This window comes from Mauremys mutica, chromosome 1 (genome assembly GCF_020497125.1).
Source record: "Mauremys mutica isolate MM-2020 ecotype Southern chromosome 1, ASM2049712v1, whole genome shotgun sequence".
NCBI lineage: Eukaryota > Metazoa > Chordata > Testudines > Geoemydidae > Mauremys > Mauremys mutica.
The window spans coordinates 354693444-354837622 of NC_059072.1; the positions used below are offsets into that span (position 1 = coordinate 354693444).

A 144179-nucleotide genomic window follows, 5' to 3' on the forward strand; every position below is an offset into this window, starting at 1 on the left:
TATCAAACCCGCTGTGGGAGGATCAGCCTGTTCACCCAGCGGGGGGTGGTTCTTAGTGAGGCAGCCTGTTCCAGTACACCAAGCATAGGACTAGGAGCCACCATGGTCCATCTGCATGACCCAAGTGTTCCCCTAGACATGGAGAACCCTCAAGTGGCTGGTTACACTAGGTTTACAGCTGCTGTGTGCGGCTGGAATGGCACAACACTCAGGGCATATGGGTATGTCTGACATTACATGTCTAGTAGCCCCCTCAATGTACCAGACACTGTACAAACACCTGCAAAAAAGGCATGCTCCTGCCTTGGAGATTATGACTCATACCTTCAGATCAGTGCTGCTCCACTAAAGCTGAAGATGTGGCCCATTATTATTATTTTATTTCTGTTTCATATGTATTTTCCTCGTGTATCATTTTCTGCTCATATCAGGGCTTTCATCATCTCCTATCCTCACAAAGAGCCCAATTATGCCTACATCTGTCACATTAATTTACTACATTAAGTAGTAAATTACTCTGCAAGAGCCCTGGAGGGCCTGATTCAAAGTAACTGGAAAGACTCCAAAATCATGTTGACTCTTCCCCAACAAATTATGTTCATCTCTGTGTCTGACAATTCTGTTCTTTACTATAGTTTCAACCAGTTTGCCGGTACTGAACTCAGGCTTCCTGGCCTCCCAATTGCCGGGATCACCTCTGAAGCCCTTTTTAAAAATTGGCGTCCATTAGCTATCCTCCACTAATCTGGTACAGAAGCTGATTTAAGTGATAGGTTACAGACGACAGTTAGTAGTTCTGCAATTTCACATTTGAGTTCCTTCAGAACTCTTGGGCGAATACCATCTGGTCCCGGTGACTTATTACTGTTTAATTTATCAATTAGTTCCAAAACCTCCTCTAATGACACCTCAATCTGGGACAGATCCTCAGATTTGTCACCTAAAAAGAATGGCTCAGGATTGGGAATCTCCTTCACATCCTCAGCTGTGAAGACCAATGCAAAGAATTCATTTAGTTTCTGTACAATGACCTTATAGTCCTTGAGTGCTCCTTTAGCACCTCGATCGTCCAGTGGCCCCTCTGGTTGTTTAGCAGGCTTCCTGCTTCTGATATACTTACATTTTTTTTTTTGCTATTACTTTTTGAGTCTTTGTCTAGCTGTTCTTCAAATTCTTTTTTGGCCTTCCTAATTATATTTTTATACTTCACTTGACAGAGTTTATGCGTCTTTCTATTTTTCTCACTAGGATTTAACTTCCACTTTTTAAAGGATACCTTGTTGCCTCTCAGCTCTCACTGCTTCTTTTACTTTGTTATTTAGCCAGTGTGGAACTTTTTTGGGTCTCTTAGTATGTTTTTTAATTTGGGTTATACATTTATGTTGAGCCTCTATTATGATGTCTTTAAAATGTTTCCATGCAGCTTGCAGTGATTTTACTTTTGGCAGTGTACCTTTTAATTTCTGTTTAATTAACGTCTTCATTTTTGCGTAGTGTCCTTTTCTGAAATTAAATGCTACTGTGTTGGGATGCTGTGGTATTTTCCCCGCCAAAGGGATGTTAAATTTAATTATATTATGGTCACTATTACCAAGTGATCCAGCTATATTCATGTCTTGGACCAAGTCCTATGCTCCACTTAGGACAAAATGAAGAATTGCCTCTCCTCTTCTGGGTGCCAGGACTAGCTGCTCCAAGAAGCAGTCATTTAAAGTGTCAAGAAACTGTATCTCTGCATCCAGTCCTGAGGTGACATGTACCCAGTCAATATGGGATAGTTGAAATTCCCCATTATTATTGAGGTTTTTTTTATTTGTATAGCCTCTCTAATCTCCCTAAGCATTTCGGTCACTATCACCATCCTGGTCAGGTGGTCAGTAATATATCCCTACTGTGGATTCTTATTATTAGAGCATGGAATTTCTATCCAAAAGAGATTCTATGGTACAGTTTGGTTCATTTTTTTTTACTTCATTTGACTACGCTTTCTTGCACATATAGTGCCACACCCCAATCAGCATGACCTGTTCTGTCCTTCTGATATATTTTGTACCCTGGTATTACTGTGTCCCATTGATTATCCTCATTCCACCAAGTTTCTGTGATGCCTGTTATATCACTATCCTCATACACGAGGCACTCTAGTTCTCTCATCTTTTTATTTAAGCTTCTAGCATTTGTATATAAGCACTTTAAAAAAATTGTCATTTTTTAGCTGTCTGCCATTACACGATGTCATTGAATGGGACTCTTTTTCAATTGACTGTTTCTCATCAGATCCTACCTGTATTTTATCATCTTCCATCCTCTCCTTACTAAGACATAGAGAATCTCCATTAATAGATCCTACTCTAAGGAATGTCTCTGTCCGAATCACATGTTCCTCCACACCTGTTGGCTTTTCCCCAGCCCTTAAAATTAAAAAGGTCATAGAGCAGTTTTTAAACTAAGTGCCAGCAATCTGGTTTCATTTTGGTTTAGGTGGGAACCCATCCTTCCTGTATAGGCTCCCCCTTTCCCAAAAGTTTCCCCAGTTCCTAATAAATCTAAACCTCTCCTCCCTATACCATCATCTCATCCACACATTGAGACTCTGCAGTTCTGCCTGTCTAACTGGCCCTGTGTGTGGAACTGGAAGCATTTCAGAGAATGCTACCATGGAGGTCCTGGACTTCAATCTCTTACACTAGCAGCCTATTTGACCTCCAGGACCTCTCTCCTATTCTTCTCTATGTCATTGGTACCTACATGTACCACGACCACCATCTCCTCCTCAGCACTACACATAAGTCTATCTAGATGTCTCGAGAAATAGTCAACCTTCGCGCCAGGCAGGCAAGTCACCATGCGGTTCTCCCGGTCATCGCAAACTCAGCTGTCTATGTTTCTAATGATTGAATCCTGCGTTACTATTACCGGTCTCTTCCTAATAACTGAAGTTCCCTTCCCTGGAGAGGTATCCTCAGTGCAAGAGGATACCATGACATCATCTGGAAGGAGGGTCCGAACTATGGGATCATTTCCCTCTGCTCCAGTTGTATGTTCTCCTTCCCTGAGACTTCCATCTTCCTCAACAGCACAGAGGCTGTCAGACAGGGGTGGCGCAGGACGGGACTGTTCTACTGTGTCCTGGAAAGTCTCATCTATGTACTTCTCTGTCTCCCTTAGTCCCCTCCAGTTCAGCCACTCTGGTCTCTAAAGCCTGTACATGGTCTCTGAGGGCCAGGAGCTCCTTGCACCAAATGCACACATATGCCACTGGCCCATAGGGCAGGTAATCATACATGCTGCATTGAGTGCAATAAACTGGATAGCCCCCACTTTGTTGCTGGACTTCTGCCTGCATTCTCTTTCTACTCCTGCAGCTCATCCCTTTGTTGTTGGTTTTTTTTTTAATTGGATGGTGTTTTTGGCCTTAAGTAAGTTTAAAGAATATTAAGTGTAAGTACGCCCCCTCTAAACTCCCTCGCAAAACTCCCGTTAACTGCTCTTGTTCATTAGCTCAGTAGGAACCTATGTTACACAGGAATGCCAGACTGGAGCAGACTCAAGGCCCATCGAATATCTTGTCTCAGGGGAAGGTGTAAGAACCCCACATTAGGCATATGTGGAATAATCTTTTCCCCATATTTAGGGTCCTACCAAATTCATGGCCCTGAAAAACATGTCACAGACCGTAAAATCTGGACTCCCCCTGTGAAATCTAGTCTTTTGTGTGCTTTTACCCTATACTATACAGTTTCCATGGGGGAGACCAGCGTTTCTCAAATTGGGGGTCCTGCCAAAAAGGGAGTTGCAGGGGGGTCACAAAGTTATTTTAGAGGGGTCGTGGTATTGCCACCTGTTGTATCCTTGGGGCAGCCAGTGTAGGAAGCAATCACTTGAGGCCAGAGAGCAGGCAGCTAACCAAAACCTCCATTTTATTTACATATATACAGAGAGCTCCCTCAGCCGGTTGAAACCGGTTGAGCTAACCCATAATAATCTAACTCAGTTGCCATAGCAACAAAACCATGACAACCAAATACACAACACCACCCATGCTTCTGAGCTGCCTTTAGAGCTGGATGGCCGGAGAGTGGCGGCTGTTGGCCAGGCACCCAGCTCTGAAAGTAGTGCCTCTGCCAGCAGCAGTGCAGAAGTAAGGGTGGCAATACCATACCATGCCACACTTTCTTCTGTGTTGCTGCTAGCAGCAGCTCTGCCTTCAGAGCTGGGCTTGTGGCCAGCAGCTGCTGCTCTCCAGCTACCCAGCTCTGAAGGCAGCACCGCCGCCAGCAGCAGTGCAGAAGTAAGAGTAGCAGTACCACAGTCCCACTACAATAACCATGCAACCACCACCCCCAACAAATCTTTTGTGGGTCAGGACCCCTACAATTATAACCCCATGAAATTTCAGATTTAAATAGCTGAGATCATAACATTTACAAATTTTGAAATCCTATGACCATGAAATTGACAATAATGGCCTGTGAATTTGGTAGGGCCCTACCCAAAATTAGGCTTTGTCTTGGTCTTTAATAGTTAGAGATTGCTTTAAATCCTGAATCGTGAAGTTTGCTATCCCCTCCAAAAATGATTAATCAAGATAACGCTGGCTATTCTTGTTATCCATATAAATGTCCAAATCCTTTTTTGAATCCTGTTAAGTTCTTGGCCTCAGTGACTTCCTGTGCCAAGGAGTTCCACAGTCTAATTACACAGTGTGTGCGAAAGTGTTTCCTTTTATCAGCTTTAGATTTCCCATCTTTTAATTTCATTGAATGTCCCCCTTGTCCTTGTGTTATGAAGATAGGGGAAAGAAGTTCCTGATCTACCTTCACTAGGCCATTCATTGTTTAATAGACTTTTATCATGTCCACTCATAGTAATCTCCTTTCTACGGTACCAAGCCCAGTGTTTTCAATCTGTCTTCAGATGAGAGTTTTTCCAGGTCCTTGGTCCTTCTCCGCACCTTCCTCTGACCCACCTCTAATCTAGGGCACAATCTTGCACTAATCTGCTCAAGCCACATCACAGCCAGGGCTGTCAAAGTGTTTCTAAATGCATGATGGAAAATATAATTATGAAAACTAAGCTTTCTATGCCTGGATGTAAGTGGTGTTTCTCCCCCGCCCTGTGGTGCGTAATATTGCCAGAAGCTTGTCCATGCAATAGCCTGCACTGGGAAATCAGTGACGCTGGAAATGCCTGACAGAGCATTCCTTCTGGCATCTAAAGCTGTCAAACCCCTCATACACCCCTCTATGTGAATCTCTTACCACCTGGGTGGTTTCTTTTCTCCTTTACCTCATCTCCTCCAGTGACAAAAAGAGGAGCCTCGCTATGGAACCCAGCATACTTCCCATAAGTGGGGGATTGCGGAGAATCCCAGGAGGGAGCGCCTTCTGCCTCCCCACCTCATCTGATTGCCCTGGGAGAGGGGAAGACGGGCAACAATTCAGGTGAGGGAGGGTGTGAGGGTTATTGGTGATGACAAGGAGATGGGAGGGATTACGTGGCGAGCTGGGTTTTAAGGAGGAAATTGCAGAAGGAAAGAGATTTCTAGTCAGATGACTCCAAGGAGACTGCTCTGTGCACAGGGGCAGTCTGACAAAAGGCACAGTGCAAAGAGTGAGGGGAAGAAGATAAACGGAGCAGGAAGGAAAAAAGGATTGTATCACCTTTCCACATCACTGTGCCATGATCTGGAACAACCAGCTCTGAATCTCCACCTTGCTCTGTCTACGCACCTCAGTCATATAACCTACATTACCCCTCCCCCCGCCATTCCACTCCTAGAACTCTTCAGCAGAGACTGGGCCTCAGGCTGAACGTTGTGGTATTTGTGATGTGGACAAAATGTCCAGTGGTTTGGGCACTGACCTGCTAAACCCAGGGTTATAAGTTCAGCCCTTAAGGGGGCCACTTAGGGATCTGGGGCAAAATCAGTACTTGGTCCGGCTAGTGAAGGCAGGGGGCTGGACTCAATGACCCTAGCACGCTATCCTACTGCACTATTTAGCTCCCTGTAAATACTTTTAGTCCACGTATGTGGCCACCGATTAAAGCCTAGATTAAATACTCAGTCACACTAACCTATAAAATGCTACTTACTCTAATGGCTAGAGCACAGGATTAGGAGGCAGGGAGATCCTGAGTCCTTACTTTCCTTAACCTGAGGAGTCAGGGTCACATTCTATTACTGGCAGGGTTGCAGGTCTGTACGCTACAGCAGAATGTAACTCACGGTATTAAGCAAGAAGCAAAAACCCCCAGTTCTCCTGAGAAGTATTGGTATGAGCTATCAGGAGACATCCTCTCTGGCTTGAATTGATTTGCAAATTAGATACCATTAACTCTGGCTTGAATAGAGACTGGGAATGGCGGAGTCATTACACTTCTTGAATCTATTTCCTTATGATAACTATCCTTACACCTCTTGTCAACTGTCTGTAATTGACCATCTTGATTATCACTTCAAAAGTTTTTTTTCCTGCTGATAACAGGTCATCTTAATTAATTAGCCTCTTAGAGTTGGTATGGCATCTTCTCTGTATGTATATATATACTCTTCTTATATGTTCCATTCCATGCATCCGATGAAGTGGGCTGTAGCCCACAAAAGCTTATGCTCAAATAAATGTGTTAGTCTCCAAAGTGCCACACGTACTCCTGTTCTTTCTTCTGGCAGGATGATTACCAGTATCTAGAAAGCGGATGCGACTGACTCAGAGGCCGGGAAATCATCCTAACCTTCCTTGCAATCTGGTGGCAGAATATTAACTGGTGGATTCAAACAGGACCTCATATATTCTGTTGGATCTGTGTATTTAGGGCCCAATCCTGCTTTCAGCAAGGTCGGTGGGTATTTTGTCATTAGCTGCAGTATGGGGGCAGGATTAGTTCTTTACTAGGCTGACATCAATAGCCCATCAGAATTAAGATGCAGAATTCTAAAGCTGTTTCCTAATCCCTCTGCCCATTACTATAGAGTCCTTCACATTTCCCTGCCTCTTCCTTTTGTTTGTGATGCACCCTCCAGGCCTTTGCTGGTTCATTGAGACAAAGCACAGATGATCTGACCCCAGATCAGATTGGAAGATTCATTCAGAAACCAAGTGACATCAGTCCTCCCTGCAGCATGCTAGTCATTTGGCTGAGATGCTGTTACAGTCTGGGTTTAAGGTTGCACTGGGTTTCTGGAAACATTACTGTTAGAAGAACAGGAGTACTTGAGGCACCTTAGAGACTACCAAATTTATTTTAGCATCAGCTTTTGTGAGCTACAGCTCACTTCTTCGGAGCTGTAGCTCACGAAAGCTTATGCTGAAATAAATTTGTTAGTCTCTAAGGTGCCACAAGCACTCCTGTTCTTTTTGCAGATACACCACTAACACGGCTGCTACTCTGATTACTGTTAGAGAGACAAAGAAAGGAACTGTGTTACCACAGTATCATTACCGTGTAAACTGAGAGGCACAGAATGAGCATGGGGCATGCAGGTTAAATAAATAATGATGAGACACAAAAGGAGCACTGCAGAGCAAGGGCATGGGTATGTACAGTACTGCTGACTCTGCTGGCATGTAATCTCTCAAGAGACCCACTGTGCTTATCTTGCATGATCTTGATTGCTAAGAAAATCTGAAGGTGGGAAGGAAAGTAAATGGAAACATTATGGGAGACCAATACTGAATAGGATTTAAAGAATCTGGAATAAACAATATACAGAGTGATTATAATGAAAACACTGGCCATAATAAAAAAAAAGTACCTAGTAAATTCAGGACCAGATTTTCAGCTGTAAATGTAAATCAGAGCAGCTTCATTAAAGTCAATGGTGCTATCCCAATTTACACCAGATGATGTAGGGATCCAGCCCATAATAATGATTTCCTGGATTACACTAACTGATTTTGCATGTACAACTGAATTTTGACTAATGACCATATCACTGTGTTGTTAATATGTATTGCACTTATCGAAAAGTAAAATATATTTTAAAAAGTTAAAAAATTATGCATCACTATTCAGAATGGTTAGTTATATGATACTGCTACCCTTTGGCCTAACTGTAGTCCCACTGAAGTCGTGATAAAATTCCCATTGACTGAGGAACAGCAGTTAAGCGCTTGTTCACTAGATCATATACTTGCAAATCCTGAAGTTTATTATTTTAAACAATATGTTCGCTTTCATTTTTCAAAGATATTATTTTCTCTGCATTTTAAAACAAACACTTTTTTTGGCCTAAACGATGGTCACCTACCTCTTTGCAGCTGTCATTATGCTACACACCATGGCCACTCCTAGCTTCATGACAACAAGGCCAGACTTCACATCCTCCTATTGCGAAAATGCAAGCCACTTGCCACTCAAGTGGAAGGAGAAGCTTTAGAGGCGCTGAACATCCATACAAGGTTCCTTTCAGCCAGTGTTGAGTCTGAACTCTTTATGAACTGAAACTTAACTCAGACTACATGTCTGTGTCTGAAACTTTTAATCAAAAGTTTTGACCTGCAAACTACTCATGACCCTTCCCCTCCCAATAAGTAGCCATAAGTAGCCATCTCCCCTTTTGTCTTCTCCAATTTGCATTTTAACCTGTTTTATCCCGTAGAATCTTGATTGATTATGCATGACCATTATGATCTGTTAATCACTTTGTTTACTTCTGTGTATAAACATTGATGCTCACCCCTAATAAACTTGCCACACTCCTCCAAAGCTTGGCTCTTAAGCTAAGGATGGTGTGAGCCCGTTGATCAACGAATTGTTGTCTGGTCTCTGACAGATCTCTGAGCCCTATACCAACTCCGCACAAACTCGGGTGCTGGAGAGGTGAGTAGGACTTGCTTTTTACCTAACAATTTGGGGGCTCGTCCGGGATTCCTTCTGGTGCGGTGCCTCTGTCCAGTGGTCAGACCACTCATATACGAATTGGCAGGCGCCACGGGAGATTTCTCCCAGCCAATTCAATATTGAGGGGTCGTGTACTGGACAGCAGGATAAACGCCAGTTGGAGGGCTCCTGTCAGACACCATGGGTCAAGGGACTAGCGTGCCTCTTGAGAGTCCGCTGGGGATTGTAAATAAGTTATGGAATGAAGGGAAACTCCCAGTACAGACAGGAATGTCTAGGAGGAAGTTGTACACACTGTGTGTAAGGAATTGGACTGGGTATACCGCGGTATTGGCCGACCCGGAGATGAGGTGGCCTTCGTATGGCTCTTTCGAACAGGCTGCCTTAAGAGGAGTAAGGAGCCAGATCGAAAAAGACCATCCGGGACAGTTATGTTACTGGTTTTGTTGGGACACAGCAGCAGAGCTGTGGAAATCTTTAAAAATTATGGCAGTCAGGTATTCTTCCGAGAGTGAACCCCCTCCATGTTATTTCGATGAAGGGTGTAAACCACGGCGTGTTTTAACTCGTCAGTTGGTCCCCACTGCACCTGCCCCTATTCCTCCACAAGGGGACTCTCTCCAGAGTGCAGAGGGGAATCTGCAGGACTCCAGATTGGAATCTCTGCAGAGGGATAAGGAGGAAATGGAGGGGCACACCTCGGGAGGAGTTTTGCATGGGAGAAAGGGAAAGTAGTAAAAAGAAAGAGAAAAGGAAGAATATAAGTTGATGGCTTTAGCTTTTTGCGGTGGTATTCGAGGCAGAAGCCATGGCCGTGGCAGGGGATTTCAGGGTGCTCGGGGAAGAGGGTCCTGGCAACCCCAGCCACCAGGAAATTGTTTTCAGTGCGGACAACCCGGTCACTTTAAACGTGAATGCCCCTGGGGACGCCCAGAGGGTCCGGTCGCATCCGCAGATACTTACACCAGGGACGAATACACTCCTGCACCACCAGCCCAGCCCGTTCCTCAGGCCTGGATCAACTACCGGCAACAGCAGCAGCTGCAGCAAACTCAGCCTTCTCAATGACGGTACCCCGGGGGCGAAGGCAAACAATGTGATGGTCTTATTTCCTTAATGTCTTTAGCCGGCTCCTTCCTCACTTTCTCCCCTCCCAGCAAAGAGCCTCATCTAACCCTTTCAGTCCAGGGACTGCCTGTCTGTTTCCTCATTGATACTGGAGCTACTTTCTCTCTTTTAAATCATGCCCCCTCTCCCTGGCTATCCTCTGAGGTTAAAACTGCAACTGGGGTGGAAGGCAATCCACAGTCTCTGGGACTCACTTTGCCTCTAAATGTTATTTATGCTGATAAATGTTTTTCTCACCGTTTTCTTTTTTCCCCAGCTTGTCCGATCCCTTTGATGGGCCGGGATTTACTCTGTAAGCTTGAGGCTACTTTAACCTGCACTCCTGAAGGGGTAGGATTATTAATGACAGTGTTAGGAGATTCGGCCCTAACTCAGGGTAATTGGGAAACCCCCCCCCTCTCTCCCCTGACCTCACTGACTTGCCTTTAACCCTCTGGGGAATTTCTGACACGGATGTTGGCCTGTTCCTTTCAGCAGAGCCAGTAAGGATTCAAGTGAAGCCCTCCTTAGCCCCCCCGTCAGTCCCCCAATACCCCCTGTCGCTGGAAGCCCGGGAAGGCATCCGCCCCATTGTCGAGGGATTCATTGCACAAAAGCTAGTCCGCCCTCAGCGCACTCCCTGTAATACCCCTATACTGCCTGTCAAAAAGCCTCCTAAAAAGGACGGAGACCCTATTCGTTGGCGCTTTGTACAGGATCTACGGGTTATTAATCAGTATGTGGTCCCTCTTCATGCAGTAGTTCCTGATCCAGCTACTATCATCAGCCAAATCCCCTGGGATGCTGAGTGGTTCACTGTTATTGACTTAAAATCAGCCTTTTTCAGCATTCCTGTGCAACCTTCACCTGGGAGGGACAAAGTTATGTCTGGCAACGACTTCCTCAAGGCTACAGAGACAGCCCCACGATTTTCAGCCAATGCCTCCGCCACGACTTGGAAGGCTTCACCAGTCCGCAGGGATCCACGTTAGTCCTATACGTAGATGACATCCTACTAGGTAACCGCGAAGAAGCCGCCCTCCGCATCGATGGTAAGGCACTTTTATTATACCTACACACCAGAGGCCACAAGGTAGACCCTAACAAGATTCAGTGGGTCTCACAGAAGGTCCGATATCTGGGCTTCCTGTTAACCCCAGAGGGGAGACAAATGGACCCAGTCCGCATAAAGACTATCCAAAACTGCCCTCTGCCAAACACCAAGAAACAACTTCGAGGTTTCTTAGGATTAATTGGCTTCTGTCGACCTTGGTTGCCGTCCTGCGGGGAGTTGAGCAAACCGCTCCACCGACTGACTGCTAACCTTGCTCCTGACCCTTTGCAGTGGTCCCCAGACACGATTCAAGCCTTTCAGTTACTCAAGGACAGTGTGGCCTCCTCCATGTCTCTCCGCCCCCCCCAATTACAGCAAACCCTTTCACCTTTTTGTCCACGAGAGGGGCGGAATTGCTAGTGGCGTCCTTACCCAGCTGAGCGGGCCCCACCATTTCCCGCTTGCTTTTTACTCCCAGCAGATCGACCCTGTCGCTCAGGGAACCCCATCCTGCACCCGGACTCTGGCAGCAGCTGCCCTGCTGATCACAAAGGCAAAGAGCCTGACCCTGGGTCATTTTACCACGGTCTGGACCTCTCATGCCTTGTCAGCCCTTCTGCGTAAGGGCACGACCCAAGTCTTTTCGGCCCATCGTCAGCAGCAGCTAGAGGCCGAACTCCTAGAAGACACTAACCTAATTTTTGAAAGGTGTGGGCCCCTTAATCCAGCTACCTTGCTTCCTGATCTGCCAGTCCTCCAGGATCAGCACGACTGTGTGGAAGTAGTTCATAGCATCTTACAGATAAGGAACAACCTGTTTGACGTGCCACTGGACAACCCTGATTGCATCCTCTTCTCGGACGGAAGCTCCTTCTATGTTGATGGCAAGCGTTTCACAGGTTATGCAGTCACCTCTGAATGGGACATTCAAGAGGCCGCCTCACTGCCAGGCAACTGGGGAGCCCAAGCCGCCGAACTCTACGCCCTGGCCCGAGCTTGCCAGTTGGCCGCTGGTAAGACCGTTACCATTTTTACTGATAGCAAGTATGCTTTTACCCCGTACCAGTACCCGCTGAACTACAGTCGTGGGAGAGCCTCGGAGCCACTCTGGTCAAAGGGACCTGGCTTATGCCGGATGGCCGAGCCTGCCTCCCTCGCTCCACATACCCCGTGGCAGTTCGCTGGCACCATGATAAGGGGGGTCACTACGGCACGCACGCCCTTGTGGACACCATCGCTCGCTTTTGGTATGCTCCAGGCATTCAACCCTACTGCCTGTCAATAGTGAAAGCATGCAGCACATGTCAGCGTAATGAACCTGCTCCGCCTCTTAACAAAATTAAGGGTAAAAAACCTCCGCCTGCTGCTCCATTTCAACATCTTCAAATTGACTTTGCACATATGCCAAAGGCTTTTGGGAAAAAGCACCTTCTTGTTTTGGTTTGCCCTCTGACAATAGGGAGCTTAAGCTTACATTGGCTAAATACTGTCAGGAAACAGGGTTAAACTGGCCTCAGGTACTTCCCGTTCCCTTGGTCCTGTTTCACCTTCGTACTCGCCCAACCCGTGTATTGGGATTATCCCCCTTTGCACTGCTCTATGGACACCCCCCTTTCAAAGGCGGGGCGCTACCACGTGCTGATGTTTCACTATTGGGAGGGGATCATATGACCGCGTGCCAGTTTCTCTCCCTACAGGCTCGCCTCCGTACCCTTTGGAAAGCCTCACAGTTTTCCCAGACCGTGCCGCTGGAAGAACAGATCCACCCGTTCCAACCAGGGGACTTCGTCTGGGCCAAAAAGTTCGTTCGTGGCGACGCCCTCCAGTCGAGGTTTACTGGACCCCACCAGGTTCTTTTAACAACCCAGACTGCAGTGTTCCTGGAAGGACGCAAATCCTGGATCCACCACTCCCACGTCAAGCCAGCCGTAGTGGACCACAGTGACGAACCAGCAGCTCTTGCCACCACTGAGGATACTGCCTCTAACCAGTGGACCAGCTTACCTCTTTCAGACATCAGACTTAAATTGACTCAAAAAATGAGAGGACCTTTTATTCTGACAACTGTATGTTTTTTATTATGCCTTTTTATTTTATTTTCTGCTTATGAAAAATGCTGTGTTTTTGTAAACGACACCTACCCTGACACTTTTCAACGTACCAAACATCTAAGGGAAATGGCTAAGAACTACTCCTCTGGCCAGCCACCTTATGATTGGTGGGGAGCCTTATGGAATTGGTTGCCTGGATTTGGGTGGGTTAAAAAACTCTTGGTGGGTGTTGTTGGGGCCATAGTAATCCTTATAATACTGTGTTGCTGTATTCAATGTGTTCCCTCCCTCATAAACTCATGTGGGTCAGTTTATTCTTTTTCTACTTCAGCCAAAGGCCTTACTCTCTTCGAGTTGGCCCAGGCTGAAATTGCCAAGCGGCCCTTGGCTCCTTAAAATGGGGTGTAGCTGTTGGTAAATAGTTATCCCAATAGCTACAAATGGAGGAATGTTGAGTCTGAACTCTTTATGAACTGAAACTTAACTCAGACTACATGTCTGTGTCTGAAACTTTTAATCAAAAGTTTTGACCTGCAAACTACTCATGACCCTTCCCCTCCCAATAAGTAGCCATAAGTAGCCATCTCCCCTTTTGTCTTCTCCAATTTGCATTTTAACCTGTTTTATCCCGTAGAATCTTGATTGATTATGCATGACCATTATGATCTGTTAATCACTTTGTTTACTTCTGTGTATAAACATTGATGCTCACCCCTAATAAACTTGCCACACTCCTCCAAAGCTTGGCTCTTAAGCTAAGGATGGTGTGAGCCCGTTGATCAACGAATTGTTGTCTGGTCTCTGACAGATCTCTGAGCCCTATACCAACTCCGCACAAACTCGGGTGCTGGAGAGGTGAGTAGGACTTGCTTTTTACCTAACACCAGCTAGTCTCCCTTTTCATCAGAGTAGCTAGCAATAGGGTGCCTGGTACCAGAGTGATCCAAACCCACAGAAAGCAAGACGTCACTCACACTCTGTTTTTACAGTCCCTGTGGCTTTGCTCATTGGCAATTCCTGGTGAATGAGAGTTGGCAGCTGTATATTCTGCTCTGGGACAGAGAGTCAATTAACCTTTACTTTCCCAACTACCCAGGTAGGCTGCACATACCTTTTCACACCAATTAGTCTGTTCATGTTTGTCTCTAGGGATGTTGCTTCCTTGGCCTTTCTCAGTTAATTGTCCCATTGGACAATTGACTTTACTGTTACATTTTCCCCTCATGGCTGGATTCAGCTCTACAAGTTTATCGTACTGCCACTCTCCAACATTCAGAACCATGTGTCTGACTCCAAAAATTGTGAGATTAGGTTAAAAATCATCAAATTTACATAAATAATAAAAGCTGGGTTCTTTTTACTTGCCTTTTGGTTTCTGAGCATTTAGCGTTCACTTTTTCCAGCTAAAACCATGAGAGTTTGCAGCACTGGGTTAAAATGAGAGTCAGTTGCATCTCTCTGCACCACTGACCTCACCCACCACACTGGGGGAGGTGTCTGTGGGGAGGGGCAGGGGGTGTTTCTATGGCTGAAGCTCCATTGGTGGAGGCTGTAGCTGTGATATACTGACTCAGCAAAATCCCAGCCCCCTCGCCACCCTACCTGACCAGCATCGCCCTTTTTGGGCAGCACCGGTCCCCTCTGGCTGACCCTTCCCCCTCTTATAGGACTAATTCTTCCAGGGCTTCCAGGCTGCCTCTATTTCACCTTTTTACAGGGTGCAGCATACGCTCTGCCCTGAATGGGGTCAGTCCCTGGCTAGCGTGGAGAAGGATCAGGGGCCATCTCTTCCCTGCTTGGGGAGGCTAATACCAATGTGGTCACTAGCCTGAGGCAGCCCTTCTCCTGTTTGAGTGCAAGGACTGTGATTGTGTCTGGCCCCTATGCAGGGCAAGCCAGACAGTGGAAATGCTACATCCTCTGTCTCTCTTGCACATCTACACAGGGACAGATGCAATCTGGCCTTAGGATAGCTTCTTTGCATTACTCCTCTTAACCAGAATCAGCAATTCCTCCCTCTTTTGGTGCTATTAACCCTGACATATATCGGGCCAGTTGTCATATCCCACATTGTCTTCTTCTCTCTAGGATGAACATATAAAATCTCCTTAATTCCTTCCAAGCGCTACAGCCTGAAATCCTTTTATTTTATTGCCCTGCTTTGGAGTCCCTCCAGATGGCTTTCATCTGTTTTCTACCAGCGAGCCTCAAACTATGCATGGTACTTCACATCCAAAGCTCTCGAAAAAGAAACCATTGCTCCATTAACAACGCCGAGGGCCATTCTCTAGTATTGGAGACACTTGGACGGCTCCCATGAGTTCCAAACATGACCCTAAATGTTGTGGCCAGTGCTGTGGGTAAGTGCTGTGAGACCCGGATGTCCACGGAGCAAATAAAAATAAACCGGAGTTTTCCTCTTCCATTGAGTTGTTTTATTTATAAATGGCATTCTGCTTTCCAGGTGATTGTCACGTGCAGGTGTGTCACCCCAGACTCTGTGAGCAAGAAATCAAGGGAAAGGGATGGTCTACATTTCTGGAGTTTCCTACAGTGGTATGTTTTATTATTATTATTTATATTATCGTAGCATCTAGGAGCCCTAGTCATATACCAGGGCCCTGTTGTACTAGGCAGAACAAAAAGATGGTCCCTGCCCCAAGGAGCTTACAGTCTAAGTACAAACCAAGAGACAACAGACAGATATAAACAGATGAGGAGCACAAGAAGTCAGAATGTTCTCAGCACACCAGCACCCTAAGTTGTCAAGTTAGTTGTAGGATGTGTGTGGTGGCTTCCCCCAGGATTTATCACTTCAGCTGACCCAAATCCTCAGGCCTGACTCTGTTGCCACAGGGTACCAACTCCCATTGCCTTGAATGGGAATCAGTTGTATCCTGCAGCCAGAAAACAGGGTGTCTCGGGAAGCTGACTGGAATCCTTGAGACTGGTCCAAACTACTGTAAAATTAGATCAACATTTTCCATGGGATGGATAGCTCCCTCCTATAGCTCAAGATTTTAAATAGCTTTTGTTGTTATCCTGGTACATATTATTTAACTGAAGCTGCCTGCCTTCCATTTGAGTTGTATCCCACATTTTTTTGGTCCTGTTCCCTTCTTCCACCCACACTGTATCCCTCCATTGTCTCTCCTCCCTAGTCCTCTCATTCTCTAGCCCCACGCGCCTCCCCCGCCCCATGAATTTGTTACACCCACAACTGTGATATCCCTGTTCTTTTTCATCTCCCTTGATTTCAACCAGTCCCTAGACTGACATTACCAGGTCAGGCTTTTGTTTCCCTGCACAGCTCATAAACCGCAATCACCGCCTCCTGCACTGATGGTTTGGCCAGAGACTGAAACCATCACATTTCTCTGCAGTCAGTGCCTCCTATCACTATGGAAACAGAAGCAAGGATGTGCTGCAGAGATGTGATCATTACAATGGCTTAGTGGGGAACTGATAGGGCATGTGAGCAAATTCAACCTGAGCAGGGGGTGGAGGGGACATCAGTTATAATTTTCTTTTTGTGGTGGTTTAACTCCAGCTGAGGCACAGCTGGAAATGCTGCTGATCAAAGGGTTTATTCCTTAGATTAAAGGGCTTTTTCCTCACTTGCTGGGAGGCGGATGAGAACAGTCTATTTGAATCACAGAAATGTTCCAGGGATTTGCAATTTACAGATGACAGTGTAACTGACAATAAATGCTCATTTTCTTTAACTAGCAACTGGCTACTAAGTGTTCTGAGCCAACATAAAAGGAAGGAATGATGAAGCAACTGGAGAGGATTTTCTTTGCTCATAGATGTGGCTTTTCCGGACATAAGAATGACCTACTGGGTCACATCCATGGTCCTGTATCCTGTCTTCCAACAGTTGCTGGTGCTGGATGGTCCAAAAGTAATGAACAGAACAGGGCAATTTATCAAGTGATCCAACCCATTGTCCAGGCCCAGCTTCTGGCAGTTGAAGGTTTAGGAGCACCCATAGCGTGGGGTTACATCCCTGACTATTTTGGCTAATAGCCATTGAAGGCTCTATTCTCCAGAAATTTATCGAATTCTTTTTTGAACCTGGTTATCCTTTTGGCTTTCACAACATCCCCTGATGAGTTCCACAGTTGGACTGTGCATTGTATGAAATACTTGGAAAAAATAACCCCAACTATACATACAATATGTCGGGGGCTAATTTAGCTACAACGAGTCAGGAAAAAGATCTTGGAGTCATCGTGGATAGTTCTCTGAAGATGTCCACGCAGTGGAAAAGAGGTCAAAAAAGCAAACAGGATGTTAGGAATCATTAAAAAGGGGATAGAGAATAAGACTGAGAATATATTATTGCCCTTATATAAATCCATGGTACGCCCACATCTCGAATACTGTGTACAGATGTGGTCTCCTCACCTCAAAAAAGATATACTGGCACTAGAAAAGGTTCAGAAAAGGGCAACTAAAATGATTAGTGTTTGGAGAGGGTCCCATATGAGGAAAGATTAAAAAGGCTAGGACTCTTCAGCTTGGAAAAGAAGAGACTAAGGGGGGATCTGATAGAGATATATAAAATCATGAGTGATATGGAGAAAGTGGATAAGGAAAAGTTATTTACTTATTCCCATAATACAAGAACTAGGGGTCACCAAATGAAATTAATAGGCAGCAGGTTTAAAACAAATAAAAGGAAGTTCTTCTTCAGGCAGCGCACAGTCAACTTGTGGAACTCCTTACCTGAGGAGGTCGTGAAGGCTAGGACTGTAACAGCGTTTAAAAGAGAACTGGATAAATTCATGGTGGTTAAGTCCATAAATGGCTATTAGCTAGGATGGGTAAGGAATGGTGTCCCTAGCCTCTGTTTGTCAGAGGATGGAGATGGATGGCAGGAGAGAGATCACTTGATCATTGCCTGTTAGGTTCACTCCCTCTGCGGCACCTGGCATTGGCCACTGTCGGAAGACAGATACTGGGCTAGATGGACCTTTGGTCTGACCCGGTACGGCCGTTCTTATGTTACTTCCTTATGTTAGTTTTAAACCTGCTGCCTATTAACTTCATTGGGTGACCCCTGGTTCTTGTGTTATGCCAAGGGGTACATAACTTCCCTATTCACTTTCTCTACATCATTTATGATTTCATACACCTTTATTATACCCCCCCACCTTGAGACCCAGACTAAGGGCACCTGTTGGGCAGGCATGCTTGTGAGAACAGCTATGCTTTACTTATGGCAAACCCTTCTGCTTTCCTTCTTAAGTGGGATGGGCTCTTGGACTCCTGCCTGCCAAGCCCTGAGCGCATTCAGCTGCTCTGTGACCTGCACTTCCCGCCCTAACCTCTTGGCTAGCGCTCAGCAGCTGCTCCCTGCCCCAGAGGTGGCTGCACATCATTGGTGGTGTGTGCACTTGATTTAGTTGGGGATTGGTCCCGCTTTGAGCAGGGGGTTGGACTGGATGACCTCCTGAGGTCCCTTCCAACCCTGAGATTCTAGGAGTCATTAGGCTGGAGGCCCCATCCTGCTGCCATCAAGGTGGGGTTTGCCACTGGCATCACTGGGAGCCACAGTGGGCCATGGCTGCGTGAGGGACCTCAGGGCCCTGGAGAGATGGTCTCCGCCCGAGAGGGGAACACTTGGTGGGCACCCAGAGTGGGTCAGCCCTAGCCGCCTCCACACTGGCAGCGTCCAACCCCGAGAGAGAGAGCAGGGACTGCCGGGAACTGGAGTCCCTTACTCTCCCGATTCTCCTCCCACATCTCCACCCACGAAGGGAGGGAGAACTACATTTCCCGTGGGGCACCGCGAGAGGGGCCGTACAGGGACGGGCACGCCGCAGCGCCGGCCGGAGGCGGTGGCGAGCGGGCGGGGCGCGGGGCCAGGAGCGCGCGTGCCGGGGTGGTGGCGCTAGCCCTGGGTGGGCGTGGCCTGGAACGCTGCTGCGGCGGCGGCCGTTGGGCCGGGGCGGGGCCGGCGAAGGGGCGGGGCTGCGGCTGGTGGTGTTGTTGATAGTGCTCGGCTCGCGGAGTACGCAGCGGAGGGACCGTTACTCTGAGGCGACGCAGCCTGGCGGCGGGAGGGCGCCTGAGGGGGGTCTGTCCCCGCGTCCGCACAACTCCCCTCCCCCCCTCCGCAGTGCCCGCCGCGTGAGCCCGGCTCGCGCCGGGGTCCCTCTCCCGAGGCGGGGACGCCCCCTGCGCCGTCGCCCCTTGTCCCTGGCTGAGGCACCGAGCAGCGACCCCCGCCCGGGCGATGCCCTTGGCCGTGCTGGGCGCCGGCAGGTGATTTCCCCAGCGTCCGCCGCTCGTGCGACCCGCCCGCCGCCGCCGCCATGGGGGACGGGGACGTCAACTCCAACCTGCTCATCGCCCGCAGCACCGGGGACGCGCAGCTGGACAAGGCGGTCGGGCAATGGCTCAGCTGGGACAAGGTGGGTACCCGCCCCGCCGGCCTGCGGGTGGCTGCGAGCGTGTGCCCTGCCCGGGAGCGGCCGGAGCCGAGCCGCTGGCTGTGCGTGTCTGGGCGCTGCCGCCTGCCTGCCTGTGCGTGTCTGGGAGCGGGGGGGGGCGGTTCATGCCTGAGGGCAGGACCAGATCATCTCGTCTGACCCCCCTGTAAATCAGAAGCCACCGAGCCCACCCGTTAGCCCCGCACTAAACCCGCCGCCCGGAATTAGACCCAAGCAGGGCAGCCCGCAGGGGTAGCGGGCGTGTCTGCCTGCGGGAGTGACTGGACTGCGCAAAAGGGCATCCTGCGGGGTTCTCGGGGCCCTGGCAGTATTGGCCCAGAGCTCGCCCATGGCAGGCTGCATTCCCCCACCCTCTGCAGGTTTTATCCCACCAAGGTGCGCTTTGCAGTTCCTTAAACAGGGTGTTTGAGTCACCACTAGACACTGCTGTCTTAAGACGTTTAAAAAACAAACAAACATGCCCCCTTTGTGCGTGTGTGTGTGTGTGGGGGGGGTGGTGGTGGTGTGTCTTTGTTCCCTCTGAGGACACATTCATTTGGCGTTAGTTGGCTTTGCCCTTGGTAATGCGTTTATCTTCCTCGTCATCTCTCTTGTTTTTTTGTCAATAAGTGTCAATCTGGTCTCATGACATCACATTCCAGTTCTCCTCCTTTGCCCAGTAACTGATGCTCCTTTTATGAGGTTGTCCGACTGCTCAGGCGGTGATGGGCTGAGCTCTCATGCAACAAGGGAGAAGGGTGAGAGCAATCGTTGGAAAAATATATGTGGGGAGGAATGTGGCATGTGAAGATCCTGGAATCCCAGATGGGAGTAAACGCTGTGTTGCCTTGTAATCTGTTTAGCACATAATGCAGCCTATAAGAAGGTATAAAGGGGGAGATGCATTGATTGGCAGATAAATTACTGAATGCATTGCTTTATGTGGAGAAGCAAACACTTCAGTGGTTTCTCTTTTCAAATAAATCCCCAGAGAGAATTAATGTGGCCCTAATATAGAAGAGCAACATAAGAAACCCTTTGTGGTGCTTTGACAGGTTCTGAGGGGGGCGTTCAATATGAAAAAGGCAAAAAAATTAAATGGGCAAACATATTTTTAATGCAATGTGTAACTAACCTAAAGGAATACACTACTGTAGAATATTGTGTTGTAAATACTAAAAAGGATTAGGGGTCCGTATAAATAGGGATAGCATTTACACTTTCTGTCTAGCCTTAAAAACAAACAAACAAAAAAAAAAAAGCTATAATACTTCATGGCACAAGCTCACCACCAGCTGGGGTCAGTGAGCCAGAGTATCCAATGGTATTACATAATTAGATGCATTATGGTGTTGGAATGCTTTCATCTGAAGTGCTGAGTATTAGCTGTTGTCCCTGATAACAAACTAGATGGCTTATTAATTTGTTTTGATATGAGAATTCCATTGTTAGGCTTGATCCTGCAAAGACCTGTCTCCCGCTGAAGCCAAAATTGCTTACATGTGATAAGCTTTTGCAGGATTTGGCTCATTTTAGGATATCAAAGCTCTTATAAATTTCATTGATTGTTAGAACTCTTTGTAAAGAGAATATTTTGGCTAGTACTGAATGCAGTCACCTGAAACCTAGCAACTGCTTAATAACACATGCATAGCTGCTTAGGACAGGAAGTGAAGAATACGTTGTATTGACATTAAAGGAGTTTAAAAACAATGGGAACATGGATAATTACTGGGATAAAGTATATTTTCACTGAATTATGTGAGGCCATGGTGACTTTGTATTTGTCTTGACTTTCTGAATCTGGAAAACTAATGTGTAAACATAGACATATGTCATTTCTTCCACATTAAACATAGAGATTGGAGTTCTGGCATGCTATTTTAAAAATAGAACGAGGCACCAAAAGGCCTGCACAACTATACCAGTTTTCACAAAACACTAACATTTAATTCTAGGATGTAGTCCTAGGAGGCTAGGACTCTTCAGCTTGGAAAAGAGAAGACTAAGGGGGGACATGATAGAGGTATATAAAATCATGAGTGATGTTGAGAAAGTGGATAAGGAAACGTTATTTACTTATTCCCATAATACAAGAACTAGGGGTCACCAAATGAAATTAATAGGCAGCAGGTTTAAAACAAATAAAAGGAAGTTCTTTTTCACGCAGCGCACAGTCAACATATGGAACTCCTTACCTGAGGAGGACGTGAAGGCTAGGACTATAACCAGGGGTGAGCTGCAGGGGGTTCGCACGGGTTCGTGCGAACCCGTTGTTAAATTTAGCAGCCATTTTAGAACCGCTTGTTAAGGGCTGCTAAATTTAACAAAAGTTCCCGCCCACTCCTCTCCTGCTCCGCCCCCTTCTCCTCCCCCTCCCCTGCTTCCCGCGAATCAGATGTTCGCGGGAAGCCTGAACAAGCAGCATGGAGGCAGCCAGCAGGTAAGCTGGGGCGCGGAGGGGGAGGGGAGGTGCGGCTGGCTCAGCAGCTCCCGGTCCCAGACCGGGGCTCCCTCCAGCCCAGCGCCGGCCCGGGGAGTCGGGCCCCGCGGCTGCCGCCGAGCGGCCGGGCCCCGGTGCCGGCCCGGGGAGTCGGGGCCGGGCCGAGGGGCCGGGAGTCGGGCCCCGGCGCGCCGGGAGTCGGGCCCCGGCGCGTCGGGGCCCCGGCCCGGGCCCGGGGCGTCGGGGGCCCCGGCCCGGGGAGTCGGGGCCCGGCACCGGTCGTGGTCCTGGCAGAGTGGACCCGGTCCCCAGGCAGTGTGGTAAGGGGGCAGAGAGGGGGTGGGTTGTGGGGGGGGTGGATAGGGGTCAGGGCAGTCAGAGGGCAGGAAACAGGGGGATTGAATGGGGGCAAGGGTCCCGGGGAGCAGTCAGGAAAGAGCAGGGTTGGATGAGGTGGTGGGGGCACTCAGGGAGAGAGAGAAGGGGTAGTTGTATGGGGTAGGGGTTCTGGGGGGCCATTGAGAATGAGAGGAGGGGTTGGGTGGGGCGGCAAGGGGCAGTCAGGGGACAGGGAAGGGGGGGATGGGTCAGGGGTCTCGGAGTGTGTGTGTTAAGGAACATGAGGGGTTGGATGGGGCACGATCCCCCCCCCACGGAGGGGGGGAAGGAGGGAACCCGTTGTTAAAAATTGGGAGGGAGGAGGGAACCCGTTGTTAAAAATTTGGCAGCTCATCACTGACTATAACAATGTTTAAAAGAGAACTAGATAAATTCATGGTGGTTAAGTCCATAAATGGCTATTAGCTAAGATGGGTAAGGAATGGTGTCCCTAGCCTCTGTTTGTCAGAGGATGGAGATAGATGGCAGGAGAGAGATCACTTGATCATTGCCTGTTAGGTTCACTCCCTCTGGGGCACCTGGCATTGGCCACTGTCGGAAAACAGATACTGGGCTAGATAGACCTTTGGTCTGACCCAGTACGGCCATTCTTATGTTCTTATGTTATGTTCTTATGTAGTCAGGATCCAATATTGTGGATTATCTGGCTAATAATTTTTCATGTAAAGATTAATCAATTCTAAAACCAAAAGGGACCATTGTGGTTATGTAATCTGACCTCCTGTATAACACAGGGCATAGAACTTCCACGAAGTAATTCCTAGGTACATTGTCAGGTTGAAAATTGTTTGTTTGCTTTTTAAAAAACTTCCTGACCTGTGTTACTAAACACCTAAGATTAATAATCAATTTTTAAAACATCTAATTCACAAAGTTTACAGTTTTAATTATAGACAATGGGAATAAAGTGTCAATCACTTTGTTTACACTTGCTTTTAAGTCAGTTTCACTTTGTGCTAGTGCCTGATTTCCAGAACTGCAGCCTGAAGTGCAACATCTTCAACTCCAGACACCAGGCCTTATTCAGCAAACACATTCATTCAATGAGATATTTGAACAAAGCATGAAGGTAAAATTAGCAGGATTTCTAGTTTTCCCCCCCCCCCTGAAATGATGCTGGATAGAAGAACATTAAAAACAGGTTTCTTAAACACTAAATTTTAATAAGAGCTGCAAAAGCAAAACATGTGTAGTATGACATCTTTATCAAAATGAATATAATGAATTAGATTTTTGTAATTAATCAGAATCTTTATATGTATGGTCTTTTGTGTTGTTTGTTTTGATTTTAAACTCCTTAATTATGATAACTTTCCTTTGGCCAAATGCCAAAGACAAAGCAAGTGCCTTGAACATACATGATTAATTTATTTCTGCGACGCTTTCATCCCATAGCATTGCCATTGTAAACAGATACTACTTGTCTCCATTTTAAAACCAGTTTCTTGGAGCCTAATTAATACACAACCCTCAGCCTTTTGTACTGTTATCATTTTAGGTTTTAATGTACCTGCAACTGCCTGTGGCTAACAGAAACACCCACTTTAGCCATTCATCTGCAGTGCCCAAGAGGAACAATAGGAAACCATTTGACTCCAGGCTAAATAGCACTAGCTTGCAAATGTCTTTTCCTTTTTCCTCTCAGATTAAGAGCTGTAGGATGCTTTCCAAAGAATAACATAAGTAGGCGTTTGTACAAAGGAAACTTTCACTAATCTAAATTTTGTTTCCATCACGGTTTTTCCATTTGTTTCCTTTTCTGCTGATTTACTTTTTCTTAATTTCCTCTATTGTCAGTTTTTTGTTGTTGTTGATCCCTGTCTCATTTTTCTATGCTGAGAAATTAGCTCTTTCAAGTTTACAAGATACAACAGCATCCTGTTTCTCCTCCCTCCTCCCCCCCCCCCCCCCCGGTCGTCAGTCCTCCTCATCTGTAGACCACATACTTGACCAAATGAAACACTAGCTTATTCTGCTATGAGCATTTCCCCCTCTCCTTGGTCCCATTTTTCATGTCTGAATTCTTTTTATTTTCCCTTTGCTCTCCCAAGATTGAGTTTGGGCATGTACAGACTTCTCAGAAAGGGGTCCCAGGACAAGGTATTTTTAGCAGAACATCTCCCACATGGAGCTCACTGTAGGGTCCCAACCTCAATTGTGAGTAGGTGGACTCTGTTTTCATTAGATGACTTTATATAGTGCCGGACTATGCTTCTCGAGTGGCATGAAAACAAGATTATTTCATTAAAGATCTGATATCTTTTTATAAGGCCCTTGTCAACATAGTGTCTGAGAACCTGTTGTGGAGAGCAATGCAGAAGGCATTTAATATGAACTTGGAGGATCAAATACTGGTTTCACACCTGAGGAATTTTCCAGGGCAACAGTACATCTAGTTAAGGTTTGGAGCAACTAAATAAAAAATGAGCCTAAAGGGAGGGATTTATATCTCTGTCTGGAAAGATGTAGTAATGTGCATAATGAGGGGGTATCTGTCTGAGAGGTAAGTTCTCAATCAACATTTTAAAAATAAATTCTTATGCTCCTATTGGCCAGCTGCAGGTTTGTTGCTAGTTAGCTCCTGCAGAGCCTACACTCTAATGCAGAGGTGGGCAAAATTATGGCCAGGGAGCCGCATCCGGCCCTTCAGGCATTTTAATCCGGCCCTCAAGATCAAGCTGGGGAGCAGGGTCTGGGGCTTGCCCTGCTCCAGCCGGGGAGTGGGTTTGGGGGCTTGCCCTGCTCCACGCATGCTAGGGCTCCTTGCAGCTCCTGGAAGCAGCAGCACATCCCCCCTCCACTTACTACGTGTAAGGACAGCCAGGGGGCTCCGCACACTGCCTCCATTGGCCGGCAACCATGGCCAATGGGCGCTGCAGGGGCAGTGCCTGCAGACAGTACAGCATGCAGAGCCGCCTGGCTGCGCCTCCGCATAGGAGTTGGAGAAGGACATACCTCAAGCAGCTCCCAGAAGCTGCGGCAAGTGATGCCCGGAGCCTGCACCCCTGATCCCCTCCTGCATCCCAAGCCCCAGCCCTGATCCCTCTCCAGCCCTCCTGCACCCTCATCCCTAGCCCCATTCCAGAACCCACACCCCCAGCCAATGCTTTCACCCCTCCTGCCCCCAACCCCTAATTGCGTGCGCATTCATGGCCTGCCATACGATTTTCATACCCAGATGTGGCCCTCGGGCCAAAAAGTTTGCCCACCCCTGCTCTAATGGATGTCTGATTTCTTGATCAAGCTCAGTGGAGGAGTCCTAACTTTATCAGTGTTGACTATATGTGATATTAAGTTCTGGGGTTGGGTAAGTGGAGAGTCTTCATAATGGGATTATTAATATTGCTCTTTTCCCGAGAAGATTATTATAAAGTTGAAGGACAAAAGTGAAAATCGTAGCCATAACTCACTGCAGGTGGATTTTGGGGATAGCAAAAGTATCTCAAAGTGCAAATAAGGCCATAGGGAACTAGCAGCTCAACTAAATAAGAGGCTGTATGGTAAGGCAATACTTTGGTATTAGTTTCTTAAAACTGAACCTAAGATGTACTGGCAACCAATCTTCAAAAAATTAAAACCACTACACTGTTAATATTTGTTAGTGAAGAATCCTTGGTGCTATGTTAAGCCAGACTTGTGGAGAGGTTTGAAAAATGCATTACTATGGTCTATTGCATACTGGAGTGTACAAGTCTAGAGATGTCTGCCATGTCAACTTAGGCAAATGTGTTGATGCTTTGAATTATTTCTGAGGTAAAGAGGACAAATGTCAGATGATATGTAACAGAGTCCATAAAGATCCCTGGTTAAAAGAACTGCTGTTCTGTGTAGATTCAGGTGATGTAGTGAACTAAAATTGATGTTGAGAACTAAATAGCCAGGGCCGGCTCTAGACCCCAGCGCGCCAAGCAGGCGCGTGGGGCGGCCCTTTCCCGGGGGGGGGCGGCATTTGGCTTCGGCGGACCTTCCGCAGGCATGCCTGCGGGAGGTCCACCGGAGCCTGGGACGAGTGGACCTGCCGCAGTCATGCCCGCGGCGGGTGCCGTGGTCCCGCGGCTCTGGTTGAGCTCCCGCAGGCATGCCTGCGGCAGCTCAAGCGGAGCCGCGGGACCACGGCACCCGCCGCGGGACCGGGGAAGGGCGGCGCAGCGCGCCGCGCTGCTTGGGGCGGCCTAATTTATAGAGCCGCCCCTGTAAATAGCACTTCATCTCTGAGGACATCTTGTAACAGAAATAGAAAAGGTCTATAAAGATCTTGTGTACAAGGAGAAACTAAAAAGAGTAGAATGATTTAGCTTAAACAGAATAAGGAAGAAATGGATGTATCAAACTGCCTAGAGTAATTTGAAGTAAATGTAGGAGTTGGGATACACAGTTTAAAAGTCGATCAAAACTAAAATATGCTTTCTAACAGGTGAAAATACTAGAAAAAGCCAAACATTTTAAATATCTTATTTGCTTTTAAGTCTTCATGCAACTTCCTTTTTCATTTCCTTCAGCTCTTTGATTTTATTGATTTGCACTGAATTTCATTGTTAATTTCACTTTCAGGTTCTCAATACAGCAATGTTTAGGTTTTGCTGAGATCCTAAGAATCTCTCTGGTAAAAGATTCATTGTTCTGTAACAGTACCTGTCTGACAAACTCACTACACCCAACATATTGCTCTCATAGTATTTATCCAAAGAAGGTAAAGTGTGAGGCATCTAATAAAAGTTTGTCATACTGATTCTCATATTCATTGCATGATGTAGGTACATGGGATATTTGAGTTGTGTATATGTACTCAAAAAAGCTTTAAAACCTGCAAACAGGTTTTGCCAGACAAATGGATGTAGATTCATCTATGGGCCTTGATTCATATGTAGATTAAGCATTGGAAGCTCTGTTCTGTATATGGTGTTAACAGGAGGATGTGAAAACAGCTTAAAGTCAGCACACCAGGAACGGAATCACTGGGGGTCATCCTGACCATGGGGACAAAAACAATGAGTTTTGGGAAATGCATGAAGTCACTTTGTTTTCTTTCGCTGAGGAAGCAAAAAGAACAGTACTTTTTGCATTCATGAGATAAGCTGTTTTAAACAAAACTTTAATAGGCTAAAAACCTCACTTTAGATCTTGTATTATTGTGCAGGTGCAAATGCTAGTAAATTGAGATAATTAATAATGAATAAACAAGTCTTTGGATTTTTTTCTACAATAGAATGTAAAAATCAAGAACGTGGTATAAGTGGTACTATCAGGGTGATAATGCTTTTAAACTATATGTTAGAGATGAATTAGTTGTGTCACAGAACATTCTAAATTCTGTGTTGCTCAGGAACATTTATAAAATACTTTCCATACTATAGTACTATTGGATTTTTAGGGGCTGATCCTGCTTCCATTTGAAAACATTAATAAAACATCCACTGACCTGCAATAATTGCAGGAATTGGCACTACCTTCATAGCAGGAATTTTAAGTTTTGTATAGGCTGGTGGCCATGGATTTGTGTACTCTGCAATTCTGTGGCTGTGGAATTTATTGTGGAATTGTGTTCCAGAATGAATGTGTGTTTTTCTTTTTTTTTATTTAAAAAACAAAAAGCTTCTAGTCCTTATGGATGGGAAGAAAACATAAATGGGAACAGTGTATCTAGTGCAGTGTTTGCAGAAAGATAGGAACAATAGTTCTGAGGTGTGAACTGTCCTATTATCTCAATTAGTGTTTGTTTTGAAACCTAATTATGGCAGTTAAAAATGCAACTTTCACTGCTGATCATGTTGACATCACTCACTTTCTCAGGTGCCAAAAGTCCCAACTGTCTCCTCTGCTGCCAAAACTTCCAGGTTTCCCCTGATTTTTATACTTCATCTATTTGTCTTCAGTACAGATTGTGCAGCACACTGAAAATTAAAAAAAATGGAGTAGCAGAAAACTGAATTCAACTGAAGCTATATTCTGATTGTACTAATCAATTTGATATTCAGTAAAATCTTAATTTGTTAATCTAGTTGAAGATGTCACAGAATTTCCAACCCTGGAATGTCTCAGGGTTCTGTGGTTTTGCCATGGAATATGTGACTCTGCTTGGGGAGTTTCATAAGTGGGCACTCAAACCTGATGTGTGTCAGGAGGGAGAAGGAATCTATACATCTACTGTCAATTCTAGAGTAACACTTCAGAATTAGTTCCACAATACCTACAATGTAAGTGTCATAAACAGATAGTTAAGGGTTAAGGTCTCTTTTACCTGTAAAGGGTTAACATGCAGTACCTGATGACCACCTGACCAGAGGACCAATCAGAGACAAGATAATTTCAAATCTCTGTGGAGGGAAGCCTTTGTCTGTGTTCTTTGTTAGAGCTCTCTTTGGATCTAAGAGAGGCCAGTCATGTCTCCAAGTTCTCCTGGAGTAGTTTCTACTATTTAATAGTGAGTATTAATTAGAAAGGCGGATTAGTCTTTTGAGTTGCTTTCTATATTTGCAATTGTGTGGTTGCTGAAGGAATTCTTTATTCCTGTTTGCTGTTATTGCTTTTACTGAGAAAGAAAGGAGGGGGGATTCTCTCCAGAGATTGATAAGTTTAGACCCTGTATTTTTGCATCTTGGTTACAGAGACAGTTACTTTCTTTTTAGTCTTTAATAAATCTTTTCTATAAAGGACTTGGTTGATCTTCCCTTGGGTGGATTCTCAGGGAAAGGGGAGGGGGAGGTATCCCTCTGTAGTTAAATCCCGGTATCTCTCCTAGGAAAAGGGAGGGGGGAGGAAGCAGGGGGGAATGGTTTATTTCTCCTGGGTGTAAGAACTCCATGGATTTGGGGCTCTTGGGATCCCCTAGGATTTTGGGGAAGGACTGTGTCCCAATCCACGTACCTGATTGGGTGGTGGCAGCTTTTATCAGATCTAAACTAGGATTTAAGTTTAGATAAATTCATGCAGGTCCCCATATTGGAACCCAACAGCTCTAAGTGGGGGTGAGACCTATGACAGTAAGCAAAAGTAATTTTGTATTGAAGAATGAAAACAGTAAGTCTGCTCCTCCTGATCATTAGTCTTAGTGGAATAGTGCTTCAGAATGTCAGTATAGAACAGTATGTTTTCTGCAAATGTTCTAACTTCCCTGGACAATCTGGATGTGTAGAGGGTACAAAGGATTTAATAGCTTCCTACTAGAGAACACTTTCAGGTAAAGGATATTTTTCTTTTTGTAATACACCTCTACCTCGATATAACGCTGTCCTCGGGAGCCAAAAAATCTTTCTGTGTTATAGGTGAAACCACGTTATATCGAACTTGCTTTGATCCGCTGAAGTGCGCAGTCCTGCCTCTCCCACCCCCCCACCACCCCCGAGCGCTGCTTTACTGCGTTGTATCCAAATTCGTGTTAGATCGGGTCATGTTAGATCCGGGTACAGGTGTACCTTCTTCAAATCCAGGGATAAGGTTGTATTCTGTCAATGATCCTCCTGCCCATGTGTTTTTTTTTTTCCCCCCATTTCATCTGCTAATTCATTCTCCTGTGCTCTTCTGTTTACAACAGACCTGAAATTAATGGTCTGTGGAAAGGAAACTTCTGCAGGCTTTTTTATATTGTCAAGTAGCAAGCTTGATGAAGGTGCAAAATGCTTCTCTTTCTGGAGTTGATGTTGGAAGATTTTTCTGAGCATCCTTAGCAGAGTCTACTTGAAATGAGATATTAAAAACACTATTGCTTAGTCAGTGAGGTGGAATAATAGGCCAGAATCATGAATTTGCAGACCTCAGGGAGAGACTCTGATGAAATTTGCAAAGGATCCCGATGTCAGTAGACCTGAAAATTGTTTTAGAATCTACAAAGTTTTACCCCTTTCAACGGTGGTTGAATTATTTTCTTTGCTTTTACTCTTAGAATACCTGCTCTTGTAACAACTTTTTTGTCTTTTTTAGTATTAAATCTTTGTCAGTGTCTGATAAGACCAGTAATGTCATTTGAACTAGAAAGTGCCATGCAAGCTGAATTGAATTTAAAATTCAATTCAAATTAGGTTTAGTTAAAATGGGTTTAAGACACCTTATCTGTCTTGTCCAGTTAAAAAAACCTCTCAAATCTGGTTTATAAAACAATTTGCGACGACATCCTTCTCTTTATTTATTTATTTTTTTAAATTGTTTTTATTTTAAAGTTAAGCTACTTCAGTGCAGCAGTGAAAGCAAACGATTCTAGGACAGGTTTCAGAGTAGCAGCCGTGTTAGTCTGTATCCGCAAAAAGAACAGGAGTACTTGTGGCACCTTAGAGACTAACAAATTTATTTTAGCATGAGCTTTCGTGAGCTACAGCTCACTTCTTCGGATGCATAGAATGGAACACACAGACAGGAGATATTTATACATACAGAGAACATGAAAAGGTGGAAGTATGCATACCAACAGGAAGAGTCTAATCAATTGAGATGAGCTATCATCAGCAGGAGAAAAAATAAAACCTTTTGAAGTGATAATTAAGATGACCCATAGAAGGTGTGAGGAGAACTTAACATAGGGAAATAGAGTCAATTAGTGTAATGACCCAACCATTCCCAGTCTCTGTTTAAGCCTGAGTTAATTGTATCTAATTTGCATATTAATTTGAGTTCAGCAGTCTCTCTTTGGAGTCTGTTTTTGAAGTTTTTTTTTTGTTTTGTTGCAAAATTGCCACCTTCAAGTCTGTCACTGAGTGGTTAGAGAGGTTGAAGTGTTCTCCCACTGGTTTTTGAATGTTATGATTCCTGATGTCAGATTTGTGTCCATTTATTCTTTTGCTTAGAGACTGTCCGGTTTGGCCAATGTACATGGCAGAGGGGCATTGCTGGCACATGATGGCATATATCATGTTGGTAGATGTGCAGGTGAACGAGCCCTTGATGGTGTGGCTGATGTGATTAGGTCCTATGATGGTGTCACTTGAGTAAATATGTGGACAGAGCCAGCTCTGGGGCCTTTAAGGATGCTAGAGCGTCCTGGAGCATCTGTTTTATAAAACAAGGAAAACTATAGCAGTTGCTCCTCAATTATTTTTATATCAAAACAGCCTAGGTTTTTTCACCTTAAAGGGTTTCAGTAAAGCCTCCTGTCATAGTAATTCTGGCAGCTGCCAAGAGGAGGCATGTAAGTCTACATCTGTATTTGATTTATTTTAACTATTCTCTTCTGACCCTTCTGTTTTATATTAATCGAATTTGGTCTGAATTCATGCCTGTGTCTGTTTCTACAGTGCTTGTTTTCTGTAGCCTGAAGAGCATGATTCTAAGTAGCAACATCCTCTATGCTTTTGGTTAGTTCAGTAAAAGGTATTGTCTAAATTAAAAATACAGTTGTGTGTGTATATTTTTTTGAATATCGTGTACAGTACAGTTTTGAGTGTTGGGATGGTGCCAAACTGGTGTGACCCAGCTGAATGAACGATGAGAACATGGCTTGACATGACTGAACTGTGAGAGAGGATTCTGGGTGAAGACTCCTTTTCTTAGCTTCAGGCAGATGCCAGAAGTGAAACTGACTGGCTCCATGCTATGTGTATGATCAGTATTGATCTTTGCGTTAGCAAATGTGTCCACTTGAAAGCAAACAACACGTGTAGAACATCTTGAGTGGAGCATGGGCTGACTGGGGTATCTCGACCCTGTAGAACGACATCATGCAAGGGCTGAAGTGAATGATTCATCACGGAGTGAATGTGGGGTAATGTTCAGTTGGCACCACTCTGCAGTCTCCTCCTAAAGTATTAGGTAAAAATTAATAACCACATTCCCATTGGGCATGCTTTTAAGACGTGAATCCTTTTGAGGAAAAAGTATAAAAATCAAACAAATTAAATTCTTTTGGGGATTCCTTAATTGACGCTTGAAGGAGCTGCTAGACAGAGTAGCCAAAACTCTGCTCCATGGGCTTGAGTAGGATTGTGACCAGAGGGGTTTCCAGGCAGCCAAGGCCTTGCCTCGAGGGAATCCGAGACAGACCAGAGGGCTGAGGAGACCAGACCTGGAGAGAAGAAGCCGTCCACAGAGTTGGTGACCACCTTCTCTGCAAAGCAGGGACTGCATGAAGCTAGCGCAGGGCCTGTTTGTGTATGGTTGTGAAAGAGAGGCTCGCTAAGAGGAATGTATAGCTCTTAACGTATAGTTCTTAATGTCTAACATAGGAGTTATGTGCATAATGTAACCCTTTACCACTTGTGAATTCCTTTTCAATAAACTGCTGTGCATGCAAGATAATTATTGTGGATCACTGGTATCTCAGTAATCTGCTCCAATGGGAGCCATTAAAGATCCATTTCAGGGGTAGTAGTGCCCCCTGGTGCCAACACTGAGCACAAGGAATTAAACATGGCTAACCAGATTTTGAAAAGTTCCAATCCCAGGCCAAAATTTTATAGCAGTCAGAGATCCCTGAAAAAGATTCAGGGCTAGTCAACAGTGGGAACTTAAATAGGCATAGCTACATCTCTCCAGGATGTGAAAAATCCACACCCTTAAGAGACATAGCTACACTGACCTATTCCTCGATGTAGACAGTTTTAATTCAATGGAAGAATTCTTCTGTTGACCTAGCTACTACACCGCTACCTGCATATAATGCCACCCGATATAACACGAATTCCGATATAACATGGTAAAGCAGCATTCCGGGGAGGGATGGAGCTGCGTGCTCCGGCGGAGCAAAGCAAGTTCAATATAACACGGTTAGATTTTTTTTTGGCTCCGGAGGACAGTATTATATCGAGGTGGAGGTGTACCTCTTGGCATAAGTAATCCACCTCCCCCAACTGGAGAACCTCTCTCATTGGCATAGATAGTGTCTGTGCTGACACACCACAGCAGCATAGCTGCAGCTGGACCACTGTAGCAGTTTAAGTGTAGACAAGTCCTTAGAGTTAAAATGTTGCCAGCTGTGCTGGCATAACGGTGTAATGGTTTTTAGCTTCAAGGTATGTGTAATGTTGACCATAAAATCACAGCTTTAATTGCATTTGAATAAATTGATTTAGATGACTCACTAATGTAACAAATCTTTCAATTTTTAAACCACAATACGCTGGTCTAGTGGATGGGAGAAAGCAGTAGATGTGATATATCATGGTTTTAATAGGCTTTTGATACATTCCTACATGACATTCTCATAAGCAATCTGGGGAAATGTGATCTAGATGAAATTACTATAAGGTGGGCACATAACTCTTTGAAGAATCATATTCAGAGTAGTTATTAATAGGACTTACCTACTGGGCTTCCCTGGGGGTCTGTCCTGGGTCTGGTACTGGTCAGTATTTTCATTAATGACTTGAATAATGGAGCGGAGATTATGGTTATAACTGTTGCAAATGACACTAAGCTCTGAGGAGCTGCATTTTGAAGGACAGGATGAGAATTCAAAATGACCTTGACAAATTAGAGAATTGGTCTGAAATCAACAAGATGAAATTCAATAAAGACAAGCGCAAAGCACTATACATAAGAAGGAAAAATCAAATGCACAACTACAAAATGGAGAATAACTATCAAGGTGGTAGTTCTGCAGAAAAGGATCTGGGACCTATAGTGGATCAGAAACTGAACATGAGCCAACAATGATGATGCAGTTACAAAAAAAGATTAATATAATACAGGAGTGTTGTATGTAAGATATGGGAGGTAATGGTCCCCCTCTGCTAGGCATTGGTGAGGTCTCAGCTGGCGTACTGTGTCCAGTTTGGGGTGCCAGACATCAAGAAAGATGTGGACAAAGTAGAGAGCCCAGAAGAGATGGTAAAAGGTTTAGAAAACCTGACATATATGAGGAAAGTTTGAAAAACAAAAAAAAAACAGCTGGGCATGTTTAGTCTCAAGAAAAGAAGACTGAGGGGGGACTCGATAAGTTTTCAAATATGTTATAAAGAGGACAGTGATTGATCATTCCACTGAAGGTAGATCAAGAACTAAGGCTTAATCTGCGGTAAAGGAGGTTTAGATTAGATATTATGAAAAATTGTGTAATTATCAGGGTAGTTAAGCGCTGGAATAGGTTATGAGGGGAGACTCAAATTAGAATTCATTTTGGAAATTCTTGGCTGCTTTTCTTCCTGTGTAATACACATCAGATAATTCCTTTTTGGTTCACCAGTGTTATTGGCGTTAGCACGCTTTTGTGGGAATGGCAAGCTTGTATTGGTAAAATATATGCATTCATACTATGATTTAAGTTGCAATACTAAAGCCTAATTATTTTTGCAGAATGTACTTGTGACTGTAAGAGCACCCCAATTGGGTGCTCTCTGGTATGTAACAGTAAATCTCAGCTGGCCTGACCAGCTCAATGCACCTCACACTGTTGCCATGATATTCATTTAAAAGTTGTCTTGTAATGTATCATTTGAAAACTAGTAACACATTGGTTGCTGATATCACCTGGAAATGTATGTAATAACATTGTGTGTAAAATTATGGATGCTTTAATACTGTGTTTTGGAGACTGTAAACAGTCAAAGGAGGCAAACCAGGCTTTTTTCCAGACAAAGGAGAAGGGCAAAAAACCTCTTTGTCTCAATTGCAAACAGAACCAGGTATGACCAGAGACTGGAACAATGGGCTGTTCACTTGCTTGGGAGATTGCAGGAAGATCATTTGCATTGTAAGCCACAGGAGACTGCAAAAGTAAAGGTGGTGTCTGCTCCCTAGTGGATATGGGAAGCTGAGCCTCCAAGAGGGCTTTTTGACTTTGAAGACAAAAACTTTGGGGATATAAAGATCTGCTTGAAAGACTTTTGGGGGATCTGCCAACTGAGAGAAGCAAAATGCTGTCTTCTTTGACTTATGAAAGATGGGTTCTCCTGCTAATCCAGCTGGAGAATGCTGACCCCTTGATGTGAGTAAGAAACTAGGTTAGGCAAAGATGTATCTTGCTAGAGTTAAGTTTTAGATACTAGAAATATTATTTTTGTTTATAATCCTTTCATATCTCTTGCACTTTAAAAAACAACTCTTAAATATGTTTGTTAATAAACCTATTCTTAGTTTTACTACCAACCATCTCAGTGCTGCATATTGGGGTGGAGTGTATAACTCCAGCTGAGCTAACAAGTTGGTGTGTATACTGGATTTTTGGAGGTAGTGAAATTGGTGTCACTGAGCACTCAGAGGTAAGAGGGACTGGACGCTGCAGGGGAGACAGTTTTGGGGCGAATTGGGACCGGAGGAGGTGTTGGGGGTCACTCTGCAAGGAGTAGCTGGTCTGGTGGAAGCAGGGGTGAAACCATTGTGCTGTGAGCATGCTGCTTGTGTCAGGTTTCTGAGCCAAAACTGCGCAGCCCAGAGGCACCCAGAGTTAAGGGGCACGCAGGACAAAACCTCTTACTGGTTGGGGTGAAATCCCAAATGGTCTCAGTCCTACAGTACACTTACTAGCATACTGTAAAGTTTTTATGATAAAACTGAAGTATTTATCAGAATAAATGACTAAATAGTATTATGTGATGTAGTGTCTTTCATCTTCTTAGGGTTGGCTGGCTTGCAGAACCTTAAGCAAGCAAAAATATGGTAATCTGCAATGAGTCTTTCAATTAGCATGAAATGAAATTCTCTTTTAGCTCAAAAGTAAAACCCTCATCTTTGGTACACCTGCTGTTTGGCCAGTATTGGCTCTGTCCCGGCAATCAGTTCAAACAGGAAAAATAAATCTAAACTAGATTAAATTTCTCTTTGGTGCATCAGCATTATTGGTGTTAGCACGCTTTTGAGGGGAACTAGCTGTTTCTGCACAGTCAGCTGAGAGAACTTGCGCACTGTGGTATTTGTCTTTTTTTGTGCATTTAAACTAAACGTTACATCGTTCTCTACCGTTCAGGGCTTACTTCCCATTGGTTGAGTTTTAAAGTGGATCAGACTTTTGGGCCTAAATTGCTTTATATTATTCTTTTTCTAATGAAGGATCATTAGTTTTGATTGGAGAAAAATGTTAGGCTATTATGTTAATCCTCTCTACAGCCATTTTTCTTAAGTGTAGCAGAAGCTGAGCAGTGCCAGGCAGTGCTAGCTCTAGCAACTGGCTGACCTTTGTGTGGTAAATGTCAGCGGTGCTCACTCAATCTTTCAGATTCCAGTTGCCTTTTTTTAACCTGTGCTTAGGACACTGCCTTAAGCTACTCTCTGAAGAACCGCTTCTCTAGTCTAAGCCATACTGTACCCAGGGTATACGTACAGTTGGGCTATCTGATTGTCACAAGACCTAATCGTGTTATAGCTGTGTATTAATTGTATTACAGCTCAATCTGCATTGTTGGTGAATCAGCTTTGAGTCTTGGGTTGTGTCTACGCTAAACTCTGTATCAGTGACCTGTCCTCTTCATTGTTTACCATCTGCAAATTTTCAGTGACTATTGTTTTTTCCAGCTTGAGAGAAATAACTATAAAAAATTACACCACCACATCCAGTTCAGGGTGTTCTCTGCTCAACTGTGTTGAAAAGGCTTCGTTACTCCATGCTCTCTTTACAAGATGCCTGGAAGGAACTTTCATTTCTGTCTCTTGAGCTGGTTCCCCTCTGTATTTGAGGGCTAAAAAGCTTTGCAAGGTGCCTCATAAAATAGAAGGATCCTCACAACACTGTATAAACTAAGAAGTCTGAACAGTGCCATAAAAGTAAGACGACCAGTTTTCTACTTTAAGTATTTTATAATCTAAGGGTCTGATGATCTGTAGTTCTGTTTGGGTAAGTGCTAGACTCCAGGGGGTAAAACCTTTTCTAAGTAGTACCATACAAATTGATGGTGCTATAATCCAATATAACTTGATAAACTATTAAACAGTTCATAATTAGTAATAGCAGACTAGGAGTTCCCCAGTGCGATGTGAGGCACTACTTCTGAGGGCTGGTCTCCACTGGGGGGGGCTGTATCAATCTAAGATACAGAACTTCAGCTACGTGATCTTAGATCAATTTATCTCGGGTCCTCACGGTGCGGGATCGACGTCCGCGGCTCCCCGTGTTGACTCCGCTACCGCCGCCTGCTCTGGTGGAGTTCCGGAGTCGACGGGAGCGCGTTTGGGGATCGATATATCGCGTCTAGATGAGACGCGATATATCGATCCCCGAAAAATCGATCGCTACCCACCAATACGGCGGCTAGTCTGGACGTACCCTGAGTGGATGTTTAGCACTAGTAAGGGCTACTGTGGTGGCATGGCTCCTGTAGTGAGCTCTAGGAGGCAGTGCACAGGTACTGAGCCTCCTTGCTGCCATTCATAAAATCTGTAGATTAAAGGGCTGAGCCCCATTCCAGACTCTCAGGGAGGACAGTCCTGCCCTCTCCTTGCCCTGGCATATGAGTAGGTGAAAACTGGAAGTAAAAACTCCAGTTTCCTATAGCTTATGGAGGCTATTCTCATGTATGGGACAATTCTGCCCAAAGTAAATGGGCAGGTGTCCTTTTCAGAGTCTCATCTTCTTACTCCACAGATCTGCTTCCTGTGTTGTCATTATATCCATGTTAATAACAGTAGGAAACACAGAATTTTAAACAGTTAATTTTAAAAAATGTTTTCAACCTTCTTTCTGTCCTGACTCTCCATATCCTGTTAATCCAAGGACACTCTGGGTGAGAATGCTCTGTGATCATTTTGTCCTTCAACTTTCCCTTCAGCATATTTCTCTGAGCTTTTACGTTTTTCAGATAGCTTTGTCCCGTGCTGATGTAAAAGAGGGAATAGTACCAAGAGAAATGGCGGCAGATTTTGCCTCTTGCTGCTGCTGAATGAGTTTTGTGGGACAGGGCTCTTAATACATACACATGAGCATGTTGCCCCCCACTCCCAGCAAAAGATATGGGGGAGGTGGAGTGCTTGAGGATCATATCCTTTGCCTCTTTTTTGGTCATCTGCCTCAATGCTGTCCTTGTGCTGAGTTTCTGAATGGATGAGGCACCTCCAACAGCCCTGACCGTCCCTTGTTACCTGCAGTGTTTTGGAGGGGGCTGGAGAAGCAGCATTTAAAAAAACTTCCCCCTCCCAGCCTACTTTCTGTAATAACTAAAACAACAAACTACAAGCAAGCACACTTCCATACTTCAAGCAAAAGGCCCCCCTGAAGTAGACCTCTGGCCATCCTGCCAACATATTCTATACAGTATCTCATTTCATAGAACAGAACGTGTCACTGGACTTTTAAATACAGTAGAACCTCAAAGATACGAACACCAGAGTTAGACTGACCAGTCAACCGGACACCAAGTGAAGCCGTAAGTAACCAATCAAGCAGCAGCCGAGATGCCCCCCCCCCCAAAAGCAAATACTGTACTGTACCTGTGTTGCATCTTAAAGGTAGGCACATCTGGGTCATCTGACTCCACCCCACTCCTGCCCCCAGACGTGGGGCAGCCACTGGGGTTGCCAGTCCAAGGCAGCCAGAGCCAGCCAGCAGAGCAGGAGCAGCGCTGGGGTCTGCATTGCTTTCACCCCACCTCCCGCCTGAGGGGGACAGGCTGTTTTCAGACACATCTCTGCAGATAGGGGGACAAGCTTGCAAACTCATGCAGGGGCTGAGTAGGGAGCAGCTCAGCTGCTGCTGAAGCATGGCCTGGAGTGCTGGATCTGGAGCCCGAACTGTGCTTTATTCAGAGTTACAAACACTTCAAAGTTACGGACAACTTCCATTCCCAAGGTGTCCGTAACTCTGAGGTTCTACTGTAGGTATTCTGAGCAAGTTGAGGGGCCCCAAAAAACTTGCAGAGAGTCCTCCACGTATCAAATTAAGATTCAGCCTTCAAGAATGTTCAACTCTTCTTTCAAGGTACCTGTCCACTGATCTCAGTGTGGGGGCCACAGTGGATGGACAGTCAGAGGAGGCAAAGAATTCTTAACAGTGATCAGTGAAATAACAAGGGCTTAGATTGCCTAGCTTAATGTCATCAAGGGAGGATAGGGGAGGGCCATTATATTTCATTTAAACTGGCGAATGTGATTGCAGCAAATTAAAATTATTTTTTACATTTAAAAATGTACTCTGCACTGCATGCACACCCAGATCTCTCTCTCTTATATACATGTGACATTCTGTACCTTGAGGGAACACCCTGCACCCCCATGTTCATCCTATTAATATGAAAGTTTGTCATGTCGGGTGTCTTTGGAAGGCTCTTGATGCACTGAGCATTGTTGCTTATAGTAATGTTATAGGTTGTAATTTTATGTATATAGTTATGAGACTGAAAATGTGTCCTCGTAGCTTGAAACAAGCCCAGACACACAAACTCTCCAAGAGCAGAGAGGCAGTTCTTACCTCATCAGGACACATATGGGACAAACCCAGCCCAGCGTCACAGGAACAAAGGATACTGGCCTAGGCAGCACGAAAGGATCTGTTGGACTCTCGAGTGAGTCACTGCCCTTCCCTTGGTCAGTTTGAGACTGATGAGATAATGCTCACCTGACTCTGACGTGGGGGGGGGGGAGGTCGGGGCAGATGGGGGCAAAGCCAAGAGGGAAGAAAGAACATGATAAAAGGGAGAGACATTTGCCATGCTCTTCCTCTCTTCCATTTCCATCTACAGACATCACCACCAAGCGACTGAAGCGCTGATCAAAGGGGAAAGCCTGGCTGAAGGCCAACCAGCCAGCCTCTGGTGAGACGCATCTAAGTTTGTAAGGACACTGAAAGTGTTAAGATCAGCTTAGAATGTGTTTTGCCTTTATTTCATTTGACCAAATCCTACTTATGTTTTGACTTATTATCACTTAATTTATCTTTGTAGTTAATAAATCTGTTTGTTCTACCTGAAGCAGTGTGTTTGGTTTGAAGCATGTCAGAGAGGTCCCCTTGGGATAACAAGCCTGGTACATATCAATTTCTTTGTTGACAAACTCGTATAAGCTTGCAGTGTCCAACGGGCATAAGTGGACACTGCAAGATGAAGGTTTCTAGGGTTGTGTCTGGGACCGAAGATATTGGCTAGTGTCATTTGGTTGCACAATCCAAGGAGCAGTTTACATGCCAGAGCTGTACGTGAACAGTCCAGGAGTTGGGGATTCTCACAGCAGAGCAGGGTAAGGCTGGCTCCCAGAGTCAAGGATTGGAGTGACCTAGCAGATCAGGATAACACCAGGGTAACGTCACACGTAAGGAGGCTTTGCAGTACTACAGCTTGGGTGAGCACTAACCAGAGGTCAGTTAAAACCAGTGTTGGAGTTATGCCAGGTCTTGTCTGCCAACTGGTGTCTAGAGTTAAACAGCAATTATTAAGGCGTCACACGTGGTAGCTAAACAGTTAGTGAGTCTAGCCGAAATTTTATACTGAGGTTCACCGGGGTGTGTTGACTGCAGCCATACTGAGACAAAATGGAACCGCCTTCTAGCCATGGGCTCTGTATTAAACTTGTCTCTTCTGGAAGCTGGTCTTTGTATATGTTACACCCAGCAGGGCTGAGCCCTGACAATTCTGTACACTCTGGTGATTTATCTGATATCCTGAAAGGTAGTGGTAAAGAGAGTGAGACTAGTGCTGGCAGATGAAATCCAATACTGATGTAACATTATTCATGGAATTCAGGGGTAAGCCCAGAAGCTCCTTGGTATGAATTCATCCTTGGACCAGCACTACTGATTTCAGTGTACTTATAACTGGGATGGATTTAACCCTGTTGTCCAAAAATCAGAAATAGATGTACAGTACCGCATTTCCTGATACTCATGACATCTTTGTAGAACCTTCAGTATAGGTGGGCTCTGAAGCACATCAGTTATTTTTATCCAGCCACTTCTCCCAAAATAACCTACTGTACTTGGATCACTTCCAGTCTGACTTCCACCCTTTTCACAGCACTGGAACTGCCCTTCTGGTAGTCTTCATTGAGTTCTTTTTGTTTTGTCCATGGCTCCCTGCTATTTTTTCCTTTTAACCCATTTTATTCACCTGTTTCCTTCACCTTGTGTATGTAACATTTTATCTGCAGTCTGTCCAAGATAGCATGATGGGGATGAATGTGACTGTCGTCTTAGTTTGTCTGAGATAGATAACAAAGTTGAAACTGTCCAATCTTCACCCCCTTTCATACATGTATTTTGACTGTACCAAATGTAAGATGTACTGTAAGCACACTGATCCTGATTAAGAATTCCAGAGAATGTGTACTGAAGGACTGTCCCTGAAGTGGACAGATGCCAATTCAGATACTGCTATATTCTAGTGACCTAGAGGAAAGCTACCATGGACAAGATCCTGATGATCTTGTAGAGCATATGACCTTGTGGGGAGAGGTGACTGTTTAAACTCTTATCCTGGGGGGCAGAGAGAGAGAAAGGGGGCAACCCCAAAGAATTTTCCTTGTTCACCAACCCTGGTATTTCTTCAGGGTCTTTGATGCCAAACCTCAGGAGGTGGGGCGAAGTCTTTAAGAAAGTCTTGGGAAATGTCAAGGAAATAGAGCAGCTAGTTTTTCAGCTAAAGTGTATTCAGAGAATGCCTTACTGATGTTCTTTAAAAGTCTGTTAAAGGGGGCCCACATTTTACATCAAGGTTCACCGAAGAAGTAGTTTCTTAGTGTAAGTTTAAAGGTGTTCCAAGCACCTGCAGCTCCCGTTGAAGTCAGTTGTAGCAGCTCTGCAAATGGGACCATCCATATTTACCTTGTGCATAGAATAACTTTAAAGAACAAATGGTGTATGTGTGGTGCAGGAGAGAAGTGAAGGTCAAGAATGGCCTGTGTAAAGCTGAGATGAAAACATGGGGAGGGGAACCATTGGAACAAATAGGCAGTTAGCATAGGAGTTTATTACCCACAGCGCTGGCAGAGTGTCACCTTGCTTATTAAGCTCAGAAACACTGCCAATCAATTAATTACAATAGAATATATAGATTTTTCCATGGGCGGGGGAAATGTTTTCTAAAACCAGCTTCCACACTTCTAGCTTCCCCCAGAAAACACCAGGAAAATAATGCAGAAAACATGCTGAGGTTGCACAGTTAGAAATAAAAAGGGTCCAACTTCAATGTTAATCAGCTGTTGTGCAGCATAAGACATAAAGATGTGCCTTTTGTAATAAGCAGTAATACTTTACCCCAAAGAGGAATAATAAATGGTTCATATGTACCATGTAGTGTAAATACAGTGTGCACCAGGGGTTCTCAAACTGGGGGTCTGGACCCCTCCGGGAGTCACGAGGTTATTACATGGGGGGGTCGTGAGCTGTCAGCCTTCACCCCAAACCCCGCTTTGCCTCTAGCATTTATAATGGTGTTAAATATGTAAACAAGTGCTTTTAATTTATATGGGGGGGGTCACACTCAGAGGCTTGCTATGTGAAAGGGGTCACCACAAAAATAGTTTGAGAACCACACTCTTGTATTCTTCTGGATAAACCTCTAATTTGTATAATTCAGCCTTGCTTCAAATCAAGCAATAAAAGTTGCTGTTGGAACTGCAGTTTCTGCTTTGCATTGCCAGACTTTATAATGAACTGTGCAATCTTCACATTGCATGAATTCTGGGTTTTATATTTTAAAATATTTTTTACAATTCTGATTAAATTATTGGTACACCACAGTAGTAATTTTGTCACTACTTAGAGACACTGAAGCTGCGTGTGCATTCATATTTACATTCCCCTACATAAAAACAAATCTTGTCCTAACCTTTTTTTACTACTGTGGGTACTCAAATTAAAAACACATTTGAGGCTGAATGTAACTTGAATATCCTGCACATGTCCTGACTGTGACACCAACTCAATTGTTGCTTGATTCCTCTACTTGTCTCTCTCACCAACAGAAGTTGATCCAATAAACGATTTTATTTCACCCACCTTGTCTCTCTAATATCCTGGGACCAACACACCTACAACAACACAGCAAGCAGTTACTCTGCTTGAGTATCTTAACGCTAAACTGGACAAAGCACTAGAGAATGGTTCTGCATTAGCAGCTAGAAACAAATAAGATTACCTAATGCTGTAGGGGGTAGTGTTTTGAAAGGCACCCTTGGAGCCCAACTCCCTCTGAGTAACGGTGCCTTTGAAAATTTACCCATAACTCTTTTTAAATTCCCAATTCCTGGTGCAGCTGACAAGCAATTTTGTTGCAACTCTTTGAAATATAAACTACTCTAAGCTATCTGGTTCTGGGTCTGAACTTTGGAAAGGAACATCTTCTGGAGTACAATTCACTTCCTTAATTAAGTCATGCATAATTAGACTTTGACTTTATCAGTTTGATGGATAATAGAAAAATGCTTAACAAAAAAAATTTATGACTTATCTATTCAACTTTTCACAGCTGCAGGAAATTATGGGGTATTTCAGACAATAGGAAGGTCAGAGAATAATTATTAACAGTAGATATTGAGATTCAGAAAGTTAAAGCTTTGTAACCGCTAAAACACAACTAGTTAACATCACTTGTCAAAATATACAAAGTATATTTGAGCCTTGACTAAATTCTAGCAAGCTCTCAAGCAGCATTTTTCTTTGCCTATATGTAAATTTTGATTATTATAGATGAGAATGTGTTGATATGCATAATTGAATATGTTTGAATAGAGAACATGTTAGAAGTGACAAAGGTTAGAGCGAAGAGTGATCCTTTCTTCCACCAACATAGAAATTGTATTATAAAAGAGCTTGGCTTGTGGATACGGAGACCACTTCTTCCTATCCTGTGAATTAGAGAATTATTTTAACACAAACTGCACTGCAGCAGTAATTGTTCCATCAGATCCTCCTTGAGTAGTGGGAACAGAACCTTTGTTTTTCTTTTGCAGAACCCTAAAACAAAAGAGCAGATTGAAAACCTGGTACGGAATGGGATGAACAAGGAGCTGCGGGATCGCCTCTGTTGCAGGCTGACTTTTGGGACTGCTGGACTTCGTTCTGCCATGGGGGCAGGCTTTTGCTACATTAATGACCTTACAGTGATCCAGTCAACACAGGTAACCTGGGTAGCACTCTACAGGCAGACTTTTTTTGTTTATAATTTCATAGTAATCATCTTGATCGCTTACAATTATGCCTTTCATCTTCAAAATTCACAATGCATTTAAACCTACTTGAAGCTATATATATGAATTGTCACCCATCACTGAAATCCAGCCTCGTGGGTGGAATGTGGCAACTGTTCAACAGTACACAGCAACACCAAAAGGACAGGAAGTGTAAAAATACTCATCCAGCTAAACTTGCCCAAGGCATCGTAGGTAGGCCGGATGTAATTACCTAAAGCTTTTTGTGTTAACTTCAGGGGACTCATCTGACATTACATGAGCAACCAAAATGCTCTTGTTTGCAAGTCTTTGAAAGGTGTAAATAATGAGAAGAAATTTTCTATATTCTCTATTTTCAGGGTTTCTATACCCCCTCCTCCCCCAGCATGTGAGCAGCAATCTAGTGGGGGGGGGGGTGCTTGCCCTTTTGAGAGGGTCTGTGTGTGATGAATTGAGAATGTTTCTTAATACTTTGTATGATTATTGTGCATACCTCAGTTTCCCCTATGTGCTGCATGTTGAACTAGGTGGTGGTAAGAGTTGTTTACTCTGGCAGTCTCAGCAGAATATGGCCACTCCGATGGCTGGACATGTGGTGCCTGTCAACTAATGACCTTGGACTGTCCCCAACCCCTGCAGGAAGCCAGCTGGGTTTTGTCCAGCTTCAGGACAGAGAGCTAAGGTAGATAATCAGGTGACCTTGTTCAGACCAGGAGGAGGAACAAAGAATGGAGGAGAGACCCTGGGGGTTGTATAATGTGGGCTGCTGGAAGCAGGAGACATGCTTCTGGACTGGGGACAAAGGGGGGTGGGGCAGGACTGACCCAGGTGGACTATGCTGTAATTTTTTTTCTATTCTCAATGCTAAGTAAGGACTTTCTATGCTGTGTTCCAGATATGTAATAAACCCTTCTATTTTTACAATGCTATCTGAGTCACTGAGGTTGGGGGTGCATTGCTTCCTTTGGATGTGCAAGTCTCCCCCAGGTGGCCAATTCGAGTGGACTCGCTGAGTGAAATGGGTGCTGAAGGCTCTGAAGTTCAGACCCAGGAGGCAGTGAAGCGAAAGGGTTAACACTGTAAAGGGCTTCTCCCAGGGACTGTTCCAGAGCTGTGCAAGAGCACCAGACCTGTGGATCCTTAACATTGAGGCTCTCTCCCTGCCCCTCGTTTGAACCAGCATCCGGAAAAGTCCTGCCTCTTTGGATGGGGAGCTGAGAACATGCATGCTTCATGCATATCACAAACTGTAAAGCAGGAGGTGGATGGGAACACACATTGAGATGCATGGAGCAATTCACATGTCTCAGATCTATTGTTTTAGATTATATTCATCTCCATGAGGTGTTTGCATGCTGAGAACATCACATTGAAATGAATGTGCCACTTCACACCTTTCAGACCCACCTATGTTGTCAATGGATGTGTAAAGGAGCCCTTCTCATCCTCGCTTCCTCTTTAAAGGACTCTTCTGACTGCTCTAAAATCTGCATGCTTGCATTGGTTTTCTTGAAATTACCTGTGACTCCTGGGAGTGCAGAGTAGGGTTGGTGATTCTAACTTGGGGTCATTTGAACTAGGGTTTCCAGAGATATAACCTGGGAGGGGAAAACCACCATTTTTCAAAAAATTGGGGTGTGTGTGTGTGGTGTTTTTATTTATTTATTTTGCGCAGAGGTAGAGATCCAACTGTTGCTGTGATGCAGGTCAAAATGGTACCTGCTAATTCTTTGCGGGACTCTGGGAAAAATTGCTGCCCAACAGACCCACTCCTTTGCTGTATTTGGCTCTGCAGCAACTTCTGCCCTAATTTTCCCCACCTTCTTTTTGCCTCTTCTGTGTGTAGTAGTTAGGGTGACCAGATGTCCCGATTTTATAGGGACAGTCCCGATTTTGGGGTCTTTTTTTTTATATAGGCTCCTATTACCCCCCACCCCCTGTCCCGATTTTCCACACTTGCTATCTGGTCACCCTAGTAGTAGTGTCCTGGCTACTTCCTGATCTCTGGACAGATGAATGTGGTGTTTTCAAGGACACACAACATGGAAGTTGATCGCTGAGGGAAAAGACATGTGTGCGCTGCCAAGGTTGGCAGCGTGTGGATTCTGGGTGATTCCTGGATCATGAGGTTGCAGAAGTTTGCAGGAGAGCGAGAAGTGCACGGAGATTGCTGGCTACAGGCTGATCTGGGTGAAGAGTTGGCCTGCATTAGCATCATGTTTTACCCACCCTGCAGCATCTAACTGGTGACTTAAGAGGTTGTGATCTATTGGACCTCATGGTGATTCACTCAGGTGGAAATAATCTTTTTTTTTTATTATTCCTGGTATACACCTCAAACCATGTCTGATAGCAGATTTGGACGGCATCAGAAATGTGTGTCCAGGAGCTGTGTAATAGTTTTCTCTGATTTTGGCTGAACATTTGAATAATCAGTACAGTGACAATATGAAAGCTATTAAGTCAGAACAGTATTAATCAGGAAATGGGCAGGTGTATGGCTACCCAGTATATTGCAGGGGTCAGCAACCTTTCAGAAGTGGTGTGCCGAGTCTTCATTTATTCACGCTGATTTAAGGTTTTGTGTGCCAGTAACGCACTTTAATGTTTTTAGAAGGTCTCTTTCTATAAGTTTATAATATATAACTAAACTATTGTATGTAAAGTAAATAAAGTTTTTTAAAATGTTTAAGAAGCTTCATTTAAAATTAAATAAAAATGCAGAGCCCCCCTGGGGCCGGTGGCCAGGACCTGGGCAGCATGAGTGCCACTGAAAATCAGCTTGCGTGCCATAGGTTGTCTACCCCTGGTATATTGTATGACACAGAAACATTCTTCTTTGAGTGATTGCACACATCCATTGCACTTTAGATCCGTGCATGCCTCGTGCATGGCTGTTGGAGAACTTTCCCCTCCCTGGTACCGGTTGAAGCGGTTTGAGTGATCTGTTGCTGCACGCCACTGCATGCTGGTATAAGAGGGCGGAACTGCCCTGACCCCTCCCAGTTTCTTCTTACCATCAGTGATGGTATTGTAAGTCTTGATATTGTCAGTTTATTTCCCTCGCTCTTTGCATAAAGTCAGTTTCTTGTTAAGTAGTTAGTGATACGTTTTAGGTCTCTTTTGAACCAAATTTGATTCTCTGATCCAGGACTGGTAGAAAGTTCATCTCTCTCTCTCTCTCTCGGGTTTAAGTCATAAAAACATAAAAATGGCCATACTGGGTCAGACCATAGGTCCATCTAACCCAGGTTCCTGTCTTCCGAAAGTGGCCAATGCCAGGCGCTTCAGATGGAATGACAGAACAGGTAATCATCAAATGATCCATCCCCTGTTGCCCATTCCCAGACTCTGGCAAACAAAGGCCAGGGACACCATCCCTGCCCATCTTGGCTAATAGCTATTGATGGACCTAGCCTCCATGAATTTATCTAGTTCTTTTTTTGAACCCTGTTATAGTCTTGGCCTTCCCAACATCCCCTGGCAAAGAGTTTCACAGTTTGACTGTGTGTTGTGTGAAGAAATAGTTCCTTTTGTTTGTTTTTAAACCTCCTGTTTTAAGTCCTGCTAGCCGTGTGCCAGTCAGTGACCCATACCCCAGCTTCCTAAAATGTTGGAAGTTTCACATCAGTGATAGATATAGATAGATATAATCTCACCTTTATAGACAGTTTAAACCTCACTCAAAAAAAGATAGAGTTGTGAGACTTAAATATTTCCTTATGGAGGCAGCACTTGGCCCTCCATTGGAGCTGTTGGGTTCAGAGTGCACTCCAAGTGCAGCACCATCTGTACAGAGTGTACCGTGGCACTGTGTTCTGTATCTCTAGAACTGATGAAGAGACCCAGATCTGCCAAGGACATGGTATGTTGTCCAGAAAGACCTTCAGAACCCAGGCCATCTAAAAGGAGGGACTCTGAAGGGAAGCATTCTCCAGCATGCTCATCTGCTGCAAAGTGGGGGTTGTCAAGCCTAGAACCTGCGCCAGATCTGTTGAGGCCGATTCCTGAAGTGTCTTTGTCAGACCCAAGATCCAGTTTCAATATTGACAACACCAGAAGGGTACACTGCAACTAGAGAATTACCGAACCTCTTGGTACCAGTGTTCCTTGTGGTTCAGGAAGGGTTTCAGCCCACACTGGAAACTGTGGTACCTATACCACCTCTGCAAGAGCATGCAGTACTGATGCCACTTCTGGTGCGTAGGAGGCCTGTACATTCTAGGGGCTTGCCACCATTAATATCCCTGTTGCAACCATATCTGGGTTTGGCTTACTGATCTCCTGTCCACAGGGTTCTGCTCCACCTTTATTGCATGATTGCCATCTTCATTGGATTTGGAAATGGGTCCTATTGTGTGCCATACCCAGTAGAAGCTTTCCCTGCATCAGAGCTGTGGGCACATCTCAAGGGGAAATGGCCTGTGTAACCATGGGGCTTTCCATCACTATGTCAGTGGCTGTTCTCATAGACTCATAGACTTTAAGGTCAGAAGGGACCATTATGATCATCTAGTCTGACCTCCTGCACAATGCAGGCCACAGAATCTCACCCACCCACTCCTGTAACAAACCCCTAACCTATGTCTGAGTTACTGAAGTCCTCAAATCGTGGTTTCAAGACCTCAAGCTGCAGAGAATCCTCCAGCAAGTGCCCCGTGCCCCATACTTCTCTCTGAAATCTCAAAAGCTGGAGCCATAATGACCTGTGCATAACTACTGTTGTCAAGATGGATCTGGCAGCAGTGTCCACAACATCCAAGTATGCTTGAAGAATGGTCCTGGCCAATAACTGGCCATCTGAAATGATGGACTGGAATTGCTCTCTATATTCCTATGTCAGGTGTTCAATAAAGACCATCAATCTATTCTAGTTTGTGAAATTGTATGTGGCATCTGATAGTTTGTGATCCTGAATTGCAGGGTTGATGATGAATAGGACTTACGTACAAATAGATCCAGTCTCTTTTGGTCCTTGTCATGTGGAGTAGACCAAGATAAATGTTGCCTGCCCTGCTTGTTTACCGCATCCGCTACTAGGGAGTTAAATGGAGGGTGGAAGAACAAGAAATCAGAGTCCTTACGGGGAATATAATACTTATCTGCCCTTTTACATGTTGGTGGAATAGTAGCAGTTGTTTGCTACACAGCCTTAGCTGGATTAAGGAGAACCTTGCTGATGGGTAACGCTGCCCTGTAGTGTGCTGATGACTGTTGGATATCCAACAGCTTGAGTTGTGAATCCCTGACCTCTTCGAGTGGAATTTGAAGAATGTCAACTATCCTGTTTATAAGATCTTGAACTTGCTGAAAATCACCAGCCATGGAAGGTGGTGTAGGCATAACAGCTTCATCTCGAGACAAGGATGAGATTGGTGTTGGATAGGTGTCCTCTTTATCCATCCTGTCCTCCTGTTCCTCAAATGCCTCCTCCTGTGTGGAGGCTGGTTGGGCAGGAGAAGACTGAGCAACCCTAGGCTCCCTTTGAGATGTTACCGGTGGTCTGGAGAATTGCTGTTGGCAAGAAGTCCAGGGATCCCAGTATCACCACCGGAGAGGGGGCCCATACAGGAGTGGGGGTGGCATACTGAGTTGGTTCCATCACCTTTGATGGCAGTTGCAATCTTCCCTGTGACTCTCAAAGAATGTGTTCCTGACAGGATATGTTGGGGAACACTACACTGAAAGAAGGGACTGACTGGAAGTCCCTTTAATTCTCCTCAATATTGTTCAGTGGAGGAGCCCACATAGAAAAGGTTGGAGAGTCCTGCAGTTCTGGGAGATGGCAGCATTCTTGAGACTGAGCTCTCAGTACCAAAAGATGCTTGATAACCATGTGGAGTGTGGATTCTGGCACATACATTATGGACAGGTCTCTCACATATCTACACTCTTGCAGAAATTGGTACTGACATGGTAGCCAAAGCTGATGGTACCGTGAACGGCAGGTGTACTGATGTAGGTGCCAATGGAGTTTGGCAGTGTTGCTTGCTCAGTACCAAGGGTGCTGAATGGACAGGTGCCAACAGCGGGACTGAGTCTGACAGTACCAGATCAGGGTGCTTATGCTTGCCCTCCTTGTCCCTGGATAGAGGGTACAAGAAGCCCTTTTGGAGCCATGTCTCTCTCTCAAGCTCCAGGGCTTTCCAGCTCTGCTGGCCTCGGAGGAGGAGTTCTTCAAGTCAACAGTACTAAGCCGAGAAGTTAAAGCTTTGAAGACTGTAGATTTTATGTGGAACTTGGCCTTTTTTGGAACAGGCTCCTTCAGATGAGAGTCCATACATGTCATTTTGGGAGCCCTCTCAGAAGCCTACAACAACCTCCTCTTCTTAGAAGAAGCCTGTGCCAAGGTGGAAAGGTCGCTGGATCTGTGCAGAGACAGATGTACATGGGGCAGGTCCCCTAACCTGATTCAGATGCTAATCAAAATAAGTGCTCCATCAATAACAATCTGAGCTTAATCATAGAATCATAGAATTCAAGATCAGAAGGGACCATTATGATCATCTAGTCTGACCTCCTGCAAGATGCAGGCCACATAAGCCGATCCACCCACTCCTGAACTAATTCTCTCCTTTGACTCTGCTGTTGAATGCTCCAAATCATGATTTAAAGACTTCAAGTAGCAGATAATCCACCAGCAAGCGACCCCTGCCCCATGCTTCGGAGGAAGGCGAAAAACCTCCAGGGCCACTGCCAATCTAATCTCCCTGTTCTTCCTTGTCCTTGACTTGAGAGCTGGCAGAAATTGCACTTTTGGGAGACATGGGACTCCCCCAATCAACCATCGCTCACAGGTATGGCCTCTCGGCAGGAGAGGCACCATTTGAAGCTTGGCAACCCAGGCATGCCCTGCCAAGACGACAAGGCTCTCCAAGGAAAAAGAAAGGAGAAGAAAAAACAAAGTATCCTCTCACTACTAACACTTACTAAGTAACTATAACTACTATTAACTAACTATACTAACAAAACTTAACAAACATCTATAAGAAGAATATGAAATAGCTGAGGCACGCTCAAGGTGAGCACACTAGAGCTCTGTCTCAGGCCAAGGCAGCAGAGAAGGAGCTGAGCCTGAGGGTGGTTTGCCTGCAAATCCCTATATAGCCTTGGTATCCTGCACGAGGAGGCATAGGGCACAAATGTAGGCCAAACAGGCACTGTTAGCAGAAAAATCTCCAATGAAGGGCTCAAGGCACAAGTGCACCGGAAATGGAGCACTCATGAGGACACTACTTGAAGAAGAAATGTGTCTGTATGTGAATAAATTAAAAGGATCTAGTATTTTAATATTTATAAAAGCTCACGCTACAATACATGTAATTATCCTAGTTGAAGATGACTTAACACTTAATGTACTGATGTCTCTCCTGCTGCTAGGACCTCTCCTCACCTGTCTGAGCTGGCTTCATCATCAAAGGTGCACTAAGATCATCTGCACCGCAGACAACATTCTCTGATGACCAGGACTGAGCAACTGGAAGATGTTCAGACAGCTCCTCTGCTACAAGAGGCAGACTAGCCATTGCCTCAGTGTCCTGGTATGTAGTGTTCCTCATCACCAGATGAGGTGATAGAGGTGGTGAACTTTTCTTGACCACAAGAAGATTACAAGGCTCACTAAGAACTGCTTAAAAGGATGGCAGCAGTTTTACACATTCAAAGGAAGAGATCTGCAGACCCTCCACTTAACAGCAGAGATGCTTTGTGGCTAACACTAGTAGAAATGACTTGCTTGAAACATATGAAGGAAGTGCGTGTGAATAGTAGGAAGCTTCAATTAGGCATGCTTACCTGGCCAAATGGAAATGTTTCCCTATTTGATCTCCGCAGAGATATGTGTCTCCAGTGCATGCTTTCAATAACCACATTTTGGATTATTTGTTGCACCTAAAACATCAAGGCCTGACAGTTAGTTCCATTAAAGTACATTTGGCAGCCATTTCAGCATTCCACCCTCCAGTGGGTGGGTGCTCACTTTTTTCCAACCCCATAACTATCAGATTTCTAAAAGGGTTGGACAGGTTATATCCTCAGGTGCAAGTATTTGTTTTCGCTTTGGATCCTAACCTGGGCCTAACAAAATTAATGGGACCTCCCTTTGAATCTTAACTGTGCATTTCCTGGTTCTCAGAATTTTGAATTTTGCTCATTTCAGTATTCTGCAAGGGGATGATATACTGCCAAGCAATCTTAACTTTGTATTAACATTTTTTTGCCATTGACCCTTGAAAGTGTTACGCAGTCTGGGCCCAGGGTATCGAAAAGATAGCCTTTGGCCTAGAGCTTTAGACAATGGTTGACAACTACTCTTCTCTGGCACACTGGAATTCTCAACCGTAAGAGTATAAAGATTATCTGTACGGGAGACAGAATCTTCTCCAGGAGTGGTCCAAGACTGAGAAATGAGCTCCCCCAGAAACTAAGAACCATCACAAACTGCACAGCTTTCTGCGTGAAGTGCCAGGTGCATTTCTTGACCTTGCCGTCTCTAATGTAAATATATAGCAAGAGGTATATTTGGTTAATTAAAAAAAACTCCTACCAAAACACTCCACTGAACACACTTTCTTCTGGGGAGAGGAAGAGCGAACAAACACATGACAGATGTATAGTCATGTTGCTTAACATGCTTACTGGAAGATGCTCAGATACTATGGCAATGAGCGCAGTATAAAAACTTCTGTAGAGCAGAATCAGTGTTGGCACTTGGTTTAGCTACAGTAGTAATAGGGATGATGGAACTTCTGAAGGAAGAAAGTCTAGTGGCCTTGTTTGCTAAATAAAGGTCTTGCTGATGTAAAGGAAGTTAATTAGTCACTTCACTTTTTGACCTGTGTAGTTGACACTGTTCACGCTCCAAAGGCCTGAAAACTGCATGCTGCTTTTGTGTTTCGGTCTGCTGAAAGCGTGAGTGAGCTTGGATTGGCTGACAGAATAAATGTTCTTGGCAGGAAGTGTAAAGTTTCATTTTATGCACTAGGGAATCAGTCTTTTCTAGTGCTGTATTGTGTGGGTTATTGAAAGTCAAACTGATTGGTATTTACTCTGTAAAGACTCTAGTTTTGGTTGTTTACTTTCTGTGGTTCGGTATGCTGCTGTGATGATCTCGAGGAGCCAGCTAAAACTTACTTCTGAAGCAGAAAGGTTTTGATTTAATCTGTTTGCGGAGTACTTTCAGTCTTCTTTGCTTTGGGATTTTAACTACAGTACATTAGAGATAAGGTATAATGGGAGTATGTTACGTGGGTAATCCTGATTTTACTAAAAAATTTTAACTTCTTCATTCCCATAGCAGTACTTTAAATGGCCTTTAGTGTAATTAAATTTGTTTCATTTTAAGGTGTTCCATTGAAGACTTTGTTCTAAGTATACCCTGTAGTCCTTGGCACTGAGGTTTTATGATTTGAACTGGAGGTCATATAATCACAGAAAGGCCTGATCCAGAAAGGTGCCCAGCACCCACTACTATTCGCTCTCTTGGGGGATTGTGAACGTTTAGCACTTTTCTGAATTAGGCCCAGGAATGCAGGATAAATCCGCAACAAACATTAGTTTCTAGGCATTATGATTAAGTTTAGTATGTTACTGAAATCTACGTCCAAAGACTCTTCCAACAGTGCTAGAAACACGCTTGCTCTTTTAAAACTAATATCAGAAACACAAAATGCTGAGCCAAATTAGGGTTGGGTCAGAGTAAGAGAAAATTCTAGCCTGTGTATGTCTGGATAAACATTAGATATTCAGCAAATTGATATTTTCAAAGCGACCTGCCCTCATGTATGATCAAATGCCTTTGGTGCTCTAAGGGCTTCAGTGGTCTCTGATCTTACACCACTTTGTGGTACACTGAGAACTGTAGTATCATAACTAAATGGTTAATGGTCCATAGAATTATTATGGGAGTGTTTTGAAAGCAGTCAGTGGGGATGCTGGGAATGGAAAGCAGAGAGAAGTTCCAACAGGGAATGGGATTTCAAATAGTTCTTGTAGTTTAAATATTGGCGATACTCTGGGCTCTCCCTATTGGCTTTTTCCTGTAGCACTGGCACAAAGTACAAATATTGACAAGGTGGGAGTGATTCAGTCAACTCAGATCTCAGACTTGGGGTCTCTTACTGGCTAAATGATATTTAAATGAGGTTGTGAAAAGACTTCCCTTATAGTGGATATTGTAACATGTCATAAGTGGTAGGTAAAACTCCCACCTGACTTGTAAAGATATAAAACAACTGTTTTACTGCACAGTGAATATGCTCCATATGAAAAGTTCTAGTAGGTAAACATTCTTGTAGGTTGTTGAATCCCTAGTCTGTAGAAGTAGGTGCAGTATGAAAAACCTGCCACACTTTAGAGGAGAGTGTTATCATTTAGATTGTGGTAGCACCCAGCCGTGCCAGGGACTTTCCAAACACAGACAGAGATGAGCTCTCTGCCCTAGAGAGTTCATATTCTGCAAAGACTAAGGCCAAGATTTTTCGCTAAAAGGCAGCTTTTGGTGATGAAACAGCACAGGTGTACATGCTGCAAAGCCCCCTTTTGCGAGGAAACTCCTCTGTTGCAGCACTGTAATCAAACCACCTCCATGAGAGTGATAAGGCTTTTTATGCAAAGGTTTTATTGCCAAAGTGCCGGTGTAAACACCTTGTTTGCTTTTATTGCTGTCATTGGCCTCTGGAGATGTCCTGCAGTGACTCCGCTGCTCATTGTTTTGAACTCTGTAGCCTTGCAGGCATGTGCCTCTTCCCTTTCAAAGCTCCCTTCTGACAGCTGGCGTGCTGTGCTGCTCCTGGAATCATAGAGCACATCTTGAACATGGAATGTTCCTGCTGTCTCCCACGCTACGAATGCAGAGGGGTGTGTGTATGTGAGAGAGACAGACAGACTCACTCTGTGCTGTGCAGAGCCAGAGAGGGAGCCAGGAGCTGGTGTCAGGTGTTTCCCCCTGCCTCAGGACAGTTTGCTTTTGGCAGCTGTCTGAACTTAGGACGCAACCATAGGCGCCAACTTTTCCAGGCGCTGATGGGTGCTTGCCCCGCCCCCAGCCCCATCTCTTCCCCGAGCATGCCGCGTTCCCCTTCCCTCCCAGCGCTTGCTGCCATGAATCAGCTGTTTTGTGGTAGGGAGCGGGGAGAAGTGGAGCTGCAGCATGCTCAGGGGAGGAGGTGGAGCGGAGGTAAACTGGGGCGGGACAGGACAGCCCTGGAGCACCCACGAATTCGGCACCTGTGGACACAATATGCCAACACACTCACTCTCCCCCAACACACACTGTCTGTCTCTCCCCCTTCATACACACACACTCCGTCATACACTCTTTCTCCCCCCCCCAGTTAAAAAGTGGCTGGCAATCTAGTAGGATGCCCATGGAACAATGGGATTGAGAAACCTGCATCATGAGACGCTGTACCTGCCCCATGAGGCATTGCAAACCGTTCCCAAAGCACCCTGCAGCCAGTTGCTCAGTGGGCTAGCCACCACAGTACACTGCTTTCTGTGTCATTGCAAGAACTGCTTGTGTGGAGGCGTGCCAGCCAGGGCCGTCCCTCGGGGGGGGGTTGTGGGGCCTAGGACAAATCAGCCTCCTTGCTGGCCACCGGGCCGTCCTTCGCCTCCTCACCCACTGCTCTCCTCCTCGCTGTCCGCACACCCGCATGCCACTCACCTCCTCACCCACCTGGCTGCCTCTCGCCTCCCCTTTATCTCCTCACCACCTGTCCAGCACTCCACTCATCTGCCACTCTCCTCCTCGCCGTCCGTCCGCCCATCCTTCCACCTGTCTGCCTGCCACTCACCTCCCAGCTCGTCTCCTCACCCCGCTCACCCTCCCATCTCATCCGAATATTGGGACAAATGGCATCCCGATCATACATTGGTCAGGACGTGGGACAAAGGGCTAAATAGCGGGACAGTCCCTATTTTATCGGCGCACGGGGGCCCCCAAAATGCAGGGCCCGGGGCGGTTGCCCCGATTTGCCCTACTCAAGGGACGACTCTGGCTCCAGCAACACAAGGAGCACAGTGTGGATATGCAACAGCAGTTTAATTAAAGTGGTCTAACTTTTGGTGAAAACTTGGCAGTGTAGACACAGCCTAAGGCAGATGTGGGAGAGGGGATAGAACATACCAGGCTAGTGATAGGCCCCCATCATTCTGCCACAAGAATGAGCCGTTAACTGCTCATTTATGTGCAAAGAAGGATTTGAAAGCCGGGAGTGGCCTAAGGATGCTGGAGCTGGGCATTGCTGTGTGGAAGGAAGCAAAAGGGATAAATGGTGGCATGAAGGATAGGGAAGGGAATTTAGGCCAAGTCTAGGCTACCGCTTATGTCAGCAAAACTTATGTCACTCAGGAGTGTGTGTGTGTGTGTGTGTGTGTGGGGGGGGGGGAAACACTGCCCTGAATGACAAGTTTCACCAGTGTAAATGGTAGCATGCACAGCGCTATGTCGGCAGGAGAGCTTCTCCAGCCAACATAGTTACTGCAACTCGTGGACGTGGTTTTATTATGGTGATGGGAGAGCTCTCTCCCGTCAGCAAAGAGCAGCTACACGAACGATTTTACAGTGGCGCAGCTGCATTGGTACAGCTGTGCCGCTGTAAGCTTGCTAGTGTAGATGTGGCCTAAGTGAAATTGTTAATGGCAAATTCAATTAATTTAGAGATTACCTAAATGGAAGTGAGCAGTTGCACCACTTCTGATAGTGGCCAAGAAATTGACTAATATATATTCTCCCAGTACTCTAGAGTAGCAGCACTGTCAATCCCAAGCATTCAAAAATGAATCCATTCCCCAAAATCATAAGAAAAAACTGCTTTCTGGGCTTTGCAACCATAGGGTTCACTTTTTAAAACTGTTACTTGCATGGAAGCTGAGATTCTCACAATCCCATGACTCCAGGAGCTGGGGCTTTAAGAAAACCCAGAATGTGGAGGTTCATCATAAAATCACAAGAGTTGGCAGCAAATAGATGAATTCAATTGTCCCTTAACCAAAGCGATTTAAAAATGAACCCCCTTTGTGAGAGAACATAAATTCATAGTGCAGTCAAGAGGATAAGAAATATAAAAGCTGTGTGAACAGAACATACTGAGCATCAGATAAGTATATTAACTAGCCAGTCAGAAATCCCATGACTGAAATTTGTGCTGGCTGAACTATCCTGAGCTTGTCAGCATCTGTGCTGTGCCAGTTTCTGCATGGGGGAGGGAGGGAAGCTGATATACAGAACCCTGAACATATCAGGGTTTTTGAAGAGTTCAAGGAAAATCTCAGTCCAAAGACTGCAGAGGCAAGGATCTCAGGGTTTATAAGTGTGAAATGGAAATTATGTATCATTGTGTTGGTTATGCAAAGATGGGCATTTTACCTCTGAGTTTGACTAAAATAAATATTAGACATTGTCTCTGTATTAGTCTTCCAATCTGTTGGGGCCTCTAGGAGCTATTTTAATATAATGCAAGCAATAAAATACATGGTGCTGCTGACCTGACTATGTGATCTAGCTTGAGTGGATGGAGTCAGGTGTAAGTTAGCTTTGCTCATTTCTCTGACAATTTGCAGTGAGTCATGAACACCCCCTTCACAGCTAAGTGAAAATCCTTTAGGGAAGTCGAATGGGGCTCAATCTTGACATTGCTTCTATTCAGCATTTGTGAAGCTTCAGAGGGTGACTGAGATGTCGTGGCCTACAATTCCATCAGTATGCAGAAAGAACATAACTTTTTTCTTAGTATATGTGTTTGCGTGAATCCCAGTCTAGGTGCACCTGCACATTATGTGCACGAGATTGGGATCTGTGAATAGCAGTGTCAGTTGGGCCATGCCTGGCCATGAATGTTACTTTAAGGGCAGAGCAGCTGCAACCATCCCTCTCTTCTCTTACCACCTGTGGCGGTAAGATGGAACAAGTTGTGTCAGCCCAAAACCCCTTAGCAGAATTACTCTCATAATTTGGGATTAATTCCCTTCAAATAGCTCCCTCTTTGATTTGAGCTACCAAAAAAACCCACAAAAGATTTAAATTTAAAACTTTTCCTCAGCTCTTTGCATCCCTGTCTGGGCCTAAAATGGTACATTCAAAATCGTTTGGTTTCAAACAGTGTCTGTTCTGCCAGGGACTCATTCCTGTTACAGACTGCCACAGCAACTGTCTCTATCTTGGTGAGAGCCATGTGCCAGATTGTCCTAGTTGAAAAGAAAGAATTATACCGAGCAGCAAAGTTCCGGGACACTCAGCTTAAGCTATGCTTTCTCAAACAATCAATAAGGGAATTCAGACACGAGCAAGGATCAACCTCCAAATGGATCTGATCTCTTCTGTGCCCCTGATATGGGACCTCTGAAGACCACCTTAGTACCAACAGCCACTCGAGCATAGAGGACCAGTACCACCACCTCACCGAGGCAAGGGAAATCTGGACACTGGATAGATATGGCTCCCTTGCATTGATTCCTCACCCCCTTCTTCCCACAAGAAGTTCAAACCCCTGCTCTCCTCCCAGATACAGAGCACTAATCCCACTTGTTCAGTAGGGGCAGAGGATGCTGGCTCTATCTCCAGCTCACCATTGAAGAGGCACAAGTTACTTGGTGCCTACACTTGACAATACTAATGGCAATTAGCCATCGGCACCTGCATAGACACTGTACTGTCACCAGTACAGACAATGGAAGCATTAATGGTAGCAGCTAATTCAGTGTTAGAGGACGTTTGTCATGTCTCTGACATTGCCCTTAGCACCGATGATACTACACTTGCCTGTCCAGCATTATGATACAGAAGTCACCTCAAAGATTGGCACCACCTCTGGAGTAAGCTTATCACTCACCTCCATCACCAGGAACACACCTTCTCTCTGCTGTCTAGCAGGGAGTCTTCTCTTCAATCCTAAAGCACAAGGGAAGGTCTCTACCTAAATACAGGGACACTCCAGAGCCTCGACTCATCTGCCTTAGCCATGGTAATGGCCTGGTCAGCCTTACCAGAACCAGCTTTAGCCCTACAATGCTCCACCTTAGCCATAGACATATACTGGGGATCTCAATCTAGAGCAGCCGGGAGGCAATCTCCTTCCTACCATGTCAGGAAATAGAGGTCACACCCCCTTTCTGCTGGAGGAACAGACAGGTCTAAAGCATCCTGAGCAACACCCTTCTTAATCTTCTCCCAGAGACCTGTCGCTGTCCTCTCCTGACAAGTTTCTTCAACTCCTGGACTTCTGATGACTTTAGAGCATTCCATGAAGCTGCTACTCTCATGTTGCAGAGACACTCAAAATAGAGACCCAGTAATAGAAGCAAAAACTTGAGCTTTTTGAAATACTGTATTCTTCCACTCCTTCAAGAATAGCACTGTGAATTAATGAGGGCATCTTAGAACCAACCTAGACCCCTGTGGCACATACCAGCAACCTTACCACCAACAACTAAGAGCAGAAATGAAGTATCAAATACTACAAAATGGTTGGAGCATCAGTCCAACACTAGATTCTTTAGAGGTCTCTGCAGTTCAGGACAAGACCAGTGTGCAAGCACCCAAAGAAATTAGCTGTCATTGAAAGAGAGGCTTATTTGTCAGCAACACTTAACTTGCTCATCAGTTGTAAATAAGGCTTCATAAAATACCCTGTCCTAAATCAGATAACTGTATCTGCTTCTTGGCTGAACTTCAGGAATCCAGAGTTAAAAGCCATCATTGCTGAAGGCCAGCTTGTGGCAAAAGCATATGTACAGGCAGCCATAGATCCCTGACCATGGTGGAAACTATGTGCAGAGAATCATGGTTACAGGCCTCTGGAATCCCTTGGGAGCTGCAAAACACAGTTGAGAAATTACCCATTTAAGAGCACGGACCCTTATGTGTGTGCATACAGATGAAGTTACATTCTTTAAAAGGCACCAGGGCTACACTTTGCTCATTGGGTATCTACATCTCTACCCCAAATTGCAAGCTTTTAAATACCAAGGGCAATCCATACAAAAGACACCTGCATACCCTCAGCAATGGTTTTCTGCATACCCACCTGGAAAGAAATTGTCTCCTCCAAGAGAAGCTCTGTCTTTCTCAGTTTCTGATTAACTTTCATCTGCTTTTCAGACAGCAGGTTTGATACCGATCAGACAAGTAATCCCCAAATCCTTCCTTTTGGATACTAGCTTGCTTTCTTCCATCAGGCTTGGTCTGCAGTAAAAGAAGTGCTGAAAGTTGTCTCATAGGACTATTCCATCCAGTTTGGTCCTTGCCTCCTACCCGTCCCTCTTCAGGGACCCTTCTGATGAAAATAAACTAAAAGTGGCTTCTCTGATTCCTCTAGGAGCCCTAGGAGAGGTATCTTTTTGGAATTCAGTGGACGTTTTCTGTTATCTCCTTATTCCAAAGAAGAAAGAGGAGCCTTGTCTGATCCAGTTTTGAGATTCAGAATGATGATGTTTGCCGTCATATGTTCTTTTCATACTCAAGACTGGCTTGTGGCTCTTTGCCTCCATGACATTGACTTCCATATCTCAATCAATCCAACCCATGGTAGATCATCTACAATTCACAGTGGGGCCCAATCATTACCAATACAAAGTGCTGCCATTTGGTCTCTCCACAGTAAATTTTTTTAATAAAATGCCTAATTGTTGTGGGCAGCACATGTAAGGAGAGATGGCATTCACATTTGCCATATCTGGATGACTGGCTGAATTCAGACAGCTGAGCCACATGGTAAACTATGAAAAATCTCTCTACGTATCAGTTTTTAGAAACGTCAATCTATTCAAAACCAGCAAAAATATTTTCCCAAATACAGATTTTGCTCTATCCAGATGATTGACACCACAGAAAAAACCTGCCACAAACTTCTGAGCCACGTGTTAGCTTGCACATATGTGACATTACTAAGCAGACTTCATCTATGTGGATTAAAGGCTGGCTAAGGTCAATGTACCACACTGCAAAACATCAAATAAGCATCCCAGTTCTACTCCGAGCTCCCAGTCTGTCAGTACCGAACAGGTGGTCAAACCAGCTGGTACTCTTCTCCACACTACTGCCTACAAAGACGTTGATCACAGATGCATTAGGAACAGGGTACAGTGCATACCTGGACCACCTCCATATACAAGGACCTGCGTCCCAAAAGGGCATGAGGCTACACATGAAACCTTCTTGTCATGACCTGCCCCTTCCTGAGCACACACCGTATTTATCAGGGTCTGTGGATCACTAGTGCCGCCTTTTTTACCTCCCTAATTTTCTTAGGATACGTGCCTATAAATATTAGGTTATCTTGGCTGCTTTTCCTAATTCTGTTTTCGAGGGCCATGCAGCTCCCTTTTCAAAACCCACCAACTGATGATGCTTCCAACTGCTTGGTTTGATAACAGTACATTTATTTAACCCAACTAGACATAACACAAACAAAACAATGGTCAGTAACCTTTCTAGTTCTTACGCTGAAAGGGACATTCTACGCTTTTGAGAACCTAGTGGAGCTTCCTCTCCTCACAGAAGCCACCCAAAGAATCTCTTCTCTCTCCCCCTCTCCAGGAGTCAACTGCTGATCCTTCAAATTAACTCCCCCACCTCCGCCACCAAATTACAGGTCTGTCTCATCTTACGCTGGGGTTACATTCCACAGTCAGCGCGTAAAGCGAAAATCGCATATAGTCAAAATTACATTGAGCGTAATGGCGGGCAGCATCGCCTGCACTACAGAAACAGTATTTAAATTATTTTTCTCGTTTCTTTTTCTTGTTTTTTGCTGACCGCGTAAAGCTGAAATCGCGTATGTTAAACGTGCCTAAGATGCGACAGACCTGTACAAGTTGTCATGGCTGACCCTTCACACAATATTCCGTAAAGATAAGGTGGTGGTGGTTGAGACCTCGTCCCAAATTTATTTCTGAACTTGTCACACTTATTTGAACGAATTTACCTGTCTTCATTCCAAAAGCCCATTCTCTCCAGTGGACAAGAAATTTCCCCACTTTAGATGTTTTTAGGCCTGTGATAGGACAGAGCCCTTCAGACACTTCCTGTCCTTTTTGGTTGCCATTTCTCATGCTTCTAAAGGACAAGTAGTTTCCAAGATAATATCTGAACCTAAATGGATTACAGTGCATTTCAGCTGCTATCACTTGGCTGGTATCAAAGCTTATTCCGCTAGAGTATACTTTAGAAACATCCTCTTCTGTGCTTTAGAAACCTCCACATACCTGAATTTTGTAAGGCAATTAGTGGCAAGCAGGACTCCTCAATCCCATCTTCCAAATGGGCCTCTGCTTATCAGTCATTTAGAATTGGAGATGCATCTTAGCTGACCTCTTGAAGAACCACAGTTACTATAAGGTAAGTAACCATTCTGTCTTCTAGTGCAGACAGTGCCATCTCCCATATCCTCCACTGTCTGAAGGAAACTGGAATTTTGAGAAAAGCAATTGGTTCAAGCTAGATCCAATAAGATGGTGACGTTATAGAAAACACTTTAGAACTGGCAGCTTTACATTTTCATTCCAAGAGAGGGTCTCTCACCACTGGGACTCAAAATGGTGCTTACTGGATGTATTAGTGCTCCTAGATACCTTTGCTACATAGCAATAATTGCCATAAACAACTTCTAATAGCTAAATAGTAAATAACTTAATGTTCAGACCATGCTAGACATATATTTTTAATTTTAGCATTATCAGTAGTAAATATCCTATTAAAGATAAACAGGGTGAAATAAATACACTTATGGGATAACTGCTTCACCACTGGGATAGGTGTGTAAATTCACTTGTCATGAAAGTCTGTTGTATACGGAGTCACATTTTCTAAAGTAATGTGCAGTGTTGAAAGGATAATTTACTTAAGATAAGAAGTGAGAACTAGCACATATTCTGTTCCATAGATTGTGCTCTAAATACATGCATGAAGACGTAAGTGAACTACTTATATAACAAAGGTAACCCTTTTGTGTGTGTGAATTATTCAGATTTTTCTTTTATGAATTGGTTCATTATTTACAATTACTTGACAGATGGTTTGAGCTTGTTTGAGCATGACCTGTGGATTAATTGCAAGTATTTGCTGCTTCAAGGATTTGTTACCTAATTTTCTGTCCTGTTCTGTCTGGTCATCTGTTTCTGCTCCCTGACTATATTCTCATGGGTATTTGCAACCTTTCTCTTCCTGTGAACACTCTAGGAACAAAAATGTACTTATGCTGCAAACGCCATTAAAGCAGATTTTCTGTCTATTTGAACCACTGCTTAGTCATACTCATTTTTTATCATTAACCCAGTTCTAGTGAAGCAAAAGTCTTATTCCCATTATTGTGGCATAATGAATTCTGAACAGAGTGATCGTTGAGCTGTGTACGCTATAATGGAGCTAACTCTTCACCTGTTTTGTTGCAGGGAATGTACAAGTACCTTGAGAGGTGTTTTTCAGACTTCAGGCAGAGAGGCTTCGTTGTTGGATATGACACGCGAGGTCAGGTGACCAGCAGCTGCAGCAGTAAGAGGTATGAGGATTGATTCCATTTGAAAGACTAGAATTTTAAGTGTGGCTTAGAATGTTTCTCTTCATATGGGGAATTTATCAGGAATTTAGTGTATTATCTATTTATATTTCCATAGTGCCTAAGAGTCCTAGTCATGGACCCCTAGTGCTAGGTGCTGTACAGACCCATAACAAAGACAGTCCTTGCCCCCAAAGAGTATACCATCTAAATGCACAAGCACTCTAAACAGCAAGACAGTCACATGATGCAGAAATCACTGTGTGTGTGAGACTTAAGTGTGAAAGGAAACTGAAAATGCTAAGCCCTTAACTTGAATACATCAAAAAACTGCACTACTGGTTATCAGTGTGTCTGTATTGAGTTTTATTGCAAAACTGTAGTCCTAACTCTGTCAAACTACACATTTGATTTAAACTTTCACAGTGGAAAAGGGAGTAATTCCTCCTTCAACCCTTTGTAACTATTGTGATACCTCTTGTAGCATCATACACTGATTTGTCTCAGCAATATGCAGGCATTAACACAGTCACACAAACTAGGAGTCTTTTTTTCTAATTTCAGGCTTAAAAAAATCCAAACTTCTACAAACATAAAGGTGCTTAATGCTGCTGATTTTACTAAAAGAGCTCAGCCAGGCTGGTAGATTACTTTAAAAAACTGATTTACTATCCTTGCCTTTTTTTACTTGGGTAATATATGGTTTGAAATGCAGAGAGAATTCCTGTAACATCATTAATTCTCAGTTGATCATATTACTGAGACTCTTGCTTTACAGTATGTTACAGTACACTTACTATTACACACACTATCATGTGATTAAAAAATTAAATTACACTTCACTGTCAAAGTGAACAAAGTAAATATGGTATGGATCCTTAATTTTCATAGCCTGCTTGTTCACTTATAATGACCCTCCCCCTGCCCCCCCCAATCATTTTTAATGATCAAAGTGCAAATAATTTTCTGGTTCTAAATACCTGTGAAATTCTTGTTTCAAAGACAAGAAACTGTTTGAAATTGAACTAAAGTTCCCCCTAGCCCTAAGGATTATTTTAAAGTAAATTCTGTCTGTCTGGCAGTAAAGCTAATGACTGTGTGAATTTCTGTAGCTGTTTTTAGACTGATGGGAATAAGGGAGATTGCTGGCCTATTGAAGTTTATTTTAGGAATAGTATATTGATCTACTTTATCGGAATCATCTGAAACTGCTGAACAGCATTAAAAACCACCAACCTCTGTTGGTTACCAAGATCTATTTTTACCCCCTTGAAAGGCTTTTGTTGTAGGAATTTGGCATTTTTTAAACATGTACCGAGGAGCTTAGATTTGTGCTTCTGTGATCAGATATGGTTCTCAAACAACCGGAGGCTTTGAACCTTTGTATGTCTTTTGACTGTGATGTTGATTGCAGGGCGCTTTGAAGCAGTGTTTTGTCATTTTATTTGCTTGTAAAGAGTTTACAATCTAATTGTAGGCATGTCGCAGTTAGTGAAAGGATCAAACAGTGGACGGAAATGGGAGACCAGTGAAGTGAGGGTTACAATAATGTCATATGATGACTTAGGTTTGTTATTTGGACTTATTGATGGTTTTGTTGTGTGTTATATTCATGTTAGATTCAAAGCTGAACATATAAATAGGGCTGATTTATAACATACATACAGCATTCATTAATACACATGAATGAGATTAGAGGGAATTAGAAATCAACATGCATGGAAAACACTTTATCCATTCCAAGATGATGTAAATTATGTATGCTGTATATCACAACTCTTCCACAACATGAAGGAAAAGGAAACCAAACTTCCCAGTGACATTGAATTCTTGAGCAAATGCAAGAAACAAAACATCTCTAGAGGAGTCACCATCTATAACCCTCTGATCCCTACAAAAAACTTCAAATATGCTGAACAGCTCGGCAGAAGGACTTCAGAAAAAACTGAGGAACCATCTCCTGTACCTCACATCTCCAGAAGGAACTATCTCAAACAAGAAATCATCACATGCTTCCCACACACTGTAAGGATGACCAAGGAAACCTGCCTGGAGATCATGCAAGAAACCCAAAATATATCAAAAAACGTGATGACAGCCATCCAGCATAAAAAGGGGGAATCAACTACAACAACTCCACAACCCACAGAACACCATCTCCGAGAGACACCAGGACTCACAACATGGATGCTAAGCGACACCCTTATCAACTTATCGAGAGAACCCCTAACTAGAGCCACATTCTCTGTACTTGCCAAGGGAATGATCTTCTGCTCCATCACAGAACCTGATACCATACTAATGTGGAGAACTAGAAGAATTCTTTCACAACAAAGACTACACCACCCACAACTACCACATCCCCACCGATAGTCATAAGAAAAAAGAAACATCTGACTGGACTTCTCACAGAGAACAAAACAACACACTTGATCATTATGTTGATTGCTTCAGGAAAAAAATTGACTGAAATCGTTAACATCACATCCACCATAATCTCTCCACTGCTGAGAGGATAGCTATACAGTCCATGAAATCCAACCACAAGATAGTGATCAAACCAGTAGATAAGAGGTGCTATTGTTCTCAACCTCAATGACTACATCAACAAGGCCAATCGACAACTCTGACATCACCTATTATAAAGAAATCAAAGAAGATTGCACAGTACTATTCACCCAGGAGTTTAAGGATATCATCAAATCCTTCCTTCCCCAAACAACTCCAAGAGAATCTCTACAACCTCACTCTTTGTGAACCCTTTCCCCTCCAGGGACCTAGTACATGTTTCCCAAGATACCCAAATAAGGAAAACCAGGCAGATCCATCTTATCTGGCTACAACACTCTTACTGAAGGAATATTAGGACTCACAAAAAACATCCTCAAACAGTTCACCGCACAAAGGGCTGGTTTTCTCCAGGACACGCCAACTTCCACCAGAAGCTCCATAACATTAACAGCCTCCTTCAGAACACTGTCAATGTCACTCTGGATGTCACCTCCCTATCCATCAACATCTGTAACCCTGATTGCATTGCTGCCTGCCTCAAATATCTACAAGACCAATGAACAACTCTCAAATATCCACCTCAAACACATTGACAAACTTATCCATTTCATCCTCACTTGCAATCATTTTACATTCAACAGACACTTTGTTCAAACCATGGGTACTGGGATGGCTCCCAAATATGCCAGCCACTTAATGGGTCACCTCGAGGAAGAATTTCTGGACAAATGCACCATGTAACCAATGATATACATTGATGATGTGTTCATCCTCTGGACGGATCTAAATTTTCACCATAACTTCAATAACCATCTATCAAACTCTCTACAACGCTCCCAAAGCAGCATCAACTTCCTGGACACCATGATCAACTTCAGCAATGGAACCCTACAAACACTATATACAAGAAACCTATGGATCACCACACTTAGCTTCACAGATCTAATAACCATCCCCCCACACCAAGAAATGTTATCTACAGCCAGGTACTCAGGTACCCCAGAATATGCTCCAAGGAGAAAGTCCAAGACACACCCTTAAACCACCTTCTTCAAACAAGATATGACACTCTGTACCTCAAAGTATCACCCTGGAGCCCCCATATTCACCACTGTGATATTATGTGTTTGTATAAAGTATACCTTGTGAGGTATCATTTTGTAAGTCTTGATCTGTTGAATAATAACTGTTGGGTTGTATGTACTATCATTGTATGTGAATTTATGAAGTATTACTATATATGTTACTGACACATGTTGTGAGGTTGGGAACACCCACAGCCAGCCTTTGTTATAATAAAGGAGAAGCCATCAATAGCCAGACAGCATTAATGGCTCATCAACACACAATCCGTTATCCTAAGACTTTGTGGAGAAGTCATGTATGCCATGGGGGTGGACTAACCCAGGTCACAGCAAAGATCATTCCAGCAAGCTGGAAGAAAGTATAAAAGAGAGACAGTGACATCATCACTTGGCCTCTTTTTCTCCCCTCCCCCTTCCCAACTCAACACCTGGAAGAACGTCTGAAGGACAAAGACTTGGAACTGGGGAAATTTGGTTGCAGGCTGGAAGGTAGTCCCAGCCTGTGTATGGAGGAACTGTAACCTGCTTGTACCATCTGTCAGAGTGAGAAAAGCTGTTTGCTTCAACACTTGTTTAGACTAAAAGTCGAGGATTTAGAAAGCACGTTTATTTTTTAAGGTAATTATTTCTGACCTTTATGCCTACTGCTATAATCACTTAAACTATCTTTCTGTAGTTAATAAACTTAATGTTTTATCCTTACCAATGAATTTGTCTAAAGTGCTTGGGAAATTGTCTTGGGTTACGAAGGCTGGTGCATGTCCACTTTCCTATGAAGAAGTGGCGAACTAATTGCTAGACGGTACGGTTCTGGAGTGTAGGGCTGGAGCTGGGGAGAATTAGCTGGTGCCTCTCTATTGGTTCATGAGTACTGTGAGATCATTCGTGTAACACAGTAGTTGGGTGTGTCTCTGCCTGTGGATGTCTGTGTAAGTGCAGTGCCTTTCAGAAGTTTGTAGCTTGACATTAGCATCACAGTGAGAGGGACAACCCAGCTTGGTGGGTTTGGAGGGCATCCGTGGTCCTGCAATCAAGGTTGCACCCCAGGACCCCATCACATGAGGACACCCCACCAGAGAAGTAGATAGCAGCATCATGGAACAGGCCACCCAAATAGTCTATAGGAACCTCAGACCACATCCCTATGAGTCATACGCACCGACTTCTGATCCTGCTGGTGGGTGCTCAACTCCTCTCTGCCCCTGCCCCCTCCTATCCCTGCCTCACCCCCATTCCAACACTTCCCCAAATCCCCACCCCAGACCCATCTCTTCCCCGCCTCCTCCCCTGAGCATGCCACGTTCCTGCTCCTCCCCCTGCCTCCTAGAACACCGCCAAACAGCTGTTTGGCAGCAGCAAGGCAGGAAGCGCTGGGAAGTAGGCAGAGGAGCAGGGTTGTGGTGTGCTCAGGGGAGGAGGGGAAGATGGGGCACGGCAGCAGGGAGCTTGGCTGCTGGTGGGTGCGAAGCACCCACTAATTTTTTCCTGTGGGTGCTCCAGCCCCGGAGCACCCACGGAGCCAGTGCCTATGCTCTGAGTTGTCACTTACCACCCCACACAGGAACACATACAGGGTGTCATCAAAGAGTTGCAGCCTATACTTGGTGATGACCACATCCTGAAAGAAATCTTTCTCAAACCCCCTTTTGTGGCCTTCAATCAACCCCCCCACACACACACACCTTGCTAAGCTCATCAGAAGCAAGCTCCCCACAGACCGAGACACATCATCTCAAAGTGGCATTAGACAGTGATAGAAGAGATACAAAACCTGTAGACATCTCTCCATTCCTACAACAACCAATTCTCCTCTCCCCGCCCCCAACACACCTTTCAAGATCCGTGAGCCCTTCACATGTCTTTGACAACATGGTATATCTCATCCAGTGCACTAAATGCCCCAACAGCAACTACATGGGTGAAACCAGACAAGTACTTTTTTGAAAACACCATATCACCTGAGGGTAAACAATTGTCAGAAAATGATCACTCTGTATCTGACCTGTCAGTCGTCCTCCTCAAAATAAACCTTCACAACACCTTCAAAATTTAAGCCTGGGAGCTTAAATTCATAACTTTGCTAGACAAGAATAATCATGGACTGAATAAAGACACCGGATTAATGGTTTATTACTACAATCTGTAACCTATTAACCAACTTCTTTTTTTTTTCTTTTTTTGAGGTGTTTACCAACTTCACCCTAACTCTTATGTGAAACAATCTGTTCTACCTTGAGCTCTGTATAAGCTCAAAAGCTGGTCTCTTTCACCAGTAGAAGTTGGTCCGATAAAAGATATATTACCCCACCTGCCCTGTCTCTCTAGCAGCTCCTTAGACACTCACTGTCATTCGAGCTTTTTAAGAACAGGTTAGACAAAGCACCTGTCAGGGTTAGCTAGGTATATTTGGCCCTGCCCCAATGACCTTTCAAAGTCCCTTCCACCCCTACATTCTATAATAAGAACATCTTGAGAGAAGGCAGAAAAAGAACTTGTTCTTTGGATTGGGGCTTTTAGAACAGTATTGTGGATAATAGGATTCACTGAATATTTTTCCTGTTCAATAGACTTGCAAAGCTTACTGCAGCAGTCCTGCTTGCGAAAGGTGTGCCTGTGTACTTGTTTTCAAAATATGTTCCTACGCCCTTTGTGGTAAGTCTTTTACACTTCATTCTATCAGTTAATATTTTTAGCATTTCATCAAGACTGTCATCTTAATTTTAGCTATATATTTTTCTTGTAAGAATGCCAGAATGTATATAGAAGAATAGACTAGAGGTGGAACATTTCATAGAATCATAGATTTTAAGGTCAGAAGGGACCATTATGATTGTCTAGTCTGACCTCCTGCACAATGCAGGCCACAGAATCTCACCCACCCACTCCTGTAACAAGCCCCTATTGAAGTCCTCAAATCATGGTTTAAAGACTTCAAGGTGCAGAGAATCCTCCAGCAAGTGCCCACGCTGCAGAGGAAGGCAAAAAAAACCCAGGGCCTCTGCCAATCTGCCCTGGAGGAAAATTCCTTCCTGACCCCAAATATGGCGATCAGCTAAACCCTGAGCATGTGGGCAAGACTCACCAGCCAGACACCCAGGAAAGAATTCTCTGTAGTAACTTAGATCCTACCCCATCTAACATCCCATCACAGCCATTGGGCATATTTACTGCTAATAGTCAAAGATCAATTAATTGCCAAAATTAGGCTATACCATCCCTTCCATAAACTTATCAAGCTTAGTCTTAAAGCCAGATGTCTTTTGCCCCCACTGCTCCCCTTGGAAGGCTGTTCCAGAACTTCACTCCTCTAATGGTTAGAAACCTTTGTCTAATTTCAAGCCTAAACACTCCTTAGGAAGACTTAAGAAATCATAGGGCTGAATTCGGTTTTGTTACACTAGTATTCAATCCATAGTAAACGCCATTGATTTAAGTAGAGTTACTGAAGTGAGAGATTTATAACTGAGCAAAATTTGGCCCAGAATTCAAGATGGGAAAACAGGTCCCTTATACCTTTATTGTACAAATTATTGCACACATAAGTAGTTCTGTGAGATCAATGGATCTACTTGTGTTTGAGCATTCGCAGGATTGGGATCTGTAGACTCTTCCCAGGGGTTGGTAGAGGAAATGAAAAATACACTGCAGAGAACAATCCTTCATTTTAAACTTCTAAATATCTTCTGCACTGGGGCTTCCACTTGAATCAGCATTTGTAATGTGCCCGTTGTTTTAGGGATTGGTCCCCAGTTTGTGGGTATGACTGGTACTAGGGAAAGAAATATTCCCATTAGGTTTCTCAGTTTCCTGAATTTTGCAAGTGTGTGTTTTATGAACGCCATTCCTAATATATTGAATTTTGGTTACACAGGTGGTTGCAACCACAAGCATCTACAACCTTGGTATTATCAATTAATTCAGTGGTTCTCAAACTTTTTTTTTTTCCCCAGACCACTTGAAAATTGCTGAGGGTCTTGGAGGACCACTTAGTGATTTTTTTTCCAAATGTTGTTTGTACCATTAGCTAACTATTATAAAGCGCTTTGGATAAAAGTGCTATATAAAAAACCATAATAATGAAGTTTTTTTGTTCTACAAATAAAAGCACACAACTCATATTTTAATATCAGTAGGCTTACCTTTCTAATGCAGTGGATGTACCCTCTCTCCTCAGCTGTGGCAGCCCCCAAGCTGGGGCTGGGAAGAAGGGGGTCTCTCCCTGGCAGCCGCAGCCCTGGAGCTGGGGAAAGTCACCTTTTTCTCTGGTTGCCGCATCCCTGCATGTCCCAAATTCCCCACACCCCCTCTTCTCACCCCACTGCCCCCTCCCACCTATTCTCTATTCCCCCAAGGCCACCACCTCACCTTACATGTGCATCTTCTCCAAGGTGCAGGCATCTAATTAGTGGAGCCACACCTGCGCAGCTCTACTAATTAGGTGGGTGGTCCTTTATTCTCTCATGTGCAGCTGCCCAGGTGCACACCTGCGAGGGAACTATGCACGGACCACCTGAATACTGCGGACCACAGTTTGAGCACCTCTGAATTAATTCCTCCATATGGAAGAACAAAATTACTATTGATCCATGATGGATGGCTTCTCTGCCTTTGGAATCGTGATTTTTATTTCTATAACTTTTTTTAAAATCTCTTTTTAGCTGTATTTATTAGCTTACCAAATATTTTGGTGAAGTCTTCATGGATACAAATGGTTTTTGACTTCTTGATAGTTGCTCAATTTTTTTCTGTCCTCCTCCAATATGTGCAATCTAAGTGGAGGCTTTTCTTCACCATAAGACATTAAAAAGTTTTGTGCCTGGGAGTACCTCCGGGAGATTATCTTTTTTGGAAGTTTATTATGGAAATGTTAATTTAGCAGAGTAACTCTGATCATGCTTTCTCTCGCACAACCCATTGCTGATAACAGGACACAGTGTTCTGGTTGTCTGACTGTTCAAATGATACCTTTGAAATCAGCTTGTGAAATTTTAAGAACCTGTATTACTTACCCCTTAACTGACTACACCTTTATGTATGTATGTCAGCTCAGAAGTAGTGAACTTAAATTACTTTTGTCTTTTAGCCCTATGCCGTTCGGCAGCTCAAAGCTGCAGCTGGTGTGATGATCACAGCATCCCATAACCGTAAGGAGGACAATGGATACAAGGTAAGCCTGTGCTGCTTTTTCCCCCCCGCCCCCTTCAAATTTTGTGACAGATAAGTTGATTTACCAAGTATACACTGTAGGTCCCCTTGATCAAGGGTTCTCACAACACATTTTTGATGGCCTCAGAGTGTGGCCACCAACTCTTGCTGGTGGCCACGCTGACAATTTTTCCTAAAATTCTTAATTAACTTTAGGAAAAACAAACAAATATGCACATGTCCAAATCATTGTAACTTATTTATGTAGGGTTTTTTCAGATTCAGTAGTAAAAATAATTTACAGTTGTCTCTCTTCTTTACGGACTTACACAGAATAGAAACACAAATAAGGTGCTTTGCATGTTCTTGTCTTTTTATTGTTTCTTTTGCTTTTTAGGTTGCACTCTTTTTCTTTTTTCTTCTAAGACTTGCTAGCTGGCAAGTCTTCTGCTGTGAAAAGTGATCTTTGTACGTGTGTTAATATCACTTTTCACAGCAGACTTACTCAGCCCCGGCAAGCCCTGGGACAAATTAAGCCCTGGATAGGGAGGTGGGCAGGGAGGCAATGGGGCCCAGGGACGATGGCAGGGTGGTTAGCCTGGGGACAGAGCCTGGAACCAGAGCCTGCCAGTGCATGGAGGGAGCCTGAAGCCCATGGCCGAAGCCTGCCTCCCCTACCCCCAGGAAAGTGGGGAATTCACCAGCTGCCTGCACCTCCAGCATTTGTCTCTCTGGATGGGGGCAGGCCCCAACTGCTGCGGGCGGCCCTGGGACCGGGGCCACTGCTTTGTGCCCCTCTCACAGCCCAGGCTGCAAGAAAAGGCCCTGGTTTTGAGAAATACTGAGATGCTACAGCAACTGGCACTTTGTAAACACCATATCTATCTATCTATCTAATCTATCCTAAAAATTTATATGGCTTCTTCTGGAGTTTTTCTATCTATACCCATTAGAATGAAAAATAGTTTCACAAAATTGTTTGCTCTATTTTATTGGCTTCTGAAGTATACCCCCAGTTTTCTGAGAACAGAAGCAAGGAAGTTTCCATTTCAAGTCCACTATAGGTCTTGAATACAGATGAGGGGGAAGTTTGCAACTCTGTTCCTATGCCATTCATTACACATAGACTAATCAAGCATCTGAAGTAACGTCTGAAGGACAGTACCTTCCCTCCTTAAGCTGGTAGTCTGAAAATGAGGTTAGAACTGAGCACAAACTTTCTTAGAGAAATTTGTCTAGAATGTAGTCATAAAAAAAAAAATCAGTACCATGAGGAATTACTTAAATACCTTGTATACTGGAGTTACTTTGAGATTCTGTTCTGTTTAAATGGTGGCTTCATTTGTCACTTCCATCTTTTGATTAATTTGGAGCACTGTAATCAGCCACAACATTACATATTGCTTAAACAAAGCATGCTGTATTTCCTCTTTTTGTAATTCTTTATGGAAGCCTGCCCAACGTGTGAGGGTTTGAACTTGACTGTACTTTTAAAAATACGCGTTTAACCTTTGAAAAACTTAATACACAAGATAGTGAGCAGGGGTTACATGGAGCAATTCAGCTCTTATTTTGAAGTCAGCATTGGTGTGTTGGCCTCAGTGCTGCTGTCCATGTGAAGTCCTTGATTTGCTTTTTTTCCAAAAGAAGTACATCTGCATTGTATTTATCTCATCACCCAGTCTCCTTGTCCTTGGGTTTCCTAGTTGCTTTGTTTTACGCTCCCACTGCATTCACATGTGTGGTACAAAGAGCAGCTACTTGTGTCAGTAATTTTTGAGGATTTGACTTGCTTGGATGACAGTGTGACCCTTCAACTGGATGCAGTTATGGAACAAAGCATCACATCTTTCACGTTGCTTGTCTATTTTGATCTCATTCATTTCTAATCTAAAAATGAGGCGGGGGGGTTGGAGAGGTTGCTTTTTTTAAAGGAATTAGGATTTTATAAAAGTGGTAGTTGGTTTTCTTCATGTAGGACTTTGAGGTTAATATTTTAAAACATAGGTACCTGACTTTAGGCATCCATAGTCTGATTTCAGTGGGGGACCTGGGTGCTCAACAACTCTGAAATCAGGTCACCTAATTATAAATTTACATATCAAAAGTTAGATACTTGAAAACTTTGGCATGAGTGATTCCAAAAAAGTTCCGGAGAGCTAAACTAGTCGATAGTATGCTTTGCTACAAGTTTCTTGTTTACTATAGGACCTTATGTAACCATAAGATCATGTGGCTTTATAAAGCATTAATCTCATCCATGTAACATGCAGTTCTAAGTGTCAGGTTTTTTTATGCCAGGTGTATTGGGAAAATGGAGCTCAGATCACATCTCCCCATGACAAAGAGATCCTGAAATGTATAGAAGAATGTGTTGAACCATGGAATGGTTCCTGGAATGAGAATCTAGTAGACACCAGTCCTCTTACACAAGATCCTCTGGAGGAAATTTCAAAAATCTATATGGAAGACCTGAAAAAGATCTGCTATCACAGGTGCTGTATGAGAAGAATATAACACAACTCCCACACTCTAATGTAGGGTTCACTTCACAAACTTGTCCAAGTGTAATGGTTTCTGACCAGCAATGACACATGTAGGTCAAACTTTAAAAATAAGGTTGGAAAAGTACTATATGCAATCAACTTGGAGTGGGGGTAAAGGATAGACCAAATTAAGGGGATTTTATACATCTTTTCTGTGATACATTTTTATGCCCCATATGTAGGTGATTTTATTACCTTAAACTAGGTGATTTAGCCCTTGCCTTCTGCTTTTGCCATGCACAGCAGGCTGATCACTCTTTCCGATAAAGAGTATGAGTCTGATGCAGAGGGAAGTAAAGGTCTCATTTTTAGGAACTTCCAAGCAGCAGAGGTAGAGTAAAGATCCAAATTTCCAGAGTGAGGAAGAATTGAGCCAGCAATCTTTATTGAATGCCTACTGTTGAAACTTTTCCTTTTTCACCCTTTCTTTGAAGACACATTAGACATCTGCAGAAAGGCAGCTTTATTGTAAACTTCAGTCACATTGTCTTGGCATTTCACCATGTCACAGCATTTTGTGAAATAACCTATAATGTTAATTGAAGGCTGCTTTTTCTTTTTCAGGGAACTGAACGCAAAGACCAACTTGAAGTTCATCCATACATCTTTCCATGGCGTTGGACATGACTATGTCCAGTTGGCTTTTAAAGCATTTGGCTTTAAGCCTCCCATTCCAGTACCTGAACAAAAGGATCCAGATCCAGATTTTTCTACCGTTAAATGTCCAAATCCTGAAGAAGGAGAATCTGTGCTGGTATTTATTGCTTTAGTTCTGTCACTTTGTTTTTCAGTTGGGTTTCCACTTGTTTTGAAATGTTAATGTAATAAAGTCAGAGACCTGGGTGTGTGGAATTTAAGCAGAGTTAATACACTTGAGGACTACAAATGAATTTGACTATCTGCATATAATGGCTCAATCGCCTTTTTCAGGAGTTGTCTCTGAGGCTTGCAGAGAAAGAAAGCGCTAGGGTGGTGGTGGCCACTGATCCTGATGCAGACAGATTGGCGGTGGCAGAACTACAAAAGAAGTAAGAAACGGGACCTTTCTTTTTAACCTTGCCTTTGAGAGAAGAGGGGGAAGGGGAACTAACTCCTCCATCCTCTGATGTTGATTGTCACTTAGATTTGCCACTTTATTCCACCATCCCTAACAACGTGACATTTGATCATATTGAGATATTTTGTTAGTCTTCATCTTTTTTCTTACATTTTTATCTGATGCATTTTAAGCAAGATTAATTAAATGCTTTCACTAGAGATCTGTCATGAAAAGTGATTGTAAGCATAGCACCTTTGATGACTATATACTTTTACTACCTTTTGACTCCTCATGCCCTGCTGAATCAATACAGCTATGGGAGAGTGAGCTGGATGCTATTCAACACGCTTGAATTCTCAACAGAGAATTGTTAACTTTGTTCCAACAGCGGGGCCAAATCCTGGGCCGCCCCTTCGCTTGTGAAACCCCATTGAAGACAAAGGGATTGCACAGGTGTAATTGAGGGTGGAGTGTGAATTGCCGATATGTTGTTATTGGTGATAGGTTCTTTCTGGTTCATTTATCTTGCTTGAAGGGCTGGTAACAGAGACAACACTTTTTTTTACTTGTAAACAGCAGATTTTGTCTGGAAACGCTGAGACAAGGTAACAGAGCCCTGTTAGTGTGCTGTTCATGGAGCTGCTTTTCAGGGTAGAATGTCCTATTCAATTGTTCACTGTTCCACTGGTTGCAGAATGTGTTGTACAGTCTTTGAATCTTAATGCATGCTCCTGAGAAACTTGAAGGAACTGTTTGATGTTGTTTCCATCCTGTTTGCAGTGGTCGTTGGAAAGTGTTCACCGGCAACGAGCTTGCAGCTTTGTTTGGGTGGTGGATGTTCAGGAGCTGGAAGGTGAACAGTTCCAAAGAAGCTGATGTGAAGAACGTTTACATGTTAGCAACCACAGTCTCCTCTAAAATTCTGAAGGCAATTGCACTTAAAGAAGGATTTCACTTTGAAGTAAGGGTGGCTTGTGTGTGTTATAATCCCCAGGTGTTGTATTCAGGAAGAATATAATAGCCATTGCTATTTTTCGTGTCGCCTCATTACCCCCACCTCCAGGAAAGTCCAGACACAAATTACTCTTTGCTACTGTTGACTGAGGATTTTTAGTCAATGTTTCTTTTGGCACTGCCAGTTTACCCGTTAGATCTCATTTGTGTACCTTGCAGATTAGCATGTGCTGTGCTAATCCATGTTGCAGAGTATGCAGACTGTAATGTCTGTCTGTGAAGAGCTGGGAGGTGGTCTTGTGAGGCAGTGTGGTGCCCCTAGCCTTAAAGAATTGCAAGGTTAATTTTTAGGTCCAGTATCCTAACATGGGTCTAAACTCAAAGCTTTGCCTTGAGGAGGGGAATCCCTTTTGATTGTGTCGGGTGAAGGAGAGAAGCTGTGGCATTTCCAGAGTGCATACTGCAAAAACTGTTGCTTCCTTAGATCTATGACGTGAAACCTACTCAGTGGGGTTTAAATTGACTTGAATAGTACTTGTCTTTTAATTTGGCACGTGAGATTTTTGAACTAGATTTTAGTTAAAAATTGTCATAACTTGATCAGAAATCTTCTACACTGTAAATACCTTTTATTTTGTGTCACTTTCTCAAGGACTAAATAAAAAAAAATGTGGGGGCGCTGTGAAGGTGGTAACTTTTCTTGTAGACCCTAAACTAACAGTGGATCTTGCTCGGATTCCTAGAGCTCTGTGAATATCAGCAGGTGATACAAGCATATAAAAACCATGTTTGACATAATATATTAAATAAGATTCAGGTCTTGTTTAATATAGTTATCAGTTGAGACCATATGAAAACCCTGGAAGGTTTTTTCTATCAATTTTTCCAAACAATGAAGATTAAGAAAAAAAATGCTAAAAATATATATAAAATAATACTACTATTGTGCTATTAATCAACTTAAGTGTTGTTGCCCTCTAGTGAAAATTCTGGAGTCTATTACTAAATACTGTATTTTGAGTTGGAAAATATTTATTCTAGAAATGTCTATGACCAGTCTCTATGATTTCTTTCAAGAGTTTAAAAATACTAATCTGGTTTGAAATTTTTATCCTTAAATATCAGTCATGATACAGAATTTTCCCTTTTTGTGGGTAGAGAGTAATATTTCTCTCACCCAGGACGGCTACTATACTATTACCATTGGTCCTTCTGTTAATCTTTATACTTCTGTCAGAGCTCTTAAAAAGGAGATTTTAGCTTTCTACTGTGCATGTTTGCCAGCTCCTGTTCCACCAGGCTCCTCATAAGAGCTACATCTCTTTTGGGGGGGGCTATTACAAATATATATTTTTGTGTTTGTTTACGTATGCAGTAGTGAATGCTATTCTGAAACACTGTGCCTTAGATTCATAGTCTAAACTGAGTGTGTTGACCTCTTTATTTGCTGGGTCTAAACAGATTTTGCTGGGTTTAAGTGTGGTTAATTGACATAACAGCTTGGATTGTGGTCTCTTATTGATCTTAATCTTAGCTTTAGAAAGGAGCATAAACACTGGCAAATAAAGTGTAAAAGTATAAGGCAGGCCAAGAAAGAATTTGAAGAGCAACTAGCTAAGGTCAAAAACTAAGAGCAAAAACTTTAAGTACAGCAGGAATCTTGCCAGTCAGTGGGGCCATTGGTTGATGGAGGTGCTAAAGGAGCACTCAAAGAAAACAAGGCTGTTGGGGAGAAGCTAAATGAATTATTTGCATCTGCAGTTAAGGCCAGAGATATGAGGGAGATTCCCACACCTCAGCCATTCTTTTTAGGTGAGAAGTCTGAGGAACTGTTCCAGATTGAGGTGTCTGTAGAGTGGGTTTTGGAACAAATTGATAAATTAAACAGTCACCAGGACCAGATGGCTTACCCAAGAGTTCTGAAGGAACTCAGATATGAAATTGCAGAACTACTAACTGGTATGTAACCTATTGCTTAAATCAGGCTCTCTACCAGATGCTGAAAGGCAAGCTAGTGTAACACTGAATTTAAAAAAAGCTCCAGAGGTGATCCTGACAATTATGAGCCAATAAGCCTAAATTCTGTACCAGGCAAATTGGTTTAAACTATAGTAAAGAACAGAATTATTGTGTTCACCTATGTGTCAGATATGTTGGAAGAGTCAGCACAGCTTTTGTAAAGGGAAATCATGCCTCACCAATCTATTAGAATTCTTTGAAGGGGTCAACAAACATGGACAAGGGTGATTCAGTGGATATAGTGTATTTGGACTTTCAGAAAGTGTTTGACAGGGTCTTTCACCAAGGCTCTTAAGCAAAGTAGGCAGTCCTAGGATAAAAGGGAAAGTCTCTTTTCATGGATCAGTAACTGGTTAAAAGGTAGGAAGGGGTAGGTGGGAATAAATGGTCATGTTTCACAATGGAGAGAGGTAAACAGCGGGGTCCCCCAACAATCTATACTGGGACCAGTGCCAGTCAATATACCGTATATACTTGTTCATAAGCCGAATTTTTTTAGTAAAAAAGGAAGCACCAGAGACGGGGGTCGGCTTATGAACGGGTATAGAGCGGGAGAGGTGGGACACAGCCCCTCCCCCCAACAGAGGGAGCAAGGAGACACAGCACAGCCAGTAGAGCCAGAAGGGAAGAAGCGGGGCCAGAGTCTCTCCGCTTCTGGCCACGCTGCTTTCCCCACAGCCTCCGAAGCAGCTGCAGCTCCGGGGCTACCAGGCTGCAGCCATGCTGCTCGGCCCCGCCCCCCAGAGCAGGCTGTGGCCGCCCAGCCTGCCGGAGCACGCAGCACCCACACCGCCCGGTCTGGCCCGCTGGAGCAGGCTGCAGCCAGGTCAGAGACATCCTCCCCAGATAAGGTGGGAAGGGATGGGATAGGGAGAATGTGGTGGTTCCAGGCTAGGGGTGGGGTCATGTAGGGGGTGGTCACAGGGGTTACTCTCCTGACTCCCACCTCCCTTCCCCCCCAAAAGTTCCCACCAGTTGCTGTCCCGGCCCGTCAGGGTAAGCAGCTTTGTTTACTTAGGTTTACCTCCATGCCTGCGGACTCTCAAGATAAACAAGCCATCTCGGCCCACCAGCGGCTTATCCTGATGGCCCGGGAGCCAAAGTTTGCAGACACCTGAATTATAGGGTTGACTTATGAATGGGTTCTACAAATTTTTTCCATTTTTACTTATGCATCTTGCGGGGGGGAGGGCTTATGAATGAACTGGCTTATGATCGAGTATATACGGTATTCATAATTATGAGCTGAAAAAAGGGATAAAGAGTGAGTTGGCAAAGCTTGCAGAATATACAAAATTATTAAAAAAAATTAAATCCAAAGCTGACTGCTAAGGGTTACAAAGTAATCTCACTAAAATGGGTGACTAGGTGGAAAAAAATTACAGATGAAATTCAGTGTTGATAAATGCAATGTAATGTATATTTGAAAACATAATCCCAACTATACATACAAAATGATGGGGTCTGGATTAGTTGTTACCACTCAAGAAAGAGATCTAGGAGTCATTGTGCATAGTACTCTGAAAACATCCACTCAATGTGTAGCAGGAGTCAAAAAAACAAACGATGATGGGAATCATTAGGAAAGGGATAGATAATAAGAGAGAAAATATAATATTGCCTCCATACAAATCCATGGTACATCCACACCTTGAATATTGCATGCAGTTGTGGTCACCCCATCTCAAAAAAGATGTATTAGAATTGGAAAAGGGAGAGAGAGAGAGAGAGGCAACCAAAATGATTAGGTGTATGGAAGAGCTTTTGTATGAAGGAAGATTAAAAAGACTGGGACTGTTCATCTTATAAAAACAATGACTAAGGGTGCAGGTATGCTAGAGGTCTATAAAATCATGAATGGTGTGGAGAAGTGAATAAGGAAGTGTTAGTTGTATACAACACAAGAACCTAGAGGTCACCCAGTGGAAATTAGTTGGCTGCAGGCTTAAAACAAACATAAGGAAGTACTTCTTCACACAATGCACAGTCAACTGGAACTTGTTCCCAAAAGATTTTGTGAAGGCCAAAAGTATAACAAGGTTCAAACAAGAATTAAACAAGTTCCTGGTGGATAGGTCCATTAATGGCTATTAACCAAAGTGGTAAGGGATGCAACCCCATGCTCTGGTTGTCCCTAAACCTCTGATAGCCAGAAGCTGGGACTGGTCAACAGGATGGATCACTTGATAAATTGCCCTGTTCTATTCATTCCCTCTGAAGCTTCTGGCACTGGGCTAGATGGACCATTGGTCTGACCCAGTATGGCCATTCTTATGTTTATTTGATTGACCAGCATTCTTCTGTCCTGTTGCTCATGAGGTCTTTTTGCATCATTTTACCTTTTCCGGTTTTCTGACATTCCAGGCCTTGTACTTAAGACTTCATACAAGAAATCAATTGGGGGTGAAAGGTGTTACTTTTATGTGAAAGCAGCAAATGTTCCTCTTGTTCCATGATACTGTTGTATTGAAAAAAGTAGCTTTTACAGGTGGCCTTTTCATTTTTCAGGAAACACTGCCTGGTTTTAAATGGATTGGAAGCAGAGTAAAAGATCTCCTAGACAATGGGAAAGAAGTTCTTTTTGCGTTTGAAGAGTCTATTGGTATGTACAATAATATATTCTAAAATATCTTAATGTGGAATGCTAGTAAACAATATTTTCTGTTCTAATGTACCTTGGTTATGACAAGGAATCCCGTAGGATTTGTTTCTCTTTAGTTTTCCTCTTTGCATTTTGTTGAACTGCATGTTGTTGTCAACATTAGTTAACAGAATGGCAGTCACTGTCATATCAAATGTTGTGTGGATGCTGCTGCTTAAGTCACAGTGGAGGACTGTGGCACTGTTTAAACTTCTAACAAGACAATCAGAAGATTTGTAGCATCCATACAGAATCTTGATGGACCAGATTGAGCTAATGTCCAGTCTTCAGTTCACTTGATAACATTCTCTGTAATGGATGTTGAATTTTTACTTTGCTTTGATTTTTTTTTTAATTTTTTGCTTACCAAACCACTTAGTGACTCTAGTTTACTTTTCAGTAAGGTGATCAAAAATAATCTACTTGCCAGATATGTTCAGATACTGTCACTTAACAGTCCTTTGAGAGGTCTTTAGACATTTGTAGTGTCTGACAGTTGATGTACCCAACAGTACATAACTAACTGCCAGCTCAACTAAAGCTCCATACCTGTGCATCCTTGTGTTAAGTTCCTGTCTCCACTGCAGCGTCCACTTTACTTTGTACATCATGAACATAGGAATCATATTAATGATCCATGTATTCTAGTATCCCGTCTCCAACAGTGGCCAGTACCAAGTGCTTCAGAACAATGTGCGAGAAATCCAATAGAGTACAGTTATGAAGTAGCCTGCTCGTGGTAATCGGGTGGGGAGGGGGCTTATTTTTTTTTCTACACAGTAATCGTTTAGTGTTTGGTTAATGCCTGGTATTTTCAAATAAGCTGAAGGGAGTATTCCTTCCAAAAACTGCTTCTATCTTATCTAAGGTTCCAGTGAATAGCAGACTGCAGAGTAACAGATGTTTGTAAAGCACTCTTTCAAACATAAAAACAAGAATGGCCATATTGGGTCAGACCAAAGTTCCATCTATCCCAGTACTCTGTCTTCTGACAGATGCCCCAGAGGGAATGAACAGAACAGGTAATCATCAAGTGATCCATCCCCTGTCACTCATTCCCAGCTTCTGGCAAACAGAGGTTGGGACACCACTCCTGCCCATCCTGGCTAATAGCCATTGATGGACCTAATCTCCATGGAAATACTAGAGAGACGAGGTGGGTGAGAAAATGTCTTTTATTGGACAAACTTCTGTTGGTGAAAGAGAAGCTACATGGAGTCGGACCTGAAGAAGAATCTGTGTAACTCGAATGCTTCTCTTTCATCTTTTCTTTCTAATATCCTGGGGTCAACACAGCTACAACATCTGTAAAACACTGTTAATTTTCTGTTAGGTAACTTGTAATACCTTCAAAACCAAAAGAAGGATAAGAGGAGATATGATTGCACTCTTTAAATATATCAGAGGGATAAACACCAGGGAAGGAGAGGAATTATTTCAGCTCAGTGCTAATGTGGACACGAGGACAAACGGATATAAATTGTCAGTCAGGAAATTTAGGCTTGAAATTAGACGAAGGTTTCTAACCATCAAAGGAGTGCAATTCTGGAACAGCCTACCAAAGGAAACAGTGGGGGCGAAGGACCTCCATGACTTTAAGATTAAGCTAGATAAGTTTATGGAGGAGATGGTATGATAGGATAACGGGCTTAGTCAATAGGTCAATTAAGTGCCACACTGGTAATTAGTACAATGGGTCAATGATAGGATATTGTTAGCCTTTTTCCAGAGGGTATGGCTGGAGAGTCTTGCCCGCATGCTCGGGGTTCAGCTGACCGCCATATTTGGGGTCGGGAAGGAATTTTCCTCCAGGGTAGATTGGCAGTGGCCCTGGAGGTTTTTCGCCTTCCTCCGAAGCATGGGGCAGGGGTCGCTTGCTTAAGGAGTGGGTGGATCGGCTTATGTGGCCTGCATCTTGCAGGAGGTCAGACTAGATGATCATAATGGTCCCTTCTGATCTTGAATTCTATGATTCTATGATTCATAGTTGGCAATTCTTCTATAGTACCTTTCATCTGAGGCTCTCTGAGCACTTCACAAACAAAGCCTGTTGACAACCCTTAGAGTGGATAAGGACTATATAGGGTGCACTTCAGCTATGGAAATTCATTCACCTCTTAGATGGAACAGGGCAATTGATTAGCAGCACATAGTAACATATCAGTTTAGCACAGGAAGTAGATCCAGTTAAAAGTGAAAGTAGAGGAAGCAGATGGCAGTTATCCAAATTGGATTGAACATCCCTGATTTTACATAAAATGTAGAGGGATCTTTAACAACTGCAAAAAGTCAAGACCTTGATTTTAAGATGTCCTCCAAAAGATTACACATCTGGCAGCACTGTGGGGCATTGATTCATGATTGACTTGTGGGACTAGTTCTGCTTACGAAATCACTGGCAACACTCCCTGCAGCACACAAGTTTACTTGCTCAAACTAACCCTGCTTAGTGTGCGAGATCTGAGGGGGATTGTAGCATAGCATGGTAAGACTATAGGCTTCTGTCTACCTGAAACCAATAGGTTGTTCCATACATCTTCCCACCCCCATAACTCTTAGGCTGGCTAGCATACTGGGTAGATGGGTGTAGCATATGCATAGGAAGAATGGCAGCAGTTGGACATGTGTTTAGTCTTGTGTGCACAAAGGGCATCTGAAGTTTTAACACTTCACCCAAATAAAACAAATGGAAATCTATGGAGAGAACTGCTCTGAACACTAGTCTTGTGATTGTCAGGTTTCATGTGTGGCACATCAGTGTTGGATAAGGATGGCGTGAGTGCAGCTGTGGTTATAGCTGAAATGGCATCTTATCTGGAAACCAAGAACCTAACATTGGCACAGCAACTAACTGAAATATATGAAATGTAAGTTCTGTTTTTTAACATGCTCTACTTTCCTTTATGATTTTTTTCTGAGCTTTGCGTAATCAAACATAATCTCCTAAGCACTATCAAAATCAGAACAGTATCTGTCACTTGCTAATAGGACACATTTTCTTCTGTACAAAATAAGTCAAAATAAAACATTAATACCATATAAATGTAAACTGGATTAATGTACATTAAATGTGTGTGTATTGTTCAGAGAAATATGATGCTTGTCAACTGTGTTTGATACAGATAACATGGTGATTAGGATGGGGAAGAGGGAAGGATATTAAAAACTTGGCTGAGAATAAATATCAGAAAGAGTCTGTGTTTTTAGTTAATTGTCATCTTAGTCAATCTACTATTAAATGAGTTAAATATTACACTTCTACCTACTAATTTTTGCTTGTTTAAACTTCTTGCAAGAGAAGTTCTGACCTCTTGTTGAGGTTCTTTTCATATTGTGTTTAAAGAGGGAGGGCAAATGAAGTATAGAAGTCCAAGCAGAATCAAGAGGTGTGGAGGAACTAAATACAATGGCATATTTAGAGTATATTCATGATTTCCAGAAAATCACAAGGTTTTTAAAATTAACAGTGAGCTCTGCATCTGAAAATAAGTGTTTTGGGGACACATGCTTTTTTTTTTATTTATTTATTTTAAAGTTAACTACTTGTAATTAGATCTGATTAGTCTTTACAGAGTGAGTTCCTTTAACCTTACTGAAGGACGGTTTTATGAAAAGCATTAGACATAAAATGCCTTGACTTGCTGGAATCAGTTTAAAAACCTCTCTGGCTCACTTCAACACTTCCTGTCCTTGAGGTAGACACAGAATTGCATACAGGTCACATTAGAGGATAGTCCTTAAGAATTGAGGAAGCCTAGTCAGCTCTGAATTGGCATCTTAAAAGATTGTGTAAGAATAGAGGTTTGCCCTGGGTCTGTCCTGAGAAAAAATGATTTCTTAACCTAACAGTGGGAGATGTGTTGGTTATCCTCCCTTCTGTATTTTAGTGGCGCTCTGCGTATCTCCTTGTAAACTGCTTGGCGTGTAAACTAACTTGACTTATGCCTCTTTATTCCATGTGGACCACAGGACCTTCATGGCTGCCTTCCATCTTTGACAGTCTCTTGCTGCAGGCATAGCTTCTGCTCATGTCACTTTAATAGCTTTTGGTTCTCCTTCATTGTGATTTTCCAAGTTGTCCTTGGTTTACCTCATTGTCTTTTTGCCCTTGGGATTCCAGTCCAGCATCTGTCTTGCTATGTTTGGTTCTTTCCTCCTTGTGTATCCTCTCCATCTCCATTTTGTTCCATAATTTCCAATCCTGTCAGGGTTTAAAGATGCTATATACATGTAAAAAAATACTCTGGGGGGTACTAAGAAAATACCTCTTTATTTGAAGTGTGTGCTAGTTAGATTGAAACAGCTTGATTTGGATTAGTTAGGCTGTACCCTATGGCGAGCTAAGGTTTATCACATACAGTAACCACTTAACGGAATAATTGAAAACCTTGGATTTGCAGTTAAATCTCAGGGAAACTGATGCATTTTTGTTTCAAGATCTGAAATTCTGGGCTTGTATCAATATTTGGTTCACTATAAGTTTTCACATGTATCTTACTTTTCCCCTATACCCAATACTGCTTGAGGCTCTGTTATGTTAGGTGCTATATAAACACATTGGTCCCTAGAGAGCTTAGCTTCTAAAAAGGAAGTGGTAGTCACCTGTTTAATTTGAAAATCAAGTTGCTGTCTTTGCTATTGCCTTTGGATTAGCCTTTGTTTTTTAAATATCTCCCATCACAGTGCTGCTTCTGGCCACTGTTCTGACTGCTGCTGAACTGAGTTCACTCTGTCACGTGTGGATTGTGGCAGGACTAACTCAGTGCAGAGCAGGTTTGGAGAATACCGGCAAGGGGCAACGCAGAGGTAGGAAATTTACAGTGCCTTTCCAAAGGCACAGTGGGGAAAAATGGAGGAGAATGTAGTAGAAGGTGAGGAAGGAGCGATGTGGCAAAAATTAGGCTTCTGTGGGTCCAGAAAGGAGCAGTTAGAGGAGTGTGTGGAGGCTTGGGGTCCCAAGGAATAGAGAAGGCTTATGGATCCAGACCAGGAATAGCAACATGGAGGTAGGTGTTGGATCAGGTCTCTGCCCCAGGCACAATTTTTTAGGTTCCAAACAGAGATCCTATATTTTTAGTGGCATGAATTTCAAGTTCTTCTCTCAGCTGGATTCAGTCCATTTCTGTGACTATGAAGGGTTATTGTCCTTCATTACCGACCCTCACTTTAGGGTGAATTGGTGAAGTTCAGTGGCTTTGGGCCTGCAAACAGGCTGAGACCATCGTACATCATTTTACATTATCTAGGCCAGTGGTCTCCAAACTTTTTTGATCACATACCCGTATCAGTAAAAAAATTTTGAGCACGCACCCCCTGCCGCGCTGGCTCTACCATTTTTGCCGAAGTGCAAAAAAGGCCACTCGGGCTCCCACCTGAACTGCCGAAGTGCAGCCAAAAAAAAAAACAAAAAACCGCTCCTCCTGCCACGCACCCCCAAGGATCCTCTTGCGCGCACTCCACTTAAGCTAGACCAGTGGTCTCCAATTTTTTAAAATCCGAAGGCCTTGAAATATTCTAAAGTAAGCTTGGTTTTCAAAAAATGCAGTGAAATCTGCTTGAAAGATCCAGTGTCTGCATAATACTGTGTGCATCCTCCATGAATATGGAGAATCATGGTCACTGTTCTGAATAGCTGATCACTCTGTAGACTTAAAGTGTGCAGAAGACTGTGACTCTTGTAATTAAAATAATAATTTTCCTTGTAGGTATGGATATCACATTTCAAAGACCTCCTATTTCTTGTGCTATGAACCTTCTACTATCAAAAGAGTATTCGAAAAGCTTCGGAATTTTGATTCCCCAAAATCTTATCCAAAGTCTTGTGGCGCTTATGGTATATTACACGTACGGGATGTTACCACTGGCTATGACAGCAGCCAGCTTAATAAGAAATCGGTGAGTTACACGATACTTTGAGGAAAAAATTAGTCTAGTGACTAACGTTTTAACCCTTTGACAAGATGTTTTCCGAGCCTGTGCATGAATACATTAAGTTGATTTTATGATACAGAATGATGCCAAACATCCAGTATTTGGGATATAAACGTAGGGTTTGTCTACGCTTAAACCACAGTGACACGGCTGTAGCGCTTCAGTGTAGACCAAGGGTGGGCAAACCTTTTTTGGCTCAAGGGCCACATTGGGGTTGCAAAACTGTATGGAGGGCTGGGTAGGGAAGGCTGTGCCTCCCCAAACTGCCTGGTCCCTTCCCACTTCCACTTCCAGCCCCCTGACTGCCCCCCTCAGAACTTCCGACCCCGTTGTTCCCCACCTCCAGACTGCCCCCCACCCCCACAGAACCTCCATCCCAACCAACCGCCCCCTGTGCCCTGACAGCCCCAACCCAATCCACACCCCCGCCTCCTGACAGAGCCCCATGCCTATCCAAGCCCCCCCATTCCCTGACCGCCTCCAACCCCCACAGAACCTCTGCCCCAACCAACCGCTCCCTGTCCCCTGACTTCCCCTGGGACCCCGCGCTCCTTATACAACCTCCTGGCCCTGGCCCACTTGCCATGCAGAGTTGCATGTCTGGCTGCCGCACCACCCAGAGCTAGACTCGCTGCCGCTCTGATCAGCAGGAGCGCACAGCTCCGCCGCCTAGAGCACCCGTGTGGCGGCGTGACTGCGGGGGAAGAGCGGGGGAAGGGCTGGGGGGTAGCCTCCGTAGCCGGGAGCTCAGGGGCCGGGCAGGATGGTCTCGCGGGCTGTAGTTTGCCCACCTCTGTTGTAGACACTACCTGTGTTGACAGGAGGGATTCTCCCATCAGTGGAAGTAATCCACCTCCCCATGAGGCGGTAGCTACGTTCATGGAAGAATTCTTATATATTGTATGTTTTCTTGAAAATACAGTGATGCAGACAATTTAAATCTATCACATTAATTAAAGTCTGCCCAATGCCCTTTCCACATAAGTACTGATTTCATTATAATGTAACTGAACCGTGTTTGGTGAGATATGAACAAGCATCCATCCTGTGAAGTTTTTTAGCTATGTTCCCAATCAAACTTTTAAAAGCAAATAGCTGTAAATGAAACACAGAGATTTACAACCATGTTTTTATTCAAGATGCTGATTAAAGGAAACTCATTTAAGTTACAGAAAAGCTCAGTAGCTTCAAGGTAATTTAAACACCTTTGATTTAAAGGATACCATCAGTGGATAAAATCTTGAATATTATTTAAACAATGGAATTATTCACTAATTTTTAAATTTACACTAACATAGCCACAATTTAATTAAAATAGTTTTACATCTGGATAATTAAGGCCTGGTCTGTATTAGAAAATTAGATTGGTTTAACTACATCAGTCAGAGGCATGTGAAAAATCCACACTCCGGAGCAGTGTTGTTAAATTGGCTTAAGTCCCCATGTAGACAGCACCAGGTCGTCGGAAACTAATTTTCTTATTGATCACTTGTTCACATTGTGTCAGTTTGTATGCAGTGCATAATACTTAGTATAGCAGGGAGGGGAGATGCATGTTGTTTGTACAGATTAAAATGATGATGATTGATGATGATGTTCCATTAGGTGTTGCCTACGAGTAAAAACAGTCAAATGATCACCTTCACTTTTCAAAATGGGTGTGTTGCCACCCTCCGGACAAGTGGAACTGAGCCAAAGATCAAGTACTATGCAGAGATGTGTGCGCGGCCTGAGCAGAGGTGAGGGTTTCCGCTTTCCACGTTGTGTCAACACTTGGTTTGCTGAATCGCTGTCTTTTTTTCTGTACAATCTTTATTCCTTTTGCTTGACCGGCCAGTACTTTTGCATGGTGAGTATTGGAGCTGCACCCATCTCATTCAAAATATTTCCACAGGCCTGTAAGTGAATAGGCATTAGGAGAGACGCGTTCTCCAAAGATAAAAGCTTCCCCACCCTAGTTGCTGGGTGTAATGCACATGACTTGACGGACAGATGTTGAGGGTTTCGGGCTGTTAAGCTGCCTCCCCAGCCACTGGCATGCATGGATCAGCTCATGAGGCTTAATGCTAGCACTGTGTTAGCAGTGGATAAAATGGACAAGAGTTGAATTTCAGTCGTCTGCTGCTGCAAAACCCCTTCCCCCCCCCCCAAAAAAAATTTTTTTCATCCTGGAGCAAAGGCTTTTCTTTGACTCCTAGTCAAGCTCTGCTCATTCGGAAAGATCCATGAACTGTAGTAGACACCCACCCACCTGCCTCTTAGGGATCACACTATTGCACCTCACGTTATCTGGCGATGAAATCTTCGGTAAGTTGCGCATATGAAACTCTCCTCCCTCTGATAGCCAATCTGGTTCACCCCTTCCCACTTCTTTTAAAAGAACAGACAAGCCCCCCCCTCCTTTTTAGTATCCCAAGTGCCTTTTTTGGGGAGAAGCATTTTATACCACCACATACCATCTATAGCATCGTGTTTATTGCTCTTGGAAGGGGAAGGAGTTTAGGGTGGCCACACTACTCTCAAGTGAGAGCCACTCACACCTAGATTTTACTTTTTCAAACTTGGGAGGGTCTTAAAGACACACACTTCAAGTGGCCTTATTTTCAGGGTACCAAGCATGCTCATTCCACACAGTCAATCAGAGCAATGGATGTTCTGCCCTTGGGAAAGTCGGGTCAGTTACTTAGGCACCTATGTTCATATTTATGCAGGTACTTTTTGGTCTCCAAGTTTGAATATATTTAACTTCCAGTTTACACATTGCGGTTAGTAGCTGTTTATCTTATTGAGGTCCTTGAATAGATTTTCTGTTTAACTAGGGCTCAGGCAATAGCAACTCGAAGTGGCAGACATTATGAACACTAATTTTCTGAATGTCAGTTCTTGCCAGTTCTTTATTTGATTGGTGCATGTTATCTCTTTCTATGTACTCATGTGGATGCTTTCCCTTAATGCATGTTAGTTTGGGAGTTCTCAATCCACTTAAGACTGTTTTTCTTTAAATCTGGAACTGGGCCAACAGGCTGATTTTTGTTATACTTCTGATCGATTTTAACTGCTCAAGAGAGGAAGGTGCAGAAAATAACTGAGGCAAACTCTCTTTGTATACCCAGTAATCTGCCAGCAAAGGCACTGTGCCTGCCCTGGAGAGCATACTGACATACATGGTGCCAGTGAGGGTCATAAATGGACAAGAACAGCGTAGAGAGGAATGACAATAAACCAGTTACTCAGTAAAAGGCCTGATTTAAACACCACTGCTGTTAATGGCAAGACTCCATTGGCTTGTTTGGGCTTTGGCTCAGACCCCTAAAGTGTGTGCACATCTTGCTGGTTTGTTTTGTTTTAGTAACCAATTTTCTATAAAGGATTAGAGATTGAAATGGATAGGAAGAATATCTGCATTTACTTTCCAGGATAGAAATTAGAAAGACTATCAAGCCGTTCTACTCTAGAGCATAAGATGATCAGCAGCTGCTGATCAGAAAGGCACTTCCTCCCCTGATATAATAGCACTGCTCAGCTAGGTGAATGGTAGAGGTTGAATGCTTCCCTCTGAAGCATTATTCTTTGGTCTCTATCAGGAACTGAGTACTATACTACGCTAGATGTACTCTTCTGTTTCAGTGTTAGTTTATATTTTAAGTTTTCAAGGGTTAAAGAGCAACCAGTCTCTTTTGGGTTCCTGGGCACGGTCAAAATGGCCAAAACTGATCTAAACAGGACAGAAACTAGTTTGACCTATTTCTACTTAATATCCGATTGAGTGAGTCAGTTCCTCTTGCATCCAGTGGAAATATACTGTACAACAGGGAGTAGCAGGAGAGACATGCTGTTCTTTTTAATGGATTTGGTCTTGATTTTCTTCCCTTGCTGCTTTCATTAATTAGATTTCATAGGAGTTAAGGCCAGAAGGGGATCATTACATCATCTATTCTGACCATTTGTTATCGTAGGCCCTTAAATTTCACTATGTTGAGCCCAGTAACTTGTTGGACTAACTAAAGCATATCTTCCAGACGGCCTTCTTGATTTGAAGACTCCAAGACACTGAGAATTCACCACTTCCCTGGTAGTTTGTTCCAATGGTTAATCCCTCTGTGTTTCAGATTTGTGCCCATTTTGAATTTCTCTGGCTTCAGTTTCCAGCCACTAGTTCTTATTATGTTTTTCCTTGCTAGATTAAAGAGCCCTTTAGCACACAATATTTTCTGCCTAGGAAGGTGCTTGTATATACTGTAATCAAGGTCACCTCTCAATCCTCTTTTTTGTAAAGTAAACAGATTGACTCTAAGTCTGGAAGCTCAGAAGTAGGAACATTACAATTAGCTGAAGGGCAAGAAGACTTCTAAGGCACTTTTTGAGGTTTTTGAAATCTAATCAAACTCAGTTTGTTAAAGTGTTTAGAGCTGCCTTTTTTGGGATAGATCACTTGATATTACTCTAACATTTGATTTCTCACTCTAGTGACACAACCTTTCTGGAAGACCAACTACAGAAAGTCATTGAAGCTTTGATTGAGAATTTTTTGGAGCCCAGTAAGAATGGACTGATCTGGCGTTCCGTGTAGATCTCCTCCAACAGTTTGTTGTAGAAGTGACTCTCCTTGTGCTGTATCATGTGGAACAAAGGAACCAAGATCAGAACTCCATTTAGCATTAATTGTGTGTACGTGCGTGTGTCAGTTACCTAACTGGCTAAATTCTTAAAACCAATAAAGAGGCAGCATCTTTTTGTCAGTTTTCCAGCAAAAAGCTATGGCTGGCAAATTGATTTGGTGGAGTTAATATCTACAGTTTCATGTTCTTTTGACCAAAAGACATGTGTACATTAGCATAATGAAGTCAACTCCTGTAGTTCAAAATGTAGCACTCCAGAGGGTTAAGACTGCTAAACTCTGCTGTAGCGTAAGTCACCGAGTTTCACGGTGAATGCACCTTTTGATTTGAAAAGACTTGAATTCAAAAAGTTCTGTTAGTCATAAGTGTATTTGAAGGGAATTAGCAATCACATAAGACTGACAAAATGAGCCAGCTTCTTCATTGCTGTGGAGTGTGTAGGTATCATTTACTGTTACAGGTCTTAATTTACACGTATGTTAAAATAGAGTTTAGTATTTAAACTGTCTAGTATAGACAGGTTGTTATACGGTTTTCAGCCATTTAAATATCCTAGTATTAGAGAGGCTCTTGGTGCATTGTATTTTTTTCCTGTGTATCTTAAAATACTGATGTTTACTTAACGGTGAAACAATAGTGGCAACTCCATGCAATTTGATTCACAGCTTGGTTTTTGACTGATCAAACGGCGCCTTTCCAGGATGCCCTAATCAGGGGAAATAATCTCTGTGTCTTGTTTAAATTAGTGATTCTAACCACCAGAGGCCCATTGAGCATAGTTTAATCAGTTAGCTTTCTTTCATTTTATAAAACTCTCCCAAAATATTCTGGATCTCATTCTACGGTATCTAAAAGCAGGCTGTTCTAAAATATAGATGCCTTGTGAATGCAGTTTTGGGAGGACTATGTGAAAATCCAGTTAATATTTCTCTAACATCTTGAAACTACAGTGTCCATGTTTTCTGCTCACTTATGAGAGAGGAAGCTAATGGAGGTGAAACATGGGCTCTGTGTATTCACCCCTTTACTCTCACTTTTCTTCACTTACAGTTGCATCTACAAATTTAGCTCCTGATATTGCCTGCCTGTAAATATTCAATCCTTCCTCTAAACTCACTTTAATTATCTGTTTGTGTCAATGTTCAGCTATTATTCCTAATTATATAATTCCTAACTAGTCCTTTACTCTGCTTTGACTAGAACCTGGTTTTCTTAATGTGGAAAGTCTTCGGAAGGTTGCTATGAGCACCTGGTCTGGGAAAAGTGCATTTTAAAAAGCACACTGCTTCCCTGTTCGGCCTCCTCTGGATGCTCATGTCCCTGGGGTGCAGACTAATGCTTGACACTTTGTCTTTCTAAACTGGTGATAGAAATCTCTAAAATAAAACTCTGATGCTCTGGACATCTAGCCACTATGGTACTAAAATAGACTAAGTGGAACAATTGAACACATAACTACATAGTATGGTGTCTAATGCCCAAACATGGTTATAGGACTCTAGTAATATCTTTTTTGATTAATCAGCTCTAAATCAGTGATTAGCTGAGTTCATAAATCCCAAGAGGCACTTGTTTAAACCATTGTTTGCCACTATTGTTAAACCTTTGAATTTGTCCTCTATTATACCCTTATAGCTAGGTTCTGTAGGACAGTGCAGAACGATGCTGTACATATCTCAGCTAGGCAGATATAAAGGACAACATGTTTTCTGTTTCTGTGTAGATATTGGATATGTTATGCTGACAGAGGCTTTGCACTATGACCATAAATACATATTTTAGCTATATATGAATGTACATGTACTGCAGGAAGTTGTCGCACAGATTCTTATTTTCAAGCAATGTTTATTTATTTTTTTATTTTAAGTGATATTTCCAAGTTGTCCACACAATTGAGTGAAATTTCTCTTATGCCAAAAAGGGTCCTTTCCCTTGATTATTGTATATTTGTGAGCGCGATAGTTGGGGGGAGGGAGAAATGGGTGAAAGCAATGAAGCTTTACTGCTTTCACAATATTGCACAGAATTGGAAGGTATCCAAAGATATGTGGGGCAAGTCTTCTTAAGTTGCTGCTTGGACTTTGCATTTTTTTTTTCTGATGGAAGTTAAACTTCAGACCTGATTCTGGTCCCACTAAAGTGAGTGGAAGCATTGCCATTAATTACATTGGCAGCAGGATCAAGTCCTTGGGGTTTTGAATCTTTTTTTTTTTTTTTTGTAATTCAGAAGAGAACAATTAATTTTTTGTTTGCGTGGTTTGAACAAAGCTAAACATTAAAGGTGTATGAAGTTGTGTATGTGGATAGACCAGCTTTGGGTATGGTGTAGCACATAGAATTGTGTAAGGCTTTGAGATCTGCTTTCCTGGTCTGAATTAGGGATGCAAAAGTTTAACTGGATAACCGATAAGCTTGATGCTTATCGGTTTCAGTTAACGATTAAACTCTGCTGTTGCCTCACATGCCTGGGGTCCCGGCTGCCTCCCCAAGGTCCCGGCTGCCACCCCACACACGCAAATGCTGGGCACCAGCAGCAGCCAGGACCCCACATAAAACATGGGGTTGCTACAGCACCCTCCGCATCTCTAGTTCCCTGGTTAAACATTTAACCAATAGAATTTTAATAGGTTACACGGTTACTTTTTTTACACGTTATTTACATCCCTAGTCTGAATCTCATCCAGTATTAGATAAATCTTAACATGTGCACCAGGCCATTGAACACGTACAAGATGCAGGTTTTAAAATGCTTTTGAGACTGGCTGAATCTGGCGGAGCTGAGTATCAGTGGTTTTCTTAAACTGATGACTAGGCCCTTAGTTCTTAAGCAGTAATCATGGAGGAAGTGCTTTGGAAGGTGGGCAAGTAGGGCACCAGAATGACTGTATTCGAAGGGTATAATAATTACTGCTGTTTAATCTGCTGCTACCATTGTTTTCCATTGATGTGTCTAATGCTTGAAGTATCCCTACTATTCCATTTGGAGAAGTTGTTTTCTTTCCTTTCTCTGCATTCCCTCCCCTACTTTTGTTACTGTGAAAGATGATCATCTTGTTACCTCACTGCTGAGTAACTTTTTGCTGTACCTACTGCCTCAGCACTTTGAACTTGTGCACAATCTGGTTTCAGTTATGGGCGTTTTTAATAGTTTTGTTTGTATTGTAGAAATATTTAAACTGTGTGTGGGGAGGGGACTAATTCTAAACCGAACCAGTTCTTTTTTTGTCTGGATGTTTACTGACTTACAGCGCTTCCTGTTGATAAGATGCATTTTTAAAGCTTGGTGTGGAGCGATTCATCAGGTATGATAGAGCCAGTGATTATTTGTGTCCAGCATTTGAATAGTTTCATTCATTATTTTATTTTTTTGCACTGCTGCATACAGAGGCCTAATCTTATCCCATTCAAGTCTGTGGCAGAACTTCCATGGGACTAGGATATGATCCTTTAAAGCATAAGAAATTTGCCAGGCAAGTTGACACTATTTATAATACACCTCTTCTATTTGTGTTTTTTATAAGCCCCATCTTCTTCAGAATGTGAAGTGCTTGCTGTTCAGTTAGTAAAAGGAAATCAACAGCTGTTATCCACCTCCCTCAGTGGTAACATCACTGCTTGTCATAGCTCTGGAGGAGACTTGGAGCTGCAGCAGGAGTGGATAGCAAAAGCTGTTAATGCGTGCTTCCCCTCTCTCCTGGCAGTGCAGCACTGAATGACTACAGGTATGTTCTTAAGCAAAATGTAGGTGAACCTCTTACTGTAGTTAGAAGTACAATTACTTCCTCTTCTGTCTTTGTAGTCAGGATGCTTTCCCATTAAAATGGGACTGAATAAATGGAATACACTAAAATGATCTTTCTCAGCTGACGGCTGAACCTGATACAGTTCACTTGCAGGGTTCACTGCTCGTGTTTTGATTCAATAAGACTTGAATGGGAATTAACTAGAGGTTTTGGCAGAGGGAAGCCCACAAGAGAAGGCATACACTGATGTGCCCTTAGAATGCAAGCCCAATCATGGACTCTCAGGGCTTTTTGTCTTTGTGTATATGACAGAGGACTTCAGTGAAGGGAAGCGACCTGAGGGGGAGCCAGTCTTATACTGGGTTGATCTTGTAACCCTTTAGCGACAAGATTGCTCTGCGTTTGTATTTAGTGCGATACCCAGTTTCCCCTTATGGCTTGAGAAGAGGGCATTTCCTCCCTCAGTGTGGTTGGCGCAGGTTGGTTAAATGCTGGCTAACTTTGGTTTGAAGTCTGGGGTAGTCTACGATAACACACAGCAGCAACATCCCCTTACCGGCCACATGCAGCTCTGGGGTGGGCTTAAGCTTTGCATTCATCCATTCGCAGGGTGCCTGCCCGCAGAGGTGCCAGCAATAATTTTATCCCTGGTACTGCAATGCTCAGGTAGCACCTTTATTCCCTTTATTCTTCTGCTCTCAGCCAGTGCCCCCCTAGTATTCCTGAACTCTGCCTCTCCACCAGTGTTGGCTTTTGCTCCCTATAGGTGGGGGCGAGGGATGTTTTATGAAGCACCCTGAGTTCTAGGAACTGTCTTGAAACTTTTGCATGGAAAGCAAGACCGTGGTCGCTGCTAGCTTCAGGCAGGGCAAAGCCCCCAGTGCTAAGTAATGAACAAAGTAACCTGCTGAGTAAAGTTTAGGCCTACTCCTAAAACTGGCTGTGTGTGGGCATACCTCTGTTCTTCCCCCCCACCCCCCCAGCCCCGTTAAAGTGAGATGAGCCTCCCCCCCCACACACACACATTGTAGGATCAGGGCCCTATGGGTTTACGGCTTCTTGCTTTGAGATGTATTTGAGACTCTATCTAGGCAGTCTCTGACCTGAAATGGCAGAGGCATTTGCCAAGACGCTGCTCTTCTACCACAGGAGCAATTCCTTTGCATTTAGATCAAGGGCCAAATCCTGTCTCCCTTTCTCCATGAAAGGCCCCAAGCTCAGTGTTCTGCTACAGGGAGGTGTCTGGAGCCTGTGAATGGGCTTTCTGCTCCCCACACCAGAGTGCAGCGCAGAAGCAGTGATGGCTACTGCAAAGTCTGGGTTGTAGGGAGTCTGCTGTCACTCCACAGCCTGAGGGACAGAAGGATCCCAGTCCTCCATGCCGAGCCCAGCTACTTGGCCTCAGCACAAGGGCGAAGATTTTTGCCATTGTTCAGGAAATTATTGATCCTTAAAGATCAAGTGAGGATTTGAATCAGCGCTCCTGATGGACATTTCTTTCATTGATTTTTTTTTTTTGACCTAGAACTTTTAAAAGGCACAAACATTTGTGAGCACTTCTTACCACGCCCAAGGGAAGAGATGGGTGCTGTTTGCCTGGGGAAGTCCAGGCATTCCGAGCTCCTCAGATTCCCAGTGTGAGTATAGCAGCTATTTCCAATGAATGCTCAATGGCTGATTCTTCCAGGATGACAGCACCCACAATACCTAAAGTCATTGCTCTCGATTTAGAACCCAGAAGTGTTAGATCTGTTAACTATTCTTGTTCCATTTGCTACTCCAAATGCCTTTTCTTTTAAGAAATCGGGGTGTATTATAAATACAGACTGAGAATTTGCACTTTTTTCTGAAGTATTTCTGTATGGATTACTATGTGGATTTAGCTGAATGAAGTGTTGTAACTAATAAAGCATTCTCTTCGTAGTAGCAAATCTCCGTGTGATTCTTTGGTGTTTGTTAGTGTTTCTTTAACGCTGCGTGTGAATCAGTGTTGAATCATGTGTATTATTTAGGAATGCTTTTTAATTGATCCAGGGGGAAAATTGTAATGTAAACAATTCCTAAATATTTGACCAGCTCCAATCTGAGATACAATATACAAGATTATTTACAGTGGCGAAACAACAGAATTTAGTCTCGATACATCTGTTTTGTAATAGTGGAGGTAATTTTAATAGCTTTGGTACTTGTTACCAAGCAAACAAACATGTACATAACAGACATAGTTGACTTTCCAAAAAAAAAAAATGGGCTGAAATGGAGAGCACATACTCTATCAGTTCAGATCTAAGACTGGAATAGCTTGTATGTGAAGTGGTGGAAACCCCTATTATTTGAGTCATTTTACGGTAGGCTGGACAAAGCCCTGCAAAAGCATAGGGAACAGGGAACTGGATTAGATAGCATGATGGGTAAAATTGTGTCCAACTCCCATTGAAATTCAGTGAGACTTAGGCATGTTTGAAAATTTTTCCCAGCAGGTCTCTTCCATTTCTGCCTTCTGATTCTAGTTTAAACTGGAAGACAGTGGAAAATTGACACAATGTCTTATTCTCAATGCAAGGGGAGGGTTTGGTGATCTTAAGCATCAGATTTGAAATATTTAGGTTCCCAGGAACAGGATCTAATCAACACATCCTCCTCTCTGATCAAGGTAAAACTTGTTCTGTGAAGGTTAATGTAGTAGGATATTTCATAAGAGACTGTAAATTGAGGTCTTGGGATGGTAGTTTTCCATGGCACTTCTTCCAAAATGTTTTCATTTGGGCCTTCTGGGCACTACTGCAACACAGTCAAGATTCAGGAGGTTTCATTGTGCTAAGCACTGCATGCACCCAATGAAAACAGACCCTGCCCCAAAGAGCTTACATACCGAACAGAGAAAGGATTTACCTAGTAGTCTTGACAGTGTGTGTTTGTGTTTGGGGGTTACTTGCTGTGTGCTGAGTTTGTGTTTGTCAGTCTGGTTGATTGGTTGTTTGTTTGAAAGACCCTGTGCTGTGACTGGCAGTTGGAGGCTGTGAGCTTCAAAGGAAGGTCGGAAAGCTAGAAGCCTCTGGTAATTGGCTGAGCCTTAATCAGTGGGCGGGGCATTCACACAGGCCAGGGCTTTATAAAGCAGTGCACAAGTGACCAGGGAGCTTTGCGACCAGGGGCTGCTAACAGGGAGTTTCACAAGGGAGTTTGGAAGGGAGTGGGAAGGGAGCAGGGTCCTGTGCCGGTTCTATCTGTGTCCCTTTATTCCTCTTATAACTTATAAACCAAACTACATTCAAAACCTCTTGCTTTAAACAACGCTTTCATTAACTAGGAGACAATGCAGGCAGAAGCCCAGCAGCAGAGTGGAGGCTATCCAGTTTATTGCACTGAGTGTAGCATGTATGATTACCTGCCCTGTGGGTGGGTGGTGTATGTGTGCAGTCGGTGCAAGGAGCTCCTGGCCCTCAGAGACCACGTATGGACTTTGGAGGCCAGGGTGGCGGAACTGGAGGAACTAAGAGAGGCAGAGAGGTATGTTGATGAGGCTTTCCGGGACACTAAAGAATTATCCCACCTCCAGTCAGACAGCCCCAACGCTGTTGAGGAGGAAGAACGGCCCAGGGAAGCAGAGCAGTCAATGGGAGCAGAGGGAAACTTTCCCATAATTGGGACTCTCCTTCCAGATGGTGCTGGGGTTGCCTCTCACACTGAGGTTACCTCTCCGGGGGAGGGAACTCCAGTTGCTAGGAAAAGGCAGGTATTAGTAATGGGAGATTCGATCATTAGAAACATAGATAGCTGGGTTTGTGATGACCGGGAGAACTGTATGGTAACTTGCCTGCCTGGTGCAAAGGTTGCGAATCTCTCAAGGCATCTAGACAGACTTGTGTAGTGCTGGGGAGGAGCCGGTGGTCGTGGTACATAGACAAGGTACTGTTCCCACAAATACGCACAGAGCTGCTTATACACCTGCTTCATCTAACCATCAGCCATGCATGTTCTGCTGGGCCCCTGCCCTGTCATTTGTCTGTTTAGACTGCAAGTGCCTCAGGACAAGGACCGTTGGCACTTTCAGTGGTGAAGTGCCGTTTACAGCTTGAGAGAAGCATTCCAATAACGAGGGAACCCTGCGAGACGGATTCTGGTTTCATTGTTACCAGTGTAAACAGGGCAATTCCAGTAAGCTTAATTCACCAATGCCAATGAGATCCGAATGCAACCCTACACCTTGCACTAATGTTACGGTAGGGTTTAGGGTAATCACTGTAATGCTGATGTGCTTTCAAAGGGTAAGACACAATTTGCTTCCTCCGCTGGTGCCTGGAGCCGGTCCTGCTCTAGAGACAACTCCTGGATATTCATAGCTTCCAACAGCATGAGGGATCATTGTGATCATCTAGTCTGACCTATATATCACAGGCCAGAGACTTCCCCCAAAGAATATCTAGAGCAAATCTTTTAGAAAAATGTAAAGTCTTGAATTAAAAATGGTTAGTGATGGGGAATCCACTGTGACCCTTGGTACATTGTTTCAAGGGCTAGTTACCCTCACTTAAAAATTGACACCGTATTTTCAGTCTGAAACATAACAGCTGCTGGCTCACTCCCCCATCCTCAGATAAATGGACTTTTCAGCCTCTCCCTTAACATCCTCAATTGCACTGTTTAAGGATCCCATGTTGGCAAAAGTCTCTTTATGCCAATGGTGTATGTTGTTTGCATTAAAGCTGCGTCTGGAAACCCTGATGCAGATTGGGCCCCTATTGGGTTAGCCACTGTAATGTGACAGTCCCTGCCCCAGGAGGCTTACAGTCTTAGTAGGCAAGACAGAACAGGGTGGGTCCCCCCTAGGGAGGCAAGTGATAGCCAGACACAGAACTCAGGTCTGCTGAGTCCCAGTTCTCTATCCACTGGATAACACTGCCCACACCAAAGTCTTAGGTGGATAAACTGGCCAACTTGCTCAAAAAGATCATGAACCACTGAAAGTTAGAGTAGCCAGAGGTGGATTAAAAGCTTTGTTGGTCTTTTCATAACTCATTTGAAAATACTGTATAAGGCAGAAAGAGTAACTGTGTCCTGTTTTTTAAGTAGCATAGGAATAAGGGACACTTTTGGATAGGACGACAAGCCTGTTTAGGCTGGTAATTTGTTAGAAGAAAAGGTGTCTTCTCTATCAGGCTGCCAAATTACCTGTCTCACTCCTTTTTCTTGGTGACAGGTTTCAGAGTGGTAGCTCCTACCCACAGCTGTCGCACAGTTTTAAAACACAACCTGAGATTCAGTAAATGAGCAGAGTTCAGCAAACTGTTGCACCCAGCTGCTGTAAGAACAAAAGCGTGTATCTTTGACCTTTACTGGGGCACGTTTTGCATTTCCTTGCCTTTAGGGTGAGAGAGCAATGTCTTATTCCCAGAGGAAGAGAGTCCAAACCCCCCCCCCCGAGAAACTGAGGGATTTATGAAAAGGGCCGAACATTGTATCATGAGCTCTTTCCTCTAATCAAAGTTTTACAGCCTTCTCCAGCGGGATTTAAAAAAAATTTATCCAACGTCCCCATCCTGGTGGCAAAGAAGTCAGGAGGAAGTAAAGGATAGGGGATGGCAAACATTTCGTTACACCTGGGGTCAGCAACCTTTCAGAAGTGGTGTGCCAAGTCTTCATTTATTCACTCTAATTTAAGGTTTCGTGTGCCAGTAGTACATTTTAATGTTTTTAGAAGGTCTCTTTTTATAAGTGTAACCCTTCTGCCCCTCTGAGTTGGCAGCAACAAGGGCCGGATTCAGTATCCAGGGGTTCCTTTTCAATAATGCAATGCAAAACCGGCTTGAGCCCCCACCCAGTGACCTGGGACAATTACATACCACCCCCCCGGACGCCTCTAGGAGGCAATACTTCCCCTCTCGCAAGCACAGAGTCTGAGTGTAGCAAAATCCTTTTAATAAAGGAGGGAAACAATGTGGCATCATATTGGGGAAACATCACAAACAGGATTCATAACATAAACCATGAGCAAAAGACCCACCAAGTAAGTTTTAACAGTGTCCTTTTCCCCTTAGGGTCTTAAGTCCAATCACCCCAAAGTCCAACAACCCAAAAGTCTCTGTCCCTGGGTTCAAAAGTTTATCTGCAGAGTTTTACCCCCCCCCAGCCTGGGTGGAAATGAGGGGGGGCACAGGGTGTTAAGGGGCACCTTACGTGGGTTGGGGCCGACTGCCCTGCCTCTCCGTGGAGTTCTGCTGCAGCCTTCACCACGACTGGCTCCACTCCACCAGCTGGGCAGCTCCTCCAGCTGACCTGTGAGCCGCTCCAGCTGTCCCCACAAACCGCTCCACTCCGCTCACTGTTCCGTGGGCTGCTCCAACCATGCTGCAAACTGCTCCACTCTGCTGGCTGCTTAGCGATAGATCTTCAGGCTCCCCCACTAATTAACACAGCACTCAGCTCAGTAAGTTTAGCTCTTTTAGTGATTTCAGCTTGTAATATGGGAGCCCCAGTGTTGGTGCACCATTGGCCCAAAGTGAATTCAGCTCAGCAGTCTCTAGATGGATTTCTAATGGAATCAAAATTAGCTCTGCTCTTTAACAGTAGAGAGGAGATGGTGGTGGTGCAATTGGTGTTCCAAGCCATCAGGTACACATACCAGTCCCCAACCTTTCTCAATTCACTGGGTTTTGGAACCCATGTCCCTTGTCTAGCGAGTGCCACTTAGTTGATGGTGAGATCCTTTGTCATAAAACAGGTTCATAGTCCCTCATTCACATAATCAGGGTAACAACACCTTATTCCTCCTGCCCCAATAACAGAGAAATTGAGGATCCCACAGCTGTCAAAGTGACCATTTTAGGCTGCCGTGGGCTATGCTAGGTGGGGTGGGTGTGCCTATGCAAACAAGATCAGCCCCTGAAATTCTTTTCCACACTCGCCATAATTCACCACCAGATGTCAGGGTAGAGCTCATCCTGACTCTGCTTACATAAGTCTATAATATATAACTAAACTATTGTTGTATGTAAAGTAAATAAGGTTTTTAAAATGTTTAAGAAGCTTCATTTAAAATTAAATTAAAATGCAGAGCCCCCTGGACTGGTGGGCAGGACCCGGGCAGTGCGAGTGCCACTGAAAATCAGCTCGTGTGCCGCCTTCGGCACGTGTGCCATAGGTTGCCTACCCCTGCATTACACTAACAGCTAACATAAGGATTAGTTTCTTGCAACCATGGATGTAAGTTAAAGGAATATAGTTCAATAAATGCCAGTGATGCAATCAAGGGCATTCTTTTTAAAAGGGGACAGTCTCCTCCTGCTAGTATAAATAGGAAGGGGAAGGGTGACTTTGTTTTGTTGTCATGGCTCATTTCCACTCGAGCCAGTTGGTTAAACATCCCTTTGTGGTATAATGAATGCAAACCTTAAAGTTCTGCCAGGAGCAGATGCGCCAGCTCAATACGCCCCCCTCAAGAAGCTCACCGGGCTCAGGGTTTGTGGGAAACTGTAGCCCAAGGTTTCTCTGGCGTTACTTGAACTAAATGATTTTTATTTTGTGCGTTTCACCTGGTTTCTCAGGAGTGATCCCAGCTATGTCAGCACAGGAGCTGGGCGTGTGTGTCCCAGACACGCGCTTGGGCTGTTCGAGCGGATGTGCTCAAAATCCCGTGGCCCCAGTAGGACGGGCGACAGCTCAGTCTAGCCACCCCTGTGCATGCCCAGGGCATCAGGAAGGATTGGACTCACACGCTGAGCCCAAGCTGCCGCCTGCGCTTCCATGGCCGCACGGCTATTTTTTAGCACGTTTGCTGGAGCAAAGTGAGTGTCTTTCAGCGATGAAAGTAAGCTGGTACAGTCCGGTACGCCGTGCCGGACCACACCGGCTTCCGCGGCGGGGACTTAAAGGGCTCTGGGCTCCCCACCGGGGCCCTTTAATTTGCCCCTGAGCCCTGGGGCTCCCAGCCACCTCTGCAGCTGGGAGGCCTGGGTTGATTTAAAGGTCCGGGGGCTCCCAGCCACAGCTGGTGCCCCAGGGCCTTTAAATCTTGAGAGGCCCCGCCTCTTCTGGATGAGGCCACACCCCCTCAGGACTCCATGTAAATCCTGTAAGTTACTTTCACCCCTGGTGTCTTTCTACCTGGCCCTAACCTAAGTGTAACAGACTAACTGAACCCAGCTGTGTGAGGAGGGAGGCTGCAGTGATTTCCATATGCCCTGATTTCACCCGTGTGTGTGGACTTCAGCCCCCCCACCTCCCTGGTCGTTTCTTAAGCCTGCGAGGGAGGAGGAAGCACAAGGGCCCAAGGACCCATAGCACAGGAACAAGCAGGGACGGTCAAATTCACAGGCATTCACAGTCTCCTTGGAAAGCTTGATCCGTTGCAATCAGTCATTTGAATTGGGAGTAGGAGAGAGAACTGGGCTGGGGCAGTTTTCGATGGGTAACTGGGCTCGGTTTGAGAGGCCAGGCCAGGGCGGAGGTTTCAGAGAGGCACCAGAATACGTAGGTAGCTTTGGCGTAGGCTGAGCACAGAATGGGCCCTGGCCTGCTAAGGAGGATCAGAAGCGAGAGGCCAGGAGCAGAAGGAGGTTTAAAGGGTCAGGGGGCCAAGATTGGAGGGTAAGGCTGGTCCTGTGCACCCTCGCTATCCAACCCAGGCGCTGCTTTCTCTGCCCGTGGGGGGCCAAGCGTGATTTCAGGGGCTGCAGGGTGTCTTCAGCTGGAAGAAGATCTAGATGGTAGTAGGCCTGATGTCCCACCTTAAAGTGCCCCCTGGTCCTGCACACCAGGCAGAAACACAGCAATGATCAGACAGGCCTGTTTCAGGCCTCCCTCACCCCCACCAGCTCCCTATGCCAGGCTCTGCCCTGGGAGGGGAGCAGCCTCCTGAGTCTGAAGGTCTGGTTTATAGCATCTGGGCCCATTGTAGTCAGCTCATTGTCCAGAGAGGAGCAGGGCGAACAGCTCCCCTCACGCGCTCTGAAAGCAGGTCTCTGGCCCCTAACTCGGGGGCTGGGTGGTAGTGTCTAGAGTCGCTGCCACGGCAGCATTCAGGGGCTGCTGGTGTTACTGACATGACTAGAGGCGATGAAGCCTCACATGTAAACACCAGGGCCAACATTTTCAAAGTGGCCATTGACCTTAGGATCATGTTTATTACGGTAGTGCCTAGCGACCAGCCAAGAGCCGAGCCCTGTTGTGCCAGGCGCTGTAAAACCAAAGTGTAGGAGACAGTCCCTGCCCTGACGAGTGGTACCGGCTAAATAGACAGGATAGATGAAGGGTGGGGAAAGGGTTAGAGCTCCCGGCAGGGTGAACAAAGCAATGATGGCAAATACCAGAGTGCCATGGGGGTGGGGAGGCTAGTGAGGAGGGGAGTAGCTCAACAGGAAGACGAGGGACTGTGGGGGAGGGGCAGGGCAGAAGAGGTGCGGGAGGATGGTATCAGGGTTAGGTGTGGCATGAGGCTGAGGGGACAAGGCAAAGGCCTAGAGGACGTTGCAGCAAACAGCCAATCAGTCCAGGGCAGAGGAAATCCAGGCAAAACTGCGGAAGGTATTATCAGGGTCTGTCAGGTCCGACCTAACCCGCTTCTGCCGCTGCTCTGCAGATTCAGGGCTCGTCTGCACTCACAGCGCTGGACCGGCACAGCTGTGCCACTGTAGCCGAGTGAAGATGGCTCCTGTGTCAACGGGACAGCTTCTCTTGTCAGCGTAGGGACTCCACCTCCCCCAGAGACGGTAGGTCTGTCGGCGGGAGACGCTCTTCCAGTCCCATTGATGTAGTGCTGTCTACACTAGGGGTTAGGTCAGTATAATGACGGGCTTTTCCACACCCCGGTGTGACGTCATTCTACCCACATAAGTAGGGAGTGTAGACCAGGGCTCAGTCTTTGGCTGGCTCCTAACAAACAATGTAATCACGTTGTTAATGCCTCGCTTTTGAAGGGCGCAGCTCAAAGCAGTGAAGTTATTTTTGTCATAGACATTCCCAAATGGAAACCTCCCAGCATGGTGTTCTGCATGCTCAGAGAGCCAGAGCTCCCCTAACCCACGCGCTCTGTGTGGAGTCTCCTCGTTGTACCCAGGTTCAGGAAAAAAGTGAGACCCGAGGAAGCCAATTTCCAAAACCATCTGTTTTTGTTTCCAAAATATTTGCAAGTGCCTGACTCCCCCACAGCTCCCCACTGGGCAGGAAATGCAAAGCCCTCCTACACACTAGTTTGGATCGTCTGGTGTTTTTACTGAAGATAAATAATTAGCAGATGTTTTTCTTCCTCATTAAGCACAAGTCTCTGACACGACCTTAACTATGGCTTTGTGACCACTCCACTCTCATCAAAACCAGGCACAGCACAGGGCAGTGGTTTAGGTCTGGAAAGATGCCTGGTGAGCACAACAGGCTTAGAAGAAACTGGTTACACGGGGAGATGTGAAAGAGGAGAGGAGTTGTCCAAGAGACAGTGCAAGAATCAGAGTGAGTCAAGCCCAGAGGGCTGGTGAGGACCTGAGCTGGGTCCATGAGCAGCACGATGGCAGATGGAATTCAGTGCTGATCCATGAAAAGGAACGCACGTTGGAAGGGAAAGTTTGAACTATTTGGACACTACTTGACCCTGCCTTTCTCCGTTGTAATAACAGAGCTAATTTAGACTCAATTGAGAGTCTTGTTACATGCTGCAGCATACCTAGGTCTAAATATTCCTGCTTTGGGACAGTGTCTCTGATGCAAGAGAGAGCTGTGTTAATTAGGGGGACCTGAAAACATTTTTGTGTATCCAGAAGGGTGGCTGGTGGAGAGGTGGGGCCAGCAGGGTGGCTGGCAGACAGATGGGGCCAGCAGGGTGGCTGGCGGAGTATGCCAGAGAAGAGCCCCACAGAGAGGGGTGGTGAGTGAGTGCCCACGCAGCGGAGTGAGTAAGATGCCTCCTTACCCTCCCTCCAGGGTGGGAGGTGAACTCTGCAGATGCACCTCTGGGTCTGCACTGTCCCAGGATAGCAACTGTGAGTGGGGTGCAGAGAAGGGATGGGCACATTAAAGGGACTTTTGGGTTGCTGGATTTAAGAACCTGAGGGGGAAAGGACACTGCCCAACTTACTTGGTGGTGGGTCTTTGGTCATGGTTTATGTTTATGAACCCCGTTTGCGGTGTTTTCCCAAATTAATGCCACGTTATTTCCCTCCTATTATTATTAATTTTTTTTTGCTACACTCAGACTCTGTGCTTGCAAGAGGGGAAGTTTTGCCTCTCAGAGGTGCCCAGGGGCTGGTGTGTAATTGTCCCAGGTCACTGGGTGGGGGCTCGAGTGACTGACCCTCTTCTCAGCCAGGATCTCTCCCAGAGGCCCAAAGGTGCTGGTATCTTCTTGGGTGAAAGAGTTGACTTGCGAGTCTCTGCCCCCTTTCTTTTATACTTCAGAGAATCTTTAAACTGGATCCTTCTGAGGGTGACCCTTCAAAGCCAAGTTTATTCAAGCAGTGAGGAAGGCTCATGGAGTCTCGGGATGAAGGAGGCCCCGTGCTCGGTACACACACGTTTCTATGTTTGGGATAGGCCTGTTTAATAACTTTTGCCTAGGCAGGGCTGGATGGGTTTTGACCATGTGCTAATAACATCATACGGGGGAAATCCATAACTTTACACATACTGTTGCTACGTACATATCACCACGATGTCATTGACCAGGGAATTATTTGTTTTCAGATGATCTCTCACAAGGCATATTTTGTACAAAGATGATTACACTAGCGTGCAAGGTGTGAAGACGGGGGAACTTTGGGTCACACCCTCAGCTCTTGCCATCCCAGGACTACATCAGACTTTGTAGTTTTCGCTGCTTTTTCAAAACTTGATTATCCTGCCTTAACCCCCATGTCCTCGCTGCAGCATTGGCTCCCTGGGTCTCGAGACAGCTTGAAATGACAGCTCGGAGGGGGCTGAAATGCCTCATGCTCTTCAGTAGGGTGTTAACACCAAGGCCCATCACTCTGGATGCACCACTCAAGCAGGCACACCCCAGCTGTTGAAGTAAGTATGGAGAGCCCGTCTGTTACTGTCCATCCGTCTCTGGGGGCAGGTGGGTGAAGGAACCCGTGTTGCTGTCCCTGTCTCTCTGGTGGGGAAAGAGGACCTCTGCTGCTCATTTCTGAGGAATGGGGACCCCATGCTGCTGCTGCACCTGCGCTTCCTTGGGCAGGGGAGACCATTTCCTAATGTCAGCCACGTGCCGCCTGGGACGAAGGCATGGGGGCAAACCATAGGCGCAGCTTTGGCGGCCCTCGATCAAATCACAGCGTATCCAGGGCCCTGGATTGCCTGAATCTGGCCCTGCCCACAGCTGGAAACTCAGCTCTGGGTGAGAACAAAATTTCAACCCAATATTCATTTACCATTGACAAAGTAATGAAGGCAACTAATAGATGTGAGAGGGAGAGTGCTCACCCCACCCCAGTGTGAAGCATCTCTTTATCCTGAACAGATACACAAACAGCCAGAGGGGGGGGCTGTATGAGCTAGACCAGTGGTCCCCAACGCGGTGCCCGCAGGTGCCATGGCACCCGCCGGGGCATCTATATGCGCCCGCGTACTGGCTGGTGGACAAGCATCCGCTGAAATGCCACTGAAAAGCGGCGTCACCAAGAGGCATCGCCGCTGAAATGCCACTGATTTTTGGTGGCATTTCGGCAGATGCTTGTCCGCTGGCCACGGTCCTCGGTGGCTTGTCGTCCGGCGCCTGCCACCCGGAAAAGGTTGGGGACCCCTGCTCTAGACAGAGAGGGGGCTGAGCTACAGGTCTAGATCCCAGGAATACCCCAGACTTTGAGGTGAAAGCTAAAAATCAGGCTCTGGCTCCTAATTATGCCTGCGTCCATCTCTAGGCTAATTGGCTAGGGGAGAGAGACCTGTTCTATCATCAGTGGGATCTAAAGCAAACCCTGAAAGATTAGGATGTTTCTGAGGAACTGAATAAATGTTATGAGCTTTGTGCCTAGGCCGGTTTGGGAGAAATCAATAGCAGTTTTGATGATGATGATTAATGGTTATAAGAAACATGATTATTTTGGTGGTGCCTAAGGGCAACCAAGACTGGGGCCCCATTCTGCTAGGGACCTTAATGATCCAGAGGCAGCAAGATGGCTAGAAATTGCTCTGTGCTGAGTGACTTCTTACTTAGCATGACTAATGGGGAACGTGTCAGCATGGAAATGTGTAAAACACACGGTAAGAGGGTGCTGGCTAGGAGAAACAAGCCAGGCCCCTGGTAGCCCTGTTCCAGGGGAAGAAGGGTAGTAGTTGGGCTGGCTGAGGGGCCAAGCCCTAATTACCAGACTGGATCTACCTGCAGGCCTGGGTAGCCAGCCTGCCCTGTAAAGCTGGCTAAGAGACAGGAACCGGGGGGGAGACAGGAAAGGGAGGCGCGTGGGCTCTAGATCCTTGCTGGCTAGGAAGTTAGCAGTCTCCCAGAGTGTTGGTCTCTAAATAGCTGTAAATAAGTGGTGGTGGGAACGGACACAAACAATAAAAGGACACGGGTGCTGCACTTCAGTTGGTCTCTGACTGCATTTGTGGAGGGGATGGGAGAAGGCACCGCTACACACACCTGCAGGCTTTCCTGTCTTCAGAAACATTTCGATTGAACATTATCAACTGAGCAAAAAGGAAGATGATACAAGGCTTGTGGGGTCACTAGTCTCTTGGGTAAGCTCTGATACAGCTGGGCTAACGCAGGAGAGGCAGGGTACCCAGACAGACAGTACCAGCAGAGGCAGCGATCTGTAGGAAAAGATGAGGGAACAGGTCCTCTCTTGGACATACTTACCTGTAATTACCCAAGGTGGTCACTGGGTGTCACTACAACCCCATAAAATGTACAAGTGTAAGGGCTCTAATATTAGCAAAGAGGAGGAGGAGGAGGAGGAGTACTTGTGGCACCTTAGGCTATGTCTACACTACCTGCCAGATCGGTGGGCAGTGATCGACCCAGCGGTGGTTGACTCCTGTACTCCAGCGCCGCGAGAGGCGCAGGCAGAGTTGACAGGGGAGCGGCAGCAGTCAACTCACCACGGTGAAGACACCACAGTCAGTCGATCTACGTACATCGACTTCAGCTACGTTATTCACGTAGCTGAAGTTGTGTAACTTAGATCGATTTCCCACCCCCAGTGTAGACCAGGGCACCCCATACTCCAACCCACCCTGAAAGGCTGCTCAAATATATCTGCTTGCTTCATTGTGGCAACATGCTACTCTGAGCTGTGAGGCCCTGCATGACCTAGCTAGTCAACCTCTCGGCTCTTCTCTCTCTCCTCCTATCCCCACATGCCCCTTCCTCACACACTGCTCCTGTGGGGAAGGGGGCCTGCTCCTCTCCTCAGAGTAGCGTTATCAGTGTAGACAAGATACTGTTCCCACAAATACACACAGAGCTGCTTATATACCTGCTTCATCCAACCATCAGCCATGCATGTTCTGCTGGGCCCCTGCCCTGTCATTTGTCCGCAGGACAAGGACCGTTGGCACTTTCAGTGGTGAAGTGCCGTTTACAGCTTGAGAGAAGAATTCCAATAACGAGGGAACCCTGCGAGACGGATTCTGGTTTCATTGTTATCAGTGTAAACAGGGCAATTCCAGTAAACTTAACTCACCAATGCCAATGAGATCCGAACGCAACCCTACACCTTGCACTAATGTTACGGTAGGGTTTAGGGTAATCACTGTTATGCTGATGTGCTTTCAAAGGGTCAGACACAATTGCGAGGATTCTCTAGAGACAACGCCTGGATATTCATAGCTTCCAAGGCCATGAGGGATCATTGTGATTGTCTAGTCTGATCTGTATATCACAGGCCAGAGACTTCCCCCAAAGAATGTCTAGAGCAAATTTTAGAAAAACAAAATCTTGATTTAAAAATGGTTAGTGATGGGGAATCCACTGTGACCCTTGGTACATTGTTCCCAGGGCTAGTTACCCTCACTTAAAAATTGACACCGTATTTTCAGTCTGAAATGTAAGTGTATGTTACAGCTGCTGGCTCAGTCCTTGGCAGGGCTGGCTCACTCCCCCGTCCTCAGATAAATTGACTTTTCAGTCCATCATAGGACCTAACCACATCAGCCACAGAATCAGGGGCTCGTTCACCTGCACATCTACCAACGTGATATACGCCATCATGTGCCAGCAATGCCCCTCTGCCATGTACATTGGCCAAACCGGACAGTCTCTACGCAAAAGAATAAATGGACACAAATCAGTTGTCAAGAATTATAACATTCAAAAACCAGTTGGAGAACACTTCAACCTCCCTGGTCACTCAACTACACTTCAATCTCCCTGTACACTCAATTACAGACCTCAAAGTTGCAATTCTTCAACAACAAAAAAACCTTAAAAAACAGACTCCAATGAGAAACTGCAGAACTGGAATTATTTGCAAACTGGACACCATTAAATTAGGCTTGAATAAAGACTGGGAGTGGATGGGTCATTACACAAAGTAAAAACTATTTCCCCATGCTAATTTTTCTGCTACTGTTACTCACACCTTTTTGTCAACTGTTGGAAATGGGCCATCCTGATTATCACCACAAAAATTTTTCTCCAGCTGATAATAGCCCACCTTAATTGATTACTCTCGTTAGAGTTGGTATGGCAACCCCCATTTTTTCATGTTCTCTGTGTGAGTGTGTGTATATATATATATATCTTCCTACTGTATTTTCCACTCCATGCATCTGATGAAGTGGGCTCTAGCCCATGAAAGCTTATGCCCAAATAAATGTGTTAGTATCTAAGGTGCCTCAAGGACTCCTAGTTCTTTTTGCTGATACAAACTAACACGGCTGCCACTCTGACACCTGCTCTAATATTGCACCGTCTGGAGCAGCTACTCTAGCCCGCTCACCGCTCCCACCGGCCGCCCATCAGTCACCTTCTGCTGCCACCTGCCTCTCTGCTGTGACCCTGCAGATCAGTCTTTGAGTGACTGTCAGCTTTATCTTTGAACAGTGGGGAGGAGCAGGTTAAACCAGACGGGGGACCCTAAGGGAGCATCCACTACCCGGGCATTCAGTACTAAAGTGATTTGTTACCCAACGCCAGCCAAAGCTGATCACTTTGAGCAGCACAGCTCTATCTGCTGGATATCTAGGCAGAGGAGGTGTGTTCACGTAGATGACAGTTTGCTCCTGAAGTCTCTCCCCGTCCCAGCTAGCGGTCAGGGGAGAGCTCATTCAGACCCTGCGTATTACATGTGTATTAAATAAAGGGGCACATTTTCAGAACACTTTTTCCTGGAAGGGGTAGGGGAGCGGCTTTACTTTGAGTTGTGCCTTAAAGGTGTATTTCTAACTTCTCTCCGATTATATTATTTTTGTTCATGTGAGCCCAGTTCAGATCTGAGCCACAAGCAAAGAGAACTTGTCACAGCCACGCTGTGAAAGAATCACTAACTGAGCACCAGTGTGATTACAATTTTTTCCCTACTACAGCCACTAGAGGGCTCCAGCCATCTTTCCTGAGATCACTCCCAGTCCCTTAAAGGCCGAGTTCCGTCTCCTTATAGATCAGCAGTACATATAGGGTGACCAGACAGCAAATGTGAAAAATTGGGATGGGGGTGGGGAGTAATAGGTGCCTATATAAGAAAAAGACCCCAAAATCAGGACTGTCCCTATAAAATCAGGACATCTGGTCACCCTACATAGTAGTTAAGAATATACCAAAATACAGAAAACTATAATGACACCATGGGCATTGGCCACTGTTGGAAGACAGGATTCTGGACTAGATGGACCTTTAGTCTGACCGAGTATGGCTGTTTTTATGTTCTTTTGGTCATTATCCACTCAACTGTAGGTAAAGGTTTTCAGAGAGAAGTGTGATTTTCCGCCCCCGCCCCGCCCCGCCCCAGTGGACAGTGTCCTTGTAATTGTCACCTCTGCGTGTCTCTTTCCAAAGCTGCCTGGGAGGGCACTGGAAAGAACCCTGACAACGCAGCTCTGAAACTCCCCAAAACACAAAGTACACAAGTCAATCTATCCACTAGACAAAACTGTACACCCATCAAAATACCCCTCTAGTGCTGCCCCTTCTCCCAGTTAATGACAGGATTCCTGTTGTGACCCCATTGACTGGGAGCTCCGTAAGTCAAAGCACTGGGACCCCATCGTGAGATACATCACTGAGTATTTACCTGCCCTGCCTGCACGCTACAAACAGGTGCATAGCATCCCCTTTAGGCCTGTCCTGGCCTGCAGTGAGCCCTGTGTTCAATGGTCTGGATCTTCTGAGGCCAAGTTCTCTGGGATTCTTCCAGAGTCCAGGGATCTGGCTGGATGTCCCCAGGGTGTTATGGTTCCTATGGGCTTTCAGTGGCACATCCAAAGCACAACAGCTGGTTCTGAGGGCCGGCACCCCAGTAGGTACAAAATTACTTCTGCTCCCAAGAATGAATTTCTCAGTGAAGAGATGAGATGAGGTTTCCTAGCCCTGGGTGGTCGTTCAATGACCATTTTCCTGTTTATTTATTGCCTAGCGTCCCCTAAAACAGTTTTGCTGATAATGTGGTTTCACTTCTCTAATCGAGCCTCTTGGGTTTTCCCCTGGTTCTGGATTTTACTGGGTTTTGCTGCACCATTTTGGATTCCCCCTTGTTGTTGGGGCTGCTTCACTCCCTGTGCTCAGCCGCGATCTAGTTTGCCTGGGCTATGTAATAAGGAGCACGTTGTGTCACTGCTGCCTTCTACTGGATGGCACGTCAGCCCTGCTAGCTGTGTGTGAGCGTGTCCTCCAGCGTACGGACTGAACACGTCTGAACTTGTAGGAGCCTGTCTGTCTTTTTGAAACGGATGGGGCTGAGTTCTCCCCCCCCCTCCAGTGCTGCATGGGAGCAGAACAGCTGGCTCCTGTGAGTGCCTAGACAGAATCATAGAATCACAGGACTGGAAGGGACCTCGAGAGGTCGTCTAGTTCAGCCCCCTGCACTCATGGCAGGATTAAGTATTATCTAGACCAGCGGTTCTCAAACTTTAGCAACCTGAGGACCCCCATTTTGATTTAAAATTTTTGGGGACCCCCAAGTCCCCCCACTGAGCCCTTGACCTCCCCCCTTCCCCGTGGTCACGCCCCTGCCTTGCCCCTTCTCTGAGGCCCTGCCCCCACTCACTCCATCCCCCCTTCCTCCATCGCTCGCTCTCCCCAACCCTTACTCACCTTCACCAGGCTGGGGCCAGGGGTTGAGGTGCAGGCTCTGGGAGGGGGTGTGGGTGTGGGGTGGGGGCTCTGGAAGGGAGCTTGGGTGTGGGCTCCAGTAGCTTCGGGGGGGGCAGAGGGGCTGGGGGTCTCCATGTGCTGCCCCTGCCCCAGGGCCAGTGCAAGGATGTTTCGTGCCCTAGGCGAAACTTCCCCCGCCCTGAGGCGCCCTCCCCCCCGAGGCAGCTCCCCCCCTCTGCCCTGAGGTGCCCCCTTGTGGCAGCTCCCCACCCCCACCCTCCGCCCTGAGGCACCCCCCCCCGCCCCAGCTCACCCCTGCTCCGCGCACGAGCACCCCGTGGCTGCTTCACTTCTCCCACCAATCAGCTTAGGCGCCGCAAGCCTGGGAGGCGGGAGAAGTGAAGCAGCCACGGTGTGCTCAGGGAGAAGGCGGGGCAGGGGTGAGCTGGGGCGGGGAGTTCCCCTGCGTGCCGCCCTCCTCCCCTTACTTGCTGCAGGCGGCCCTCCCCGCGCTCCCCTGCCCCAGCTCCCTCCGCCTAAATGCTGGTGGCGACCGGGGCGGCCGAAGATCCGGCCGCTGCAATCGCTGCCAAAGAAAATGGCGCCCCCCCAAATCCCAGTGCCCTAGGCGACCGCCTAGGCCACCTACATGGTTGCACCGGCCCTGCCCTGCCTGCAGGCACTGCCCCTGCAGCTCCCATTGGTTACAGTTCCTGGCCAGTGGGAGCTGTGGAGTCAGGGGCAGCATGCGGAGACCCTCTGCCCCTCCCAGGGGCTGCAGGGACGTGCCAACCGCTTCCTGGAGTGGCATGGAGCCAGTCCCTCTGCACTGCAGGACTTTTAGCGTGCAGGAGGCGCTGGGAGGAAGGGGAAGGAGTTGATCAGCGAGGCCTGCGGACCCCTCGGGGAGCCCCAGGGGTCCATGGACCCTAGTTTGAGAAACGGTGATGTAGACCATCCCTGACAGGTGTTTGTCTAACCTGCTCTTAAAACCCTCCAATGATGGAGATTCCACAACCTCCCTGGGCAATTTATCCCAGTGCTTAACCACCCTGACTGTCAGGAAGTTTTTCCTAATGTCCAACCTAAATCTCCCTTGCTGCAATTTAAGCCCATTGCTTCTTGTCCTGTCCTCAAAGGTTAAACAGAACAATTCTTCTCCCTCCTTCTTGTAACAACCTTTCATGTACTTGACAACTGTTATCATGTCCCCTCTCAGTGTTCTTGTCTCCAGACTAAACAAACCCGTTGTTTTCAGTCTTTCAATGTAGGTAGGGTTGCCAACCCTCCTGGTTTCGATGGGCGTCTCCCAGGATCTGGCTCTATTTCCTGGAGGTTACTGAAGCCAAACTGGGAGATTTTAGGACACCAGAAGTCTGGCAGCACAGCGGTGCTAAGGCTGGCTCCCTGCCTGCCCTGGCCCCGCGCCGCTCCCGGAAGCAGCCAGAATGTCTCTGCGGCCCCTGGCCTTAGCCCTGCTGTGCTATCGTCCAGGAGCTGCCCGAAGTAAGCGCCTCCTGGCTGAAGCCTGCACCCTTCACCCCCTCCTGCACCTCAACCCCCTGCCCCAGCCTGGAGCCCCCTCCTGCACCCCAAACCCCTACCCCAGCCTGGAACCCCCTCCTGCACCCAAACTCCCTCCCAGAGCCTGCACCCTACACCCCTACCTGCACCCCAACCCCCTGCCCCAGCCCGGAGCCCCCTCCTGCACCCCAACCCCCTGCCCCAGCCCTGAGCCTCCTCCCGCACCCAAACTCCTTCCCAGAGCCTGTACCCTGCACCCCTACCTGCACCCCAACCCCCTGCCCCAGCCCTGAGCCTCCTCCCACACCCAAACTCCCTCCCAGAGCCTGCACCCCCACCTGCACCCCAACCCTCTACCCCAGCCCGGAGCCCCCTCCTGCACCCAAACTCCCTCCCAGAGCCCACACCCCTCACCCCGCCCCACACTCTAATCCCCTGCCCCAGCCACATGTCTGGGGTTGGGGCTGCCGGAGCTCCAGGGTAGCCGTAGTGGTGCTCCAGGGTTCGGAGCTGGCAGAGAAGGGCAGCGAGCAAGTGCCTGAGCAGCGAAGCGAGTAAGGTACCTCCCGACCTCCACCCAGGGTGGGAGGTGAACTCCGCAGATGCACCTCTGAACTCTGGGTCTGCACTGACCAAGGACAGCAACTGTGAGTGGGGTGCAGAGAAGGGACGGGTGTGTTAACGGGACTTTTGGGTTGCTGGACTTAGGACCCTGCGAGGGAAAGGACACTGCCCAACCTACTTGGGGGCGGGTCTGTTTCTCATGGTTTATGTTTATGAACCCTGTTTGTGGTGTTTTCCCAAATTAACCCTGAGTTACTTCCCTCCTTTTATTAAAAGTTCCTTTTCTACACTCAGGCTCTGTGCTTGCGAGTGGGGAAGTTTTGCCTCTCACAGGCACCCAGGGGTGGTGTGTAAATTTCCCAGGTTATTGGGTAGGGGCTTGAGCCGGTTCTGGGTTGTATCGATGGAAAGGAACCTCTAGCTATTGAACCCGGCCCTGGTTGCTGCCGGCGCCACCTGGCAGGAGGGTTACATAATAAAGGCACGAACAGCCTGTAGTCACCCCCTGCTCTGCCCTCTTCCTGGGTTTTCCTGCTCCCTTTGCGGCCTACCACAAACAACTTTGTCCCCATGCTGCCCCTGCACCCAGCACATCCTCCCTGCTGCTTTGCCCACTCTCCTGCTTCAATCTCACTGCTCTGGCTGGCCTGGCGCCCCTCCTCTGGCTGCGGAGTCAGCCTTTGTTCTAGGGTGGGTTGGTCTCTTTGACATACTAAGATGGTGTGTGTTTGATACGGCACCTTTAGGCCAGGATCACTTACTGTTGTAACCCTTTGGCTGTGTCTGTCTAGGATACTGCATAAGTAATCTGTGCCCTGGAGAGCAGCGCCCTTGTGTGGCCAGAGGAAGGATGGTCTAGTGGTTAGGGTACGGGGCTGGAGGAGACCTGGCTCCAAAGCTGCACAGCCACAAACATCCTCAGTGACCCTCCTCAAGCCCCTTAGCCCGTCCGTGTCTCAGTTCCCCCCTCTGGACAGTTGGGATGAACAGCACTTCCCTATCGCGCACTGTGAGGAGAACGACACTAAAGATTTGTGAGGCCCTCACATACTGTGGTAAACTAGATAGATCTAAATACCACATGCCCATTAACCAACACTGTCATTGGTATTATACTCACTTGCCCTTTCTTCTCCTCTTCCTCCCACTGGCATGATTTCCTGTTTTCCTTTCCTCTTGGCCCTCGTGTGGGCCAGGCTGAAGGAGAGACAGCTCCTAGGAGAAGGACTCAGAGGGGGGACTCTAGCATTTGGATCGGTTAGGGACAGACTCGATCTAGTCTCCCGTGGGACGCGCCGTACCTGGGGACCTGCTCCTATAGCCCCCTCGCTGCCCTCTGGCTATTGTGGGGTGTCATGTCTAACTTAGTACCTGGTCCTGCAGCCCTGGCTCACGGGAGTGGCCTCACTGAAGTCGTGAATAGTGGGATTGGGCCCTTGAAGTGAAGCATCTTGGGGCGAGGCGCGATCACGCCTCGGCGGTAAACGCCACACACACCTATGGGGCTGGACTACTCTAACAATACTACAAGGGGAGCAGTGAAAGCTCAGGTCTCCTCTTAATGGCTGCAGCAGATAACGCTGACGGGCCCGTGTGGGGATGCTTCCAAAGGGCACGGAGCGGGGGTCCTGGGCTGCTCTCAGGCGAGGCTTCTTTCCACCGTGACCATGTGAAAACCAGCCACCTTCCAGGCCCTTCTCCTCCGTGTGGCTCCAGACTGGGCCGTGTCTCCACCGCCCTTCATGCCCATCTTTCCAGCACATGTGGTTACCTGAACCAGGGAGAGGGGGAGCTTGGAGGACTCTCCCGTTCAGCTGAAAGACAGCTCAGGGTGCCACTCGGCGCCCCGCAGGTGTGGGCAGTGTCACACTGCAGCGGGCTGGAGGCAGAGGCCAGGGTTGGATTCAGACCATAGTATTTTAAGTGTTAATTTAGCAATTAAATGAATTATAAATACCTGGGTCAACCCCAGCCAGCGTGTCCCCTCCCTCTGGCTCAGCTTTGCCGTGGCCCGATTCAAGGCTGAGTTTCAAAAGAGCCGAGACTTTCCCTTTAGATTTTACTGGCAGGGTCCAGGAATGGCCCTTAGTGTGGTCCCCAGTGGTGCTTTGGGGTATGATTCTGCTTCTCATACCTCTGAGATGATCCTCCCATACGAGAGCAAGGAGTTACCATGATGGTTTTTCCTCCTGCATTCGCCAGACAACTAGCAAATGGCTCCGTCAGCCTATAGTGATGCAGCGAGCGTAACCCTGCCTTCCTGAGCTGGGAGCAGAGCCTGAGCACCCGGAGCCCCACTCAAGCCAATGGGAGCAGTGGCTGCTCAGCACCATTCAGGCTCTGGCCACTGGAGAACCACAACACCAGCAGATCGAGGGATGTGATTGTTCCCCTCCATTTGGCATTGGTGGGGCCTCATCTGGAGTCCTGTGTCCAGTTTTGGGCCACACATGACAAGAAGGATGTGGAAAAATTGGAAAGAGTCCAGCAGAGGGCAACAAAAATGATTAGGGGGCTGGAGCACATGACTTAGGAGGAGAGGCTGAGGGAACTGGGATTGTTTAGTCTGCAGAAGAGAAGAATGAGGGGGGATTTGATAGCTGCTTTCAACTACCTGAAAGGGGGTTCCAAAGAGAATGGAGCTAGATTGTTCTCAGTGGTACCAGATGACAGAACAAGGAATCACGGTTTCAAGTTGCAGTAGGGAAGGTTTAGGTTGGATATTAGGAAAAACTGTTTCACTAGGAGGGTGGTGAAGCACTGGAATGGGTTACCTAGGGAGGTGGTGGAATCTCCTTCCTTAGAGGTTTTTAAGGTCAGGCTTGACAAAGCCCTGGCTGGGATGATTTAGTTGGGGTTGGTCCTGCTTTGAGCAGGGGGTTGGACTAGATGACCTGTTGAGGTCCCTTCCAAGCCTGATATTCTATGATTCTATGAACACTGGAGATTGTAATCTCCCTTTGCCAGCGGGGTCAGAAAGGGCAGCTCCCCTCGAGCTCTCTCCAGATCCCTGTGTCCTCTGTAGGGGGAGGATGTGCTTTGAAATGCCGCACGCCTGATTTAGTTAATGAAATAATCCCTTCAGTTGTTCCATTTCCAGTGACTCTAAAATCACTGAGGGAAATCTGCTTTAGCAGATGAGCAATTATATTTGCAAAGGGCATTTTACAGAGCACGGCTTTCAGCTCCCCTCTCCACATCAGCACTGGGGCCAGCGGCCCGCTGCCAAACTGGGTGCTGTCGTGTGCAGGGAGAGGGGACTTGCCTCGAGGGTCTGAATTAATAGCAGGAGTGTGGAGACCAACTGGGAAAAGGGCGGCTCTGTTAAAAGCTATGTTCAACTATCTGCATAGAAAAAAGCAGAAATAGTCAGGGTTTCTTATATTGAATGACAGTACATTCAGCCAATGAAATGTAAGATGGAAGCATTACATCATCAGCACAACTTACAATAAATAACCGCACCTAGCTCTTAGATCAGACTTTTCTTCCTTAGATCTCACAGTGCTTTACAAAGGATGCCAGTACCATTCTCCCCATTTTACAGAGGGGAAAACTGAGGCATAGGGAAAGAAGTGATTTGCCCACTGACACGCAGCAGGCTAGAGCCAGGCACTGAATCCAACTCTCCTCTGTCCTAGTCCAGTGCTGGATCCACTAGGCTTTACTGCATAGAGGTTGGTTAGTGATTCTGAGGACAGACACTGGTACTTAATCATGTCTGAGTTCTCACTAAGCCTTTTATGGATCACCTAATACACAGTGCTGCCCAATTACTGCAATAAAAGTAACCTGCAGGCAGGGAGCAGTTTCGGCCCTGACTGAACTCTTATATAATTCTTGACATCTGATTTGTGGAAGGACGATCCCTCAGGGCTGGTCTACACTAAGGGGGGTATCGATCTAAGATACGCAACTTCAGCTACGTGAATAGCGTAGCTGAAGTTGAAGTATCTTAGATCAATTTACTTCGGGTCCTCACAGCGCAGGATTGATGTCCGCGGCTCCCTGTGTTGACTCCGCTACTGACGCTCACTCCGGTGGAGTTCCAGAGTCGATGGGAGCACATTCGGGGATCGATATATCGCATCTAGATGAGACGCGATATATCAATCCCCGAAAAATCGATCGCTACCCGCCCATACGGCGGGTAGTCTGGATGTACCCTCACTCTCACAGACCTTGGGAGACAGGCCAGTCCTCGCTTACAGACAGCCTCCCAACCTGAAGCAAATACTCACCAGCAACCACACAACAAAAACACTAACCCAGGAACCTATCCTTGCAACAAAGCCTGTTGCCAACTCTGTCCACATATCTATTCAGGGGACACCATCATAGGGCCTAATCACATCAGCCACGCCATCAGGGGCTCATTCACCTGCACATCTACCAATGTGATATATGCCATCATGTGCCTGCAATGCCCCTCTGCCATGTACATTGGCCAAACCGGACAGTCTCTACACAAAAAATAAATGGACACAAATCAGACATCAAGAATTATAACATTCAAAAACCAGTTGGAGAACACTTCAACCTCCCTGTACACTCAATTACAGACCTCAAAGTTGCAATTCTTCAACAAAAAAACTTCAAAAACAGACTCCAATGACAGGTTTCAGAGTAGCAGCCGTGTTAGTCTGTATCCGCAAAAAGAACAGGAGTACTTGTGGCACCTTAAAGACTAACAAATTTATTTCAGCATGAGCTTTCGTGAGCTGCAGTTCACTTCTTCGGATGCATAGAATGGAACACACAGACAGGGGATATTTATACATACAGAGAACATGAAAAGGTGGAAGTATGCATACCAACAGGCAGAGTCTAATCAATTGAGATGAGCTATCGTCAGCAGGAGGAAAAAAAACTTTTTGAAGTGATAATTAAGATGGCCCATAGAAGGTGTGAGGAGAACTTAACATAGGGAAATAGATTCAATTGGTGTAATGACCCAACCATTCCCAGTCTTTGTTTAGGCCACAGTTAATAGTATCTAGTTTGCAGATTAATTCAAGTTCAGCAGTTTCTCTTTGGAGTCTGTTTTTGAAGTTTTTTTGTTGCAAAATTGCCACCTTCAAGTCTGTCACTGAGTGGTTAGAGAGGTTGAAGTGTTCTCCCACTGGTTTTTGAATGTTATGATTCGTGATGTCAAATTTGTGTCCATTTATTCTTTTGCGTAGAGACTGTCCGGTTTGGCCAATGTACATGGCAGAGGGGCATTGCTGGCACATGATGGCATATATCACGTTGGTAGATGTGCAGGTGTACGAGCCCCTGATGGCGTGTCTGATGTGATTAGGTCCTATGATGGTGTCACTTGAATGGATATGTGGACAGAGCTGGCATCGGGCTTTGTTGCAAGGATAGGTTCCTGGGTTAGTGTTTATGTTGTATGGTGTGCGGTTGCTGGTGAGTATTTGCTTCAGGTTGGGAGGCTGTCTATAAGCGAGGACTGGCCTGTCTCCCAAGATCTGTGAGAGTGAGGGATCATCTTTAAGGATAGATTGTAAATCTTTGATGATGCGCTGGAGAGGTTTTAGTTGGGGGCTGTAGGTGATGGCTAGTGGTGTTCTGTTATTTTCTTTTTTAGGCCTGTCCTGTAGTAGGTGGCTTCTGGGTACTCTTCTGGCTTTGTCAATCTGTTTTTTCACTTCAGCAGGTGGGTATTGTAGGTTTAAGAATGCTTGATAGAGATCTTGTAGGTGTTTATCTCTGTCTGAGGGATTGGAGCAAATACGGTTGTATCTTAGAGCTTGGCTGTAGACAATGGATCGTGTGGTGTGTCCGGGATGGAAGCTGGAGGCATGTCGGTATCGTGTGGTGTGTCCGGGATGGAAGCTGGAGGCATGTCGGTATCGTGTGGTGTGTCCGGGATGGAATGAGAAACTGCAGAATTGGAATTAATTTGCAAACTGGATACCATTAAATTAGGCTTGAATAAAAGACTAAGAGTGGATGGGTCATTACACAAAGTAAAACCTATTTCCCCATGCTAATTTTCCCCTGTACTGTTACTCACACCTTTTTGTCAACTGTTGGAAATGGGCCATCCTGATTATCACAACAAAAGTTTTTTTTCCTCCTGCTGATAATAGCCCACCTTAATTGATTACTCTCCTTATAGTTAGTATTGCAACACCCATTTTGATGTAACTTGATGTAAGTAAGAAAACTGCTTAGGCAAAGATTGTAACTTGTTAAGATTCAATTTTAGTCATTAGAAAGCTCATAAGAGCATGAGAACATAAGAACATAAGAATGGCTATACTGGGTCAGATGAAAGGTCCATCCAGCCAGTATCCTGTCTACCAACAGTGGCCAATGCCAGGTGCCCCAGAGGGAGTGAACCTAACAGGTAATGATCAAGTGATCTCTCTCCTGCCATCCATCTCCATCCTCTGACAAACAGAGGCTAGGGACACCATTCCTTACCCATCCTGGCTAATAGCCATTAATGGACTTAACCTCCATGAATTTATCTAGTTCTCTTTTAAACCCTGTTATAGTCCTAGCCTTCACCACCTCCTCAGGCAAGGAGTTCCACAGGTTAACAGTGTGCTGTGTGAAGAAGAATTTCCTTTTATTTGTTTTCAACCTGCTGACCATTAATTTCATTTGGTGACCCCTAGTTCTTGTATTATGGGAATAAGTAAATAACTTTTCCTTATTCACTTTCTCCACACCACTCATGATTTTATATACCTCTATCATATCCCCCCTTAGTCTTCTCTTTTCCAAGCTGAAAAGTCCTAGCTTCTTTAATCTCACCTCATATGGGACCAATTCCAAACCCCTGGTCATTTTAGTTGCCCTTCTCTGAACCTTTTCTAATGCCAGTATATCTTTTTTGAGGTGAGGAGACCACATCTGTACACAGTATTCGAGATGTGGGCGTACCATGGATTTATATAAGGGCAATAAGATATTCTCCGTCTTATTCTCTATCCCTTTTTTCATGATTCCTAACATCCTGTTTGCTTTTTTGACTGCTGTTGCACACTGCGTGGACATCTTCAGAGAACTATCCACTATGACTCCAAGATCTTTTTCCTGATTTGTTGGTAGCTAAATTAGCCCCCATCATGTTGTATGTATAGTTGGGGTTATTTTTTCCAATGTGCATTACTTTACATTTATCCACATTAAATTTCATTTGCCATTTTGTTGCCCAATCACTTAGTTCTGTGAGATCGTTTTGACGTTCTTCACAGTCTGCTTGGGTCTCAACCATCTTGAGCAGTTTAGTATCATACTGAAGCAAAGAACAGCCACCAAGAGGGATTTTTTAGCTAACTGGATGGTTGGGTATCCATCAAAGGGAGCTACCCCCCCCTTTATTTATCACAGGGGCACTTGGCAGACAAGAACAGGGAGGTAGTGGCACATGCAGGGGACAGCATGGCATAAGATGAGAAGCTGAAGCTGGAGCAACAGAAGAGGACTTGGATGGGTTTTTTCTGATGGCCCGAGGGAGGAGCAGTGGGAAGCGGGGAGACTGGAGAGAAGGTTCGAGTGATCGGGTGGGTCTGTGACGAGGTGAAATGTCACGCTGGCCCTGTTCGCACTGAGAGCTGAACCCAAATCACCAGCTGAACATTATGGGCCAAGTTCAGCACAGATGCTGTAGATCCGCAGGTGCAATTCATGTGTCCATCCTTCCTGGCTCATTGTCTTGGGCTATCCAAATGCCAGCTAGCGGGAAGGATGTGACAGCCTTGCACTCTGCATTGTCATCCTCATGAAATAGGAATGTTTCACTCCTACAGTCGCTACTTGTCATAAGCTGGGCCCTGCTGGCCAGCTGTCTGGCCATGTGCTCACATGCTCTGTGCTTTCATAATCCAGATCCCGGCCCCTGGCACTGGGCCTCGCGGGCTGATCAAATGCTAATCTCTCCACCTTCATTCACATTGCCAGTGTGGGAGCAGGGAGCTAGCAGGCCTCTTCATCCCAGTCATGAGCCAGCAGAGGGATCAAGAGAGGACCAAGGCAAGATCCCTGGGGTCTAGGACCCACAGGCAGAAGGGGCACCAGCACAGAGATGAGCAGCAGGGAACAGGGCAGGAGTCACTGCTCAGCTGTCAGTGCAAGATCTAGGGAGGAGAAGAGTCACTTGGGGGGTCCATGGTGCCCCCTTTAACTCAGGCTATATCCATCGCCTGACATGGGTGAAGGGGATGACAGACAGGCAGTAGCTCAGAGTCCCATGATTCTGGTTCAGCCAGCGTATGTAGCACAGTCTACTTGTCATCCAAGGGGGAGGGGGGGAGAAAGATTTGGTGTATGGGAGCCAGGCATGATCTCAGTCCACTCCCAGCTGGTGTCCACTGACACTGTGAACGAAAACAGCTGCATGTGGCAGTGTGAAGCAGAAGACGTAGTAAATGCTCTTGAAGTGGAAGGCCTGTCAGCTGCCCGTTGTGGGCAACACGGTAGCGCTAAAATGCAGGCCTGAGAAGCTGGCCCAGTACGTCTCACTTGGTTTCAAATACTGGCAGCCTCAGCTCCGCCCAGACAGGGTCAGGAGGTCTCTCAGACCGTGGCGGCTGTAGCCTGTGTCTGTTGTGACTTGGTTTCATAGAATCATAGACTATCAGGGTTGGAAGGGACCTCGGGAGGTCACCTAGTCCCACCCCCTGCTCAAAGCAGGACCAATCCCCAACTAAATCTCAGTTTCTGCGCCGTGCCCCTTTACATGGCACAGAGCTTGCAGTCTGCAGTGGCAGACTGCCATTTTCACAGGCTATAGCAAGTGCAGGCTGCTGCTGAGAGGGCGGGGACATGCTGCACATGAGTACGAGCTTGCCCAGTGGGCACTGTGCTTTCAAGAGGGTCGTACTTGTAATGGTCCTTGTGGGTATAATTTGGTATGAACGGTTCTCCAGGAACTGTATTGGATTTGACCTGCCAGCTCCATCTATGTTAACTCATAGATTTTTAAGGCCAGAAGGAACCACTATGATTCCCTCGCCTGACCTCCTGCATAACACAGGCTGTCTAATTTCACCCCGATTCCTGCAGTAGAGAGAGTTCTTCGAAGGTGTGTCCGGGTGGATCCTGCAGTAGGTGCACATGTGCCTCGTGCACGCGAGATTGGAGCCTTTTGAATAGCAGTGGCCATCAGAGCTGCACATGCACCATGTCCATCTTCGTACTCGCGTGTGAGGGCACATAAGGCAGAAGAGCCATGGCTTTCCTCCAGTTCCTCTTGCTGCCTGTGGCAGTGAGATGGAACCTAGCGAGTGGCCGACCTGCTAGTCCTTGGCGCTGGCTAATCTCGAAATCCTGAAAAAACGATCAGAACTCCTCGGTTCCAACCTATAGAAGATCTGCTCCAACCTATAGAAGATCTGCTCAGGTTTTAAGCCCTTTCTGTGGTGAGTTGGTCCCATTAAAAGCTGGGTGCAGCAGATGCCTGCTCTGTTTAGCAGAGAGCCGTGTACTGGACAGATACTTGACAAGCTGGTTGTTCTCTTTCAGGACCCACAAGTCACAAGATGCTCCACTGAAGCGTCACCTGCTGGAGCAACCTATGAAGCTGTCTTCAGATCCTGAAGAGACACGTATGACTCCAGGAACCACAGAAGGCAACGTCCTGGAACTTCCCATCTGGCGGCCACTTGATTCCAAAAGTGTCACTTGATCTCCAGTGCAGAGAAGCCTGTACGGAAAGACCAGGTGCCTAAATAAATGCTACCAAAACCAACAGCATCAGCACTGAAGCCCCACACTGGGAGAGGCCATCCTGAGTTCAGGGTCAGAGACTCCAGATGGAGCTCTGTTCCGTCCCACCTGTAAAGACCATGCCATGTAAGGTCTCCAGGGACAAAGACACTGAGCCCTAAGCAATGTAGTGGACCATCTCTCATCACAGCACAGAGAAAAAGCTCCCTGGCAATGACTCCAGCACTGGCAAGGCAACCTTTGGCCTCAGTACTGCCACCAGATGCTGCTGGACGCATCCTCCCCAGAACTGTGAATGACCTTGGTACCAAGACAATACTGGGATTGGTTTGGACCCTGGTACCAAGAGTGCCATAGTCTTTGGTACGGCTCCCAGAGAAATGTCCACTCCTCCTGTCCATCGCTGACCGTGGTGGTGGTGCATATAAATAGAAAGGTCATTCACATCTCATACTTAAATGAGGCGGCTGATCAGAGGCAGATCCCAGCAAGAGACCTCAAAAGCCCTGGAGTACATCTTCACCAAGCTCAGCCTCCTGGTTAACTACAAGAAATCATCTCTAACCCCGTCCCAGATGATAGAGTTCCTAGGGATCCTGATCAACACTCATTCAGTAAGAGCTTACTTCCTGGAGGACAAGTTCTAGTCCCTCCGGTCAATGGTGAATGACCTAAGATCAGATCTGATGATGATGGTTCACAGCTGTCTAGGGCTATTAGGTCACGTGTTGGTGTATACATACCTGACACTACCAGGCTTCACCTGTGGCCTCTATAACTGTGGCTGAGGTCGGTGTATTCCCTTGCCAAACACCAGATGACTAAGACTGTCACAGTCCTGCCTAAGCCCTGTGAGACTCAGACTGGTAGCTGGACTCAGAGAACGTGAGAAAGGGAATTCCATTATCGGCTACCTCAGTAATGATGTCAGCTGCCAGAGACACCCCAGGGCCAGGCTAGGGAGCCCACCTGAACCATCTGCAGATTCATGGGACCTGGTTCCAGGATGACTTGAAACTACATATGAATGTCCTGGAGCTCACCACCATCAGATTGGCTTCCACAATGCAGACCTTGACAGGCAACACACCCGCAATGCACTACATGAACAAGCAAGGAGGCACTCATTCATCCTATCTCTGCCAGGAAGCCACTGAGCTATCGCCATGATGTCATTGACATAGAGTAACTCCATTGGCTCTGCACCTTGCAGGAGTGAGCAACAACCTGGCAGACTTCTTGAGCGGACACAAGATAACTAAACGAGTGGTCACTTCAGAAGTCCATCATGCAGCAGATAATCCATCAATGGGGAATTCCCACAATAGACTTGTTCACCACAGAGGACAACAGCAAATGCTCAAACTCCTGTTCCAGAGAAGGCATGAGCCCTGGCTTATTGCCAAATGCCTTTCTCCTATGATAGTCTTGAGGACTCCTATATACCTTACCACCAATTCCTCTGATCCCCAGGGAAATATCCCAGATCAGATGGGATAAGGCCACAATGATCCTAATAGCTCCTTGCTGGCTGAGACAATTTTGGCTGTCACACCTGTTGCAGCTGTCCAGGCAGCTGTCCATACATCTCCTGCCCTGTCCAGACATCATATTTCAGAACCATAGCCAGATTCTGCACCCAGAGCTGCAGTCATTACACTTGACATCTTGACTGATGGCTGGTTGCGCACTACTGGCACAGACTGAACCCTACAGAGTCAAGAGAGTCTCATACCCAGTAGGAAACTTTCCATTAAGAAGACCTACTCCTCAAAATGGAAAAGATTCTCCATATAGGCAGCCCAACACAATCTAGACCCAGTAGTGGGCCTGATACCAAAGTTCATTGACTACATGCTGCACTTGAAACATTCTGGACTAGCATTTAGCTCTCAAGATCCACCTTGCAGCAATATCGGCATGTCATGCTCTGATACGTTCATGCTCTATCTTTTCACATCCAATAATATCCAAATTTCTCAAGAGCCTCCTGCACACTCACCCACTGGTAACAGACCCAACTCACAGGTGGGACCTTACTATTGTCCTCCTAATGCTCATGGAGTCTCCTTTTGAGCTGCTGTCGATTGCTCAGTACCCTATCTGACACTCAAGATGGTATTTCTAGTGGCTATTTCCTTAGCACAGAGGATAGAGTTCTAAACTTTCAGACCAGACCTCCTTACACATCCTTCCAAAGATACAAGGTGGTGTTCAGACCACATCTGAAGTTGGTCCCTAAAGTGGTCTCAGAATTTTACCTGACCCAGACGATTAACTTGCCTGTCTTCTTCCCGAAGCCACACATGACACCGGGAGAAAAGACGCTATGTACTTCGGACATATCCAGAGCTTTGCTTTATTGCCTTAATGCAGCAGTTTTCAAACTTTCCGAGCTACGCCCCGCTTTGAGTTACAACTTTGGGTTGCACCCCCCAACCCAGACAAAAATAGAGACATGCAAAAGTGTGCTCGATCGCCTACTCATAAACCTAACAGAGACCGTAACACAACTTTAATTACATTACCTACACATGTAGGTTTCAAATACACAGATACTTACCAATTAACGTGAAGGTGTGGCTTTTTCTCTGCGGACAGTTTATCAGTGTGTGGGTAGATTTTTGAAACCAACTCTCTGAGGTTGGGCTCCATTTCCAGGCTCGAATGGTACTTTGTCTTTAGCACAGCCAATGGTGAAAGAGCTTTGATCGCACACTTTGACAAAGCAGGATGTTCTGAGCCAACTTTCAACCAAAATCCCCCAAAGGCTGTTTTTTAAATTGCATGTCCAGTGTTCTCTCATTCTGAAGTTCAATCAGCTTCTCCTGAATGTCAGAGAGATGGGGCAAGGTGACTGCCTCAGCTACAAAGGTTTGGATAATCCAGTCATTCAGGGTGCATTTCCTTCGGGAAAATATCTCCCCAAACTAGCTCTGAGAGAAGTCAAATGATTCTTGATTGGCTCCTCCACATTCAATAGTTCAGGTTCTATTTCATCGACAGTGTCAGTTAACAAGGGGAAGGGAACGCTTAAGCAAGTTTTGATCTTTGTTTTCCAGAGATCTTGCTCCCTCTTGAATGCCGATATCTTGTTGCGCAGGTCAAAAATGGTACTTTCTGCTCCTTGCAATGAGACGTTGAGCGAATTCAGTTTGTGAAAAATATCAGCAAGGTAAGCCAAAAGCACAAGCCAGCGGGGAATCACATGGTGTCTCGGTGTTGCTGAAATTCAAATCCATTAGGGAAAAGTCGAACTTCGTTTCTCAATTCATAAAGGCGTTGCAACACTTTTCCCCTGGCTACCCACCTGACTTCCACGTGAAACAACAAAGCATCGTGCTGAGCTGCCATTTCTGCACGCACATTGCAAAGAGACGTGCCTTTGTGGGCTGCGTCTTGATAAAATTCACGATTTTAATAGCAGAACTCAGGACTTCAGTAAGTTCCTGATCCATGTTTCGAGTTGCAAGGGCTTCATGATGTATCGTACAACAAGTCCATGGTATATGTGGAGCAATTTCAAACATGTTAGCTTTCAAGCCTGCCCTACCTCCAGACACAGAAGGGGCTCCATCCATCCAGATTCCGATGCAGGCTTCCCACTTCAAACTTGTGAGAAATTAGGAAGCTGTTTAAAAATGTTAAACAGTTCAGATCCAGTTGCATGCATCTTAATTGGCTTGCAGAACAAAAAGATCTTCCAATATTGATGTTTCGTGAGAGTACCGAATGTAAGCAACTAAAGGAGCTTCTTTCAATATGTCTGTTGTTTCATCCAACTGGATTGCAATTGAGAGATCAGCTGTGCATTGATATTTTCCGACATGTCAGAGATTCGGTGGCTGACCGTGTCGTCTGACAGCAGGATCATTTATAACTTCTCTGCCACACTGTCACCAAGCATTGTCCGGCAAATGTCAATTGCTATTGGGAGAATCAGTTTTTCCCCAGTTGTGAAAGGCCTTTTATTCTTGGCAATGTGGTATGCAACTTGTTATGATGCTTTTGAAGCACATGCAAGGCTGGATATCACATTTTTCATTGTGTTTTTTGTTTGTTAATTATATGCTTCGTCAGGCTTTCTCTGTAATGACTTTAGCCGCTTTAGCTTCTGCCTTTCATTTCGGAACGCTACCATCTTTTGGCAATAAGTACCAATCCATTTTTCACCATGTAATGATATGAAAAAATATCAAACTCACCAGCGGAATAAGCACTGCACAGCTGCTTGTTGTAATGACAGGATAGGATATACTAAACTGGAAGGCAGGAAAGGTAGTTGTGGCTATAGATATGATAGTCAGTTTATAATTAAATACATTGTAACACACTCCTCTGTACTGCATCAGCAGCCTTTTATCAGCCAAAAAAGTCCATCTGATTTAAATCAGTTGCAAAATGTTTACTCATAGTACTTCAGTGTGTGTAATTGTCAATGTCATAAGAACATAAGAACGGCCGTACCGGGTCAGACCAAAGGTCCATCTAGCCCAGTATCTGTCTACCGACAGTGGCCAATGCCAGGTGCCCCAGAGGGAGTGAACCTAACAGGCAATGATCAAGTGATCTCTCTCCTGCCATCCATCTCCATCCTCTGACAAACAGAGGCTAGGGACACCATTCTTACCCATCCTGGCTAATAGCCATTTATGGACTTAGCCACCATGAATTTATCCAGTTCCCTTTTAAACATTGTTATAGTTCTAGCCTTCACAACCTCCTCAGGTAAGGAGTTCCACAAGTTGACTGTGCGCTGCGTGAAGAAGAACTTCCTTTTATTTGTTTTAAACCTGCTGCCTATTAATTTCATTTGGTGACCCCTAGTTCTTGTATTATGGGAATAAGTAAATAACTTTTCCTTATCCACTTTCTCAACATCACTCATGACTTTATACACCTCTATCATATCCCCCTTAGTCTTCTCTTTTCCAAGCTGAAGAGTCCTAGCCTCTTTAATCTTTCCTCATATGGGACCCTCTCCAAACCCGTAAGCATTCTAGTTGCCCTTTTCTGAACCTTTTCTAGTGCTAGAATATCTTTTTTGAGGTGAGGAGACCACATCTGTACACAGTATTCGAGATGTAGGCGTACCATGGATTTATATAAGGGCAATAATATATTCTCAGTCTTATTCTTTATCCCCTTTTTAATGATTCCTAACATCCTGTTTGCTTTTTTGACCGCCTCTGCACACTGCATGGACATCTTCAGAGAACTATCCACGATGACTCCAAGATCTTTTTCCTGACTCGTTGTAGCTAAATTAGCCCCCAACATATTGTATGTATAGTTGGGGTTATTTTTTCCAATGTGCATTACTTTACATTTATCCACATTAAATTTCATTTGCCATTTTGTTGCTCACTTAGTATTGTGAGATCTTTTTGAAGTTCTTCAACAATCTGCTTTGGTCTTAACTATCTTGAGTAGTTTAATGTCTTGTTCTTATTATGCAACAATGATTTTTAAAAAGTAAAAATGCCTTGCACACTGTGCCTCACCCCAAAAAGTTCCTCCTCCTCTCCCTCCATGGGTGCACACCCCACAGTTTGAAAAGCTCTGCCTTAATGGGACCAAACCTTTCAGGCTCTCTCACTGCCTCTTTGTCGCCATATCTGGCCCATCAAAAGGCCAAGCTATCTTATCAGAGAGCCTCTTGAGTGTATTTTCACCTGCTATCACATGGCTGGCAAACATCTCCCTCTGCCAGGCACCATCCACCATGGCCCAGGTACATCTTTAGCCTTCTTCAGAAACATGCCAGGCTCCGAGAACATGCAAGGCAACAATATGGAGCGACCCATTTACTTTTGGTAAACATTATGCCCTTGACACGGTAGCCAGGCCTGATATTAAATTGAGACGAGCTGTACTGCAGACACAGTGACTGGTACAGCTGGAAAGCCTCATTCCCACCACCCAGAGGCGGGAGGCCGCTCACCAGTCTCTGCCAGTGAGAGCCAACCAGTTGTTAGGGAGGTGCTGTGTTGTTGCTGTGGCGACGTTGTTACAGCTGCTCGGTGCTGCTGTTCTTGGAGCTCCTGTGTTCACTGCACGAGCAGAGGACGCAGTTTACCGATTCAGCGGAACTCAATGTTACTCAGAAGGAAAGACCACAGGCACGGTTTGGTGACGAGGGTGCTCGGCCAGGTTTATTGTCAGCAAAGCACCGTAGTAGCGCCCTGACCAATGGGGCACAGGTACACTAACACACGCACGCCTGTGACAAGGTAACGGCTCAGTCAGGACACCAGAGTCCTGTACCTTTGGCCAGAACAAAGCTGCCCCTGCTATAACTTTGCAGCAACGTGGGCTTTGAACTGTGAGGGAAGGTTGCACCCGTTATGCCGTTGTACGGGAGGGCGAGGAGGCACAGGGTGCATGTGTGGCCATAGCAGACACTGCTCTGAAAAGACCCTGGTCTTGCATACGTGTGGCCCTTTTCACTGACTAGTCTCGTTGGCTCTAGATGGACATTTGTACTGTGCTTTACATGACTCGTTTTATGAAGGGCCTTTTTCTTCTCCTGACGGTCATGGAAACAGTAGATTAGTTAGAGGAAAAATAACAAGACTGAAGTTAGTCTGAAAAGCCCCTAACAATGTGTAGTGTTTCATTACCAGACAAAAGATAGACAGACGCTGTTCCTGAGTAAGGATTGTCTCTGAGACTGAGGCAGAGGGGGATGTCACTACAAACCACAGCACTCCTGGGGGAGGGATAGCTCAGTGGTTTGAGCATTGGCCTGCTAAACCCAGGGTTGTGAGTTCACTCCTTGAGGGGACCATTTAGGGAACTGGGGTAAAAGTCTATCTGGGGATTGGTCGTGCTTTAAGCAGGGGGTTGGACTAGATGACCTCCTGAAGTCCTTTCCGATTCTTATGACAATCCTGTTTGCTTGGAGACACTCAGACCAGTCCCATTCAGACTGACTTAATTGAGTGGAAACCACGAAATGTCACTGAGGGACACCCAAGATGTGTGTGGTCTAGATTGCTGTGAGGCTTGTCATGTGTCTTTCAGTTGGGTGGCAGGTAATGTGGAGGGCTGACAGTGTCTTGAGAAGAGGATACCATGCTAGACTTGGAGAAAGAGAGCATTTGTTTTTCCTCCCCTTCTTATAGCTTGTGCGTTTCATTTACACATGGCACCTATGGAATGAAAGTCAATCAGCTCACAGGGACATTTGTCCAAACAGCATGAACACTGTATAGAAAACACCTCGCAGGGTGGTCATACTGTGGAATCCCAAGATGCTGAACAAAAGAGCTCGCTTTCGATGTTAAATAACGTGCTGTTGCAATGGAATAGTCCGGTGGTTTTCAAACTTTTTGAGCTGAACTCCCGCTTTGAGTTACAATTTTTGGTCTCACCCCCCCAATCCAGACTAAAAGAGGTAGGTCAGGGATGGAGGTGGCAATCCTGAGTCCCGTTGTGCTGGGCTGAAGTCTGAGAGCACCTGGCATTGCTACTTCCCCCCCTACAAATGTTCCTCTGTGCCCCCTATAGGGGCGCACCCCAGTGTTTGAAAATCTCTGGAATAGTCAGATCTGGGGTCTCCTCCTGGCTTTGTTGACCTATTATATGACCAAGTCTCTTAGCTTCTCTGTGCCTCCAGCTATAAAATGGAGATAATGATATTTACCTACCTTTTTAAAGAACTTTGAGATCTACTAATGAAAATCTCTATAGATGTGGGTCAGATCCTTCTCTCAGTTACTCTGGTATAATGGATCCCAACGAAGTTACTCTGGATTTATGTCCTGCTAAGATCAGAATCTGTTCCACTGCGGCGATAAGGAGTTTGAATAATTAGAAGTGACAAAGATCTTCTAAAAATAGGTATTGATAAATATCAAGTTAGTGAATTGTTGGAAAATGTAAACATGTCTGAATGAATGGTTCTGAAGGATAATCCTTTCAGAGAGTCGTATCTATCAGTCATGTTCTTATAGGAGCAACCATCACACTAAGACCGGAACACCTCTGATCTCTCTGTCTGAGAAATCAACAAAAATTGCACATGGGGTGAAAACCAGAAAACGTCAAGTAAAAACCAGCTGCCACAAACTTACAAATATCCAGATGCATTATCCAGACTCTCAGTTACCCTGTCTAATTTATTACGTTTAGGCTCTTCCTCTGAGCCCATCATTGTGGTATCTGAGTGCCTAAGAAATTAGAGAGCACAGAAGGTGTTCTTCTAATATCTAACACTATATGGATGAACCAAGTAGATTGTCTTGTCTGTATCTAGCTTTGTTGTGTTTATGTACTGAAAGGCCATGGAGGTGCAGGGGAGTTACTAATGCTACACATTAGTAGCACCACAACAGGCCAGCAGCAAGGTGAACGTGATAGAAATGAGGGCAGGGAGGGGAGGGGACAAACCCAGCCACCTGCTGGCAACCCGAAGGCAAATGGAATTTGTTCCCAGCAGTTGTGAAAAGCCAACCAACTTTTATGCCCATCATTTGTGACAATTTAGTTCACAACTACGTCTAACCATCTTCAACTCCCTCTTCAAAAAAAATTAGATGTTTTGAGAGGAGGGCAGTAAAACCATGCCTGATGGAGTCTCCAGAACAAGGTGCAGGGAACCCAAATAAAACAACAAGCATACATGCAGACAGGAGATTATTTTCCTCTTTCTCTCCATTTGCCTCCCATCAGGATCCATCCTCACAATATCCCAGAATTCCACCTATTCCAGATGTGCAAAAAACGTGCTTAGAGGGGTCACAAAAGCAGTGTTTTGAAAGATAATCCAGATCAGAGCTGGATTAGCAAAGACACATCCCCTGGCCCATCTGCCTGAATGGCATGCTGCCTGTAAATTGGTTGGATCCATGCCCTAGAGCACATGTGCCAGGAAGTGATGAGATTAGACAAACGGCCTTCATGATGCTGTGAATACCCTTCCTTCGGTAACCCCGAAAGGCCTTCCTTTCAGCCAGTGCTGGCCCCTTGGTAGACATCCCTGTGCACTCGATCACATCTGCTGATGCCTGTAAGTGCTCCAGAAAAGAGAACTCTTACCACTTATAGAATCATAGGGCTGGAAGGGACCTCGAGAGGTCATCTAGTCCGGTCCCCTGCACCCATGGCAGCACTAGTATTATCTAGACCAGGGGTTCTCGAACATCTGTCACTGCGACCCCCTTCTGACAACAAAAATTACTACAGGACCCCAGGAGGGGGGGACCAAAGCCTGAGCCCACACCAGGTGGATGAGGGGGTAAGGGGGCCTGTAACCTGAGCCCTGCCACCCAATGCTGAAGCCTTCGGGCTTTGGTACCGGGTAGTGGGGCTCTGGGTGGTGGGACTTGGGCTTCAGCTTCAGCCCTGGGGCCCAGCATGTCTAATGCCAGTCCTGGCAACCCCATTAAAATGGGGTCCCGACCCACAGTTTGAGAACCACTGATCTAGACCACCCCGACGGGTGTTGGACACTTGTGATTTCTTAAAAAACAGGCTGCATTGAATGATGTGGAAGATCATGCAGGAAGATCAGCAGTGTACATCTTTCAGTAGCACTGTATAAAGACACAGACCCACCGAAAACAACCACATAACAAACAAACTGCATCAGGAAAGGGTGAATCCACCATCCTGGATTCGTGAGCAACCAGTGAGGGTGGCATCATTCCAGACTGTGACCAAGGCAGAGTATGCAGTGCATTTACACCCAGGGGCGGCTCTAGGAATTTGGCCGCCCCAAGCAGGGTGGCACGCCACAGAGGGTGCGCTGCCGGTCCCGCGGCTCCAGGGGACCACTTGCAGACGCGCCTGCGGAGGGTGCGCTGGGAGGGCAGCAGGCGGCTCCGGCGGACCTTCCGCAGTCATGCCTGCGGGAGGTCCACCCGAGCCGCGGGACCAGCGAACCCTCCGCAGTCATGCCTGCAGGAGGTTCGCTGGTTCCGCGGCTCCGGTCGACCTCCCACAGGCATGACTGCGGAAGGTCCGCCGGAGCCGCCTGCCGCCCTGCCGGCAAAATGCCGCCCCAAGCGCGCGCTTGGCACGCTAGAGAAGTGAGATGTTGCTCATGGACTGTGGGCCTCAGAAACTGCCTGGCTGGCTGGAAATAAGAGCCTCTAATGAGCTGATTTCACCTACTTGCCACAATCAGCCCTTGGAGACACGCAGAGCAACACACCATATTGTTAGAGCCACTGTTTCAAGCCTGGAAACATTGGCTGGAGAGCAAGCGGGCAACGAAGAACCTTTAGAGGAGGCTGGCTGTGCTGCCATGGCCACTTGCATTCCCCTCCTGCCAGTTCCCCTCCCGCCTGCAGGCTCTCCCTGAGCCGTCCCCAGCTGATGTAAATCCTTGTAACTCCATTGATTTCAATGGACTTACACCAGTTACACCTACTGAGCATCTGGCCCTACACAAGCTAGGATAAAAATGGCAAGGGCTCCGGGTCCTCATGCTTCAGGACACAAACCAACCCTCAGTTTGGATCAGGTACAAAGGTCCCCTCTCCCCCAATCTCCAGCTGTCTAGGTGCTCTCTGCAGGCTTGGTACCTTTCTCTGAAGCAGCTGATACAGGCCAGGGTTGCAGCCAGGATCCCGGATCCCAAGGGAGAGTCTGTTCCAATATGGATGTTTCTAACTGGGAGATAATGATGCAGCCCTGAGTCTAACTGCCACAGACAGGACATAACCGGGTGATCACCTGCTCCTGCCTGGAAGGGCTTAAGACAGGGGGAAAAGCTGGCCTGATTGGGGAAACAGCCTCAGCTGTGGCCACGCCCCAGACAGACCCAGCTGGCCCTATAAAGGGCAGGGAAGCCAGGACCTGAGACAGTCTCTCTCTGCTGTCAGAGAGAGAGGGGCCTGGCTGCTGGGAAGCTCAGGGTACCTAGTGTGAGGCAGGGCTGGGGAGCTCCAGGCTGGCTGGTGACTGGCAGTAGCCTATGACTGAGGTGAGATGGGGATAGGGGGTTCCCTGGGGAGGGGAGACCCTAAGAGTGAGGGGCTAGTGCCAGGGGCAGCACCCCAGATAACCGGGCACTGGGGTCTGAGAGGGACACGGGGCCGGAAACAAGTGGGACACTGGCCTGTAGAGGGCGCCCAGGCTGGAAAAGAGCTAATTCCCTGAGACAACCAGCAGGAGACACCGGAGGGGTGAGTCCCGCATGTTTACACAGGAGAAACTGAAAGGCCTTTAAACTTGAGTCAGTGGCTGCATAGCAGCTGCACCCTGGAAGATGAATGGGGAATTCCACCACCAAAGCCTGAATTCAGCTACATGTATAGGGCCAAACTAATCCCTGTTGTAATGCCATTGAAGCCAGGGGAGATAGAGCCAGGTTGGCCCATGTTGCAGGAGGCAGGAGAGGGTTTTTGCCCCTAGGGGTTCACCCCAAGATGTTGACATATCAAGGCTGTGTCTATACAATGCAAGTATCTCACTCCAATAGGCTCGTAATGTCACGGTCTTCTCTATGGTGCTTCTGCAAGAGGAATTAGTGAGGGAGCCATAAACACATAGCAGGGTAGGGTAAGCAGCAGATCATAGAGCGAGAGTCCGACCTCTTTGGTCAATCTGTGTGAGAAATAGGGCCAGACCTCATCTGCTGAACCAATAGGTTCCACAATTTATGCCAAAGAACATCCACTGATCAAAACACTCTTACATCTGCTGGCCATGTCTGTCACCGAGACTTATTCCTGCCAGCACCTGGCATCCCCTTTCCTTCATCCGCTCTCCCAGCTGGAACCAGATGTGGCTGAGATCAAAACAGTCCCATCAGATCTGGGTTAGTGATGTCACCGGGGATTACGATATTGGCAGATCACAGCTTTTCTAAGACTTGCCGCAACTTGTTTCATAATGGCCCCGATGAAACGACGCCCCAGGGACTGCGCTTTCATTTGAGGTACCTGCTGTCATGGGCCGGTGCTTCCTGCACTCATCTGGGAAAGCCTCGGGCTTGTGGGGAGTTCCAGTTCCAAGCTATAGCCAAGCTTCAGGAAGCCTGCTCCTTTCTCTGTGCCCGGCCAGCTTTGCTCCTCTCCCATCTCTTCCTCCCTTTGCCAGCGGGTGTCTTGTGCTCCCAGCATGCTAGGAGGGAGTAGTTCCTGTGCTCAGGAGAACACAGGTGCTCCTTGTGTCTTCCCCTTGCCCATTCACACAAGAGCCTGGTTCAATCTACAGTAGCCCTTAGTTAAGAGTTTGCAGTGAGTTATGGGTAAAGTCTGTGTTTTCAGACGAAAGCTGCTATGTAAACGCAATAGATGCTGCTTATTAGCTCACAGATTTGGGGCCAGAATTCTAAACTCTGGCCCCCATTTTTGTGCTTGCAATTATTTGCTGGCTCCATTAGCATCTCTGAATAACCAATTTGTAGGTGAATGCAGGGAATTAGATATATAAATGACCTAAATTGCACCCACAAGCAATCACAGGGGCAAAATTTGTGTGTCTGTTTGAAAATTGGACCTTGAAATGCACCTGACTCCAGCTGCAAATCAATTCCTTAGATACCTAAACTGATCCAAATTGCATTTGGGAAATTGCCATCATAATAAACAGGGGTCTGGTTCAGTGAGTCTAAAACTCTGACCCACAGCGGGGAAAGTGTGATTAAAAACTTGTAGGATTCCTCTGAAGACACCACTTACAAGTGTTCCTGAAGGTCTCTTACACTTGTTCCAAACAAAATGAAAAAGCTACCGAATGAAACCAAAAGTCAAAAGGGAGAAACTTTTTGTCTCCTACGCATTTCACTCTGCAGCTCTTGCTATCACTGGGTGGATAAATCAATGTGCCACCGCCGTGCACAGCTATTTCAGATGAACAAATCTTTATGGCTAATCGCAGGAACATAATATTTTTAAACCAATGCAATGCCCCAGTCAGCTTTGCATCTATATGCCGCATTGCTGACATCACTCCGGTCATCCATAAAATATGACGTTCGGCAAACCGCGGCGTTTGATTCAGACAAACAGTTCCCAGCAATCAGCTTTCCCCATCCTCTTGCATTCTGGATCTCCCAACTCCCACTGTGCCCACACCATTGCGTTATGCCACAAGGACATGGCTGCAGATGGCATATGCTAGTCAGCTCTTTCTGCTGCCCTGTGCCTCATTCCAAAGCGTATCACTCATTTGACACTCAGCTGTGCCTCTGTCTCACACTGACGTGCTGGTATCTCACGGCTTCTTTCATTGTCACCTGCAATGTGGAACCTTGAAACTGAGGTTACAGGACACCTGGGAGAGGTTAAAGGCAAGCCCCCACCCAGGGCCGCCGAGAGTGGGTTCAGGCCCTGGTGAAACATTTTTTTCGGGGCCTCCAGAAAGGGCGGACCGGCTAAACAGGGCCGATGAAGCCGGGCCCTGGGCCCCCGGCCCCCTTCCAGACTGCCAGGCCCTGGTAATTTGTACTGGCTTCCTCCCCCGCTCTCGTTGGCCCTGACCCCACCGTCATGTCAAGCTTCCACCTCTGCTACTTATTTCTGTGGCTCTAATTTTACATGCCAAAGAGGTCAGTGGTGGGAATTTGGAGCTGCAGTGAAGCCAATGGTGAATTTGGCCCCTTGCATTTGTTCTCTGGGTTCACGACCTAGCCCTCCTCGTCCTTAAAACTCTCTGTGGGGCTGGCTTTAGCCCCCTGCCCCTCCCACTCCCTCCCAGCCCCTCACTTTTCCATCCTACGATTCCAGTCCTGTTGGCGCAATAGCCTTCTCCCTGGCAGCGTTTGTCATCTGGAACAGCCTTCCTGAGTCTCTCTGCTTCACCAGCTCTCTGACGCTTTACAAGCCTTGTCTGAAAACATCTCTTCTGTCCCTTGTTTGTATCCCGATCTTTTCTCCTGTGCGAGTGGCCCTGTGACAGATCATTGGCATGTCTTTGCCACGCATTGTCTTTCTAGTGCTGTTTTCTGTCACTTACACCATATACCACCATTAGTCTTGTATGGGAAAGCATTCTGGGATAGCACTGGGGGTGGCAAAGGATGCTCTCTCGTAACCTTCGTTCTCATTTTTAGGCTCTGCATACAGCCTGCGGAAGTTGAGAAAACTTTGACCGGGACAGGAGTTATATGGACGTTCCTTGAGGTTCTGAAAGTAATTTGTGACACCCTCTCTTGTGGGGCGAGAAGAAAAAGTACACCCAGCTCTACACCGATATAACGCTGTCCTCGGGAGCCAAAAAATCTTACCGCGTTATAGGTGAAACCGCGTTATATTGAACTTGCTTTGATCCGCCAGAGCGCGCAGCCCCCCCCGGAGCACTGCTTTACCGCGTTATATCCGAATTTGTGTTATATCGGGTCATGTTATATCGGGGTAGAGGTGTATAGACTAACTTATTTTTGTTTCACCCTCCTCCATAAGTTCTATAGAATTTAGTAGGAATAAACCCAATAAGGGGTCTTTCAAAAGTGCTTTGAACCCTACGGAATTATATTCCTGCTATATACCCGCTATAGAGTTTTTAACCCATCCAGGTGAATGGGGTGTCATGCTGGGAAGTTTTGGAATCTATGTTATGGAATTCTGTTACATGCCCATACAACCCTCTTGGATTAGTCCCTAATACATTTGATAGGACTCTTCTCTGGGAGCAGAATGCAAAAATCCTGGCCTAGTGGGGCTGCACACAGGACTCCTAGTTGTAGCCTAGACTCTGCCACTGACTCCCTTTGTGACCTTAGCCAAGTCACTTGACCTCTAATCCCTCAGTTTCACCATCTGTAAAATGGGGTTAATAATTCTGTTTTTGTGCAGCTGGAAAGTGCCAGGGGAATGGGAAGCATTAACGTTAGTGGTTCCTACAAATCTCTTGCAACCTCTCCAGTTCCAGCTTACCAGGTAACCTCACAGCAGGGGTTGGTAGGACAGCAGATAAGAGAAGCTTGAATAATAGATGCAGAGTGGGGGGAAGTGGCTGACAGTGCACTGATTACAGGCGGCAGAGATGAGATGGGTAAACTGGGGTGGGGAATTGGCAAGGGTGGCAGATGCTCTGTGGAGCTGGGCTGGCATCCGCTAAGGGTCAGACGCCAGCAGAGGAGGAAAGAAGGGAACTGGCTGGAGCCCTGCACTGAGAAGAACGGCAGAGAGAATTGGAGCCACTGGAGAGGCTGGGTAAGCTGAGATCATGGCGGTAGTTAGGGGTCCAGCAGGACAGGCCTTGCAGACAAGGACAGTTGTGCTGACGTGTCTTGAGCTGTAGGGTTTGTGTGGCGGAGGGGCGGAGGAGCCGGAGCAGCATTCGGAACAGGCGATTGTGTGGAGAGCAGCGACTGAGCCCATGGTGGGGAGGGAGCTGCAGGGTGTGTGTGTGGGGGAAACAGAGCTGCAGGGTGTGCGTGGGGGGGGGGAGCGAGCAGCATTTTGAACTGGCGGCTGTGTGGAGAGCAGCGACTGAGACCATGGCGGGGAGGGAGCTGCAGGGTGTGTGTGTGGGGGAAACAGAGCTGCAGGGTGTGCGTGGGGGGGGGGAGCGAGCAGCATTTTGAACTGGCGGCTGTGTGGAGAGCAGCGACTGAGACCATGGCGGGGAGGGAGCTGCAGGGTGTGTGTGGGGGGGAAACAGAGCTGCAGGGTGTGCGTGGGGGGGGGGAGCGAGCAGCATTTTGAACTGGCGGCTGTGTGGAGAGCAGCGACTGAGACCATGGCGGGGAGGGCGCTGCAGGAATCCAGGCCCGAACGGACAAACGCCTGACTGCGCGATATGCAGCAAAGTGAGACTCTTGTGGCTGCCGCAGAACAACCGTTGCCATCCCACTGCTGAGCCATATCCCAGGGGTCGGCACATGCTCTTCGCCGTGACCCTCTCCTGCCACACTTTAGGGAAGCTGTGGATAAATTGGAGACAGTCTGGAGAAGAGCTAGAAAAATGATAAAAGGTTTAGAAACCCTACCAATGAGGAAAGGTTAATAAACTGGGCAGGTTTAGTGTTGAGAAAAGAAGACTTGGGGGGACCTGATAATAGTCTTCAGATCTGTTAAGGGCTGTTATAGGGAGGCCGGGGATCGATTGTTCTCCATGTCCACTGAAGACAGGACATGAAGCAATGGGCTTAATCTGCAGCAAGGGAGATTTAGGTTAGTGTGAGTAGGTGAGACTTTGCCTAGTGGTTAGAGCCTGTGGTGGCAGCCCTGCCTAGCGGTAGGGGGAAAGGGAACCCAGGCCCTCCCACTCCACTGGGTGACAACTCAGGGCATGGGACTCTTGGGCATGGTAAGGAAAGTATCCTTGGGGTGCATCATGGCTGGCAGTTGTCCCTTGACCTGGCCCATGTGCCTCTGCAGGCCGGGGAATCCAGGCTTGGTGCAGCTCTCCTCCTCTTGGCATAGCTCCTCCGATGGTGCAGGTCTGTCTCTCTCTATCTGCCACCTTGCTGGGTGCTGAAGTGACTCCCTTTTAAGCCCCTGCTCCAACTGGAGCATGCTTTGAGCAGGGGGTTGGACTAGATACCTCCTGAGGTCCCTTCCAACCCTGAGATTCTATGATTCTATGCCCAGGAGGGCTGCCAGGGCGGGGCTTCCTGGGCCCAGAGCTGTTCCTGCACCCCTATCTCTCCAGAGAGTCTGTTGCTAAAATCCAGCCCCACCAAGACATCTGCTGCGCCAACCAATTCAAATTATGGTGCACCCCTTCCTCAGTTCCTTCCTCGGTGTGCTTCAGCCAGAGGGTCTGACCCTGCAAACCCTGATGGCCGGGACCACGGCCACCCAGAGGATTCAGGGGGCCTGGGGTCTTCGGTGGTGGGTCCCAGGGCGGAAGGACCTCCTGCCGCAGGTCTTCGGTGCACTTCAGCGGCGGGTCCCAGGGCGGAAGGACCTGCCCGCCGCCGAATTGCCGCCTCAGATCCGGGGCGAAAGAAGCTCCGGGGGCCTGGGCCCTGCGAGAATTTTCCAGGGCCCCCGGAGCAAGTGGGGGCCCCGAAAAACTCTCGTGCGGGCCCCTGTGGGGCCCGGGGCAAATTGCCCCACTTGCCCCCCGCTCTGGGCGGCCCTGGCCGGGACTAATTCCAAGGGAGTAATAAGCACTACATATGCCCACCCCGGGAGTGCTCCCAGGATCGAAGTGTTAGAAAAGATGCCATTGGGAGGTTATAGCGTGTCTGTAAAACACTGCGTTCACTACAGAAATAAATAGAGCTTCGATCTGAAGAGAAATCCAATTAGAGATTTACAATGAATGCCACTTGACTCAGAGCGGGGCCTGTGTGAGGAATTTATGCAAATAAGAAATAAAGCACTTCATTAACCAGCCTGGCTCATTTCAAGTGTCAGGTACAGGGGACACTGCTATCTAGGAAAGTCCTAGAGCCCGATCCTGGCCAAGTCCCCTTCCAAAGTAAGCCGGGGAACAGCACCTTCTGTAAATTTGTTGGCACTCATATTTTCCATTTGCAACAATATTATCCTTACACTGTGATGATGGAGATTGTCCAGGATTGTTGTTTTGTACCAACTCAGAATCTGATACTGTAGTCTAGGCTTAAAATCGACAGGACCAATATTATGGTTAATACTAATTTCTACTGCTTCTTGGAATTTCAGTGGTTTACATTCTGAGGAGCATAGAATGTCCTTTCCTGCTGAGAGTGCCTCATGATACTCTAACACGGATGAATATGTTCCCCTGCAGAAATCTTGTTTACCAGACATCCTGATAATGGAATTAAAGTAAAATCTCTCTCTGGTTCTGGGGAGGCCAATTCCAGAACATTACATTCTGGGTTGGGTTATTCTGTACGGGGAAGATGTCTACTGACAGGAAGGAATTGTGGAAAAGGGCAACAAAGTGATAAAGGCTCTTATGGGATAAATTTATGAAGAAATAGCAGTAAATAGGAACAGCCTGGCTAAACAATGACTAGCGAGAAGGACATAACTGTCTGCAGATCATAGAACTGGAAGGGACCTCGAGAGGTCATCTAGTCCAGTTCCCGGCACTCATGGCAGGACTAAGTATTATCTAGACCATCCCTGACAGGGGTTTGTCCAACCTGCTCTTAAAAATCTCCAGTGATGGACACTTCATAACCTCCCTAAGCAATTTATTCCAGTGCTTAACCACCCTGACAGTTAGGAAATTTTTCCTAATGTCCAACCTAAACCGCCCTTGCTGCAACTTAAGCCCATTGTTTCTTGTCCTATACTCAGAGACTAAGAAGAACAATTTTTCTCTCTCCTTCTTGTAACAACCTCCAGACTAAACAAACCCAATTTGCAATAAC

The 144179-nt window shown here is 45.6% G+C and overlaps 1 protein-coding gene across 3 annotated transcripts; it reads left to right on the forward strand.

Moving 5' to 3' along the window:
* The first annotated feature begins 19047 nt into the window (after nucleotides 1-19047).
* On the forward strand, nucleotides 19048-97940 carry PGM2L1 (phosphoglucomutase 2 like 1). 3 transcript variants are annotated; one of them, XR_006580802.1, is made up of 15 exons: nucleotides 19048-19478; nucleotides 44065-44232; nucleotides 63673-63779; nucleotides 69940-70024; nucleotides 72456-72539; nucleotides 74819-75012; nucleotides 75628-75817; nucleotides 75994-76091; nucleotides 76883-77063; nucleotides 81584-81677; nucleotides 84454-84583; nucleotides 87422-87611; nucleotides 89253-89386; nucleotides 92115-95988; nucleotides 97535-97940. XR_006580802.1 is itself a non-coding variant. In XM_045022682.1 (14 exons), the coding sequence occupies exons 1-14, from the start codon at nucleotides 19380-19382 to the stop codon at nucleotides 92215-92217; spliced, it is 1857 nt and encodes a 618-aa protein (XP_044878617.1). In that variant the 5' UTR covers nucleotides 19048-19379; the 3' UTR covers nucleotides 92218-97940. The 3 variants fall into 3 exon arrangements, 1 of the variants encoding a protein (XP_044878617.1); XR_006580800.1 differs by having other exon boundaries at nucleotides 92115-92311; nucleotides 95788-97940; XM_045022682.1 differs by having other exon boundaries at nucleotides 92115-97940.
* The last annotated feature ends 46239 nt before the right edge of the window (nucleotides 97941-144179 follow it).

Coding starts and splice junctions, on each gene's coding strand:
- PGM2L1 (XM_045022682.1), top strand. CDS start 19,380: ATGGGGGACGGGGACGTCAACTCCAACCTGCTCATCGCCCGCAGCACC. Junction 63,780..69,939: donor AGCAGCTGCAGCAGTAAGAG/GTATGAGGATTG, acceptor CCTGTTCAATAG/ACTTGCAAAGCTTACTGCAG. Junction 77,064..81,583: donor AAGAAGGATTTCACTTTGAA/GTAAGGGTGGCT, acceptor TTCATTTTTCAG/GAAACACTGCCTGGTTTTAA.